This window comes from Acanthaster planci, linkage group LG14, assembly GCF_054643075.1.
Source record: "Acanthaster planci isolate LZ-2023a linkage group LG14, COTS_SCS, whole genome shotgun sequence".
Classification (NCBI taxonomy): Eukaryota; Metazoa; Echinodermata; class Asteroidea; order Valvatida; family Acanthasteridae; genus Acanthaster; species Acanthaster planci.
Window position 1 is genome coordinate 13,714,186 of NC_141790.1, and position 121,896 is coordinate 13,836,081.

Genomic DNA, 121,896 nt, shown 5'->3' on the forward strand with positions numbered 1-121,896 from the left:
CCCATGTATCATGCTTAATTCAAGTGACAGATCCACCATTTCATCGGGAAGATTAAATTGTTCAGACATGAGATCTCACCCTCTTGTTTTTTCAAACATTGACTTCACATTTAAATAAGCCGCATTCCTTGTAGCCTTCATCAACAAAACCTCAACAAAGATATTATCGATACTTTCTCGTTGAATAACAATGTGTTCAGAAAATTATGCGTTCAGTAACTGCTGCTGCCAATGGTTGTCAAAGACGTAAAACACTGGACCTAAGAATGATAGCAGTATTAATTAGGTTCTGGGTATGGATTCGTGGATAAACTGAAACTACTAAAGACCTTTTCAAATTAATTATGCATATGTTGACGTGTCATATTAACAAAAAAGTAACACTTATGTGCGGAAAATTCTGTGAAGAGGTTCGTATAAATTCTAAAGATCCAACGATAAAGTGATATCATGTGACCGTGTGTCGGCAACTTAGAGCCAGATTATAGTTCTTCTCCTCGAGAGCTTGCAAATCCGAGAGAAGACAGCAGTTTAGTTCCAAAAGAAGAAACAGACGGATCGTTCCTCTGAAAACATTTTTGAAAACAAACGGTACTTTCCTTTTCTGAGAACTTTTCGAGGTGCATAATCCTTGATTAATCCAGCGTGCGCTGTTCCACTCTTTTGCTGCCGGCGATCAATAATGGGTTCATATCGAGATCATACGGAAAATTGGATTATTTTTTTCTTAACTTGTCTGAAGTCACAAGACGAGACACGCCAGAGGCAAGAAAGCGAGGAAGAAGACTAGAAATGCATCACCCACTTTCTTTGAGTTTCGTAGAAGCAGAATTATATATTAGACAGCGCAGTGTGAATAAAGTGAAATCGACGAAATCTCGAACTTTTCTAGGGTCCACGAAAGATGATATCTAAGGTCTTTCCAAATACATATCTGCGTTTTACAGTTGCGGCATAAAATAGTAAAGATTGCATTATATCGATTATATTGATTTACAAAATAAAATGACATGATATTTACAATTTTGTTTTTCTCAGAAATATAATACAGAATGCTGCAGATATTGCTTATACTGACTATAATGACTATGCTGGGATAGGAATGAAACACAGTTATCGTAGAAATCGTTTCCAAAATAATAGCAAGAAATCCTTGTTCTTTCTATACCCGTTTCATACGATGTTATAACTTTAAAGGCCATGTTACATACGGTAATTTCAATATGCGGATTTTGGCAGGCTTTTACCCCAAATGGACGCAACTCCATTCCACTCACAAAGCGAACTGAATAGATGAAACTGCTGTGGTCATCGGTAGCAGCGAATACCCAATGACTACTCCAGACTTATTATTTAAATTGGAGCCCCAGTTTCGCGTTGCCAATCAGCGTAATGGCAGGTCGAGTTATGCAGTCCCAGGTTGGGTATCGACAAATGACTTGCCGGATCGTAAAGATACGGGCGATGCCTGGCAGACGCACCGACATTGATCACGGGTGTAGTCTTCCAATACACTCCCCAGATCTCAGTTGATACAAACTAGACGGCTGTTCCATTAACTTATTGAACCTCCAAGGTGCCCCCCAAGAAATTCACTAAACTCCCCTGAACGTAATGAAGTACAGCTTTCTTGCAGAGGGCCCTACGATACATGTTAGGAGGGGCATGACTTGGGTGGGCCGTGAGGAGAATCCAGTTATTCAAGTCTGTAATAGTTCTTTCGATTGCTATGGGAAGATGCTGGTTACTTTCAAGAAAATTGAGCGCAAATGGCAATATTTTCTGTAACTGAGTCCCGAAATTGTAAAAATTATTTTTGTGTGCATGGTATGTATTTACTCTTGTCGAAATGCTCAATTGCCTTCTATAAATTTGAACTCTTCCCTCGACAGAGAGATAAAAACATAACAATCGCATTCAAATCTGTTCATTAGTCAACAAGAAATCGCTGAATGACCTCGTCGAGTTCGGAATTTATTTCAGTTCAGTTTTTTTGGTCTAAACGGATCTGACTTTGCTCTTTATTCACTTAGCAATTATTCAAGAACAAAGAACTCACTGCGGAAGAATATCAGAGTTTCAACTCTATACTTGATTTTGTTTATAGTTTGCTTTAAGTTTGCTGAGGTTTTTCTGTATATTGTGGGCACCAAACAGCCGTTCACACAGGAAGTGTCTTATCCATAACGCGTAACTGTCGGCAATTCCGGCTGTATGATTAAATTATAAAAACAAAACGGTAAATTAAGGAATAGCGTGCATTGCCCAAATCAATAAGAGGATGCAGCGGCTGAGGATCGGATGTCCTGACAATTATCCAAGCAAACATCGGTTGGGATCGCTGTAGCCAGGCAGGAAAGTGAGTCCCAGGATCGTCGATAGACTTCGGAGTAAATGGCCAAAAAACAAATGTTTGAGTTTGACTATTTGACGATCTTCTAGTCTCCGCACACTGCACACACACACAATAGCACTGCTTGTCCTATCCTCATGCCGCTCGGCTGGCCTTTACAAGCTACCGTACAAAGCCTTTGAAATACATTCATACCACTTCTGTTTCCCAGTACAAATATGACAAACTGAAGAATAACCAGCTCTTTCACAACAAACAAAAGTGAAATTGATGTCTCACAATTTCAATCAACTATCTCGACGTTCCGAATTGCCGGTAGAGTTTATTTGGAGTGCTAAATCTGTACTCTCCCCAAACACCGCTGTGGGATCTTCCGGAACCTAATATCACTCTAACTTCGAGAAATGTTCCATTTTATACTTCTGGTGTTTATTTACATTGTTTGCCTCTCTCAATCTATTGCTTCAATAAGATCTGTGGCATTCATCCTATTACTTATCCCTTGGTGTGACTGTTTAAATGCCATTCCAAGATTCAATGAGTGGCCAAAGAGCGAACAAAGAGGAAGCAACTTTATTCCCAATCGTCTGAAGCTATTATTTGCCCTTCAAAAGGTATTTTTGCACTACCAAACTAAACTGATGTAATCTTTATTGCAGTAACTATGCATTCCGTCGTAAGGTTCGCAGAAGCAAAGAAAACTGTAGAGTATGGCACCCGAAAAGTCAACTCTTGCGTATTATAGGGGAGAATGAAATTTGAAAGGGATTCTTGCTTCTTTTATTTTCATTTTTTATTTATTCTTACATTAGTAATTTACTCCTGTGTAATTTCGGTAGTCAATCCCTTAATAAGTACTCAAAAATTTTTGTCTTCTTTAAAGACACCGAAGGAGATTGACGCCGCGGGAGTCTTGAGCTCACATACTGCATCACTTTTGCACAAAACACTCTTTGCGCGGCTGAATGTTAATTATTGGATATTACCTCCTATTAAGATGAGCTATAATAGACGCGCTCGTTCGCTGATAAAAGTCCATAATTAAATCATCTAATTATGGTATTGCTTAAAGGAAAACCTTAACGGGCATTCCAAAACTCACACTGAGGAAATTGGAGAAAAATTTCATGACAACTCAAAAAGATGCCACAAAAAAGTACTTTTTTTCTTTATTCGTTCTTTGGAGTCGAAGTCAGGGGGAATACATGACAGTTGTCAAAATAGAAGGACGCTTGCACAATTTCCTTGGTCTTACTGTAGGTTCAATATTGTTCCCTAACCGGTACTGTTTTATATTGAGCATCTATTGCCAATCACACCACTGTGAAGCCCTATGGCTTCGAGTGTCGACAGCTCCACTACAAACAAGAAAGAAAATTTATCATTTCATTTGCCCAACCTTGTCAGCTTTTATTGCCTTCTTCCAACGTTCAAGCTTGTCGATAAATTCCACGAGTTTAGGATGTTGACCGGGCAAATAGTCAGTTCAAGTTAATGTTTACATTCTGCAGCGGGTTGAAAATCCACCAACATCACGGCTGATTTCTATTCTGTACATTTGTGCATGTGATCTATTTGGAGTATGATTATTTTTTCACAGAAATACCGGAGGTATTGGCTGAAGCGCACACGCATGGCTATAATATTTCTCGTCTCCGTGGAATTAGATTAAAAGAGAGGAATCTTGTTAGCTTCTCTATCGTTCATACGCTCGACTGGTTTAATCACACTCCGGCTAGTGTTGCATGAGGTTGTTCTCACGAGCCACTAATTAAATTCAACCCGATCGGATCATAAATAAAATTCAGGCACCCGGGAGGATAGCCGAACATGTTTTTGAATGATGAGATTTTGAGAGGGGGTCGGGTGATTTTAAGCAACTGAGGTGCTCACCCCAGGGTCCTGGCTGATAATTCCCAAGCTTCGTATTTGATCGACGAAGAGCAGTATTTACAGGGCTTTCTAGGGAATTGTGCCGAAGAAAATTGTCTTCAATATGCTTTTTAAGTTTGTCTAATTTCGCATTTCAGAAATCCTGACGTCTACTCGAAAGGGAATCGAACCATGGTTTGTTAATGTACTGCATGGTTCCTCAAACTGTGCATTTTCAGAAAGCCCTCCGTTTTTATTATATTCACGCTGGTAGGACATTTTTGCCCTTTAAAGGAATGGGCAACCTTAACACGAAGTCTACATTGCACTTGTTTGTTATAAGCTCCTGATATAGATCAACCTATCTTGCTGACACCTTGGAAATTTGAGTGTAAAAACAAAGAGAACAATGGTGTAGGCGGGGTCTGAACCCAAGACATCCTTCCCGCCAGTACAATTATTGCCGATTAAGTTTTCAAAAGGGTTCACCTTGGCCTATTTCAAAACGGAGATAGGGAAACATTCAAGTTGATTAGGTAATGAGAGACCTTGTGCATGATGCCATCGACAGCTAGACCCGATAGCCTAAATTACAGCTGTTTTGAAGTCACTGACAGTAATTAATTACAAGGAGCAATCTACAGAGATAAGGCAGATACTGAAATGAAGAACTTAAAAAGGCGTTGCGATTGTTTTTATGTCGAAATCCTGTGTTCAAGTCACAGAATACAAATATTCTTAGTCCGCTTTGATTAGAGATACTTTGATAAAATCTTACCTGACTTACAAATGCGATTGGAAGGTGCCTGTCCAAACAGTCCAAGTCGTTAAAGTTGCAATCAGCTTGTGTGTCCGTCAGCGGCAATTACAGAGCTGCTTTCAACCACGAGATGCGTCTTTCATGTCCACTGGAAGTTTGTCCTGAGTTCTCTCTGACAGGATGTACCATTCACGAGGTGGAGATGTCACCCGAGTCTTTTAGCGAGATGCATGGGTATGCGCGCCCTCGACGCGATGTTTTCTCAGCAGTGCTGCTAAGAAGTATGACGAATTGACACTCGCATCAACGCCGCACTCAACCGATGGGCTGTTGCTAATGAATCCTCGTTCCTCTCTGCCTACTTCAAGACTGTCCGGGTGACGTGAATAATTCTCCACGTCGTGTAGAGTGAAGATGCACGTAAATGGAAGCTTCGTACACCCCGAGCGAAATCATAGGTGGAGATATGGGTGAAACACTTCTGGCCTACGATCACCGGAAGGGTAAAAATGCTCGCCAGCTCGTTGAGTCTGTGTGAAAGACGTGGGTACCTTTGTTTTCCTATGAGCAATGGTGATGAAGGGGATCGAGAAGGAACCAAGTTCAAGCCTCGTTTGCAATTATTGATTAGACAATGAAAGATGTGCCACTGTTTTCCAATATCTCTCGAAAAGTCATCAGACGGCTGTTGTGTGTCTTTATTTTTCATCAGTTTATCAGTTCATTTGTGTCCCGTTGGGCCTGACTGTTTTCCAGGTCAAAATTGGCACTCTTTTAAGTCTTTCTGACCAATTTCTGGTTCATTTTAAACCGGAAAGGGACATCTCTTCACCCGGAAACAGGTCAAGCTCCACGGGACGTCGATTGCTGGTCAGTCTGACCCGTTTACTATGCACAAATCACATGACAAGGTGGGCACACATGCCGATTGCAGATTAATTGTCTCGCCACAAGTGATTAACTTATTTGTTGCTTTCGGACGTGTCTTGAACAGCGTTTCGTCAAGGGGGGTTCAACTACTCAGAATCGCAAGCTCTCTTAGGATTACTCATTTTTTGCCAGAATTTGCGGTAAAAATTATTTCTGAATCGTGGCACGAGAGGGCGCAGTACCAAAACTTTAACGAGGGCGTTGTGGCGCAAATAAACTTCCTAAACAATGTTGGTGGACTTCGTCACGAAGTGGTACAAACACCTGCTAAAAATTGCCCCATTTATCTTGTTTTAGAGGTTTAAGGGTCAAAATTAGACCTGTAGATCTGCGTCATGTAAATTCAAGGGTAGTTTGATCAATCATCAGCACGTGCGGTAAGTGTGTAATTTTGAAATGTCGATTTCAGTGTTGGCACGTTGGTGAGTTTCCGACACTGCAACATTGAATCTACACGTATATCATCATACATCATTTACATGTACCGAAGACAGGCTTGCAATGTAGTTAATGTGATACGTCATGCTTAGTCGTACGGTTACAGTGACTAGTTCTCTTTCGTTAGTACCTGTTTAACTCTTGCAGAATTTGTTTTGTAATAAAATTATCATGAATTACAGCTTTTTTGTTCAAGAAAGGTTGTGGCTGACTGGAAATGGAATGACCTGATGACAGATTTTCATTTTATCCTCTCCCGGGAGAGGATAAAATGAAGGTTAGTGATTCCTGCTAGTATGCTCAGTATGTCAGTAAGTAACACTGACATGACTAACAGTATTTCAAGAATGACGTCATCAGTAAGCAGATGAGAACTGGTAATTAATTTATTGTTAAAATCTTATATTATTGCTTAGTGAATTGCACATTATTATTATTTATGTGATCTATTTGTTCCAAACTCTCTTTCAGATAAACAAACGGGTTACCGCCAAGTCTTCCATAGCAATCCACATTTTCCTGCAGTAGTACGACAGGAGAGTATTTTGGATTGAAGAGGTCCTGATTGAGGAGTGAGAGTATAATCAATCATGACAGGTGGCAAGAAACTATCTAAGACTCGTCGGATAAGTCGCAGTAGTATGTCTGCCTCCTTCTTGCTCAAGGAGCGCTGGAAGACATCATCAGAGCGAATGTTGGCAGCTGTTGAGATGGTTTCATCTTTCTTGAATGAGCAAGCCATCAAAGCTGCCACTTTCATTGGTTTGGGCAAGCTATTTGACAGCCCGTATACCGAGGAGATGGTTGTTCAGCAGACGCGGGTCCTGTGCCGCGATTACATCTTCACCAAGCTGCGTGAGAACTCCCTCCTCAAGCACGACATCTATCCGCCAGGCCTGGAGGTTGATGACGTTGTGCGCGCCTGTCAGCCGAAAGGGCATGACATGGCGTGCGGGGCGTGCGACGTCTCTCGCGAACTCGTGACCATCACGCAGGAGTTTGACCGAATGTACCCATATCTCTTCAAGGACGTCTGCACGTACCTTCATGTCAACTTTCAAACCGGGGCCCAGCTGCAGACAGTCTTTACGGCCGTGGCCGCCGAGCTCTTCCGACGCTCCATCACCTGGGCACGCGTGGTGGCGCTCTTTGCATTTACCGGCGCCTTAGTTGTGGAATGCGTGGAGCAGGGTCACGTGAACTATGCCAACATCGTTGTAGATTCTATGCAAAAGTTCACCAGGAGACGCTTGGCTGCTTGGGTTGTTAAACAAGGAGGCTGGGTAAGCTCACTATCTGGAACTCCTACAAGATTCAACTTTCCTGACTTATCTTTTATGTTCTTCTTGATTGGGGTGGGGAGAGTTTGTATCAAATGTCATTAGCATGTGTGTTACACTTAGGGCTTCATCTAGGATTAAAACAAAATAAGTGTCTGTCCATTTCCAGGCAATGTTAAACACTGTCCCATCCGCCATAAGCAAAATTTCTATAACTGATACACCTTGTTGCCATCTAAACCCATGTTACAGCCCGCCATGGTTCATCATGTCCAGAGCTACCGAGTCTCATCCTCTCGTCTTTGGTTCCTGTCTATCATCGGTGCAGCCGTTGGCATCACCCTCACGCTGGGCCTCCCCTAGCTCAACCAGTGGCTCTGCCCCCAACACAGCAAGCATCATAGTTACGCAACACTCCAAGCCTTATAAACTGTGACTTTCCACCGAAACCATACTTTGATAAAAATATTTGAGATTCTAGCAACATTTCCGAAGAACTTTCTGTCTGAATTGCATCGAGTATGCTACTTGTTATACTGTTGCCTAGACTAAACGGATTTTAAAACTAAATCTAGTTACAAGTTATGTTACAAAATATTAAATAATATTTATATCTTTCAGGTCTTTAAGTTTTCAGTTGATTATGATACATAATACATGAAGGGACAGTCACAGCAACTCCTTGGAACGCGAAGGTAATGCAGATGCAAGCATTGTAATAATCAACCTGGTACTAAAGCAGTACAGGTGTGTACTTCTAATTTTAAAGCATTTTGACAGAAACCCAAAAAAGCCTCAATTTTAAAATGTTGTTCTCAATAAGCCTCGCTGACAAACACTGACACACTCTTTATGGGACTCTTGAAACTTACATTAAGTGCTGTCCCTCAGGCAAGTGAAGAAAAAGAAACCTTTCAAAATGTGATTTGAGAGATTATAGTATCACCCCATAGGCCAGTCAACTTCATTTGGACTTGTGAACTTGCTTTTGGGCCGGTGACAAAAAAAGGGCCCGTTAGTAAGTATATTTTTGACTATGCTTATCAAAGTATTGACAAAGGAAATTGTGTGTGAACGATTTTAGTAATTCCCTGCCAGGATACAATAAATTCAACAACTTAGCTGAATTTAAGTTTCTAAACTTTCAAAACTATACATACATTAACTTTTAGGATATTACTCATGGGTTCTGCTAACACATCAATGTTAGGATTTTCAAATTTTAAAGAACTTTATTTCTTGCAGGGAGATTATATTTCTGCAAAATAAATATCCACTTTGCAGTCTGACAAATATTTACTCAAAGACTGGAACTGAGATACTGAATTCCAACACGTGGGAAGTGACGCCAAAGATAGTGTGATATCAGGTCAGTCAACAAGGCACTTGAACAAAACGTTTACCCAGTGACGTCAAGGTCTTGTGGCGCAATAGGTTAGCCACTCCTTCCACACTGTCCTTAGCTGATCAATGAAATTCATGGTGTCATTTTTAGTGACAATAACCGTGGCTATTTCTGAATGTACACGACCGCATCAACTTTCGATATTCAATCAGAAACAAAAAATTGAATCTTTTATCTACACAAGTACCCTCGCATAAGGTAGAGGAACTTTGTCCAAGTCACTTCAGTTCCCAAAAAATCCCTCAAAGCACTACGAGTTGCATGCCAAATGTAGAGCAATATTTGTGCCGAAGTATGGACCACAAGATTGCTTATGCACACACGTCACCTGATGGCTTTTGTACTCTGATGACGTGTATCCAATTTATTGGACTCAAGTCCACTGTGATCCAGTCGAACACCCAGTCACTCACTGATTGTGCAATTGGTTTGAGTGCTGCTTAGATTAAATGTAGGTCCTATAAATGGTTCTGAATTTCCTGTGATGGGGGATAGTACCCAACTGAGCCACAGCGAAGCGAGCCGTTCACCTGGATTCTACCGTCTTTGACCCAGATGTTGCCATTTATGCAGTTTTCCCCTTTTCTTTATTTGCCATGCATAATCAAGAGTAAAAATTGGACAGTCAAATTAATTTGACTTATGTTGGTCACACCAGGGGGACTTTCCCCCAGATGATAATCACGCTGGATTCCATAAGGTGATGAAAACAATTCCACAGGGATTAACATTGATATTCTCCAAGTATCTGATGAAAGCAGTCTCCCATATCATGTACACTGTATATAGTATATAGTATATTAAAATAAATCAATGTATGCAAAATATTTTTCTCAAACTACTCACAACTGTAATATTTAATGAAGTATTAACAGAGATGTACTAATTCTTGTACAGAAATTTTTTTAGTTTTTGAATAAAAGTTTTGGAGGAAATTTTGGATTTTTCCATGTTGTTTACTTTGGACATTTTTAGATAATGGAGTACAGTCAATGAAAAAGGGATTTTGTGCAACAAAAAGGTTGTTTGTTTAAAGTCTTCTTGTCATAGCAAAAGCCAAACCCAACATCCGATCACTTCCCCTCCCCTGCTTCCCGCCCCCTCCCAGAACTTCCTTGGCAGCATCACCCCAGGCCTAAGCCAGTGGTCATCTTTTCTTGATGTGAGTGACAATGTGTTCTTTCAGCTTGGGCATAGTCGCCAGCTCCTTCTTGCACACATGACACCTGAAAGCAGAAAAAGAAAGTAGAAGCAAAACTTGAATTGATTTTACATTTCCTACCTCAACCAAGTGTGAAATTCCTGTACAGATTAGAGACAGGGCTCTAAGGCAATAAATTCTTTTGTCATTCCATGATTCACACCACCAACACTGCTCACCTTCCACCCAAAGGTGGTACAGACAACATATCGTCCAAAATATCCCAGTCATGTGATACTCCACCAGTTCAGGCTGATGTATTTAACAGTGCACTGTCCACAGAACAGAAACCTGAGAGGTGTCCACAAAACTCCATACATGTACATTTGTCTGTGAATTTTTTTCAACACTGAGATCCAATTAACCAAGAATGCTACACTGTAGTGAGTCATCCTTAGTGATATCTGATGATACTCACCTGAGCGGCAGTTTGAGTAATGCCTCAGGATTCTTAGCCGAGGTGTCAACTTTGCCTTCTGTCTCCAACTGATCCATGACTTCTGCAAGTTAAGCGTGAGAGAAAAAGTGCGACGTATAACAAAGAGAGATCTGGGATGATGCCAATGCTGTGGTCAAGTACTTTTCAAAGTACCAAGTTCTCTACCAAAAATGTAACTATTCTCTCTGAGTGATCCCTGTTCACCACTTCCCAGGTTGTGTCGTGTAATTGGGGTGTAATCCCTGGCTACATGATGTTTCAGTTTTAATGGCTCCTAGCTAGGGCCTCCGAACAGAGATATTGACAAATGGGAAGAGCCACCAACATAGGGCTGGATAGCTCAGTTGGTAGAGCACCAGTACGGTATTCCAGAGGTCACAGGTTCAAATCTCGCTTCAGTCAATTTCTTTGTTCATCTTTACAATAAAAAATTTAACTAGTTAGGAGGGACCAAAGCTGAAGTACATGGGCATTTCACAAAGGTAAGATTACAAAGTAAACTGATGACTTCACACTATCACTGTTAAATAAAAATTAAGTTTTAGGACAAAAGTACTTGGCCAAGTACATTCTGAGTACTTTTCTCCTCAGAACTTAAATTTTACAAAACTGGAAGTGTCCAAAGTCTTAAATTTAGTTTGTAATCTTACGTTAGTGCAATTACGATCAAAAGCCTGTGTACTCAAGCTTCATTTCCTTTTACCTAGTCCAATATCTAGCAGAGAACCTAGGTACATGGAAAGAACTCAACTACAACATTGGATAATGCTCTGAACAGGACAGTGAATCCAAGACAGTTTACAAAGTGCCGCATGAAATGATCACATCACACCTCATACTAAGAGTAACACTGATTGAAGCGCTCTTCCTGAAACAATAAATAATTCCAACAAATACTCAAATTCCCATTTAGCTATATAGCTCACATGTAGCAATTCAAAGAAAGTTCCTTCAAAACAACTCGTCTCTTTAAGCCTTCACAAAGTAGTTCTTGCCAAGTTCCAAAGCCAGTGCGGCAGTTTGGGGTTTTGCCATGTATTTATACATTACCTTTGGAGTCAACAAAGTATGCTGACGTGAAGGAGTTCCAGTGTTTCTTTGTTTTTAGTGACGGAGAATCAAAATCCTGACTGATAGCATGAAGATGCAAATGGCTAAAATGAGAAAAGGGCACTTTATGAGACCACAACATTACTGTCATTTTTATGCAATATATATTTGACAGTTCAGATACAAGCAGATTTAAGAATGCCCATTGCTTTTTCCATATGACGTTCTTCCAAATTTAATAGCTCTCTTCATCTGTTTTCTTTCTCTCTTCACAAAATGTGCAAAGATTATTAACTTCAGTCATTAAGTCTGATCAAATTTTACCTCATGCTCGGTACAGCATGATAGCCAAGTCTGTAAGAGAGTCCTTCTTCCCCGATCGCCCTGAAGGGGAAAAGATGTAATTATCTCAACAGTTTGGAAGAGGAATTCATACTTTGGATGGAAATCAGCAACACAGATTTGTCTCAAATAAGGGTAATATTACATGCACACAACTGAATACTCTGCAGATGCTTTCAGTGGGGATTCGAACCTATAGCAATCCATTTACAAGTGCAGATATCTGAACAAGTTGATTACAGTGCCTTCAAGAGTTGGCAGGCTAATTTGAATTCAAACTTGTCAAGGGAATTAAAATTAACTAAAGCATGAATACTACCCCATAAGTGAGGTGTCAAAACACAATAATGCCATTTAAAAAAAAGTGAAAAACCTCACCCTTCGATAACTCTTTGCCCAACTTCATGCATGTGTTTCAGCAGGTCCAAATGGTCTGCTTTCAGGGCCTTCAATTTACTTATGTTCTCTTTGGGAAGCACCAAGAAGTGATATCTTGCCTCAAGGAAAAGTAATAACAAGAAAATTAGGGCTGAGTCAATTCAAATAATTCACTTTTCAAATATTCAACCTTCAATTCAACTGAATATCCAAACATTCAGTTGTACCAACAGACAGATTGTTGAACAAACCATATACAAAATCATTGGCAATAACACACACAATTGTACATTATAACCAATATAATAGCTTCCCACATCTACAAGTATCTCCAGCCATGATTTAGCAAGATTAACGAGATGAAGATTTCTATTCCTTTTAAATTAAATTTAAATTAAAGCGGTGCAAAGTTTAGTGGCTGTGACCATATCGAAACTGTACACTGAACATTACAGTGCTCAGGAAACAGTTGTCAGCGTGCAAGTGCCAACACAGCATACTTGAATGATCCGCTAGGCCGGCACACCGTGACATCATCAACAGGACATCAACATATAGTTCAAATCACTATTTGAGGAAAGATGGCGTCTTCGAGATCATTGACAAGAGTGTTTCTGATTTGATGGGGAAAGTTCTCTTTTCCCACTTATGAATAAACCATATTATTATTATTGGAATCTCCAAGTCTCACTTAATCCATAGATGGCATTAGACATTTCAAGGACAGTTTTAGAGGTGAATTTGGAGGATTTTGACTCGGGGTAAGAGTTTTTTCGAGTGAATTGAATTATATAGAAGCTAAAGCCTAGATGGAAGGTACTTGGACCCTACTATCGCCCGACCATGTCTGAATGTTAAAAAAGGTACTTTGTGGGGTCTAAGTTACTCAGACTAGTCTGAATCAACAGCAACCATCCAGCTAGCCTCATAATGCAGTTCATATTAATTATTGGACTTCCTCCAGCCAGGGGTTCCACCATTAAAAGGGGCTACCATCGGGCCTACCTTGGGATATTTATCTTTGATGACGACCACTTTGTCATCCTCCTGCACCTGCTTGCTGGGGTCGTTCATGGAATCTTTTAGCCCTAAACTCCAATGGCCTTTCTTCGCTGGAGGACCACCTCCAGACGGTTCCAGTAGGTGTTTTTTCCCAAGCTTTGCAGTCGCCATGGCGTCGCTATTTTAATGGAAGAGAAAAAAATCAAGCAGAGTTTTTCTTGAAATCAGTTATGAAGAAACTATATAAAATCATACAACTTTGTGGTTGACATTCATCTTATGTGGTTAAAAACAACATGCAAAGTGACACTGGCAGGGCTTAGTTAGAAACTTCAAAGTTTCAGTTTCAAAAACAACACGTCAATATTGCACAAATTATACCGATAATTCTGTTTAACATGTTTAAGCTGTCCAAATATTCCTAAATCTGTCATAGCAAAAGAAGTATTAAACCCTGTGCATTCTATCCGACAAATTAACTGCATTTTGGATGAGGAATATTATTATTTGTTTTCAATATGAAACCACGGATAGAAGCAAAAAAAAATTCACATCAGTGCTGTCAAGTGCATGCACGTTGTATTATTGAGTAAAAGACAGGTGGTCAAAGATAGGCTCTTGGCAAGTTTAAGAAACAGACTGGAAACCAGACTTTAGCTAGCTCCTAGACGAATTACTGTTATTGTACGCGCGCAATGAAGCCGAGCATCCGTCTAAAAACCAATCAGTTTTCCAATACTCGACTTCGGCTCCGTTAAGGCTTCAACTGGTTTTTACGACGTGACTTTGAAGTTGTAAGCGCATTAATAAGTTTAATAATGCCACCAAACATCAAGTGAGAGGAAAAATAGCAAAGCATTACAGTACTTTGATTTGATTTAAACGCCTTGGGGTCACAATCGGGGATTGGTTTCATAGACAAATCCTGACGGAGACGAATAGAGTATTGGAAAACGGCCTCAAACGTCCACTTTGTACTTGCAATGTACTGCGTACTGTAATTAGCGCCCTCTGCAAATTTTGCTTGCCCGGCATGAACAAGAAACGTCTTGTAGCTGTCCTTGGAGATGAACCATAAACATGAAACTAGCTGCATTTGTCGTAAATTCTCATCAGACACCATTCCCTGATTTTCAAAGGATATGCTAAGCGTGGAAGTGCAAAACTACAGAGCTGCTGAATTAAACCCAAACTGTTTTGGGGATTGTCGTTTACTGTTCATTTTGCATATCGCTGTACCGTTTCATAAATTTTGTGAAAGATATTGAACGAACAAAATCTGTCACAATCTTCCCGCAGTTTGAGTTTAGCGATTTCCCATCGCAGCCCCTGTTTCACCACGGCTCTGCTGTGTGACGGTAAAATTATTACACCCCTCCCCTTTGACGAGTATGGCGTATTCTGGGAATGCTCGGGGGCGCTCGTAGACAGGTGGTACGCACGCGTTACATGCCTCTTTGACCAATAAGGTGTCGTGTTTTGCCAAATGCACGCGCGCGTCAAGCTGAAGAATGTGCGTGTGACATGAGTGCGGTGCTGCCGCAGCTATGGCGTCTAATCTGGGATACACATTATTTTTTACAACACTCCTAATCTTTGAATGCAACGTTCTTTATTCGTGGATTATGTATTTATGCATTTACGCATGCACATCACGAAGTTCATAGAATTTGCCCTACAGCTCCTTTTGCTCATTACTTGTTTTAGAACAAACCCAATAGCTCCGCTACGTTCCATATTTGTAAGGGAGTCCGTCATATATGTACACTCGTCTAGTCTGAAGCAATCTTTCAAGACGTCTCGTGATGCACCCTCCACTCTCTTCTAAGAAATCTTCTCTCTTAATAGGCTCAGCTCCCTTCACTTCTCAGCGACGTCTTCAGCCACTGAACTCGCTTCATATTCCCCAGTTGTTGACGGAGTTTCATAAGCTGCCCCTTCGCTGCAAAATAAAGTATTTATGGACAGAATGCCGTTTGACAGCAAGCTGCAAGGGCTTCATTGATAGCTTTCGCTAAATTTTAAGCAGAAGGGGGGATTTACCTTTCGTTTTCTTTCCGGAGAGATGATTTGCAAAGCTGCAGGGAGATAATACAGTAAATCTTGAAAGCATTAAGCATTTTTTAATCAACATGCTTTTTGGTTTCATTTCAGAAGTTCCCCGGCCCTAAATAGCGCGTCGAAAGGAATGAAGGGCCAATTATTGTTATGTTGGTGTAAAGTAAGTGCACCCTGAAGCATGAATAATCTATGATGGCGGTAAAAGTTGCGATTGATAATTGTTATCAGACGTTTGAGGTTTATTTCGGATGTGGTAGCTTCATTGTATTCAATTTGAGAAAGAGTCTCTCCATGGGGTTCCATTGCAGCCCTTGGTCCAGATGTCGTTTTTGTTTTGTTATTGGTTTTAATGTAGTTACAAGCGGAATAGATCGAACGAAATAATATCATATGCACAAATATGAACATAAAAAAGCCCCAATTCGACCGTGGTGGACATACATGTAGGCCTATGTGTACTATTTTGGTGGTAACCCGACCTACTTTAATATCGTGACCCGTGAACCCCGTATACAACTTGCACGCATCGGGGCGTATGCCCTCCAGATAATGTACTACCGTCTGTGATAAAAACCAGTTCATTGATGCTTCTGTTGTCAATAGAAAATGTTCCCGTTACGGCTCGGCGACCCTTGGGAAATTACACGGGCGCCGTGCTCTGAGTGACAAGGCCAACTTAGAAAAACTAAATGGGTCTCGTTACTGTTTAAAGTTAGTAGCCTTACTAACCAGCTGTTTTTGTTGTTCAAACTTTTCGAGTTCACTGAGCAATCCGGTATGCATTGTAGCGACGGATCCAATTAGACGCCGTAACTGCCGCGGCAACTCACGTCACACGTACAGTGTACATTCTTCCCTTTTACGCGCACGTACATTTGGCATATCGGAGAGCCATGTAACGCGCGCGTACCACCTGCCCACAAGTACAAGTGTTTTGCCACTGCACTAATGGTTTTGACAAACACAGTGCAGGGCAACTGTATCGTTGGATATTGCTATCGACATTTTAAAAGTTAAAGGTAATTGATTGCTACTACCAGGCCATTAATTTCTTTTTAATAATGAGATATTGGTGACAGCAATGTCATTTGCCAAATTAAACAATGAGGGCTCTGAAATGTTTTCCGGAAACACCGTTCTCCCTTCCAATTTTCACTGTGACCTATCCACCCCACCCAACTTAACCCCTTCCAACCCCCCCCCCCGCCAAACCTCAGGCGGGCTGATTACAACAAATATCCCGGAGACGAAATATCATTTTCTTTTATCCTAGAAATTAATAATAACCTCTTTCAATATTGCCGTATTCCATACTGGTCCAAGCGCGAAACCGAAGAAAATGGAAATTTGAAATATTGGTGTTTTTGTTTTTATTACACGCGCAATGCGAAAAAATGGCCATCACTCGGTTATTGTAGCAAGGACCACGTGACGCGGTTTACTCGCTATGATTGGTTGCACAGGTACATGCTGAACATGTACAATATATTCAGCGTGGAACCCGAGTTGTGTTTTGATGCTCCATCCTGACCAAGTTGGGTGAAAACTTTGAGCTTTCCCAGAATTATTGTCAAGTTTTCCGCCATGACTGGGTTCTGTAGGAACTCATCTAGGGTCAGGACTTGGTGTGGTTGAATTTTACCCCGAGAAAAATGGCCTCGGAACAGACCGGAGCAACGCTACCGACTCTGACCCCAGCCAAGTCGGAGTTGGTCGGAGTTCGACAGGTATGGAAATTAACCTCCGAAAGTTTTGATAATTTTGCATTTTAATTTTAAACTTTTCACTTAACACTTTGCAATTCTGGTAATTTTGAAAAATTTATGTCTCCCCACAGCCGTCTTTTTGGATTTTTTGTCTCTGGAAGGGACCGGAAGGGGTGCAAAATAGAGCGCTTCTGATAAAGGGTAGGAACTCGAAAAATAGAAAAAAATAAATGGACCATCCACCCTGGCCCGCGGGTCATCCAAGCAAGACCCTGCGATTTTCCTAAAATATCGCAATAAAATTGACATAAATATTTCGACTGTAGACGATCAGTAAATTCACCCTAGTAACGTAGAGGAACATCAATTTATCGTGAATTGCAAAAATGCGGAAAGATGAGGGATAAAATCGTAGATTTAGGAGCAGAAATAAAAACGTAACTCATGCAGGCGTTCGATGTGTACAGTTGTATGGGTGGTCCTTCGCCCATACGTGTACAAATGCATGGAATACTACGGTTCAAAATGGCGGCCAATTATAATGGAAGAGAGCTGATGTTTTCTTTGTTCATGGTATCGAAAACGGTGCAAAAGTCCTCGCACTCCTCCGGAAATATATCAAATTTGGCGCATTTTATGTCGTTTAACTATTTTTTCACTGGAAAATTGTGCCTGTGAAGAAGAAAATTTGAGAGCACATCATACTGAACAAAAACCTTCAAGCCCTACATGATGTAGGTTGGATCACATGGAGTGAAGCCCTGCAGTGCTGAATGGCGGTTGATTGAGGGATCACTCTAAGCTCATGTCCTGGAAAAATTTATTTATCTGGATGTCTGAAGAAAAAAAAGACTCACGTAACCTCCCTTAACGTAAAATGTTTTCTGTTCACCTCACATTGAAATCTTAAATAGCACAGTTCATTGTAAAACAAAAGGTAGGGCCTAGTCTTAGCTGACATCTTGTATGTGTGAGGAATATCTATAGCAGGTTCAATCAGTGCAAGGATCTGTGCAGTTGTTCTACAGCATTGCACTGTTTGTCAATCCTGTACAAAATTTGTTAATGTCACCGTCATCAATGACCGTTTCTGTAAATCAAGGCTGTGGACAGTGGTTTTGAGGAGGGATGTAAAGTTACCAGGATGGACCGATAGTGCAGCGGTGTCACGGTGATGAGGTGATCAACCAATCACATCCAGCATGAGAAGTCGTGTGTTTTTTCTAGAATTTTCTGCTGTCAGATAAATTTTGAGCAAATCGGTTTCATACGGCATTATCCAGATCTTCAGAGTCTTCTTATTGTCTTCTAACACAAAAGTGGGAATTTTATTATTTGCGACGGTGGCATCTCGTATGCAACTGCAGAACATTTGTTAAACATGGCAGCTTAAAATTTTATCACACGGTGTATTGCCTCTCAACAGTCTTCATCGGTGTCAGTGTTGTTTAAAAAGCACAATTTTCAAGGGAAACAATGTTTTTCCTGAAACCAACTCCACAGAGAAACGTCTCCTGTTTGAGAGTTCTGTTCTTTGAAATAGTTTGATTCCATGCAGTAGTTATCGGTACTTGTGTACTTGACATACACGTAGTTGAGAGATGAAAAGGTAGCATTTTAAATCCATTGTATTCAAGAGTATTGTGACTTGAATGTACATATGAGAGTGCACAACTGCTAACTAAACCAGGAATGGGTTTCAATCAAGGCAAAATTTCAAACACGAGTGTACTTTTCCAGTCAGTACGTACTGTATCGACTACAAGGACAGTTATCCCTCAAGAGTTTCTGGGTTTTTACAAACATGAAAACGTCTTATTCTTGGGCTGGGCATTTTGTGCATTCTTTCCACAAAATGTCAAACTGCGCACTATCCAAAGTACGCCTTTAGCTTTCATATTTAAAGCAGCTCAAAGTTCATTGAAATTTCTAGGTTAGAGACTTTAAATTGCCACTCATATCAATAATTTGTGCAGCTATTTCCTTAAACGACTGCGCTAAGGACTGAGCAAAAGCAAACTAAATTGACGTCTTGAAACGAGCCTTGTTCTTGCATGCCATGGTCTCATGTTATAGCTTTGATGTGAGGATTATTTACTGCCCTCTGTTGTTGGTTTACTGAGGGGATAGAGTGGTAATGATCTGCTCTGAACACAAGAATGCAAGACTACTTGTAAATAAGTAGTCTGGCCTCTGGGTACCAGACATAATTGTATGGTATGAATGCTGAGGTCAAGGTCAAACATGCTATTACTGGTACCATACATAGAAGGTTTAAGTTTGGGAGCACCATCTCCTTTGCTGTTAATTACTTTGGTTTTCAGTTATAGTTCTTCCTTTGATGTAAAACTGTAAGATGAACAGCTGGAAAGCAGCTCTGAAATGTAACCCTTGCAACTCCCGCTCCACCCAAACTAAAATGAAACAATATGATTTTCTGGATGGTACAGCGTATATGTAGCCCACCTGTAGTTAACATTGTGCTTGACCTAACAACTGCGATGAAATGGTGAAAATGTTTGCCCTTGCTTCATTGCACAGTTTAGGCTTTGGGTGTGTCCAGGAAGCTTGCGTGTAAGGTGCGTTGGAATAGTTGTCCAACTTTATGGCATTTTTCATGTTTACTTTGCCATTTATAGGCTGGTAGATTGTCTTGTTTACTTTATGGGCTCTTCCAGTCACAAAGTTACATACTCCGACCCTCATTGTTACAGCATGCTGTACCTCATTGTCACCATTCCAACTGGTAACCAAGCTACTTTTATGGAATAGTACGTGTACCTTAACTCTGGGTACCCGACCCACAAATAAACAATGTAGTGTATTGGTCAGGAAGGGGCTGCTGTCCTTGTCTTCCACTACACTACCCCGGGTTCCAATCCAACCCAGGCAGACACATGGACTGAATAAGAACTCCCTTCCTAGTTAGTTTCCATGTCACCGTAGCTTAAGCGTCCAATAGAAGGTGGCCTTGATGTCTTGTGGACATTGGAACCTCTATTGAGGGAACAGCTCATCTCCAGTTTCAAAACTGTGGGTGGAGACCGAATGAGGTTACCCCTGTGAATTTTTCTCTTTCTTGACTTTTTATTACATCATTCAAAGTCCTTTGCGTGTATTTTCTTCTTCCAAGTACTGCAACAACCTCCACTACAGGATATTTCAAAGGGCCCATGAAATGTGTTTTTTGTTAATTTGAATTGAAGATAATATGTTTAAAAAACATTTCCTGTCACTAAAAAAATTGTAAAGAGGTTTTGTGAAACGGTCCTGCCCCAGGAGAAGCACCTTATTAGCATGGAAAATTTTGCATAATTGCGATGTACATTTGAAAATCTGCATCAGCCAGCTGCACCGGTGCTAGCACTGTGTGTACATGTATGTATACCAGTGCAGTTAGTGCGAAAACGTGATTTCGAGATCATCAAAAGTTTGAGAATAGTAGGCACATTTGTCGAGAATAGCCAACCAGGTGCGTTGCTGCAGGTTGTGGCAACACAAGTAAAGATGGCACAAGCATGCACAATTTTCTGAAAGACAGGAAATATTGGAAAATTTGGACGGCGAAAGTCAGGCTCACACGGGCAAAGTGGACAGGGCCATCACCGAGCTCCAAGCTATGCAGCAACCACTTCAAGCCTGAATGTTTCGAGCCAATTGCAACCCTGCAAGAATTGTTCTTCATTAAATTAACAAGATTACACAAACCAGATGCGGTGCAGACGATATTTCTCCATCGTGAGAAATCCAAGAAAACAACAGAGAAACGAGGAGCTGTAGAGAAACACAAACAGAAAAGGGTTTCGATTAATCATCTAGCCGTACACGTTGCAGCCAAGACGTGCATGCGTACCACATTGTAAGGTTACTGATTGCAGTGCATTTGGAGACCGTACACAGTACAGACAACAAGGCTGTACATGTACTATTTGTGGATTATAAAACCTGCGTCGCAAACCAGTGCTGCTAATTGTAGCGATTAAAACATTAATTTGAGGGGGGCAATTTGAAAAACAGCAATTAGCCGTAATTAAACGAACTTAATTCCATTTTTTCATCATTTGTAATGTGACTGACATAGTAAAGCGCAATTTAAAGCAGAAAACAGCAGTTAATCCAGTGAGGTTCGCATGGACCCTTAAAGTGTCAGGTGCATGGTGGCTAGTTGACCCTATTACATGTGATGGGTGCCTCTTACTAATGACAATATATCAATACTAGAAAGTTTTGACCTAAAGGTACCAATATTTGAAGCTTCCTTATTTCACCCAGCAAATGGTTCCATTCCACAAGGGTCCTGGGTATGAAGGAGAATTTGTAACAGTCTTTTTGTGCCGATTGATGGAAAGAGGAAACAGAAGGTGTTATCTGTTTTGCAATCCCCTCACTTTCGGATTTAACCCGATAAAATTTCATGGAATTTTCTACAGCAAACTTGGTGAGCACTCTAGTTGAATTGTCAACAAAAACATGCCAGTGCTACATGTAAAATGAATAGTTTCTTCATTTCTGATCTGTTGACAGTTTGTCACCTATGTTGAGCCATAGCGCAATTATCAATGACCTTCTCTTGACCCTTGTTGACCAATTTGTGGAGAGATATATTAGCAGTCATTGGTCAAACAGCTGGCCCTATTGGGCAGCTTATGCTGCCTACATATATTTTCTCCTGTCTGCCAAAGTATTCAGGATTAACCCTTATTGGGCTTATTTCAACGCTCAACAACTTGGCATCCAGAGCCGCATGTAACCCACTAAATTTGGCATTCTTGTTCAGAGTGGAATTGTTCTTGAATAAGCAACAAAAAAAAAAATAGATCTTTCCACGTGAGTGACATCGCAGTGATGACATCAACTGTTTCCCAACGGCTCATTACCGACCTCCAGTCCCGGACTCTGTTGATTCAACTGTAGATTTCCTCTCCCTTTTCCACGGAATATCAAAACATTCAAACCACAGTGGTTGGAATGTGCTGCTGTTACAAGTGCAATCCTCGACATGTATTGTGCACTTTCAAGAGTGTCTTATGCACAAGGTGACGGCCATCTTGGAAGTGGTCAGTATAGATGCAGAAAATCTTGGTACAGCCCACAAATCTGTTTACGTGTACAGTGTAACAGTTTTTTGTCTTGTAGTTTTGGAGAGAATACCCCCATAGGTGGAACAAATGCCGATCATCCAATTAGCCATGTACCTGCAGTTGTTCAAGAATCAAGTATGGCCCATTTTAACATGAACTTGTGCAATAATGTCACTTTTCTGGAAGGCCTTAAAGCCTTCTCAAAAGCTGTGCATGTAGGAATAACCATACATAAGCACATGCATACATGTACCTGTGCAAGTTTTACTTGTACATATACATGAAACAAAATCGCTGTATAGGCCTACTCCTTTTTAAAAAAGACAGAAGGAAAACAACACCAAAAGCCACAAGTCAGTTTTGAAGCATTTCCTGCAGTAAGTCTAGAATAGTCACCTTGAATAGACGGTACAGTTGATATACATGTACATGTACATGTATATCAGTGGATGTACATGTATATCAGTGGATGTACATGTATATCAGTGTATGTACATGTATATCAGTGGATGTACATGTATATCTGTGGATGTACATGTACATGTATATATCAGTGGATGTACATGTACTTGCACCGGGTACCTGTACATGTATTTTAAAGGTGTTACCGGTACATACCAGACATGTTAGGGCTAGATTTTGGTTTGGTTTCTCGTTTGTATTAAATGTGGACTTTTTATAAGTACAGTTGAACCTCATTAAGAAGAAGTCCTTCGGAGTTTGTAAATTACCTTGTTATAACAGGAACCTTATATTATCAGGAATTAAAACAATGAAAAACAAAGGATTGGGTCCTAACATTGTCCTTGTTATAAGCAGAATCTTGTATCAACAAGGTTTAACTGTACATGTACCGGTATGTAGATTGCATAGTGTAATGGTACACATTTACGTACTATTACTATTCCACATTACAGTTTTTAGTCCTTTGCAATGAGTAAAATGTAATGCTCTCCAGACGCATAATCACAGAAACTGACATAATCCAGCACTTTTGTCTTTGTCCCTCACCTTCCCGTCCCTCACCGTTATGAGTTGGTGGTGCCATTTCAATGCAGTACACATGCTCTGGCCTGCGGAATGATGCCTGTTTATGGGCGGAGTACACAGCGGGCTGAATACCTCTTAATGATGTTATCGTTGCCCCTGTCCTTGCCTCTGTTTTCTCTCAGCTGGTGAATGAGGGCTGCACTTGACAGATTTTTGCAAATGAAACTCAAGAGTTGTAGAGTTTTAATTTCACAGAGTTCTACAATTAAAAATTGTTTTGTACTGATCAATATAAACAAAGTTATTGTTGGCAGCGTCCAGTTTTATCTGTGTCAGTGTATTCAATAAGTCAATTGCTTGATTTGCCCTTAGCGTGGGTAGATCATAAATGTAACTGAATGATTTCTGTGTAACACTTGGGAAATCTGTCTTCCCATGTTTACCTTAATCCTCCCCCCCCCCCAAATAAAAGCAAGTGTAACATACCGGTCCATAACCCATTACCCAAAACAAAAACAACCACAGTTTTGTGTACTGAACATCTAAGTCTATACTTTTCCCCGTTTTTGTATTCAAAACCAAAACGCAGTTTCATTCATCAGGAGCTGCAGAATTTCTGTACAGAACTGTCATAAGCAAGCATATTAAAGTACACGTCACACATGTACAGCACAATTATTGCATAGTTAAGTAAAGTCAGGTACAAGCACAATTGTACATACATGTATGGCTGAAGTGTGGTCACTAAAACTCCTAAGGTTTTTTTGGGGGGGGGTTAGGGGAGGCAGTAAACAAGAATATTGCCTTGCACAAACAGTAGAGCATTTATATGTTAGACACGCAGATTGACCACGTCCAGTAATGGCATGGAAAAGTGATGGGAATCAAGATCGTCCAAGGTCTAGTTTTGATAGACCGTTTGTGCTGTGATAATGGAATAATGATAATGCAAGTTACATGTGTAGACCTCAGTTACAGAAACTAATTTGTCTATCTGCATATATCTATTTTCAGTTTTAATTAATTTTTTTTTATATACATTGTAAAAATCGTCGCCTTTGTATCGATGACCCAAGGCAAGATTTCCCTCCCAAGAGTGGTTCATAGCGTACATACAAGCCAGTCTACATGGCTAGCTGTACACACAAGTGCGTGGACATTGTACTAGTACCCAGAAACAACAGGAACCATGCCGTATGTTGTTTTTTTTTATGAGCTTAACATTCGAGTCATGATCATCTGTCCTGAATGTATTTCTTCGTTTTATTTAAAGTACTTTTTGGTGTGTCAGTTGAAATGCACAGCAACTTTGGGAACCAAGTGGTATGTTTGATATGCACAAATGTTTGGTACAGCAGCATTGTACGGAGCGTGCTATGAAAGAGATGGGATACTTGTCTACAGGGAGTAGTTTCCCATGTTCGGTGTTTTGTATGTACACGTACATGTATGAACATGAAAGTAGCATCCATGTGGGTCATACTTGTGAAAACTGACCCGTTTAGCAGTATGTCTCCTTTACCAATGAGGGCGCACTTCAACTCGGCGGATTAGCCCCTCTCATGTCGGTCCTGTTCTGGCGATCAGATGCTAATTATCACTGTTCCTTTTTATCCTCTTCCCATTTCAGAGAGTAAGTCAGTGTGAGGTACAAATCAAGAAACGAGGCAAGAACACTGACCCACAGACATTTTGCCGTCTAGGCCACCTGCAGCTGCTGCTTGGAGACTACAGCAAAGGTACTTGTGGAAAAAGATAGTCCTGACCTTTTGCCTTCATCCACGTGCAGAAGGTCTGGAAAAGATTGGTTTCCCACTGACTTTCAGGACATGTATGTCATTACTGCAATGAAACTGCCTTCATTTTATCAGTGGCTTGGAAATTGTTTTCTCATATACCAACCTGGGCACACACAAAGGATAAGCTCCCTAGTCAGTGTAGTTTCAGTCCTTCGTTTAAGAAAATCCAAGAGAGCTATAAATCGCTCTCCACAAATCTCTCAGGAGAACAAATCACTCTCCTTAAAGTAAAGCAATTAACAGAAGTGCAAAACAAAGTTAAACGATAGTTGGTACCCTGGAGCCTATTGTTTCCACTCTTTCCTATGGTTTATAATTTTCCTGGGGCAATTTTAAAATTAATTTAGTTTTAGTTCAGTTAGAAACATGAGTTTACGACACATTAATGATATCAGTGCTTGTTTCCTTTGATTTGAACCAGAATTTTTATACTTATGAATTAAAAATATACTATTTTACAAAGTTTCAACCTACAAATCAATACAATTGTACATGTCCTTTTAATTTGAATAAAAGTGGAACTGAACTTTTTTATCCTGATTTGAGTATTTCTTTCACTCAAAACACTAACAGTGACCATAATTTTGAAGAAAAACAAACCCTACAGGGGATTTCAAAGTTTAAACTACCGGTACACTTCAGCTTCGTTCAATTGATGCAGACTGTAACAAACACCCCTCAATCAAAATGGGAAAATGTCAAACCAACACACGTGCAAATGTGACATTGTTTACGATTGATTATGGTCTGACACGCTGAGGGGTTTCCTGCTTGAAGTCAAGGAGCGTAGGCACTGTTTGTACATGTATGCACGGAGTAACATTTTCACGACAACCAAGAAAGCTCATGGCACACTGCTTTTTGCTTATGCGCCCCGTAAAGAAGATCAATAGTGATTGGCTCTCTTGTCACTGAAAACTTTACCGATCAGTAAATACAAGAAACAGATTATATCATGTACAGCAAAACTGCGTGTGACATACATGCACATGTACAGGTGAGCATAAGGGTGTACAGTGTACATGCCATACATAAGTGCCGGGCCTGCTAGCCAGTCCAAAGCAGGTTGCACTCCCGATGATTGTATTTGTACAATAATTGTAGGCCTACTGTACGTAAGTCGCAGCGGGATAAATGTGAAAATGTAAGTTTTAAACGAATCACACTGTCCTTTTTTGGTTGTGTTACCCACTGTTTTTGTCACATCGGTCATTATTTGTAAAGTGCCCTTAGATTTTTTAAGGAGTGTGATTTTTTACACTCCTTCAGGACTGTCGAGGAGCACAGTAGGAGTGCCAGCATGATCGCGCTCCTTAAAAGTGATAGACTGCAGTTTTTTCTAGAAAATGCAGAAACAGAGAAGAACACACTTTTATACTTTAAGTCTTGATCTGTGTTGGGTTTATTACCAGGCCAGGCATGTGTCCATGGTCCGTACCTTTTCACGTACCACTTTCTTGGACCTGTCTGCACTTGACAATCCATCACCTGCAGCTGTTAGTCCCATTTCTTTTGCATTGTGTGGCCTGAAGCCATCCTTCAATTAGCCTAATACCACACAAAATATTCCACCCTCCTTTCGTTATTCGGCAATTTGCTGCTCCTTTAGCAGAGCTTAGAAGGGAGAAGCAGCCTGCATAGGGAGGTCTTCCTACTTGAGCAGCTCTCAAATCACCTGAGGAATACTCTTTCCTCCTCCTAGCGAATACAAGTAACATGCACGTTAAAAGAAGTCTCAAAATAATCGTCAAGATTTTCCAGAGATCACGAATTGTCAAAAATCCTGATCTTGGAAATTTGATCCTTACATTCTGAATCATTTGAATGGCAGTTTGAGCAACGATCTGTAGTTGCATGCAATAAAGTTTAAGGACCTTATTTTCCAAAATTACAAAAATAATCTGACACGTACATTACAAGCCAGTAAAACCTCCTGTGAGCTTTTGTATTTTTATCGGATGCACAGTAAGCTGGCAAAGTGGCTCATAAAGGAAAACATTTCAATATGTGGCTTCAACAGGCAAGCACAGAGCCTGCTTTCTGTAACAAAATTTAACAGCTTGGAAAAAATGGGATTTGGAAGTGTCTGTCACAGACTTAGGGATTTTAGTTTGAGAAGACCTTACTGCCCAACATAATACCTTTATTCATTTATCTTTCTATTTCCAGCTCTCTCAGCATATCAGAAGTTCTTCTCTCTTCAAGAGGACTATTGGAAGGTGGGTATTATCTCAATCTGGTTGGAGTTGGTCGTCAAGACAAACTCCCTTTCCAACACTCCCTTTGCACCCCCCTCCCAATTAAAGGCATAATTTTAATCAATGAGTCAGAAAGGGACATTTTTTCCTTAATTCCTCGATTATATCCTTTTGTCTGGTGTTGTATTGTCTTATCTGTAAACCAAATCCGTCATGAAGAAACCAATTTATGCTAGTTTCCTGAAGGAGTTTGCTATTATCCCTATAATCTTCCTTTCGTTTTTCCTTTTAGACACTGGAGAAAAACAGTTTTAGGTTATCCAACGATTATCTGTAGGCTTGAAAGGGAAAGCCAAATATTGAAATCTTTGTTGTTTTTTCCTCAATATGACAACAGGATGCAACATTTTTGTATGGTCTGGGTATGGTGTATTTCCACTTCGATGCTTATCAATGGTAAGTCTTCTTTCTCATTTTGGGCGATGAGAGATGTCTGTACATGACGCCGTTGATGAAAAACAGAAGAAAGCTGAGTTGATATACTCAAGTCTAAAGACAGAGTGACAGGAAAAGTGTAATTTGTGTGACTGTGCAGTACTGGTGGTGTCTTTCAAGTGCTGGTGTATGTGAACCAAAAAGTCAGCTTGAAATCTCTAGGCATCAACATTAATTTTGTGTAACTTTTTGTCCATCGGGCAAGTAGCACTGAGAATTTACTTGCCCGAGGTAGGATTTTACTTGCCCAAACCCTGATTTAGTTGCTCATTGCTGCATAGGGACAGTAAATTCCTTCTTTCAACCAATCACCACTGATGAAATTGCTATGCCACACTGCAACATAAATATTCGTCACCCCAATGTGGGCAGGACTCTGATGCATCATTCATACAAGTTTGGGCAATGGCTATTTCTTAACCACTCCACGATTTTGCCTGGTGTCATGCAATAAGTACACACACAAGTACCAGGTAAAATTCACTCATGTTGAAGTTACAGCCACATGTAAAACATTCTTCCAGCTTCCGGCCGTCAAAGCTCTGCTGTGCTGTGCATGCAATAACCTATGAGGTTTGGTACCCAGACGCAAGGGCACTTTACAGTTTGTGTATGCATTTCCCTTAATCTGGAAAGGTGCCCTGCTAAATGTATAGTGTGCTGAGATTTTACATACATGTACATGTATGTAACAATGCAAAAAAATCATTCTACACCACATAGCTGTTTACTTTTTACCAAAGCTTTTATGAAGAGGAAAACATCAATTAAAGTAAAATGTGACTGCTTTTCTTGGCCGCACAAAACAGACGCTTTTATTTCAAGAAAAAAGTACCTGTCAGTTGGACAAATTGTTGGTAATTTTTACTTGCCCAATAAAAGGAATTACTTGATCAGGGCAATCGGACAACAATTAATGTCGAGGCCTGAATCTCTTGATCATTCTGGGACTGGCAGTGTGAACGTTAGCCTTAAAGACGTCACTGACTTGTTCATTAAATCTTCAGCATTATTCATCTTGAGGGGGGAATTAGAAAATTGTGAGCAGTCAGAAGGTTCTAAGCCCCAAAACAAGGAAAGAAACGTCGAATTTGTTGACTGAAACTTTAATTTGCTGTTCAGTTGCTTGAGCTTCATTTAAATATGCACAAGAGCTGGAAGGATAGCTGGTTTGAAAACTAGACATGACTTGAGTACCAAGGTCAGCAGTTTCGCCTTGGACCATTTTTTTTGTAACGAATGTGTGGTGGGGAGAATGAGCGAAGGAATTATTTCAAGTGTGCCCTCATTGCCTTTAGAACAAAGGATGATTTAAAAAGAAGAGCCATGTTTTGTGTGTCGGCGTGGACATTTTGTGTGAAAGTCTGTCTTAGCATATTTTACAGTCACTTGTCAATGCCTGTGAAACATATCTTCATTTTGTCCTGCATTGATCACCACAGCAAGGCTACCCAAGAGAGAGAGAGAGAGAGAGATCCCCAAATTCCCAGATTACTACCAAACATTCCCTGTTCGTGAATCCCACTGAGGGAACAGAACAAAGGATTAGTCAGAATAGCTTATGTTATAAAGGACCAGGGGAAAACTCCCCCAAATTATTATTTTTTTCCCGCGGAATGGGAAACCAGTCATACTCAGTACTCACTTCGGAAATCGCTTGCACCTGCTTGCGTAGATGCCGTCTCTGGCTTCTGCAGTGGTGTGGTTATGCAAAGTCTGACTTCTTTATTTAGGGCAGGGCACCAGGGAGGCAGCAGTGGGTATTTGGTAAAACGTTAGGTTGTGTCCGTCTCCGATTGAGACATTTCCAGCTGGCAGACCCGTGTTTGGGGAATAATATAAGTGGAATTTGCCTACGATAACAGCTCAGCTTATGCAGGGGCTGTGTATCAAGATACGTAGGCCTCAGCAGCATGAATTTGAAACATGATTGTCTGAAAGACCTATCTATGGCTTACACAGATTCAAAAATATCACTCTGGTATGGTAGCTTGTGTAAACGGTCAATACCCTATGCCAGTTGCTATCAAACTCCTTGTCTTGGACATAACCAGTAGTGGACAGACTGAGAGTAGCCTGCATTGACATCTCAGCTGTCTCTGTTCACCAAGTCCTCACCTTTACTGGGATATATGAGATGTGAGTGCTGCCCACTTGCCTTCTGGGTTTGACTACTCATTGCTCTAGTTACTCATACATGTAGGGTTCCTTTGGATGGTTTGCACTCCAGCCGTATGGGTCGGGGCTTGGTTTAGAAGGTTTTCCTCGCTGTTGATTTAAAGATAGCTTCAGCTTGCACTCAAAGTCGATTGCTTGTGTGTGCGCGACACCCATTTAAAGACGTTGTAGCTGGACTGCATTCAAATATGTGCTCTACATCATACACTCAGTGTATGCCACCCACCAAGTGTACAGCGCATGCGATTTATTTGGCCCATGTGGCAGGTTTACGCAAAAGAGCTTGATGGAGTCAGTGGTTTATTATTTGGGAGGGGGGGCGTCAGAATAATGGAAGCACACTCTGCACAGGTCATTAATCAGCACCCATGACACAAGGAGTTAAAATAAAAGCGACAGTTGGAGTGGGAGACTTCAAAGACACCTGACAGAGGCAGACCTGCTACAGGCATGTAATTCTTCTGCGGATCCAAGGATTTCCCAGTTTTTAAAAAAATCGAACCACAAAAATGAAAAAAGAAAGACTTTTTTCATAAGCCAGTCAACAAGATTCTTGTGGATAACATGCCAAAGGCCAGAGGAAAATCAGTCAAGCATCTCACTGAACAAAAGGCTCTGCCAAGCATCCGCTTCAACATCCAAAACCCACAACTAAAAGATGAGCGCTAGAGGTTGCTGCCAAGGTCACCAAGAAAGCCGGACTAACTTATGTGGAGAAAATAAAATCAACAAGAAAAATCAATTAGAAAAATTTTAGATATCAAGATACGTATGTTGTATACTTCAAATGCTAAAGGAAAAACAAGAAATCTTGACAAGGGTGCATATTTTTGAAATAAAAAATGTTCATCTAAAATTCAATTCAAGTTGTCAGAACTACCCAGAATGCGCCAGAGAGCATCTAGAATTCAACATTTTTCCCACGCTGTGTTGGCTTGGCACTGCACACTCACAGTGTCGTACACGTAGGTTTTCCTCTCTTTTCTTGAAAACAAGAGTTGCATGCCTGCTAGTAATCCTTCTCTGTAATTCACTTGTTGTATGAGCTAATAATTATGTGCATATTCAGTGAAGGAGGACCACTCTTTTCACTGCTCTGAATGTCTCCGAAGTTTCCTTCCAGTGTACATGTAAGATCCTCAGTATCTTCAAGGCTGGCTATTCACATGGATAAAACAGTTGTAGTTTTTGACATTTCACATTGATTGCCCTGATTGCCCGTTAAATGTAATTACTAGGTAACTGTATAGTGATTGATGCTTGTAAGCCTTGTATCCGGGTGTCACTTTAATTGCAGGTTTTCTTGGAACTCTATTTTGATTGATCTGGGCAGCATCATTTTTTGCCAAATTTTATCAGAGGAAAGGTCGTAAAATATTCTCAGGTGCTTTTTAGATTCAAATCAATTTGATATTTTAGAAGGCTTGCAAACACTAATGTTCATCACTTGAATTGAAACGGAATGGACCCATTAAAGAATTTACACCTAGCCATTTCGAGACACTCTGTACGAATAGAAATTTGCCGGCTGTTGCTTGACAAATCATAATTTTTCATTGAAAACCAGACTTTTTTTTATAACTTTTAATACTTTTCCATTGTTACCTCCGATGAAACTGCATGTGTGTTAAAAAATGCTATCGCAGAATGTTTGCTGGACACTGGAGTCATGAAAATGATCTCTGAAATTTTTCAAAATCATCTTATCGTCCCTAATCGAAACACCTTGTCCGTCTTTGGTGTACCATCTGCATGTCCCTGATTTCTAAATATAGTTCTCATCGGATTACCAGTTAATCCAGCTTAATAGCCATTCAACCAGAGAAGGGCAAAATTTCTCTGAGTCATGTTAGTGCAATGCTGCCCTCTCTTGTCTAAATGGAGCTAGGCCATTAAACACAGCCCACATCTGATGGGTTAAATTTACATTTCACAGATGTTGGCTCTTTTTTTGTCTCGCCAGCTGCGGGCATTTGGTAACAGGAAATGAATTTACTCTTCCAAATATTAATCCCTCTTTCTACTAATGAGGAAATGACTCACCATTCAAGTTTAATTTTGGTCAGTGACAAAACAATTTTTGGTTTTTGAGTTTTCACTTTCCTCGTTGTTTATTTTGCTCTTAATTTTTTTGTCACGTGTTTTGGCTGTCTTGATTAGTTGACTGTACATGTACATTTTACCCCCTGAAATCATCTGTTTCAAATAGAGACCAAACACGACAAGTAACTTTTAGTGTGTATTTGCAGAGATGAATGCGAACGTGCCACATAAAAGGAATCATTTATACACAAAGCTGTTTGTTCTAGTTTATGGATTCTTCCCTTTCAGAATAATCAAGATGTCAAGTGATCTGTCAAGTGCCATTCTTTTCAGTTCACCTGTTTGTGCTGAAATTATAAATACCTCAAGTTCAAGCTTGAAAATGTAGGGTTGCCAAAATTTATGATACAACCTGTTCTCTTCATGGCTGTAGTTTTACTCCTTTTTTCACTTCACAAGTGTACAGTATATCATCCCTGGGCTGTACTCTCGTTGACAGCACAGATAAATGCAAAAGTACACTGACTTGTAACAATGCAGACTCCAATAGCTTTGCCTTGTTTGAGTGGATGATAAGTGGTCACTAAGTGTGACCTTGAATGCCCTCAGCATTGCAATGTGTTGTTACTAGTTTACACGTTATGTTGGATCATGGAGGTAAAAACATGAAAGGTGTGTACAAGTACATGGACCACTGAAATAATACACATCCATCATTTACATTGCACACATCATGAAGCTGAGGATGATGGAACATTAACATCGTAGGGTGAAACGTAACATGCATGTAATTCCAATCACAAGGACTTTTTGATAATGGCCACTCATGTCTACAAGTGTGAATTGACTTTTACCACTAGACTTGCTCCTTTGCAAGTGTTGCGTTGTGTAGTCACATGCTGCATATTCAGCATATGTACGATGCCAGTGTGCAGAGGACTTGCACTCGCCGATTTTTCAAGGCACTGAAGAACCCTTATGAATTTAAAGCAAAGCAGCTCAGACTGCCTGCATTAGTACTATATTCGCATCTCTGCTGAATGTGGAGGCCCTTTAGACAGTAAACATGCATATTTTCCTTCATGTTGCTCGGGGCTCCACACAAATGCAGAGGTTCATTCCTGATGCTGATATTCTCGTTTAATTGCCCCCTTTAATTCTGGCAGAAGGAAGCCTTTGTGCTCGCTAAGTCTTTCCATCGTTGTCTTAAAAACAGCTACAGTAACTCGTTAGTTAGGTCCGCGCATGCTTGTATTGCCCCTTTCAACCAACCATCAACAAAAGGAAACCCCATCAAGAGTCAGACATTTTATAAAGCATTCGCTCTGTGCAGTTACTCCATCAAGGACGCAGCAGACTAATGTTCATCATCAAAAACTGTTCATTTTTTTCCATGTCACATTTTCAATGGTTGGCTGAGCATTAAGCAGCAGACCCTCGGCACAAGTGCCACCGGTGGGCATCATCGCCGGTCCCCTAGCCCCAAGCAGATGGCTCCGCATATTTATAATCCCCGGTTGGTACCAAGGCACCTTAAGTTTATGCATATATTAATGGGCGGAGCCGTCAGTAAGCAGCATCTGTCCAGATGTAGATGTCATTGGGAAGTGGCATTCCACGGACATGATGTGCATATCTAAGTGATGAGCATCTTTGGGCATGGTGTTGGTGCAGGTCACTTATTTTCATCCCACAAACCCCGCCATTGCCTTCATTTGTATTGCTGCCTCCTTTTCCTTTGCACAAAAATTTCAATTATATACAATTGCAACCATGTACATGTATGTGCAGCTTACAAACCTTTGCCACTTGCAAAGTGTGTTGTAAACAAAGACAGAGGGATCCCAGTACGACGCTTTTAGCGTCAATCTGCACACTTCCGGGTTTGAAAACGAGGCTGTATGTGTCAGCTTCAATTCTTAATACGATCAGACAATGGAAAGTAAGGAGTTAAGACACAAAATACATAAAGGTATGTTAAATTCAGACTTTTCAGGCTGCCAATTTTTGTGGAAGAGTCTTTCAGGATGACTCGACATGTGAAATCAAAAGAAAATAACGGCAATTTACCGCCAACTAACGTACCTGCGATGGTCGTTTATCTTGTGCAGTGGTCGTGGTTTAAACTGAAGTGGCACCACACTTACGAACCGGATACTGCATGTACTGTGTCGACTCAGGGGGGGTGCACGACGAAGTTCAACACAGAGAGCCTCGGTTTCAATGCAGATATGCGCAGACGGCGCTAATGTGAAATCCATCTATTAACACAAGCTAAAAATTGACACTTTAAAAAAGTCAATTGTAAGATCTCGTCGTAGACATTAAGGCATACATGTACTGTACATGGACTAGTATTACTGGTAATAGGGAGTACCGGGGTATTTTGGTCAGTTTTGAATTTAATAGTCAGTTTTTATATTCCCTATTCGTACACATTACCATAAACGACAAGTGTTTTGCTCGAATCATAATCTGTAATTAAGTTTGCATTAGACTGCCCTCTGGAGTCCATCATCTTACAAATATTCTAATGACGTAATATGGTGAATGCAGCTTATGCAAGGTGCAATAGTTGAAGAGGCTGAGCGGCACAGTAATGCAGGCTTATCATGTACAGTACATGTAGAGACTTGCCCACACAGTGCCCCGCAGCTCCGATGAGCGATGACCAAACCAGCATAACAAGTCTACTACATGTATTCTGTTATCTGAAGAGTTCACCAATAGTTCACAAATGCACATTCTGAGGAGCAGTCAGTAAAAGTCAGAGTTGAGGGTTTGTTTTGGTGCAGATTTCTTGAAGTGCAGGACCTGCAGGACACTTAGGGCTATACACCAGTTTTTTTCATGGCCAAATTTTCCAATTCAAGGAGCAGTAACAGTTATTCGTACACGTATGCACATCACTGGTGTAGCCCAATTGTTGTAATTATGGCTCACTTGTTTGTGCTAGGTTTAATGTTCAGTGGGTATTTCTTTGTTATACCTGATGCCGGTTTTCTGGGAATTAATGAAATGTGGAAATGGGTCATGCTTGTCTGTCTCGTGTTCGGGCTCTTTGCCAAGCAACTTTACATAAGGAGATATCATAGTATACTGATTAATCTTGTTTTTAAACCTGGGCCCACTTGGTTTTTGTGAATGGAAAATAAGAGTAACAATTTACAATGCAATCAATTTAGTTGACACACCTGATCAGTGAAGCATGGATATTGTTCATTGTGGACAGAAAATTAAGGGAGATCGCAGCTAGTTAACACACAGTCCAAGACGGTGATAAAGGCAAAAGTAAGTTGTTGGATATGTACATGTATGCTGCTGTACAAGCTGTCCTGGTTTCCCTGTTTTGGCAGGTGATTTCTCACCATGCAGAAAGGAGCACCCATTTATTAGTTGCCAGACTCGCTGTGCGTTCTTGCCTCATGAGTATCTATTCACAAGACGATACCTCCAACCAGTGGAGGCAGTGTCTCTGCGTACACTGTGCTCGCCCCATGCCAGGTTTTTGAAATCTAAGGGGCATGCCATGTGCTATTTGTCTGTCTAAAATGTCTATGCACATGCTTGTTTGTGCTCAGGCCACATGTAACATAATGCACTCACAGCGTCGGTTTATCATAATTTTGTCAATGTGTTTATTTTGAAATGAAGGATTTTTATTTATGTCTTTTTCAGACAAAATTCTGAACAAACTCGACCCAGAAATTTGGTTGTCTGTTGGAAGAAGATACATTTAAATTTCATTCCAAAAATGCAAATTTATGTAACCCAGTAGGGATTTCCCATCAACTAAGTGAATTTTCAGGTTTAAGATTTAAGGAAGTGTTGTCAAAATGATCAGCAAAGATGTACACCTGTACATTGTAATTCCATTTTCCTTGGCATGTCACCATCAGTATGTGACTTGCTCCTGGTTTTGATGTGATGGGTCACCTATATGTCATTTTTGGACTTAGTGTAAATGCAGGCTGATTATTATGCATGCCCAAATTCACAGTGCTTTTCAAAAATATAAGGCCTAAATGCAAAATGTACATGTACATATACATACATGTTTTTTAAAAATCCATTACTTGCCCGAAAAACATCTTACCTTTGCAATGTTTCGTTGAACTTGTTTGCATGCTCATAGTCTATTTTGCGTTAACTTTGAATCTTTGAACCCAAGTTAATTTGGTAATGTTGGTGCACTAGCGCAGCCCCATCAAAACCCCCGTTTTTAGCTATCCTCATTGAAGGAAACATCCTGTGAAGTTTCCCTCCAGCATAGAACCCACCCACACCCCTGGACCCAAGGTCTTCCTCCCTGTCTCCCTGGGGACGCCCTACCTGTTTACTTGTGTCTGATAAGTTGTCCAGTTCCTGGAGCCAGACTAATTGTAGCTAATGTGTTGCATGCCGTATTTGAGTGTCCTCCAACTACTAGTATTTTTAAATGAAATAATTGGACAACAGGGGAAAGGGTCAAGTAAGGGTCAGTTCGTAGGACAGCATTGTTTTGTGTTGGAAATGAGAGAGAAAGTGTGGGTTTTAACCTTACAGGTAGGTGTCATTTAGTAGTGTCTTTTACATGCACTTTGCACTGGATTAAATCCTTCTAAATCCAACACTCTCTGTGCAATCCAGATTACTTGTTGATGTGATGGTCATTGTTGATGGACCCATGACACATGGCTTTCATGACCTCATCAGCACTATTGCCATGACAACATTCACTGAATGTCCTGGTAGCACTTCAGGCCTCCTGGATCAAGTCCATCAACATGTGGTCATCTCAGGCCTTCTGGACTGAGGCCATCAAAATCTACCTGAACAAGGAATGGATTTTGATGGATTTGGGATGTTTAAGGTTCAGCTCAACCTACCAATCACCCCCAGCTTACTCTTGCCTTTACCTCACCCAGCTCTGCCCAACCGTTAACCCACCTCTCTCTTCACCTCTATCTATACCCCACCTACACCCTTCATTAAACTCCCAGCCCTCCCCAGCTACCGGTAACCATTTTCTTTTCTCCAGTTCCTGCCCCTGGCCCCTGTCATATATGCAATGTATCATATGCAATTTATTGGGGAAAATAAATTTTCCCCTTTTGAAACTTTTCAAACATGAATCATGAATTTTAAAATTCAACCAGTGAACACCTAGTATACATGGTTACATAGATCTGTCAGCATCCACAGATCATAAACTCCAATTTCTTTTTTTTTTTTCTTGCTCAATATCTAAACATTGGTTTCTTTGTCTGGTTGTCCTTTCAATTCAGTGTAAATTTCAGCGTAAGATGCACTATTTCACGTTAATGATCGCATAGAGTTTGTTCCCTTTTGGTATGGAGGCCATGCGTCAGGTGTGCCATGCACAGTATAGTAAACCCACTCATGAAGGTTCAGAGAATTGGTTTGGTTGTACATTCACTGGTTGGGCCTACGCATAGTCATATTCTCAGAACGTGACACTTTAGACCCTCAGTGACTTGGCACAATCACATGCAGAATCAGTGAGACAAACAGTTCCAGCCAATGGAATTCATTAAACATGATGAATCGACACCTTCGTCTCGTGGCCCCCACAAGTGATATTTGAAAAAGACCAGGGCAGGTAGGGCCTCTGTAACATTGTCACGACAAGTCCAACAGCAAGACTGGCTGGACTGTTGGTGAAACAACACAGGGACGGGGGCTGATTCTGCATGCCCGTAAGACAGTGGCAGTCTGAAATGTCAAGAAATCACAACTTGAAAGCCCTTTGTCAGGCCTCAAAGGAATTGTACCAGGGAAATTATTTTCTACCCTCCTTCCAAAACTCTCATGCTGTGCACCGCACATGTGCACCCAGAGATCAAAGTCTCTTTGTTGTGCTGACATTTTAGATGAAGAGAAAAATACAGTGTTGTCGCCTTGTACCTTGCTGAAGATACATGTGCAGCGGCACAGCGCAATTGTTTCTTACCCTTTGTCAAAAAGTCGTGTAGACAAAGTGCACATCCGCCGGGAACCAACCACAAGAACATTGCTCACTGTATTTTTAACTGGTAACCAGTTGTTTTGCTGAGCAAACACTCTTGCACTTGTTGATCGCCTATTTTGTTTGTGTGTGTGAAAGTTTGTTCCTGTTCAAAGGGTACCAGAGCTCTTCTCATTGTCTTCACAGATGTTGTTGACTGGATACCTTCACTGAATTAGTTTCATTTTATTTATTTTTTTGAAAAACTGAGATATGTACAGATTCTGTTTGTGCAGTTACATGCAGTGAATTCTTTTCAAAATTCTAGGAACTTCAAACATTGCTGCGTGCTTTCCTCATGATATTCTCAAAACTAAAACGGAAGGTGTAAGTCCCGGTGAAGTTTCCAGAAACGATAAAAGTTCTGCTTCAGGAAGGACCCTTCGCTGCTCGTCAGTGTGATAACTTTCTTTCTGGGATGGATTCACAACTCAACTGTACTGCTTAGTCAATCTGGTTACAGAGAGAGTAATGCCATTATGCATGGCACTGTGTTTGGTTTTAAAAGATGCTGTTCTGCGAAGGAAAAGAAACACAAACCACATAATGTCCCCTACTCAGTATGCCCTGTGCATTATAGAAGCCTACATACATGCCACTCTTTTGTTTTAATGAGGCTTGTGACCTTAAGGTCAATGACCCCTTTATGCCATGGACAGGTGTTAAATGCATTGTGGAGACATGCCCCAGACTGTTGCCGAATGTGACTTGACCTTAGGTCGCATTGGGTAGATGATGATTGAGGTTTATGAGGCCCAAGTGCTGCACTTTTTAATGGCCTTTGTGATCTTTGTTGATTATTATTCAGAGAATCAAGCAACACTATACCAGAGCCTGTGGTATTTTGTAAAATAGAAAAAAAGGGAATATTTGTTCTTTTTTTCCATTCGACCAGCTTTTCATACATAGTTTATCCTGTTTTCTGAATATGCTAATTTTAGTGTCAAGTACATTATGTCCATCAAATTTCATGACCCCCTGCACATGCCAGTGCCACCACAGGTGACAGAGAGGGCACCGTAGCTTCGGATGACGCCACGTTTAAGGTTGCTATGGAAACGCGATGTGCAATCTCTTTAACGACCAGGTCGGAGTAGTGGCATAGATCGTAGTTACAGACAGTGTGTGTGCCTCGTCCGTGGCTTGAATGCGGACAGCAACGCTAGGCATCGCAGCATTCACGTGGTTGCTGATGATTGTTCACAGTCTGCCTGTGAGGAAGGCAATTATTCCCCAGGATTTGTGTGACAAGAGAAATTGAGTTAATTTGTGACAAAGCCTGTCTTGTGTAGCTGTGCCATCAACCCTTGTTTAAGGGAACCAAAATGACTTCAAATAGATACCAAAAAACCTGTATCTGCTGTTAACATGCATGCAAACTCCTGTGTACTTTGAAGTGATTATCGGGACTTAGCAGAATTTTTTATTCTGTTTGCACTATAACAACTGGAAATATTTTAGTGCATGTATATACAGATATAATTGTTCACATTTATGCATTCTATGCATATTATTTAGACATTCCATTTGATATGACATGTACTAAGCTTGTTTTGCTGAATATGTCTTACATGAGAGTAGACACAAATCTGAGATGAGCTTTTTTGAAGCGAATTCCCATGTCAAGTATCTCACACTCACTATTCTTGAAATTTGGTACTATGCCAATTCTTGCTAATGAGAGTCTGTATTTTTAGCCTACCCAGTAACCATTTTCTGGTGGTTCCCCTGTGATTAACCCGATGCATTTCTCACTCTCTAGTTTTATTTTCACGACAACATAACTACTACGTAGTGATTCTTCTTTTACCGATTCTCTGTCATATTTGTTTAACAAATATGGACGTTGATTTCCGTGAAATATTCCCCACTCGGTCCCATTGCTAGTCCATTTATGTGAATTTATTTCCTCTTAAAAGTGCTGCTCGCTAAAATTGGCCATACATGTATTCATTTCCTGAAAACAGATCCGGGTCTGCAAGCTTTCTGGACGCAATTGGAAACTTGACATTTTGGCAAAGCCCCAGTGAGCAGTCCCAAGTACCAGTGTCCCAGAAAGTCTGCTGGATTTTATAACACAAAGACACAAAGTAAATACATGTGAAGAGTTTAAAAGGGAAGGCATTTTCTAGAGAAAAGTATCAGTTGTTGATAATGACACCCACGGATGGAAATTGCCTGCAGATTTTGCCGCGGGATCCAGCAAATCAGTGGAAAAACTTTCTGATGTTCAAGAATCTTTCTGTGAAAACACCAATTGAGTTCTTGCCAAAAAGTTTCTACATCGTGTTTTGTGCTGTCACCTCATTGAGATTTTTAAAAACCCCTCATTACCACCATGACAAGTGTCATAATTCACCATCATCCACTCTCACCACAATCACCTCCCCCAACCCTCCCACCCTTCCCTCAGGGTGAGAGTACTCAGTTAGCACTGTCTACTTCTACAAACCCATTTTGAAAATACTTGAACTACATATCGGGATACTTTACCTACAATGTAAGGAGCCCTTTACCCTACAGCCGAGAGCCACCACAGAGTAGAGAAGTATTAACTAGTAGTGCGTTCTTTGTATTCCACAATTTGCACGTCAAGGTTCGCGTTAACTAGTCGTGAGTGTGCTCTACACACCCAATCAATCTTCAAAAAAAAAAAAAACTGCTGGGTTTGATGTTTTTGCAGTTCTAAGTTAGCATCAGAATCCCCTCCACAAATTTTGCAGCAATTATGTTCTGCTCTCCTGAATTGCAAGAATGCACTGCTGTGCAATCTTAAAGTTTCTCTCTTAGCAGAGAAGAGAAAGATTTGGGGTTAAAATGGAAAATGAAAGTGGGTGTTTGGGCTTGCTATTTTCGGCCTGGTGGTTAGGGATAGAGCCAGTAATACAAGCACAAGTTCTTGACATCACAACAGACCTTATTTAGTCAGAAGCCAGCATATCATCTGGTACAGTTGTTAATATTAAACCTGTCTTTGATTTGGATTTAGTATTTGCTGATATTTGTTTATGCATTCATAACAGTTTGGGATATTTTTTTTTATTGACTTTTTGGACACAGTGCCCCAAATTGATAAATGGACTGGATAAACAAGATAACGGTATCTGCTGCTCATTGTTCAGAATGTTGGGTTGAAGTTCCGTAATTATTGGTGCTTTTTGCTGGCAATTTCTGTTTCTTAAAGAACCCACTCCACTTTGTGCCCTGAAGAATTATTGGGAGCATTGTGTGATCATGAATTATTGGTTATTTTCTGAGTCCATTTTATGCCAGTTGTCAAACAAGGAGCAGAATGCTGTGATTTGGAGCTCCTGAATTATTTGTTCTACATGTACCTTCAACCTGGAACAAACGTTTCTCCCCACTTTGGTAGACAGTTATCAAAGGACCCTCCGGTAGTGTGATTGTCCAGTAAAGTGTCTCGTTCTACACAGGGTGCATCAGCAGACCTCCCCTTTCAAGAAAAAAGGAGTGGGAAAAAGGGGGTAACATGAGAAGCACTGCCCAGCATACGTAGCTTTTTTATGAAAATAAATCAAAATAAGGACACTCTTTATGAGTTTGAATGAATGTTGACTCTGCCATGCCTGATAGAAAAGGTGGAGAGGGGTGGACAGGGGAGAGCCTGACGAAAGGGGAGACAAGGGGGGGAGAACAACAGGCTGCAATTAGTGAGGGGAGCCACCGCATTGAACTCACTGTCTCTTGGGGAATGTGGGTACATTATGGCAGTGATTATTGGGGAGAGATCAGTTAAGAAGTGGGGAGTACATCCATTGTGAGCATCTTTTGTGACTCAGAAAAGAGGAGAGGGGGTGTGTGTGAATGTGTGTGGTATCCACGAGGCGTGAAACTCACCGCCGCTCCGTAATGGTGCACGCAGCCATGCACCGATTTTTCACTGGCAAATTTGAAGAGGCTGCGTGGCTGAATGGGGCCGGGCTTTGGGAGGAATTGCCGAGATGGAGTACTTTGTTGACTTGTGAATGTTCCTCAGAATGAGCCACTGAGTTCCATCCCCTCCTCCCGCTGCTTCCCTAATCATTCCCCATCACATGATCTAACAAAGTCCCGATTTACCATGAAGGACTCAGAGAAGTATTACAGTGAGCCACATCATCTTTTGTTCTCAAACCAATGAAATGAAAGGATTGTAACCAACAAAGCATCCTTAGTTAGCTCTCAAAAATGGATTTTCCCTTTGAATTACACATATGCTATACTTGGGACCTTCATTGTACACTTTGTGCCATGAGAAATTCACACAATTTTGCATGCGTCCGTCCAGGGTTTTTTCTCAGTGTTTATAATTTTTCAATATCCAGGTCTTATCCGTGCTTTACGGATGCTAACCTTCTCAATTTCTACAAAGTCTCATGTTCCACCCAAATCCACATCATCTTCCATTCTTCCACTCACGGCTTTGGTGCCTTTGATTCACCTGTCATTCAGCCTTGCCTCCTTCCCCCCTCTTCCAAATTGGCCATCTCAGGGCACATTGCCCCCCCCCCGCTACTTTTTGTTACACCAGTTTCAGTCAACACATGTAATTCAGGACTGGGTGCCCGTAAAAGACACCCAGCTTGCATTGCCTAGGATGAGAAGAGAAAGGGGTGAAATCCATGATAGGAGAGACGCTGTGCATGAAAGCCTGCTTCAGAAAGAAGATATGCATGAATTATTGTCCTCGGGACGGAAACTGATCACAATGAAACAGTCAGTCTCATTGCTGCTCGGTTAGCATTCCTGTGGGAAATATTTTATGGGAACATTTTCTTAATCTCAAATTTGTCCCCCATTGTCCTTTTTTATTGTTACTCAAGAATCAAAGAAATACTAGTGGTGAGCCCACTAAACAACTCTGCATGTTAAATATTGTGTTTGCAATTTCCATTAATTACATGTAAATGCTATCAAAAATTAATCCAAGAACAGATTTATAGCCTAGTCAGCACAGGGGAGAGCTTTATTGATAATTTGGGATCCTTTAACCTACTGCTTGGGTTTATTGTCTTGATTTTTCACAAGTCAAATATTAAATTCTCAACTGTAATCAGGATTAGAATATAAAAGCGGAATTGGTCATAGTCTTCGGAGTTTGGCAGCAGGCTATTTGGAATTGAGCCTCGTGGGTCTGATACCCAACCCCACCAGATAGCATTGACCTTATTCCTCAGCCCTGTGTGCTGACCATCAATGTTGCTATTGACCACATCAGACAGTTGGTAGCCTGCATTACATTGTACCTTAACCGGTGCTGTTGCAGTGACGTTGTTGCGACAGAAAGGACCCGAGTACAACCACAGACCCAAGGTCTTGGCATGGTCCTAGATTCTGATGGGTAAGGAAATTAAAATGAGGCAGCGTTGCGCTGGCTGTGTGTGTGTTCCCTTTGAGCAAATCCTGGAGGAGGGCAGTTCATGGCCAGCTTGTGGCAACACTCCATTTCTAATTAAGACTCCCTTGTAGCTGTAATGCTGCATGTACCACATTTCAATTGGCTGGGGGGTTATTATTGCAGAAGCTTGGGCTAAACATTTTTCCCTCTCTTTTTTGCACAATAAGAAATATTTTAGGCATGCACATACAGTTGGAGATGAGCATCAATTTTTTTTATGAATGATGAATTTGAATGAATATTATAATTTTCCGTCAGAATTTATTTTTAATTTTATGTGAATTGTATGGTGTTTTGCAAAACGTGCACCAACATTGTATGTGTTTGTCAGAAGATGAATGTATAAATTTACCTTCAGTCACTTTCATCTGTCAAAAATTCAAATTCAACATTTTACGAAAAATAGCTGTCATTGTAAATCTTTTGTGTGGATAAATTGTGGGTTGTATAATGGATTCAGGTGTTTTAAAAATGCCCTTAAAAGTGCAGGTTCTCAAAATAATCACTCTTAAAAAAGGTAACTGGCATCACCTTTGAAAGCATTTTTGTAGTTACTTTACTACTCGGCTGTTACTTTGTGGGATACCTTAACGAGGATTTTTGTTGTGCTCTCAGTTTGTGTTTAACGGTGTATGATAATGGAAGGGGCTTGGTGTGTGTTCAAGATAAGTGATGCGCATACTGTATGTGGATCCTTCATCCTTGCTTTTACGATGCAGCCTTGGTGCATGGGCAGAGTAAAGTACCCAGGAGTTCTTGGGAATTCAGGGCATCTCTGCTGGGCATGATCTGTCTTTGACCGAGGTATCGTAATTGAAATGTCTGCATCCTACTCTTTGCCCTCTCACCATTCTGTCTACCACCGCCCCCCCTTCCCTCACAACCGCCTGTCTTCTCCAGCGAGACATATGAGAAATCATAGTTTCAATCGGCTTCTTGTACATCATCACTTAGGTGGAGATATCACAGATGTGTGGAGCACAGGAGACTGCTGGGAGGGAGCCTCAAAACAGTGAATTTTTATCGTCCACAAAATAATAATCACAAGTTGAAGTAATCATTGACCGTGTTTCCTTGTCTTACCCCCTGCAAAATATGTAAACCTGGGAATGTACAAAAAATGAATTCGCTTTTAGTGATGCAGGCATGCGTGACTGTAGAATGTGGAATGTTAGAAATATGTAAAGCAGGTACTGGGTTATGCATGGATAAGTGGCCGTGTGGTGTACGACACCGAAACATTTCTACAAGGGGGGAGGGAATGACTACTTTGCACAAAAAAAGTGTCTCTGAATTATTACTCTTATGCCAATTTTAAAAAAGGAAGGAAAGATGTCTGTACCTTTTGTCCTCAGTGTGGACGTATTTCTTTTGCCAGCTTTGAATAATTCGTAAAATTAAGGCCATGAAATATAAGGTCAGTATGATGTCCACTGTATAACGAAGGTCCCTCAACACCTTGCACACTTAGAGAATTTAGATTATGCTAAGTCATACAGTTTCTATTAGACACCTCCCCCACCATGCAAATACACCATGGGTGCTTCCACCCCCATCTTTAATGATATATTTCTTTTGCCCGCTTTGAATAATTCGTAAAATTAAGGCCATGAAATATAAGGTCAGTATGATGTCCACTGTATAACGAAGGTCCCTCAACACCTTGCACACTTAGAGAATTTAGATTATGCTAAGTCATACAGTTTCTATTAGACACCTCCCCCACCATGCAAATACACCATGGGTGCTTCCACCCCCACCTTTAATGACTCTGTGTGCCTACACGTTCCTCTATGAACTCTTAATTCTTTAGGTAATTATGTTCTTCCCACGTGTACATTTGAATCACGATTACACAAATGGTATTTCTGAAAACAAAGACACAGAAAGTACCAGGACCTTTATTGACAACCTCATAGATCAATATACATGTACCACATCCCAAATAAAATCTATGTCGGGAAACAGTAGTAATTTATGTGACCTGACTTACAGCAAGGCACATACATGTACATAAGATGGAGGGGTCTTTGGTTAGGTATCTTCCATTTGAATTGTCGTTATTCTCTGCACTCCACTACGGTCAGGTCAAGACCTGCATGACCAATTAGGACAAAGTAGAGATCTATGGATTCAAATCACACGCCAGAATGCAAATTAAAGGAAATGCACCAGCCTGCTCTAAAGCCCAGTTGCCCGCGGTTGTAGGCGGGTTTGTCTGCGTAATTTGACACCCACCGTTGGGAGTCACCGAAAGTACAGCGCCAACAATAATTAGAGTACAGCTGTGCAGGCAGAATGAAGAACTCCGGATAAGCCCAGTGAGGAGTGGGTGACTAGCCCTGAGTTTATCTATTGGGTTCAACAGGATGGAGCCTAGTCTAGCGAGGTGTGGGTGTTTAGCCCAGCAATGTGGCACTTCTTCAGTTTCACTGGAGAATTCATACATCAAAGTTACCATCTTCAGATAGGAGAACTTGAAAGTGGGTGGTAAGACCGGAATGAAACCCAAAATTCAAATTCATGAGTGGGCGTTATACCCAGGAAGGAACCCAGTGTACCCAGTCGAGGAGTGGGTGTTGAATCCAGAAGAGCAAATGTTTTTCTGGGTTGTTGGCACGTCGGCTCAATGTTAAACAAGTAGCTGGCAATATCATATGAAATTCAGCAACCCATAAACAACAAATATTATTGTACGTATCCTTTTGAATTAGCCCAGTCGGTGGGTGTTTATCCAAGAAATTGGATACTTTTCTAGGCACAGGGGCTTAAAGCGTCGCATAGGGAACCCTATTCATGTTTTTATTGCGAATGCGCACTGAGTTCTGCGTAGCATAGTCAGCGAGCATACAAATGTGCTTTTCTACGTAAAGCATCTTCTGTTCAATTCAGGTGCTCGACGTAGCCACTGCCGAGTTACTGCAATCAGAAATTTGCCTATGAATGAAACATGACGTGTTGCTGTCTATCACTCGCTGTTTTGCATTATGTCACGGGGGGTTTCATATCAAAATCAAATTACAGTCACTTTTTTCTATCTTTTTTTCAGAGTCGCTCCTTTCTTTTTCACAGTCATTGATGTAACCATCTTCTCTGATTTGGGATGAGCCACTTTGCCATAGGGGAGATATGTTCAGCAACCTTTTTTTTGTAAAATGTGCAGGCTCGTTAGAACTCCATATTAAAGAAAAAAGGTGCTCATTTAGATCACAAACTGAAGTAGACGTCTCCAACGATGTGTGTAATGTACTTGTGCACTGTTGACAAATGGTGTATACTAACTTTAGGGCAAGAACCAGTGTGTATTCATCTCGAGTTCCTCATAGACCAGCATATTTTAATGAAAAAAAAATTGATTGTTCAAGATTTTCTTGTTTACAATTTGAATGGCTCACCTCACATCCCTTTGTTGCTCAACCATGCGTTTTATGCAGTGCCCTTGACCCCTTATCATCAGAGCCACTGTGACCAGCCTTCCCACCCTTTCCTTTTCTCATCCTGCGTTCATCCAGGCTTTGTTGATTCCCTGCTTACTGATTTGTCCCTGTCTACTTGTCAGTTTGTATTTGAGAAAGATTTGGGTAGGATTGAAACATCAGGCCCTCCTTATTTTGTGGCTTGTAGCATGTGTAAAAAAGTGCTTACAGAGACGTCTTATGAAAACTTTAAGTGAATGTAAGTTTTTTAGGACGGCAAATCAAGTCTCCAGGACTTCCATCATCAATCATCACGTTTATTATCTCTCTCTTCCATCACTATCATTTTAATCACGATTTCCTTTCCTTCATCAAATGCAACATTTTTAACATTCCTTCTAGCAATATCCCTCAACTGATCTGATAGTGTTACTTCAGTCTTTCCCCTGCACCCTCATCATTGTGACCCTTGCTCATCCTATAACCGGTCAAACATCGCTGCGCTCATGTCCATGCTTTGCTCCTCTGGACTGAACCCATCCCACACAGTCTCTTCACCAAGTTGCCTTCTCTTCAGCAGAACCAATCCCTGCATCCATAATGTCAGAGTATGTAACCATGCATGGATTGTACATGTACTGTAGATGGACGTCCTTTCAGAATCTGATCTGATAAACTGATCGCAACCGCTATCCCCACTCCATGCTCCACCCCACCTGTCACCCCTTGCACTGCCTGAGCTCTCAACCCTTTCAGAACCCATGTTTACAACTGATAGCACTAGTTAGCAGTATGTAGACACCTACTTGGCAGAACCATAATGAGGAATGCATGATACTGGACCCTGGTCTGTTCCATACGCTTGTACATGAAGGAGTGGGAACTGTATCCATGTGGAATATCGCTGTAGGGCAAGGGTATAACATTTGGTCAGTTGAAGGATGCTTTTTATGTAGTATCCTACAACCTACAGTACCACATGTCAAACTTATAAGTGCTTTTGATATTTGTGTCCATGAGTGCATTAGATGTTGAACATATCTAAACATGATTTGATTTTGATGATACTCCATTGCATCACATGTATACTCCATTGCATTACCTGCACCTGCAGTGTGGCTTGTTCAGTGCTACAAGATTGATATACATGTACAGGTGCATACAGCAAAATGATATTTATATATTGCCATCTGATGCTGCAGCCAAGATAAACATGATGTGCAGTGCATGTACAGTACATGTACATGTGCTGGAGGTTTATACGTGTCATACCATACTATTTCTGATCCCCTCCAAATCCTTGACCACCCCCCTCCATCCTAGTGGACCAGTCCACACCTTTGATGCCAACACAAAGAGCATTGGAAGGGCAGTATCATTATGCACACACACACACACACACACTGATCTCAAAATAGCCTCCATACACATGGAGAGGTCTAATGTATGCGATGACCGAGCTACAGAGAAGGGGGACATACACCCACTCACAATTATCAGCGTAATCCCCCCACCGGTGTCCCAAACTCCAGAACCAGATATAAGAATTAAAAATTGGGTACATTTGGTGGGCATTATTGAGACGGCTTGGATGCAGATCTGTAGGCTTTAACTGTCTGTCTAGTCAAATATTGGATCCAAACCATTGCGGGTTCCCCCTCTGATATTTACTGTCGTTGTGGTACAGAGAACCCCCCCACACACGCACACACATACGCATAACAACACACCGGGACTGTCTGATTGGCAGGGAATTCCTCGGTGGAACGGTGCCAAGACCGCAAGCTTTGCCCAGTCATTAGTGGATTGCCAGCTAGCGGAGGTCGCAGGGGGGAGACACAAACTGCTTGACCGTCCGTCCGCTGATCGGTTCATGCATAAATCTAACGTGGAAATCATTACCCACATTGCCGTGTGTGAGTTGTACCACTGGATTGACCAGCCAGCGTGTCCATGGACTATTGCACCCTGTCAACTGACCAACAGTTGTTGACCCTTAGGGATCTGGACAGTCCCTATTGATTTTCATTGTGTTACCCTGTGGGTCAGTCTTCTCAATCCAGCCAGACCGCCAGCGAGAGCCTTGTGTGTGTACTCAGAGGTGAGCACAGTACAACGTGTACATTGGCATGCCACTCATTGTTATTTCATACCCCATTCATTGACTGCAGTTGTTGGCAGTATGCACACCGTGTGCATAATGCCTTGACTACATGCCAAGAACAGCCGCACATGGCCATGTCTTTATTTTATTGTCATTTCGCCCTGCCGCCAGTTTAATGTTCTCCTCCTTTGTCTCGCTGTAAGAAAATTTTTTTTTAAAAATCCAATTTTCATGCTGTAGTCTGTGAAACTCTTTTAGTCAGAACCCAGCAGTAAAGACACCTGATGTTATGACTAGAAATCCATGTGGCTGGTGTCTGGCAATTGTTTACCCTCTGTAAGACTACCGGCATATGCAGCGCTTGTGATATTCATTTTGCCGATCATTTAGTATTCAAATTGGATTACCACTTACTCCGTGGCACTAGACTAGAGTTAATAGTTAACTCAACAGTCTGCATTCTGTCTAAACGGTAAGTAACCAGTATATTCCCCTTGAGCTTTTAATATTCTGTATGTCATATGTACATGTATGTCCGCCACTTTCTACACTGTGAAGGCAGAGAGGTCTTTTATTTTTATTTTTTTTTTTTTAACACAGCGACATTTGCCTGGTTTTCAATTGACTCTCAGAATTACATGTATCATGAATTATGCATTTCCTCTTGCAGGTGGCCATCCCGTGTTATAACATGGTTGCTGAATATATTTATGCGGTATAGCATATGAGAAGTGATTTTTTTTATTCCACTTTCTGATGGAGTCAACTGATCACATCTAGGGGGAGCTGTCATATTCTTGTTGGGATCATAATGTGAAGATTACAGGCTGTGGATTTAAGCAACACCTGGCTTGCAACTAATGTTGGAACAGTTACGAACGAGACAGATCATCCTTGAAACATCTGACTTGTCACTTAGGCCATTTTCCAATACTCAACTTTGTCTCCGTCTCAGGCTTTGTGTAGGAAACCAATCCTCGATTGTAGGCCTGAAGCGTTTAAATCAAACTGTATTACAGTAAGTTTTTGCTCTCTTGCATCTTATTTGATGTTTTGTGGCACTATTAGACTAATTAGTGCACTTACAGCTTCAAAGTCAGCTAGTTTTAAAAAACAGTTGAAGCCTGAGACTGAGCCGAAGCTGAGTATTGGAAAATGGCCTTACATGTACAAGTAGTTTGAAACAAATGCGTTTGTTTGTTTTTTCTCTACTCTTCAGCGAGTAGGGAAAACAGACGAGATCCTGAACAAGTTCAGCAAGATTGAAAGTGTAATGTTTGGCATGTGACGTAGGTTGCTCCTAATTTTAGAGCTCAAAAGTGAAACATCAAGTGACGCAAACGGTTCATAAGTTTCTCCTGCTAATTTTGCTGACACATTTCATTCTCCCTTTGATTTGATCTTTCCAGTTTTTAAAAGACTTGCACATATAATGTACCGGTATATGCATGCACCAAAGCCGTAGGATACCAGACATTGACCTCATATATGAGAATACCCACTGTACTCGCCAAAACAAACATGAGTTGAGTTCAATGGTCCTGTTACTATCATTCATTCTTGAGTCTCCTTTACTCAATTTCTGTATTCCCATGATTTATGGTAGCAGTGCAGTGCACTATAGTGAGTCTATTATAAAAAGTGTCATGCTTTCTATAAATAGCAGGCAGTACCAAAGTGACAGGCAGTTTCTGAGGCCAAGTTCTCCTTTAAAACTTTGAGGAACTTCATCCTCAGTATTCCCATCATTGGTGTGTGTCACTCGCGTTGGCGTGTTTTCTTTTGACTCAGAATATTCAAAACGGTACTGACGGTGTCTGACACACGTTCACAGATGGGACATAAGTTGAAAGTTGAACTTCTTTTTCTCTCGAAAAAGGAAGTGATGAATGGACGTATAGGAAAAGATCGTCAGACTTTGCAGGAAAGAATTCTTTCCGTTGACAAGATAAAATGCTTCCCAGATACTTTGATGAAATGCATACACTCTACATGTTTTATACACATTTTATACACGTTTTATACACAAGACCTGCTCAGAAAGATGCGTGAAAAATCAGCAATCAATTGCCAAGTAACGGCCAGTGATTATTATTAGTAAAAGAGCACGCTACCTGCCAGAGATTCCAAGTGTGAACTCTTACCCATCCTGTGTTGAGTCCACTCTGAGTGGAGAAGAGCCCGGAATTAATCAACAGTAACTTCTAAATGAACCAGGGAGGTTGAGAAAGTTGCTCTACTGGCCATCATGAGTTGGGTAGTAATGGCACCATTATGAGATCGTCGGTTGGATTCCCACCTGATGACACCTTTGATGGGTTTTGTTTTTGTTTATGTGCTTTCAGAAAGTTCCTGGTATATAACAATATTACCAAGGGCAAAACCTTACATTAAAATTTATTTCATCTCAGGTTATAAAAAAAATAGTGATAGTCGTGAAATGTCTTGAATTTTTGTCATTAGTTTAAATCTACATATATTCCTTGTCTTTACAGCCCAGTGTCGGCCTAAATGCCTATTGCTACTGTAGTATACATGTACACAGTACATGAACACACAGTAGCTTTCCTTCTCTGTGTTATAGTGTATTTATAGCCTTCATGCACAGATGTTGTGTTCATGTAATGCGTATGTAGGCACCGTATGGACCTACTTGAACATTGAGCTTTTAGTTCCATACAGGTCAGATATCATGAAAAGCTACCTGCCCTGCACCGCCGTCGTCGTCGGTGTAAACATTCTTCTTGGCATTTGTGTTGTAGATTTGACATTAGGTGGACCCAAAAGGGAATTTCCCAATTTATTTGAATACTTTGTTTTGGGGAGACGCAAACAAATACCATTACCAGGCCTTAACCTGTAGCTCTTTGTACATACAGTACATGTGTGATTAGTCTCAGCAAAGAACTATTGGTGTTATCTGGGTTTAAAGGGCAGTGATGAATCGTCAGAGAGACAGGCAGGAGACTACAAATAAACACGATCTTACAATGCCAGTTATTCCAGTTATTGATAATGTTACGCTCCAACTATAGCATAAGTCCCAAGTTGGGACAGTCCCAACTGTAGTGCTGCAGTTGGGCTGGCCCAGCTATTGTTGACCAATGTCTGTGGGGAATGTCTCAACATTATCCAAGTCAATGTGTCTCACACTTGACACAATTCATCTAAAATGTGGCACTTCATCTCTTCATCTAGCCCTATGACCGATGACATGACATTTGTAAACAATATGACTTTGGCACATGTTGGGCACATCATGCACACAGGACCTCTCTGCTGTAGTTGGGCCGGCCCAACTGTAGCACTCTAGTTGGGACGGGCCCAACTATAGTTGGGACTGATGCTATAGTTGGGGCGTAACACTAACAACATTCTTTCAGGATAGTACCTTTGAATTTGGCGTGCTGTCGGTACGGGTTAGTTTACATGGATTTTCAAACATCCTAATATGTTTAGTATCCGTTTAACTATGCACATTTGTGACCCACTCTGTGAAAATGAGTCAAGTCGCCAAAGTCACTTTGGAGTAAAAAGTCCTTTAGAATAATTTTGCACAGTGTAAATCGATAGGAACCCACAGCATTTTTCACCATGGAGTATCCACTTTCATCAGGATGCCAAACTGAGTGATACATCAAAACAAAAAACTCAGTTTGCTCTTTCAATACAAATGAAAACTCAAAAAGTGACTCATTTTTACAGAGTGGGTCACATTTGTGCCATTGATGGTTCGATAGACACATGTACGGTAGACTCATTTGGGGGTCAAATCGAGCACCAAATGGCACCCTCAATCCTTTGTACACAAGATGTATATAGGCGTTCTGAGAGCATGTACCTAAGGCCTATACCCTATGCATAATGTACATGTACATCACAGATATACACAGTGGCCACTGTTCCTGAATGTATTGATCTTGTTCTTTTGTTCCTCATGCCTCAACTGCCATTCAGTCTGCCCTCTGGTCCAACCTCAGCAACCCTGCTGGTCTGTTCAGACTGTTGTCCTGTGTTGGCCTTGGTCTGGCCCCCACTTGACGCAGGCATGGATAACTCCCATTAGTATGCCCAGGATAAAGACCGGATGGCTCCAATATTCTGCCCTTGATGTTAGCATGCCCCCAAATGGGGGCGGGGCTTCTGAAGGCACATCTGTTAGGGGTAACAACAAGGCCACAATAATGGGAACACTATCAAGCGATTGGATGTCTGTGATATGGGACTTGACCTTATCCTTCATGAATGAGACTAAAGTGACCCTAAGATCAAGGCATTTGGATTGACATTTGCCACTCCATTGCATTGATACACCAGCATGTTGACTTGATAAAGGGGAATAGATTGTTTCTGTTGGCCCTTCTCTGCTTCAGTGCTTGTCAAGTTACGTCTCCTGATTCAGTATTCCAGATTTAAATACCTCAGTGCCTGTGTATCAAGATTTCCCTTTGAGTGATTTATTCCCCATTTTTCTTGTCATACTGCAAAGACCATTGTCTGCTAACCGGTGCCCCATTCATGTGCACGCCCAGCCAACTTCTGACCTTTGACCCCCTAGGTTTGTGCACCTGCACCAGGGTGTTTTCAATGGAATCCTTTGTGGTTGGTATTCACACCTGTTGGCTCTCTTTGTGTCCACTGAAGGGCAGATGGTCCCATCCGCCCAATGCAGTGTGGGAATAGAAATGTGTGTACACAACAGTGCCACTGAAAAATACACTGCATGACTTTGCATGGCCAAGTAAAGCCAACCCTCCCCCCCCCAAAAAAAATAAATCAATTTGGAGGCATGACAGGGTGAGGACAAAACAAGTTGTTATGATATGCAGCATTTCCAGTCTCATGTTATTCTAAGTCTTTTAAATGTTGGAGAAACCTTACATTCCTACAACTGAGCAAACCAAACGTTGTCTTCTAAATAGTGTATGTGGTGACTTTACACTCACTTTTTTGTGCGATTAAACAAAGGAAAACCTGTTCTCCAGACCAATTGGAGATATTTTTTGCTGAGCTTCTGTCAGCAATGTTAAGCACTTAGACTGATAAATTGTTAGTAAAAAAGGTACAGTGTCCATGTACAGAATGTGATATACAGGTATGCTGGAGACATAACAAGGGCTGTCATACATGTATTGCATGTACCCTTTTGAAAAGAACTTGAACCAGAGACAGTTATGCAAACTGTCACTGTATGGTATTTTTCTTTGATTATGTAAATTATTGTTTTCGTGAAAAAAAGCAAATATTTATCTCTTGTTGAAAGAGCACATGCATTTTCTGTGGACAAGAAATGGTAAAAAGCCACTCTAAGCATTGGCAATCTTGATTGATAACGGAATAGGAAAGGATTGTTACCTTGGCAACTGGCCCGTGAGAATCTCCTGGGCTGATGCCACTTGCCAGTGTAAGGCTATGCGCTATCGCGTTCATGTTCATGTCCAGTCAATGGGCACTTTATTTATTACGTCACTAGGCTGTCAACCTCAGTCATGCAGATGGCACAGTGTTTCCATGCAAACCATCCTGATCCACATTCCCCTCACTGAACAATTACCTACATTATACATATAGTCCCTTCATCTTCTTGCCCTGCTCATGTAATTTGTCCGTAACACTTCGGATCTGATTTCCTGTGGGTGTTCTTACAGTTTACATTCATGCAATAAATAATTTAAAAACCTCATCAGCTGACATGAAGTCATAACGGCAGATACACGCAGGTACAGGTAATGTGTTGTATAGTTCATTATATGAGTGTTTATCCGTCGGTTTGTTTCTGGCCGTTTTGTTTTGTGTTTAGATTCTGTATTGTATGATGAAGCCCCCAAATCCTGCCCTCCCTCGGTTTCCCTCCCTCCCACCAGCTATATGACACATCCCGTCTGCTTTGCCTATACTTCTGGAAGTCCCTGATTAGTACTAAAAATAGATTCCGCGGCTAACCTTATCACACATTTACACCCACAGAATGGCCAAGACTTCCCCAGCAAGCTCATAAAACCTCAAACCAATTGAACTTTAAAGGGGCGTCACCACACATTTCATCAGTAAAATATTAGCTACATCTATTCCTTGAAACTGACCCATCTTCTATAGAGCCATGTTTTGGGATGTGTACAGTAACATACATGTACATAGATCTGTCAATGTAATAACTTACATGTAAATGTACTGTAACAGCAGTGAATTAGGGAGAGCCTGATGAAGTGTTCTGTTGCAAGCCTTCCTGTTATATGGAAGATTTTTCAAACCCATTGAATTTGGAAAGGTACATGTACTGTAGCTTACATTGTTTTTACATAATTCATTACTCAAAATTCAGGTTTTGTTTTTATGCATGCTGTTACACTCTCTCCATGCTCATGAATTTGTGGCTTTCAGTGCATGTATAATGTGGTCAGTATGTCGTCCATAAATTATGGTGTGGATATTGACATGCATGTGTACAATATTGCTCCCAGGGTTGTCCCAGAGAGGTATGATTTTACCAGTGCATGTACATGTACATACCACATTGGTAAATGTCATTGGATAGTCCTGTGTTCAAGCTCTGCGATACACCTGTGCCACACTCAGTTGCCCAGCTTCAATTTCTATGACCATACTGGGTGGGCTAGTGTATACACACAATGTGTACATTGCAAGGGTTTTTATCTGCCACAAAATGAAGTATGCAGCCCTCAGCATATCTGCAATTCCTGTGGTTTTCCTAGCCGTCCAGCGCTCACCCGTTCCACCAATGGTGCAGCTACCTTTGTGGAGAGTTTTGATCAGATGCTGGTAGCTACCATTGCAGTCAAAGGGTTGTTGTTCTGAAGTCAGGGGAAAAGTTGAAAAAGGCTTTAGAAAATCCTGAAATGAAAGTTAAGGTGTGGAAATGCCCATAATCCTCTGAGCAATGCCTTTCTTTGTGTGATTTCATGGAGGATATCTGAATAGAGGACATTTTTCACGTCTTTAGAATATTCCATTTCATTTGCACTTCTAGCCCCCAAAACAGCATTTCTAGAATAGAGGCGGTTTCACAGTCCACTTTCTAATTGCAACTGATTTATCCTTTTCTATCAATATGGAAAATGTTCTATTTCAAATGCTGCCAGACAGCAAACAGTAGATTGTACTTGTACAAGCAAATCACAAGACAGGACTATGTTTCTGGTTTTCGTTTGCTGGATATAACTTGTTTATATTCCAAATGTTTTGAAATGACAACTGTTGTCAAGTTATTTATATAAAGGTCAGCTGCCGGCAACCCTTTTTGTTATGATTACCAGTGGGCCATGTCACACTGGTACCCATGACCTGGAATTGACTGGTACTCATTGCAAGTGCAACAGTCATTACAAATCCTGCTCTACCCACCAAAGGGAATGGGTTAGCATAATGTACATGTACAAGTATGTGTACATTGTACATGTACATGTATATGCTGCACACTGTATTGCTTGAACCAAATGCAGGAAGTACATGTACTGATGTACTATTAAGAAAAGTATTAACAAACTAAACTAAACTATGTCAAAGTAAACGACATGTTTATAATTCTTCCTTGTCAGCAGAAGCATACATGTTCATGGCCTACTTAAATATGTGAAGTTGAAATGCACATACATGTGCATGCTCACCACGTGTACATTACACAGGTTTCAGTTGGGTATACAGAATACATAAATACTGGTATGCAAGCCGTTTCATTTTTACTCATATTCTAGAAACTGTGTTCAAAAAAAAGCTGTTGAAATAGATTGTTCAGTTTAGCAGGGAAATACATGTATGAAAGTGGGACAGCAGCAAGAGAGGCGGCCCTTCATATCTTGACCCTGGGCCCAGTGCCTTGCTAGGTTCTGTTGAAATAAGTACACCTGTGTCCTAGATGCAGGCTATCATGTAGGGCAACCCCTGTGAAAGATCTCTGTGGATTTTGCCCTTGGCTCCTGATAGGCAAAGGGGATTTTCACTGGAATTGATGACCCAAAAGACTGTCCACACCAACCTTGGATAGGGTATGTTGTGAGATCTGATCGCACCCTAACAAACTGTATGGTTTCTGTTTTTTGATCACTTATCTTACTGATACTTTTCCTTGCTTTCCAACTCTGTGACCACTGTGGAGGAAATTTAAAAGCTCGAGGCAGCAGTTTAGGAGACAAAAGCAGTGTTCATTTCTTCGAAGACATTGAGGAAAAGCCTGCGTGTGCTATCATAGTTGACTTACACACATGTGACTCTCTTGATAACAAATGTATTTTTTTATAGTCTGAATGAAAAGAGTTAACTATTAAAATCATTCCTGGAAGAAACCAACCCCCAAACTGTGAAAGCTCAACGTTGGTACCAAGTGCATTTAAAGATAAAACTTGTTAAGAAGTCTAATTGCTTTGGTGTTCTTTGCAGTCATGGTCAATAGGATATCCGGTCTCGTAAATGTATGTACATCAGTCATGCAGTCAAACTGTAAAAGCACATCCCTGCACTGTCAAGGTTTCATATCAGGCATGATGGGGGACATGTAGTTAACCCACTCAGGTGATTAATGACCAACCATTCCAAAACCACAAACCTAGATGTAAAACTGTGCATTCCGTCAACTGTGTGTTCATAAATAAAGAGGGAGGGCCATTCAGTTAGTGCTGTGTACACACAGCACTTGTTCATGGTAGTACAAAGGCCATTACAGACTGTGTTTTGATCACGTAGGCCAGGCCAGGCCAGGCTAGACCAGACCAGACGGGAATTGAGGTCATTGGATAGGGAGGAACAAAACGCCTGCGATCTGGCTGGGAGAGAGACTGGGCTGTTAGCTTGTGGGGTTGGTGTGCTGACAGGCCCTGCTGAGAAGAGGTCAAGAGGGCAACCCTCTCATAACCTGGCTACCTGCTGCTGCAAAAAAGGGCAGGATACCTGGGTTGTTTACAAACGACAAACTCTGTCACATGAGGTTTAAAGTAACAAGCTAAGAAAAAATGATAGACTCTTGAAATTGATTTAAGACTGATCTGTGTAGCAACCAGCCGCCATGGGAACAGAAAAACATTTCACTGTTAGTTACCAAAAAAAGAGAAAATTACAGCTCCGATCCACCTAACTGCTGCCGTCTGTGTACAAAGGAGGTTTCCCTTTGGAACTGAAGAACTGCCCTGCAAGATGGTTACCATGCAAAGCCTCTGTTCACTGGATCTGAAGTATATGCAAATTATCTTTAAAGTTGATGTCACAGACTTTCATTTTTCCAATTTCAGCATTTCTCAAGCACCTGTTGACAGTTGCTGTTGTTTTCAAATACATGTAGTTTCCTTCCATGGCTTACATGTCTGTTTGCATCTATTTTTACAGTTGTTAATTCTGAAGCATCCAGTGAAGCCTACACGATACATGTGCATATTAGGTGCTTCATCCTTACCTGTCAAAGTTGCCTTAAGTGCAACCCAAAGGACATGAAAACAGTAACACCCTCCTGGTCATGCATTGAGAAAATGCCCAAGTCTGTCCAAATCCCAAACCGCTGGGCCAATTTCACACAGCTAATTTGGTGCAAAGCACAGATAATATATGCTTAGCAAAACAAGTGCTTTCTGTGATCGGTTCTGTGCTGATATCTGTTTTGCACAAATATGCTAGACAATGTTTTCTGCACAGAAAACTGCAATTTTGGGCCTTGCAGTAACCACATCGTAACTTACGTTGCCTTAGGCTAATAAAGTCTTCGTTTCAGGAAACGGTCAGGAGATTCTGAAGGATTCAAGAAGTTTGGATTAATCCTAACCCATCCACATTCTTTGCAAGACTTATTTACTTACTTACTTTGCAAGATGCTCGATACCTCTTTGAAAATTAAAGTACAAGGACTCGTGGAGCTACCAAAAGGGATTCCTGCTATGAGAGATTTGAAAAGACCCAGGACGTATCGGGGGAGGGTAGGATTCAAGCAACTGATCATCGTTCTCCCGCCTGTGATGATAGAACTTTCCTTGTGATAATTTTAAAGACCAGTCTGTCACTTGGTGGATAGCCAACCACTTTGCCTTATATACGTGCATCCTAAACCATATTTGTATGTATTCTCCGGAAGTGGCCTAGTCTTGTGCATGTTGACGTCTATAACTCTTAGTCACAATGGCTGTGGGTCTGTTTGTCAACAAGCCTTGATAGTTGGAGTGGCAGGTGGATGTGGCTCTATGTTTCCACCCTGGGCTCCATGTGATCTTGACCTCTGTCTTGCAGCTGGGAGTCCCCCATCAATCAGGTCCTAGCCTCTGCCACTTGGAGCTCAACAACTCCTAAGCATACCAGCAGATGCTTGGACTTTGTTTTTATACAATGTATACAAATGTATACAGTGTATTTCTCTTTTCTGTTGTAGCACATTGTTGTAATACTGTTCTGTATTGTATTATCTGAATGCACATGCTTGTGTGTGTACATGTAAATTCTGTGTTCAGCAAAGAACAAGACCAGTTTTTATTTTTATTCCCCCTTTAAGTTTTCTCAACAAACATCTCACACCAAGTATTGGGAGTTGTAATCCAGACTGTCTCCTTCACAGGTCTTTCAGCAAAATTCCCCTGATAAGGCCCAAGAAACTTTTACTCTCCCGTGTTTCCTACTTCCGAGACAGCAATTCCAGTGAAAGCAAGAACCTAACATGGATTCTTCAGAATTGTAAAGAGCAGTGTGTCCTTAACGTCAAAGCCTCGAGGTATAAGAGACTTCCGTCCCTTTTTCTGCCATAAAAAAAGAAAAGCTTCTCAACTTCCTGTGTTCACGAGTCATGTTCGTGGTCGTCCTGCTACTACCGGTCAGTGTGGCTTTCAATCTGACATCAGGAATGACCCTCTGTAATACTCTGAGGATCTCCACAAGAAGCTTAAGGGCTGAAATCCCATCCAACTTTATCAACTGGAGATCCCCGTTTCCCGTGTCAGTCGAGAGTCCGCTGCGCGTGGGAGTTGGAAGAAAAAGAAGTAAAATATTTAGACAGTGGAATCTGCGCTGAGCAGTGATTAAAAGCATTTCCCGTGCATCCAGCCCGGGTCATTTCAGTCCATGAATGACTTCAGTGACTTTACAAAAGGGGGAAGTGACGTCCTGTGGCCGTGACGCAGCAGTGATGGCATGTACGTGGTCATGTTGTATACATGTGCAGTGATGGTAGTTTGGAAGGGATTTTCCTGTGGTGTATGTGTGAGTGTGAGGATGGCATTGTGTGGCTAGGTTTCCAAGCGCTAGTATAGAAGTGACACCGGCTGCGGTTGATTGGCTGATCACACTGGATGGTGTGAATGTAGTCATTTGTTATTCCTGTCATTACTGGCTGAATGTTCTTCACCTTCCTGATGGTTTTGAACAAAACAACACGTAATTGTATGTTCATCCAATTTACTATGTTCACCCAAGTGATTCACTAGAATAATATTTGCTGGCACACTTCATATCAAGTGACCTTCAATTATCATTGCCATTTTTAAATCCAGGACAAATAAAAGTACATGTGGTTGACACCAGAAGTGTGTTTCATTGATTCTGTCTCAGAAGTTTGTTGCCAGTAATATTTTGGCACGGTTCCCTTTATGTGTGACATTGGTGTTGTACACTTGAGACCTTTCAGTTTTTCCCCCTTTCTCGTTAATATAAATATTTATATTATTACTTCATAATAGTCTTGTTTTGCACCTTCCAGGGCCATCCGTGCATTTCAGCAGGTTCTCTACATCGACCCCGGCTTCCAGCGGGCCAATGAGGTTCATCTGCGACTGGGTCACATGTTCAAGGTGAACTCGGACTATGAATCTGGCCTGAAACATTACCAGCTCGCTCTCATCGATTCCTCTCTGTGCTCTCTCACCAAAGCTGAAAGTAAGTCCAGATACACTCGTGTTTTATGCATTAACCCACATCGGAACTATGCTAAAGACTTCACACAGTGGTCCAAATTCCGTGGTCTACAGCGATATTTTGAAAGCAGTAGGATACCATTTGACATGTGAAAGAAGTTTCAATGTGAATTAAAGGTTTCAAACGCCTCCAGGGATTACAACTTCACTCACCCCCACAAGTGAGAAGTGTAAGCATTTTCCAATGAAAAGCACTTATTTTTTAAAAAAAGTACTACGCTCTCAAACACCAGACGTAAAACTTATAATTTCTGTCTTTCCATTTGTTTTGCAGTCAAGTTCCACATTGCACATTTGCATGAAATACAGGTAAGGGGTCAGACCTAAAGTTAAAAGTTTTTTCTGTTTATTTTACAATACATTTAAAATACATCACGAAAGCTTTACATTATCGCCTGTGTCAGTTCGCTTATAAGAGCATTTAGCATTTTTGAATTTTTGGTCCCATAGTTTTATTACTGACTTGTGCGGATAGTCAACTGTACCAGTTATAGTTAAGGATCTATAGTGAATTCTTATGTGTACGAAATGTATAAATGTGAAAGTGTACTCACTATCTCATTGGGCTTGCCAAGTCACTGACAGTAGCTTATATAATGGTGTCACCGCTTAAATAGTGGATGATTTACAGTGCCCCCCCCCCGAATCCTACAGAGATTGTTTGGAAACCCCACAAATTACTAAAGCAGTTCAAGTTTTCATATTCAAGTGTGAAATTTTGCAGTTGAATTTATTGAAATATCTGGGATGGTTGTCTGCCTTCACAGGGCAAGTATCAAACGTCAGTTCAAGCGTACGAAGAACTGCTGTCCTTCATTCCTCTGCCGGATACCGTCAAAGCCAACTCTCTCAGACAACTGGGTAAGGACAATTGGCATCAGTCGTAGGCCGGATCAAAGTTGTATGGTTATATTTTGCCCATGATTGTGTCTCTCCTTGTTTTTGCTTTCTTACAAAACTTGTTTTTTGATAAGAAAATTTGCATGCTTAGCTGCTGTAAGATGTTCTGGGACAGCAGAGAATAAAGATGGTAGAGAAGGTGAACGACCCCTTACCACGGATTTCCCATAAGCCTTCAAAAAGCATCCTCATTGATCACATGCTCAGTGATATGTTATGAAACTACTATAGTCTGATGCAGCCAAACGTCTGGTGTCGTGACTGAGTTCAGAATGTAGTCTTTGTATTTTTAGACTGCATCCAAATCTGTTGTCTAGAGCTAGGTCTAGGTCTCCCCTCCATTGGAAATGTGCGGAGATGCGTTGACAATAGACCTAGCCATACCTCTGGAAGCCTGTTTCAGACACAGCCTTAAATTATCCATGTCTGCAGAGGGATAAGTTGCCTTGTACAGAACTCAGGCAGCAATTAAAATGGAATCTCCCAAATGGAGTTTCTTTTCCTGTGATGGAACCTTCCTTGAATCAGGACGTCACAGATTCATCGAAACCACGTACTTTTCAATTTCTTACTTTACACTTTGTCTGAACCAATTTCAGTTTCATCAGATGTAAGCACTTAACACATGTTGATAACGTCAAGGAAGACTTATTTTGGGGGGTATTTCCAGTTTCGTCTGGTACTACTTTCAGTGTCATCATTCAGGAAAACCAAATCTTGGTCAGTCTACCATCAACCACTCCGTGCTCACTGTGACCATCCATTAGTCAACAGTCCACTCATGTTCCATTGCTCTTCTACCTTTAAGTGAATTTACCCTTGCTCTACCTTATCCTGTGGTACTTTAGCTCATATTTGTAGGACTGTCCCGTAGTCGCAGTAACCACTGCAGACTAGTGGGTATTCACTGAAGTGCAACTATCCACTAGCGAATAGTCTACTTTCATTGCTGACTATCCTCTGGTTGATATTCACTATCCTCCAGTGGATAGTCTATTGTTCATCCGAGGATAATCAATAAGTGACTATCCTGTAGACTATAGCCCACTGATGACCCACTTCCTGTCATCCTCTAGGTTGGCTCCATCACAGCTGTGAGCAACTTGGCGACAGTGCCTCCCGGGAGACCAAAGCCATCCAGTTCCTCATCAAATCCCTGGAGGTGGATCCCAACAGCGGTCAGTCTTGGTACTTCCTGGGCCGCTGCTACTCCAGCAGTGGTAAGGTCCACGATGCCTTCACGTCTTACCGGCATTCCATCGACAAGTCGGAAGCCAATGCTGACACCTGGTGCTCAATAGGGTAGGTGAAGACCATGAACACTACTTGGGTCTTACTCTGAAAGTCTGTGGATACGTAACTTAAAGCCTATCAGTTATTTTGTCATCAATTGTTTTATAAATACTCACAACTGCTCCTGGTGAGCCCAACTTCTGCTTGTCATTGGATCTACAGGACAGCTTTGCAGATTGAGCATACCAATAAAACAATCAATCATAATGCACTTCCCTGGTATGAGGCTTCCCTATAGCTGTAAATGTTTACTCTCTCAGAGCAGTTAGAGCTTCCCTCTTCCATCTCTGGTTTGGAGATACCCTTCTGTCTTCCTTGGAGGTCAAGTTCTTGCTTCCATTTTTTCCCACCTATGACAGAGTGCTTTACCAGCAGCAGAACCAGCCCATGGATGCTCTCCAGGCCTACATCTGTGCTGTACAGCTGGATAAAACACACGTAGCAGCCTGGACCGACCTTGGCATACTCTACGAAGCTTGTAGTCAACCGAGGTGAGTCGGTACTTACACCCCTACAGGTCAAAGTCCTATTGCACTTTCATTGCTTTTCTTCCACAATACAAATGTAACTCCTCTGGTATTGCATCTTTCACAGGCTCAAATTTCAAAACTGTGTTTAAATTTCTTTACACAGGGATGCACTTACCTGCTACATGAATGCCTCAAAGTGTTCTAAGAACAGTGGGACGACGTCTCTCGGACCAAGGATCAAATTGTTACAAGCCCAGGTCAACGCACTGCCTCAGTTACATATGCAAACAAAGTAAGTTTCTCATTCTGGACACTAAAAAGGAGTTCCCCATTAGTCCGTTTAATGCCGTGTTTCTATCTTAGCTATTCCAGCTACTCTCCTGAAAAGAAAACATTGCATCTTGAATGAACCAGAGGGGAATTACCACAAGTTTTATGTTTACAGAACTTAAAGATAAATCAGAGCATACCGATTTCCAGAAAAAAGGTAATGTTGGTAACTAAGGTAACGTTGCCTCGACGTGCAGAGTTTTGCGCGACTTTATGTCCACTTTCAAGGCTCTAAATGGCAGTTGTTATACATGTGCATTAATGTAAATAGCATTTTTCACACAGCTGCTTGGCTCGTTATCTGCAGGCTTGTCAAATGGATGTTCCAATTCTGACTTCAGTGTCGGCAGCCACAGGATGGCACTGTCTTAACTCAGGGTAACACTTTGCATTTATCTCCACACAGAAGCAAAACACTGCCAAGTATTGAGGAGGCATGGAGTCTTCCTATTCCTGCTGAGCTGACATCCAGACAGAGCAACATGACCACAATCCAACAGGTGAAACCCGTTTACCAGAAAAGAGATTTTGCTAAGCCCCTAACAGCCAGGCTTCCAATCTCGACGCCGTGCACTGTCAGTAGCATTGGATTGGTTTCAACCACTTATTGCTGAGCAAAAAAGGTTGACAAGTAAAGGTTTTAATGGTTTAAAATGGTTTCTTAGCAATGCTAACTTGGTCAGAGCCAGTAATTTCAGAGTTTTATTTCAAGTCCAGTGTGGAAGCTTAAAGTGTTCAAATTTGGTCCAATTTTCTTCTGATTCTGTATTCATATCTTAGTCAGATTCTTCTTCAAATTTTTCCTTGGATGAATGAAGGTGTTATAAATGAATTTCTACCTCTTGGAGGGAAAGTATTCTAAGATTTCAACTAAATGACAATGTCTTATCTTTAGGGACATGTCAAATCTCTTTGTGAGTGAAGCCATGTTTAATACCAGAGCTAGTTGCATTTTGCATGTTTTCCTGTAATGTTCATCAGCCAACAAGTCTTGAAATAAAAAGCCCTCTTGTTTGTGTATTTGTGTCCATTTTTGCAGGCACGCATGATACCGCCCACGGTAGCTGTCACCAAAGCCATGCCTCCCCCACCATACCCCAACCAACTAACCAATCAACTCACCACCGTCCCCAATGCTGCACTCAACTGCCTGCCGACTCAGCCGCCGCCCGTCTCTGTGGGTGGGGCCCAGACCAACGCCTCCTCCAGCTCAACAACCACCCAACCCGGCAATGCACCCAAACGCCGAAAAAACTCGGCTGCGCAAAAGAAGAAGGTTAGTTGGACCATGAAGTGAATCACTGTAGATAGATAGAAAATGTAACATCCCCAGTTGTCTAAAGCAGATAGTTGCTTCCTAGATTAAACTAAACTTGATCTGCCCAAGTCTTTGCTAATATTACATCAAGATTGTTCCTTGCATGGTGTTCAACTTGAAAAACCACTGATCAACTTTATTTTTCTTTTCTAGTTAAAAAAACCATCTGTTTAGACACATACTTTGTCTTTTCTTCCTTGAAAGTGTTATTATAAAAATCAAGTAGGTAACAGTTTTGTGTTCTACAAAACAATTTATGGCAGACGTTTTAATTGTCATGAATTGTTTTCTAACCCAGTCTTCCACCTCAGTAGCTGAGCTTCTGAGTATACAGCAGCAGCAGCAACAACAGCAACTGCTGCAGCAACAGCAACAACAGCAGCAGGCCCTACAGCAGCAACAACAGCAGCAAGCTCCCAGCGTTACCCCTGGCCAGCCCAAGCAGCCGGTTCAGTCCCGCGAGCAACAGCAGCCACAGTCCCCCTCGCCGCCGTCCTTCTACCTGACGCCGCAGCAGGTGGCGCTGTTGCAGCAGCTGCAGCAGAACCAGGCCAACCTGAGCCCCGAGCAGACGGTAGTTATGCAGCACCTGCAGCATAATCTGTGGCTCATGCAGCAACATCATCAGCAGGTGAGCAGCCTGGCACCAAAACAATCCTATCTGAAAACCCTTCTAGAATATCTCTTTATATCGATCATGATTCTTTGGCATCTGCCAACCTTATTGCAGTCCTTTGAAGCTGTTTGTGCAGGTCAGATTTTGTCCTCTCTTTTATAGATGTTAAAGAAGCATCAGCAGATGCAGCAACAGCAGGAGCAGCAACAGCAGCAAGCAGCTGGTGGGCATCTGCAACTCCCAACCAGCAGTGCAAGCAGCAGCCAGCAACAGTCAGCCCTGCCAAACCTCGGTGGCCTTCGTAACACATCCCAACAGGGAGATTCAGGTTTGGGCAACACTCTGACATGGGCGGGCCAGGCCCAGCCCGTGGATGCCCTGCCCGCTTCGACCGGAACCACGAACTTAGACCTGCTGAGTCGGACATCCGGGAGGAATGCAGTGTCAGCAGTGGGATCGGGCGTAGTGGTGACTGCCAATGGAGGAGGTCAGGCAGTATGCACCGGAGGAGCCTTTGTTCCTGCAGGAAACACAGCCACTAGTGTCGGATTTGCAAATATTGGACTGGCCGTATCCAGCGCACAGACACCAGGGCTGAGTTTCCCAAGGCATCCTTCCCCAGCTGACGCACCAAAGACCCAGGAACTATTCAACAATCAGGCTGTCGCGGGCTCTCTGCAGAGCCGGTCAGGCACAGCCTCCCCATTGCATGGACCCAAGAGGATGGTCACACCCCCAGGGCCAGCCAGCAGTCCTGGACATGCCCAGACGCCCCTCCAGAAGTCCCTTGACTTCCCTGCGCCGAACGTGGTAGCTCCCCAAAATGTGGACATGAACCAGAAGCTCGCCGAGTTCAAATCTCGGACAGGGGGTGGGGCGGAACCCCAGAGCCTCATGTCCCCTCAGGAAATCGCAGACTCTATGCTGGCCCAGCTGTCCCACACAGACGGCGCCGCCTCGAGCAAAAGTAGCGCGAACTTCATGGGAGGTACCTCCCCTAGTGTCGCTGGTGAGAACCCCACAAGCGTTAGACACAGCAACGCGGGCAGTGCATTCTTCAGTACTATGCCATCGGGCATGGGGCCGGGAACATCACATGACTCAAATAACTCGAGACACGAGGGCGGAGTTTTCAAGACCCCACCCCCAGTCACGTCCAGCATCAACTCCTCGGAGAGCATCTACTCACAGGCATTCCATCCCGGTGTTGATTGCAAGCCGAAGATTCCGGAGCACCGAACAGCCGGGCTTGGCTCGCCCCTGCACCCAGCAAGCTCCAGTCATGGCGCTCACGCCATACCCATGGAGGGATTGAACAGTGTGACATCTGGGCTGAGTAATGCCATGACGAACTCTGCCTCTCCGGCCCAGTCAGTGGGAACTCCACCCAGTGTGTCCAGTCATTTATCACAGATAGACCATGGGTCAGGAGAGCATGGTATGAACACTGTGTCTGGTATGGGCTCTCCTATGGGGGGCTCTGTGGTACGTAAGGACAGCATTGCTGAAAGCTGTGTCCAGAACCATGTCAATGGTGTGGGAACAAGTCAATATGATCGGGTAGGCCTTCATATTTGAATAGCCCTCGTAATGTTAAGACACTTTTCCTGTATTTTTTTTCTTTCTTTAATATTGAAGTTTTCTCTAAACCTGTTTCTTTACCGAAGTGTTTCATTTTGTTCTAAGTGTTTCAGGTTTCTCAATTCTTTGTTTTCTCTTTTGTATCAGCTGTTGCCTTTTATCCAAGTTTTGAACTAAAACAGATTGTTTTTCACCTTTCTGTATATCACCTGTCATGTTTGTAACATTCTACTTCCCCTAATTCCCCTTCTCGTCAGACGTTATCCATCAATACCTCCATCTCGTTAGGCCGAGGTAGTCATGCCACCTCCCCCTGCCTGTCCCCCTCGGGTCTCTCCATATACTCTAGCTCGGCCAAGGTCCTGGAGGCCTGCCGCAAGCTGGGCAAGAACGGGCTACGGAACAATAACATCTTGCTGGAGAAGATGCCTCCACCAGCACCCCCACCGGCCCCCTATCCGCCCTTGCCCAAAGATCAACTCAATCCTCCAACGCCAAGCGTCTATGTGAGTAGTTGGACATAACTGGGAATGCTTTGAGTAGAGTTATTTTCAGGTCATTTGGGATAGTAGCAACAATCTTTTCAGAAGCAAAAAAAATTTTTATTGAAGGAAACACCACATTTGACCCTTAATCTAAGCACTACATAGGGAGTTCAGAATCCTCGGTTTTGCAAAGAGGATAGTGAAATGTTTATGAAAATATTAAAAGCTGTAGATTTTTAGATGTCTGATTTCTCCCAGATTCCATGTTGAATTATGGGTGTTGTTCTTAGAAGTGATGAATGGTTGATGAGAAGTGGTATTCTTGAGCTGGGATACTGAGTCTCTGCTCTGAAGTAACACTCACAAGTCACTCTCTACTTATCCAAGCAACTCACTGTGCTCAGCAAACAGATTTGCCTCCAACCAAACCAATGTACCTAGCTCAACCAATTAATTATCCACTTGCCGCTAACAGGTTGAAACCAAGATGGATGCCTACTCACCAGCCCTGGCTGAGTACTGCATGTCACCCACCCAGCCCATCACGGTCATCCGAGGTCTGGCTGCCGCACTCAAGCTGGACTTGGGACTATTCTCAACCAAAACGCTGGTGGAAACACACGGTGACCATCCAGTAGAAGTAAGAACACAGGTGAGCAATTTAGAAAGACATTTCATTTGCTTTTTTCTAAGTAAAATTTATGTTAGTGTATAGAGGTATAGAGCTATCTTTGCAGGGCAGTTATTTTGTTCCAAAGGGAAACCTCCTTTGTGCATACCCTGTGTAACAAAAGCGCTGGTCCGCAAGATGGCAGCCATGCAAACCCTCTTTTCTGTTGTTAAAATAAAATAAAACTTGTGTTGAATATGAATTACTGACTATTCCATGTCCAGAACATCTGGCAGATTCTAAATTTTGATATCAAAGATTTTTCCTTCCTTACCCAGAGGCAACAACCTCCTGATGAGAACTGGGACCAGGCTGGTCTGAAGAAGGTCTGGAAGTGTGAGAGCAGTCGTTCCTTCACCACCATCGCCAAGTATGCCCAGTACCAGGCCTCCTCATTCACAGAAAGCCTAAGGGTAAGTCCAGGCATGCCAGAAACATCGCTTGGTATTCGAGGTCTTAAAGAAGTCATGGCCAACTCTGTAAACCTCGATTGCATTCGTCAAACTCCTGAGGCATTTTGTTTGGGAGATTTCATACCCCATCAAGATCAACTACCCTGTAGGAACTCATTGGTTCATTCTCTGTACTTGAGTAAAAGTTAGATATAACAAGGTCTCTTCCAGAGTTATTCTAGCTGGCCGAATCACTCAAAACCAGGTTCATATCAACAAGCACAGCATACTGTTTGTCAAAGGTGGGATTCTACAGTTTTAAGCTCTTGAACAGTCATGATTTACCCGTAGTTCAAAACAAAATTCCGTAGTTGTCAATGTAGTTGATGATGCCATCTCTATTTCCGGATAATTGCACTTGATTTTTGTCCAGCAGGAAGAAAACGAGAAGAAATCAATGGCAGATGACCCCTTCTCAACCAAAAGGTAGGACCCTGATCGAGTTCAGTACAGTAACAGGTGTAAACAGCAATTGGAATAACGAGGTTGACAATAAGTCTTTTCAACCGGCATTCATTTAAATTTCATATTTTATTTGCTTTGTGTTAAGGTATCAAATCGTGTAGACTTATGGACCCAGAAATTCTACCAGTTGAAGTGAATGAGAGGAATCTTTTTTTTTATTTTTTTGGTTCTTTCTGTAGGAAAAAGAAGTCCAATGGAGGCGTGGCTCCAGCAGGGCGAGAGGGTGGACGGGAATTCAAGATGCTGAAGTTTGGAACAAACGTTGATCTCTCCGATGAGAAAAAGTAAGGAATTTTACACGAGGTCAATGTGTTCAGTGCAATCAGTTTTCACAACCTATTCATTTATTTCATAACTTATTCACTACCACTCTTCCTCAATTTATACCCATAGAATAAAAATTATAGTCAATTTGAGTGCCAACAAAATCTAATTGGTCAGTCATGGATGGCCTGGTTTGAATACAGTACTTGTGATTAATCCACAGGTGGAAGAAACAGTTACACGAGTTGAACAAGTTGCCAGCATTTACTCGCATCGTGTCACCAGGCAACATGCTGAGTCATGTCGGTCACTCCATCCTTGGTATGAATACTGTACAGCTGTACATGAAAGTACCAGGGAGCAGAACACCGGGTAAGTTATCAACCAATCAGGCTGGAGAGAATTTCGGTGCACAAACTACGCTAGGCAGAGTTCACAGTTTTTCTACCTTATAATAGATTCAAGTCTAACCGAGGTATAGATTTCATGAAAGCACTTAGGCATTATGTTCGTATTACCTATAGATAAATATAAAAGACGCAACATAGTTCATTTCAATTGCACATTGCAACTTCTGAGCACTGATCACTTTTGAAATCATTCGTTAATTTTTCTGGCTAATGATATCACATGACATGATTTGGTGCTCTGACTGTCCAGACTTGTGTCCTGAGAATCCCTGAAGGATGTTTTTGCTGGCTTTCAAGATTTGATGCCGACACTGTAATTTTACTTGTTGTTGAACCCTAAATGCCAGCGTATGTTAAAAATGGAAATTGGATTATTCAGAACTGTTGGGAAACAGATATTTCTGGAGTTTTCTGGAAGTGATGAATGGTTAATGAGTAGTGGTATTCTTGAGCTGAGACGCTGAGTCTCTAGCATGAAGCAACACTCACCGATCACCTACTACTGATCCAGATACTCAAATTGGGAACCCGGAGCCCGTAACATACAATTTTCTGTCATCGTTGAGTAGATTCCAACGACTTGTGAAAACTTCTTTGTCAATAGGTCACCAAGAGAATAACAACATGTGTTCCGTGAACGTCAACATTGGTCCAGGAGACTGTGAATGGTTTGCTGTATGTAACTCCTATTGGGGGACCATTATGAGTCTGACAGAGAGGTAGGTACAGAGGATGTGCGCAGCTGCCATCTTGCAGGCCAGTGCATTTGTTCCAAAGGGAATGCACAAAGGAGGCTTCCCTGCAGAATAAAAGACCTGCCCTGCAAGATGGCTACCGCGTAAAGCCTCTATTGCTCTGCATATCAGACCTCTGTTGATGGAAATAGGAAAAGTTCTGTTTCATGACTTTAACCCTTGTCTTTGCTGGGATATGTCTTTTGGAATATTTGTTACATCATGAATAACTCACGTATAGTCATGCATATTGATGACCTGTAACTCCTCCCCTTGTTTTTTCCACAGGTATAACATCAACTTCCTGAAGGGGTCGTGGTGGCCTGTGTTGGAAGATTTGTATGAGGAGAATGTTCCTGTGTACAGATTCATACAGCGACCAGGTGACTTGGTGTGGGTCAACGCAGGGGCTGTGCATTGGGTGCAGGCAGTGGTAAGTACATGGAGCAACTGTAGAGTCCAGCACTTACACATGAAACACTTGTAGAGTTTGGTTAATATTTAGACTAGCAGGCGTTGATCGATTGTGCTATTCAATATCATTTTTTTGGCGAAGTTTTTTGAAGAAATTGTAGTGTTTATCTTCACATGAGAGATGTCTGTTGCAATCTCTCAATAAATATCAAAATCCTGATTTTTTTTTTGGTGTTTAGTACCAGCCTATCTGTTGGGACCCATTGAAGACTATCATTATTTTAATTGTAGAAGGAAGATATCAAAAGTGATAATCCTACTTCAATGTGTTGATTCGATCTGGTTAATTGTACTCTTTCTGTCAGTGGGATGCAAGACCAAATGTGATTTGCTCATCCACTAACTTCCACTGATTTGTGTTGATTTTGTTTTGGTCAGGGTTGGTGCAATAACATAGCATGGAATGTGGGTCCACTGATCAGCAGCCAGTACAAGCTGTCAGTGGAACGCTACGAGTGGAATAAGCTGCAGGGCTACAAGTCCATCGTTCCCATGGTTCATCTCTCCTGGAATATGGCCAGGAACATCAAGATCACCGAGCCCAAACTCTTCGAGATGATGAAGTAAGGAATAAAGATGATGTGCTCAAAAAAAGAGCACTTGGAAAAGATTGGTGAAAATTTCCCTGGACGTTCTTAGGAATTTTGAGAAGAACTAAGGGAAGACTCTCAAATAGCACTGTCCGGTCTCTTGAGGCATGAATATTTAAGGACAAGAGATGAACCTTTCTCGGGAAATCGACAACACTTTTTCCCCCCACAGCTTATTTTGGAAAGTGAAATTCCCGACGTCATCGGCTTCTAAAAACAGGGTATTAAGTTTCTGAGAAAAACAAAATAGGAAAAGTGAAAGTGTGTCAGACTACAATTTTCATTTTCTGTATAACTTCAGTATAATTCTTTCTTTCTAAAAGTTCAGGAAAAGCACTGAATTTCCTTGGTGTGGATCAAAATGACTGAGTGTTTTCTAAATTGTGTATAGAGGTCCCTGTTAACAACATCGTGATGTCCCTCGTTCCAGGTACTGCTTACTGCGGACGCTCAAACAGACGCAGATGACGCTGGACCTCCTGAAGGAGATGGGGGTGGAGGTGCATTGGCATGGCCGAGCCAAGAATGAAACTGCACATTACTGCGTCAACTGTGAGGTAACCAGTGATCCCAGTCGCTGCAGGGCATCCTAATCACTACTTGAGCACACCTCTGACACACTCGCTGGTTTAAAATGGAAATGAGAAGCAGAAATGATTTCAGTTTTAGCCGTAAGGACAGAATCCAGGAAAACAGGAGTCCAAATATCACCAACGCAAATTCAGAATCAACTGAACACCCCAATGCCACTAACTTGTCAGGTTAGAATTCAAACGAGGGACACTGGACAAAGACAGGACCCCTGCGCCGACCTTGACCTCCTCATTTCTTCCTTGTTTCTCATACCAGGTGGAGGTGTTCAACATTCTCTTTACGACGGAGAAGGATCGAAAGTATGAGGTCCATTGTCAGGACTGTGCCCGCAAAGCCAGTCACAACTTGGAGGGCTTCGTGGTGCTGGAACAGTACAAACTGCAGGACCTAATGGATGCCTACGATGCCTTTGTCCTCCATGTACCCGAGGTAGGTAATGTAGTCTCTACCCTGGTCTGTAACCCAATCCCAACCCCCCCCAACAAAAAAGGGAGAAAAAAGAGAGCTTAATCTTAACCCTTCTAGATTCTTCAGGCTAGAGTAACAGGCAAAACTCCTGTGTTCTTCCTCACGAGCAAGCAAATTCTCACTTTACCCGATGACAATATTTTCAGAGACAGCATGTGGATCCTTATTTTATCAGTTATCCATTTTTCCCTGGATGAGAAAAAAAAATTGTTTCAGCGTGTCTTGCCAGAGGACATTGTCGCTGAATTCCCTTGGCTTGGTGCATAACACAGAACCACCGAGTTGAGGATGCTCACATTGGATCAGGATGTATGGAAGGCGACCATCAGAGGCATCCAAAAAGGCATCAGCAAAAGACCTCGCGCATTACTTTGTTGAAAGAAACACCAATCAATTTGGATTGCCCATTTTGCTGACTCCCTCTCCAAATATTTTATCTCCACAGAAGGATGAGAGTCGAGGCTCAACATGACGGAGGATCTGCAGCCATTTAGCTGCTGCAGAGTACCGGCTACAGTCCACATCCGAGTCACCTATCCGTTAATGACAGCGGTACAGCAGTGGGACCAAAGCGCCTCTCCCTAGAGTCAAACCAAACCATCAACCGGTTACAAACAAGAATCACATGGACAGTGTTAAATGGTGGAAAAGGACAAAAAAACAGGACGCATCAGTCAGATTTCTGTCAAAGCAAGAGTTTGAGTTGAATGCAGCCCAACATCTCGAGTGCTAGGAAGCAAACAGTAGCCCCTCACTCTCAGAGAGAATCACCTGCAATACAGCTGACTTGAGGCAATGTCGACCATCACACATTGTGGACTCAAGCCAGCAGTGCTGTGTAAGTGTTTCAATAAAGGAAATGGTGACAAGCCAGTCAACAGAATGACAGGTTGCAACATAGCAACTGCCATTCAAGCGCAACAAATTCAAAACCGATGAAACTCCCATTACAGTCGCTGAGTGTTTAGAAACGGAAAGTTCAGTTCAACCCAAGACATTTTTCAGCTGCATCTGTATCAAAAGGAACGACCTGCACCCCTGTAACTAGTGTTTGCTTATACACTGCTGAACACCAATGGATGTATTTAACGAGTACCAGTGAATGTTTGGAGAAGACAATGCATCTGTTGCATATAATTGATTAGCCTTATATGTTGTGGCATCTTAACACCACCTTGTTGACAGCTCACCCAAATAATTTGGCTTCACTCTGGTAAACAATAGTCGTGATGCCGGCACGATTGTAGGGAACTGTAGAGTACGGTGTTGTGATTAGACCGCACGAAGGCTAAAGAAGCTAAGGATATGCACTCGTAACAAAGGTATTGTAATCATCACAAAATAGAGATTGCTGTCGAAACTGAACAGAAAACTCGAAATTGGGGACCGACGTCAAGTTGACATCATGGGCCGGCCATTTTGCGCTTCTTCCCCCATCCCACTTTTGACAGACTTAACCACAACATGAAATGCTGCATGGATCATGTTGATAAGATGATGAGCCCAGGTTCAAGGGATAATGTTTAGAATTGGACTCTGTGAGAAGCTTCAATATCAGACGGTTTGTTGTAGCATCTGCTTGGAGGATTCACATGATTTGGGAGCATCTGTGAAGTTGGGTTCCTTTTGATTTGTAATGTCGATGCTAACATTGGCCAAGTGTAATGAACACAGAAAAAAAATTGCCCTTGTTGTTGGTTTTTTTTTTTTTTTTTTTTTTTATTTAATTTTATTTTCAGATTTTTATTACCTTTTTTAAGTAAAACTAACTGAGTCTTGGAGCACATGTTGAGTTTTCCCAAATCAGGAGAATCAAATTTGGTACATGAAAAATCACCAGAAAACAAGCACACACTGTGACACTAAACAAAAGTACACGCCCAGTAATCTCAACAACTAAATTTGGAAGCACCATCTTGGCTCCACACTCGAAACAGTTTAGAATGGAAAAATGCAAAGAGTTGGTTGTTTTCAATTTTCTGCAATGCATTTCTTCGTTGCTGATCAAACCAAGATGATTAGTGCCTAGGAAAACACACACTCCAAATGACAGCTGATGTGGGTTTCTTACTTTTGGTTTAATAGCAGAGGACGATGCTGAAGAAGGATCTTTGGTTAAGGAATTGCACACAATGAACGTTGAAAACTCAAAATTTTAAAAGAATGTCTTCTGGTTGAAAAAAAAGGGATGAATGACTTGGCTCTCAGTCCTGAGTGAATATCCAAACTATGCAAATTTTTATGTTGATTGTCCTTTTGCTGTGTAGGAGAATCTGTTGAATATTCATGTCAGTTAAAAAATCCCTGTAATGAGAGCCCTTTGTCTTTGTTTTGTTTGTTTTTTATCCTTTTTTTTTTATTTGGAAGGGGAGTCAAGATAACAATTTTGGCTAATTTAGTGACAAGATTTTAAGGGTTTCTTTAAATGATAACACATTGCTTGCCCATGGGAAAAAAAGGTGTTGTCAGAATAGCCAGTAGAAGGAATTCTTTGAAGGATTGGACCAATTATTTGTCGTAAAAGCAATAACCAGGCAGTTAATGAACTCTCTGAATCTTGGCCTTTTTAGTCCCATGATGCCTGCCTGGGTTAAGAAATCATACCAAAAAATTAATTGTTGTTGGGGGCAGCAGTGTTAAAAGGGTCAACTTTATTTTGTCAAGTGAAGAAAGGAAGAATAGCCTTCCAAAAATGAACCAGTTTCTTTAAAATATGCATTTTAAACAGGAAATTGTCATAGTACATGTAAGCAGTCAGACATATTTGATATTTAACTTTCACACATAAATGAGGTGAATGAATTTGCAATTAGCCAATCAGAATTAAGCAGTCACAAATACTTTCTCTACGTGGACCCTCGCTCAATTTATGTTATTGAATTGTTAATATGTAAATAATGGCTTTATTTGTAAACTGACTAGCGGCTCAGTTAATGCCAGTTTGAGAATCTGATTATCAAAGAGTTGTCTCTAGTCGCAAACAATAAATGCCGTGTTTGACAAAGTACATATCAAAATGTTAAGTTGCATAATCAATTAATATGAAATGGATGACTGGCATGAAATTCCAGTTATTTGTGAAATTGAAAATTGAGAGATTGGTATAAGATATTGAATTCTCAAATTTTGCAAAATTTCCAAGACATCTTTTCTTTGTTTTGTTTGAGCCTGAAGGGTGTGTAATTGATAAAGTAGTCTTTTAGGAAAATGGTGATTTTTCGTTTTTGTTTTACTTTTTTTGTTTTTGTTTTTTTACTTGTCAAGTTTAACACCACTCTCAGGGAATGCATTAATTTGTAATTTTACTTAAGCCCCAGTCTGTTGTGTTTGAGGCATGTCAAATGGCCTATTCTCGAAAGCTTAGTCGAGGAGTTGGATGTTTTTTGTTTTTGTTTTGAATTGGCAGATGCTAAAATGCAAACTTGAAACCATTGCCTTTGTTGCGTTCTATGCATAGTCAGTATCCTGAGATCTTCAATGCCAAACGTATTGTGCTCTACCATACTGTTCAACTACCTGGGTGGTCTGCTATTTCAAAGTTGTGGGGGGAAAAAAGGTTAAGAATGGAAAGGTAATTTGGTGTAACTTCTTGGATTTGCAGTTTTTATCATTTCCAGGTTTTTTTTTTTTTTGGTAGTCTGTGTAAATATTGGGCCTTGTTCTTCAAGCAGTTAAAGTGGACAAGATATTATTTTCTCCATACTATTAATGTATTTGCAGTCAGAACTTGAAAGAGGTTGTCTGTAGGGGAATTTTTAGATGCGCTGGCTTGAATTCTTAAGTGGTGGTATGCAAAATATTCCTGAAAGTATCAGCTTTTCGGTTAGTTTTATCCCTCTTTTTCCTGAACTGAGAAATATTCCTACAAAAGACACTGAATGACCATAACAAGCCTTGGGTCACTTGGGGAAATTGGCACAAGAATGCCCTTGGTGTGAAATGAAGTATTGTTGGCTTTGCGGATTTGTGTGGGTGTATATTTTCTTTTGTTTTGCCAAAGCAGCCATTTTGGCATGGTACTGCTCTATGGGTTTTTTATGTGTGACTCTCAGAAACAAGCGCTAGCGTCATCAACTCACAGCTATTTTACACACAAACAGGTTGAAGGGAATGTTGGGAATGCCTGACAATCTAACTTTGGCAGCTGGCCTCCTTCATTAGTTTTTTCAGGAGAGGTTAGGGAAGGAATTGAGCGGATGATGAAGAGTATGTCAAGGATTTTCTCCACCTTTTGCTCGAGTACTGTGTGTTTGTTCGATGTGATGTAGTCATAGATGGAAACTTTGATATCTGTTCTCACATCTAATCTTTCTTCACACAGTGCCTAATATTTGGACCTGTCATTTCATACCTGTGGTAGATGTGTTTTCCAATACCTCAAGGTCGTTACCAGTCAATTTTAGATTGTATAATTCAGTTGGTGAAATGTTATTAAAGTACGCATATTGGATGTAAAAAGGGCAGGCTGTAGCGCAGTATGGCTCACAGAGTGTACAAACTCGGGTAACACTTTGTTCTTACTGTTCAAAATTAAAGAGAACTCATTTTTTTCAAAAACAAGTTGGTTTTCTTTTTGGCAATGCGGTTTGATTAGTCCGAAACAGTTGCAGATTTCATTGTTTTTGAGTTATATCATTACGACCAATTGGTATAAAGATTGTCGCATTTTCACCATTTCAAGGAGGCTTATTAGATCTTGGAAGTCATTTTTTTCTGTAATTTTTTCTAACTCTAATTTTATATGAGTGGAAGCTACAACCTGAAATATGTAATTGTTTTAATGCTGCAAATCAGCAGTGAAGTTGGGTTTGCGAAGCTACTGCTTGAGGGGAAAGTTGCTTGGCAGATGTTCATTGTAAGCAGAAATCAGATATCGTTACATGTGTTTGTAACATTTTTGAAGAGCAGTATATAGGTTTCTCTCAAGTGACTTCACTTCCTACAGATTGCCATGTGCATTGACATTTCGGACTTCAAATTTTCATAACACGCATCGGCTGCACCGTATCTTGAAGATACTTTGATCAACACGTGAACAGTTGCACGCTGCGCACGCAGGCACCTGATGACGTTGAATGCGTAGTTGTGCTTTTCCTTTGAGGATGGCGTCCTTGAGAGAGATTTATCGTCTTGTCTGCAAGCAGATGCACTCAGCAACTTTGTTCCATCCTAGTGGCTGTCTTTGATTCTGTAGAGTTATCAAGTAGTTCATGAATTTCGTTTTTGTTTTTTGGGGTTTTTTCTGCAATAAATTGGCATATTTAGCGAAATTGGATACTACACATTGACAGCAAAATGTTACCATTGAAACTTCGGAGCAGGAATGTTTGAAGTTATCATCTTGTTTCTCACCTCCATTCAAAAACTACGTATTCGTACAGATATAGTTTTATTTGTGTTATTAATATTGATTTTTCATTTTAATTATAGTTCACATTTCAATAGAATATTAAATTCCATAGTGTATTATATAGGGCATTGGAATTTTTGCCAATTCTACAAGGAAAACAAGACTAATTTAACCTAAGTTTCACCCAGTTTCGAATTTACATATTTCAGGCTCGCAGATTCAGTTTTGTTAAGTTTTATAATTTGAACAGGGAATTTCCATTGTTTGAAACTCGATCAGCTGAAGAATACGCTGAATCATCTCATACCATCATGATAGATATTTCATTTATGCTTTCATCACGAACAGTCTATGGTGCTGTGCCGTTGTGCGTTCCCCTCCCTCTGTTTTGTTATTTAATAACGGTATACATGTACATGTACATTGTATAACGTTCTGCATACACTGTTCTCGTAGTGTGACACAAGTTTATAAATATGTTTATACAGTGTAAAATTCATTCACGACCAACATTAAAAAGAAAATTTCAAAGAAAAAAGAAATCTAAGCAAGACTGAATGATAGGAGTGTTTTGTACTCACAATGTGTATTGACTGGAATTAATTTTTATGGCCATTAACTTCGGAATGGGAACTGGCCGTGCAAGCAATTTGTATATTGTAAAAAGAATTCATTTTTCTGATGTTTAAGGTAAACATTAGAATGGTAGAAATAATGATGTGTATCTAAAGTCGGATATTGTATTAAAGTTGTAATATTTCGTTTCTCTCTATTCTGTGTCGGGCCACGGAGGTAGATGCAGAAACATTGGCAATTTTGATAATTAATTGAGATGTCATTTGAACGTTTTTGTGGATAGATTATATACATAAATTGCCTTTTTCGAGGGTTTGATGGTCTCGAGTCGATTTGATTGATCTGTGAATATGTGATGATTAAGAGAAAAGATGAGAATTTAACCATTCCACTGTGTGCTTAGTGTTTAGAAAATGAAGTCTGAACTTGGCTGATTAGCCATGAGAGGAAGTGTTAGTAGACCGACACCAGAATGAACCTTGTAGAGTTCGTATTTCCTTGTCTTTTGGATTTTTTAATCGTAGATTTTGATTGATTTATGACTAAGGTTTGCACATTTCATTCTCTGGATTGGATATTATGAAAGGTAGTTTTTCTTACTTTTGTTTCTCTCTCAATTGGTAAAAATGTACATTGTCACTTTATTTATGAAATACATATTTATTGCAAAAGCAAATACTTGAAAGAAAGGGTGTCTTTGTATGATGTGTCTGTTACTATCTGGTTCGTGACTGCGTGACAAAGGCGGATGCGCCACGATTTGCAGGCTCCCATTGGGCGATCGCTAAAGTTTCGCGTTAACTTCCGGTTCCGATGATGGTTCCACATTAACTGCGAATCAATGCATGTAACTCTGTGCAGTGCATGTGCAGTGGGCGTGGTTTAAACTGAAGTGACGTCACACTTCCGAAGCAGCTTGGTTTTTTTTCTCTCCTATTAACCCCTGATTGTGTGAAATCATATTGATAAAAATTAGAGGACTGGGGAATATTAGGTATGACGTTAACCTCGATTTAAAGATAAATGGGAAGGAATATTGATGTAGGGGCAGGGAGTACTACACAGCATCAACTAAAAATCACTTCATCAAACCCACTTTGTACTTTTGACCAAGCGCCGCGTCGGCGCTATACGATCTTTGCTTTTGACAGAGGGCGAATGTCGTCTAATTGTTTAGAACACATCGTGCACCAAAAAGTGGCCTAGATAGCAATGCCAGTCTCATTTGGAGATGTTTTCAGATTGAATTGAGATACATCTTGAACCTTTAATTCGTTCACTCGTTGAAGAAATTGCAGTTTCGCACGCACCGTATAAAAATTCGTGTCCTGCTGAGTTAAAGCGTAAGCATGTGCCCCTGACCCCGTAGTGCTGGCCTTGTTTACAAGACGCACTGCTCTTTCTCAATGCATAATACCATACTGCTTTGCTGCTGCTGGAGACAGTTACTGTTACGGTTATGTGGCTGAAAAAGAGGTTAATTTTCTTTGTCCAGAACGCCCCGTTAACAATAAAATGTTTCAATGACAGGATAAGGATTAGAGGCCGCGATTTGCCGTTACGCTTGAGTAGATAACAATGGGGAAAATTTCTGAGAAAATCTCAAAATACGGGGCGATGGAAGGGTTTTATCTCACACAAATATGCTTTTTGCAGAGGAAATTGCCGGCTGAACATGGCTATAGTCATAAAATCCCGAAAGTCTCAGTATTAAGAAAGTCGATCCGTAAAAACTGGCTGGTTTTACTCAAAAACTTTCCACTTTCAAACGTTGGTGGCGCTGTTTATGGAAAGTTGAAAAACCTGTATTAGACCACGGGCAGTCCAGCTTTAAGGGGCAAATTTAAATAGGATTTAAACTCAATTATTAAATTGTAAAGTAAATAAGAACTACAGAACATACATGATGTGGCCAAGTGAACTTTCAACATCCCTCTCTCCTAACGAATTAAGTTTATGTAGTGTTTTGTTTAGGTGTATTCAAAAGAAGGTTCTTCCATTTTTCGGATACAGAAAATGTTTTCTTTTTCTTGGGAGGAGTATTCTGTCTACAGTTCAACTCTCTAGCCGCAGTATTATCCATTGAAGGGCGCCCTCTAGGTTCAAATTTGGAAAACTGGGCCTCGCGAGCAAGACGAGACCCTGATGGGTTGCTCAGTCGCCTCCCTCAATATGAATATATTCAGGGTTTTGAAACTACAGCGATGTATATTAGACCTTACCAAGCACAAAAAGTATTTTTGTTAAGGTTTTGGAGCTCCATGCGGCCAGAAAGCAGAGATTTTGTGCGGACATTTTCGGATCTTTCCCTCGTCGAATCCACCCTTGCGTGAAAAAAAATCGAGACCACTAATCCTAATCCCGTCAATGAAACATTTTATTGTTAACGCCGGCTTTTGGACAAAAGAAATTAGGCTTTTTTGCAGCCGTTGCACCTTGCCTCATCAAAAATGCCGTGTTATTTAGCGACAATTAGCGTGGGTCAGAGATACAAACGTCCTGAACACAAGACTAAGAAGCAACGCAACAAGCACAATATCTTGCTCAACACAGACGCCAACTCATTCAACCAGCCTCGTTTTGATGCCTATTTTGCATAAAATGCCCCAGTTAATGGATATCCAATTCTTACACCTGAAGAAAACAGCCATGTCTCAAAGACTGTCCCGGTAGCCCAGTGGTTATAACTCTGAAGCCTCTATTCTAGTTACGGAACATGCGGTTCAAATCACGGTAGAATCTTTAACTTTTTGAAAACATTTCGATACGGTGATTTAGTTCAGGAATTTTAAAAAAGGTCCTTTTTCATTATTTTTCAAATTCAAAAAGAAGTGGCAATCGTACAAAAACTTTTCCTCTTAATATTTTATTGGACAGAAGGGTTTAACAAAGTAAGAAACCATAGTCAAAACCATAGCTAAATGGTCACAAGAAGTCATCTTTCTGTAATAATAAATCACAAAAACATTTTATTTCAGAAATTCCAAACAATATATCTGCACAACAATATAATGTGGACAACCCAAAGCACATTTTCTATACACCACTAAATCATGCAAGAAGTGATGACAGGTGGGATGAAGGACAAGCATTCCCTACAGAAAGGAAAGTCTTTACACTTCAAGTTGCCAAAATCACTTCTAAATTGTTTACACTCATGCGGAGTGCATTCATCACACACATCCCCTTTATTCATTTGCTCCACCCCTAAGTAGGCCGTATACAAGTGTAAAACAAGAAGGCACTATGTAGACGTAGTGCTGAGGAAGTTTGATCTCTACAGCAAAGCAGGACCAGCGCACACTGTAACCTACATTCCAACATAATCAGTAGAAAAAAACTGTGATGGCGCTCAGCAGACCTACATGAACACCTCAATGCCTGATATACAAATTATCTAAATACAATGTTCAAAACATTCAACAATACTGCAAATTTTCAAAACTGCAAAATTTAACTATTTTCTTTGGCTATAAAGTATTTACAATTGCAAGGGATAACTATGATATCGAACAGAATTCACCATGCTTGATAAGCGTTCACAAAATTGGTTTCATTTCACACATAAACTTGTTAAATTTGGATGGTTTCAGCTTTGAGCAGGGGTATGCATTGATTTGATGATGATAAAAATGTTTTTCGTCGAGAATACAGTCATTTTAAAAATCAATTTGAGGCAAAACAGATGTTAATAATCATGTTGTGCACACAGCTTAATTCATGCAGCATTAGAAGAGCCACATGAAGAATGAATGCAAACAGAAAAATAATAAAACAATTCTAAAAAAACCACACCCCAAAAACAAAATGTAACAAGAAATCACAGTAGCTAGGCATCCATACCTTAACTGCTGAGGTTTGTTACTTTTGACAGCTCTTTTAAGGGCCAATGTTTGCAAGAAATTGCCAGCCAGACTTTATAAATGTAGAGCAGCTGACGGGTTAGATGTGCAAATAACCCAATTAGTCTGTTTGAGATATGGCAGACACAATACGGAGGGCGCTATTTGAAGTTGGTAAATTTGTAAATACAAAACATTTTACCCAAACCAAATAGCGCCTTCCGATTGCGTCTGCCATATCTCAAACAGCTAATACAGATACTCAGGTTATAACTTACAGTGCATTTATGATGATCATAATCAATTATCAGGTGTACAGATATCTCCTTGTCTTTCATTCTCAGCTTTGCTGGCCTAGCAAGTGACTACTTTCCAACAAAGTATTTATACATTACATGTATAAAAAAAAATTAGGTGAACCATATCAAATGGCTGTTTTTAAGAGGCTTTAGTTGAGGAGATATGGGTACAACAGCATCACATTTGGAGATCTGACCAAATTTAAACACAGTTCTCAGGGGAACGTCCACTGAGTTTCTCTGAGAAAGTGAATTCACTCAGATAAAAATGGCTTGGCAATAAAGGAATTCAAACTATTCTGTGGTAAACCAATTATGGTCCTGATTAAAACAGAAAGCAAAAACAGCTAAAATCTACATGAAAATACAAAAACATATCTTGAACAAAGTTTGGCAAGCAGTTTATTCTCCACACCAATGCACTCAAAAGCTGACCCTAACGAAAGTAAAATGTTCCACAAAGTGTATGTTTGTTCAAAAAAACATCATAATTTTTGTTTCCATTTTTCTTATTGGTACTTTTCTCTGGAATACAACGAGCATAAAGCTTTGGTGAATGCAAGAACAAAATGGATCATCAGCAGTGAAATGATTCATACTTTCAGAACTGACCAAATGAAGCATACAAAAATACTGTGACCACCATCACCACTTAACGAGTTCAACAAAAATTCCTAAAATCTAGGAAATATGAGCTTCATTTACACACAGCAGAAAAAGATTAACTGTCAGAAGAATAGCAATATCGGTCATGACATTTTGAATAGAACTTCCAAGAGATTAAACACCATTTCCTCCCACTATTCCACATCTGCCCCGCCCACATGTAAATCCCTGATTATACCAATGGAATGGAATACCTTTGCCTCAATGTACAAATGGATGGAATCATAGATTGCGTAGGTTCACCATGGAGTTAAGAGTCCGTTAAGAATGTTGTCCCCCCGTCAGGTGAATCTCTTTTCTGCTGATGTCGTCTCAGCTTAACCTAAAAGGAAAAAAAAAAGAATTGAAAAACTTTAGGTTTCGGGTGACTGGATTCTGTTTCACACATAAGACAGAATTAATCCCACATTTGGTCAGATGAGACCGCATCCCATTTTGTTTGGGAATTGATTAGTATCACAGGTCATTTTGAAAAAAAAATGAGATGGACATGAGACTACTTTTCTAAGAGTACATGATCATCTAGGACACCCAAACCCCTTCGTTCCCTCAAACCAACCCCTCCAGCATCTAATAAAATAACAACATAGGTAACACACACTGCCAATATCCACAAACTTGAGCAGCATACTCAATACCCCATTCATCAAACATCCATGCTTGATTTGGTACCAGCAGCACTCTTAAAGTGGGCAAAGGTTGTTTCCAAGGCAACCGTATCCAACATCATAAACAACGCTGTGAGCAGACTGCTGTTAACCCTATGCTAGTGGCAATTTTCTTTGTTAACGCCTACCAAGGGGCTTCAATGACCCTTTTTTTGCTGACAGCCAGTTAAATTTTGACCTTACTTGCAGTTGGAGCTTGTTGGTGAAGAACATTCTCTTCCAGCCCATCTCATGAGCCAGGGATCGCATCTCGTCTGTCACCGTGTCACAGTGCGTCTCGTAGATCTGCTCCCACAAAGCTTCAGTATTACAAATCTGCGATGACAAAAGTTGCACCCAATTCAAAACTGAGTGCTTCTAATTTGGTTGTGATCTCCTCCCTTCACGACTTATTTCTCCTCTTTTCACCCTTAACATCGCCCTTACGTGTCTATTCTAAAACTCCAAGTTCCTTTCTAAACTAAGACAAACAAGTATGATTCCTTGACTTCTCCCAAAGCTTTAATATCAAGTTCATCTCATCAAAATAAACTACCTCTTCAGCTGTCCTTTCCCCTTCTCAGACTTTTTCCAGACTCAAAAAATCTTGACCCCTTTCTCTTTACCCTCGCCCATTTATCGCTCCTCCAAACCCCAAACTGTCCACGGACAACCCCTTCATCTATTCTTACATCATACATCAGCTTGCAAGTCTGTGAAAGTGCTGCGATGTCCTCTAACTCTAGGTAGGACACCATGTAAATGAGGAGGGGGCGGGGCATCCGTACCAAGAAGTCAATGTTTCCCTTACACACTTCCTTGGCATACTCAAGCGTTGCCTCACCAAATACCCTGCCGACATCAACTGCTTGAGGAGAGAGTAAGCGAATGACAAAATGTATAAGTGAGAGTTGAGTAGGTTAACAACTTTTGTAGAACCAGAAACTGAAATATTTTTTCATTTCTCTCTATGTTGGTAGTCTCTGATTGAAAGTAAACAACACAGTAAATACGACCGAACTGGCCTTTTTAAAAATACAAAGCCAAACTGACAGCCTTTGTGGGGAGGGACAGGCTTAATTAATTGTTTGGGGGTTCTAACTCCAAGACAAATGACAGATCTAGGTTCAACTTACACTGCATACGGTCATCATATGTAAAGTCTTCATGTGATTCTTTGATTTCTCCGGGAGCAAGTCGGCGGTAGTCATTACGAAGTGTAATCTTCCATGTCCTCCAAATTACCTACAGCGAATCCAGATAAGTATTAAGGCCTGGAAACTATTCTTTGTAAATTAGGCTTAAACACACTGAAGCAAACCAACATGGTGGGAAGCTCTAGCTGATGATGACTCCTATGCCCTACATTTCAATGAACAGTGAGTTGATCTAGGCTTAGTTCTGCACAACTGTCGTGACTGTAGCTCTGTAAACAGATAAAAGGCGCCTATAACTACATGTAACTGTTAACTACGTACACATTGGAGGAAGGAGCCTTCCTCCATGTGTACACTGACATGTATGCAAGCATGCACATACAGCCATGGACATCGGAGGAAGGAAAAGACAGCACACCAAATATTGAACCGTCATGACCGTGAAAATGAAACGCAAGTCGACAAGACATAGGCTTAGTCTTTAGGCCTCGCAAACGGCATTGGAAAATTTCACGATAAACCAGGGTCCCAGCTTGAAAAAAGTACATCTAGTAAAACACTGAAATACTATACCTCTGTAGTATTAATAATAAACTGATTGAAATCTTTTGACGGAGACGGGGCTTGGCCACTAACATCGAGCCAAACGCCATCTGCAGGTCGAAAGGACGCCATGATTGCCAAGCCAATGAATGACACGGGTCTGGTTCCCAGGCGACACAGGGAAAGTCTGAGCGTTCGATGATGTTTGGTTGCTCAATAAACATTTGTCCGGTGTCCAATCTATATGGAAGTGCTCTCACCTCGTCTAGGAAACTTTCGACGGGTAGGGGTGGGGTCACAGTGGTGATACTGATGGTGTTGACCATGATGACGGGTGTGATTCTGTGTGAAATACCGCAACACGTATCCTTGAATTACGTTGGCTCTGTGTGGCCTTCCTCAGAAAATTGAAACGATTCTCACGCACAGGAAGTTTTGATAAAATTATGGTTTACCAAAGTTTGGTTGAGAACGGGGGGGGGGGGATACTTAGTTGGGGAGGGTGGGATGCGTCTTACCGGGAAGCCAGTAGACCAGAGGCACACCATTCTCACTTATTACAAGGTCAAGCTTATCAAAACGAAAAGCATCGGGCAAACGTACCCCTTACTTCTTCCCCTTGAAAAAGGGGGAAGGGCAAATGAATCATTAATTCCAAGTAGTATTTCAGGAAATCTAACTGCTCGAATACAACCACATTCTGGCAAAAGAATTAATTTTCAGACAGGAAATAACAGGCATTCATTCAGGAGTAATTTATTCTGTAAGATTTTATTAGAAGTGCATATGAGAAAAAATACACAGGGGTCAAACACCCAAACTGGTTGTTTGATACTTATGACTGTATGCAATTTGTACTCCCAAATCAGGGTGAGTTTAATGAAAACCGAATACTTATTTCATGACCAGCATTGGACTTCCAAGATTAGTATCAGCTGGTTCATTCTACATTTAGCTTGACTTCATCCAATGTGTGTATATCATCAATACAAAATATACCATCTTCATTGTGTAGAAAAAGCAATGATTTCAAAGTAGGTTTCCATGATTACATTTTTATCATTGACAATGTACCTATTACAGCTCAATAAAGAGAGCGCGCTTGCCAACCTATCACATTTCGATTACAAATAAGAGATTAACCGAGTCAAATGGTCTTATAAGCTAACATTTGTTTCTATAACTTCATTTACTAACCAGGGTGCTTTACTCTTTTGTCTGTTTGTTTTAATTGGTCCCCTGAGTAGACAGGGTCGGATGGAGAGACGGCACCACATTCCGTGCGATGTCTACAGCGATATTAAACAAGTTATGACATTGTATTTAGATAGTAGCACCTGAGTGAAATTATTTTTTCACCTCCGTTTAATTAACTTGAAACCATAGTAACTGAAATTGGGGAAATATGACAAACTTCCAGAAATCCAATCCTAGTTATTTTAGCAACCCCGAAAAGGAGTTGCGGAGCCCTTGGGTTTTAATAGTAATGTTGCAGCATTTTGGAGTTAATCTAAAAAGAACACCTTTTTTAAACATTATCTATTACACAAACCTATAGCTAACATTTAAAACTGTTTCAATATGTAAAAACCCAAATGAGCACCAGATTTGTAATGAAAGGCATATACAAAAAAATCCAAACCAACTACAAAAACAATAAAAGCAACTTTACAAAGTTTATTATTTTCCTTTAAATACAACATAAAATAACTACAGATGTCCATTTATTCCACTCACCTACAAACAAAAATATCAATGGAGGTGAAAAATTGCTGTGAAGATTTTTCCTCGTTATTTATGCTATTGATTCATCTTTAAATAATTCTGTAAAAGGTATGCGGCAAGGATTTTAATCAAAAAAGCAATCCAGCTACTTTCTAAATAATGTTCATGCAATACCTTATATTAAAAATGTTTGGTTAAAAAAATCGCAACAGTTTGTTATGCAAATAGGCATTATGTACACTGTCTTTTTAAAATGTTGGCTGTATTTTAAGGGGTGAATCAATGGCCAAATACCAATTCTTATTTTTTAAAAAAGCTTCTGAAAAATATCACTATACCTATTTCTGTGTTTATGTGCAAAAATACTGTGTCTACAAATCTATTAAAAATAATTGTTTGCATATATGCATTTCTGAAAAATCCCACTTCTGTGAATGTTTTATGAAAGCTTTGTACTAATATTTGTTTTTCAATTAATTTAAATGTTGTTTAATAAACTTTTCCGAGTTGCCATCAATGAAAAAGTGCATTTGTTCAGGTCATCAGATACAAGTCACAAAATTCTGCAATTAAGACTAAATTATGAAGGGGCTTTTTAAAATAATCAGGCAGTTTATGCTGGTCGTAATAAGCATTGCTTCCTATTGGTATACAATTGACTTGTGTATTGAGTTGCTTATTGACTGGTACCCATTACCATTTATCTACTATCACGCATGCAGACCTGGCATCGACTGATGCGAGTGCGCAGGGAACCAGCTTTCAGCGTCTCAGAGGCTGGGGAGCTGAACTGCTCGTCAGAGTCCACTGTGGTCAGCCAGAAGCTGTAGGTAGTGGCATAGTAGTTGCAGCGGCCATCACCGTGGCATTCAATGAAGGGGGAGGAGCGGAAATCCTCCAGGCAGGAGCCAGGGGAGGACAGAGCCTGGCCTGAGCCTTCAGCACCGGCACCAGTGTGCTGTCAGAAAGAGAAAACAGACGGGTTCAGAGGTTGATAGCCAAAAGTCCAAATCTTCTGTTTAGAACTAGGACTTGGTCTTTTGTTGGTTGGAAATATGTAGATGCGTGCTAGCAAAAAAAAAGCCACAGCTCTGAAAACTCATTGTGAGCATAACCTTATTCTCTCAATGACTAAAGGAAGGATTGATTTCAAGGCTTGATTCTATCTTGCAGTCTCAGCTGATACATCACTTGCACTGAGATTGGACGGACTAGGTTCAAACCTCACTCTGGTCCATTCAGAAATTTACTCCGAAAACAAATAGGGGCCTTACTTACCATCATGAAACTGTATCCAATCCACATGCCGCGCCATCCCTGAGGGCAGACGGGGATGTCCAGCGACTGGCTGTGGACGGCGATGACGTGCGCCGGAGCCTCGCAGACGACGCAGCGACTGATGAAGGGTTCAAGGGTGTCACCGCTGAACGGTGCCATGTCCATGGGCATGGGCTCAGGGGTGGACAGCCAATAGGAGTAGTCATTGCGCGAGGCCACATGACAGATGTTGTTGATGTTACAGAACATAAAGGGCATGGTGGTGAAGCGACGCAGACAGCTGCCGGCGCTTCCTGAAAATTACAAGGGAAAAAATTGTGCAAAGTTAACTGGAGCAAAAACACATTAAATGATTTACAGAACCATAATTCTTAGCTATATAATGAGTGGATGAATCATCCTGTTTTAGTGGGCAAGAGAACGCTCAGTTGGATTTTTCTCTCAAAACACTACTCTTCAGCCAAGGGCAAAACTGTAACATCAAGAAAAGGAAACAGAGACTACGTTGTCTGTTTATTAAGCCATCCATCTCATACAGCTGAATTTCTGCTCTGAAGTCATTTCACTGTTCTGTTCCAAGGCAAGGAACGAGTCTGCTCAAAGCTCAAATCTATCAAAGAGGTTACCATACTTTCTAGGAACGCTCTGACAAATATTTCGTCCAGTCAGTCACTAACATGACAGGAAACAAGCAAGTCTCCAGGCCATACATCACTCTCATAGACATTTTGATTCTTCTGCGGTTTGTGTCTTACCCAGGTCCTGACCATGGGCCCTCTCGTTGCCTTGCACGTACAGCAAACTGTAGCCTTCCCACATGAGGTTGGTTCCAAACGGACAAGCAGGCACCTGTGAGGTTTGACTGTGCCTTGTGATGAAGTAACCAGTCAATACTGGGGGTCCTGGCAAACCATTCAGGCCGGGTTCACCTGGGAAGCCTCGTGGTCCAGCAGGGCCAGGGAAACCTGAATGGATCAACATGTCAGATGACGGTTAATGTGCATACATACAGCTGTTACGATAACCAGCTCAATGTGACAATAAATCATTCAGCTTTTCTGCGTAGAGCCCTAAATGCAAGTCAAAACCCAAGGCCATGAAAATCAAATCTAACTAGCCTGAAAGGATGGTATATTATCTCGTAGTTGGCAGAAATAACATCCCCTTATCTGTACAAAAACACATCTTAAGTCAACCATAGATAACCACTGATGAAGAATGATACAGGTGGTGTCTTGGCCCACATCTTTTTGGGTGACATGACTGCCTATAGAAGTCACTGGCTAGTGACATCAGCGGCCCTTTCCCACCGACAAGTGTGTTATGGCTAGCCATAGCCCTGGAGCTAAACCTACTTTTCAGGCTATGGCTTTGGTTCATTTGATACAATAAGCAGATTTAGTCACGGATGACAGTGCCTGATGGGGGTGAAATAAGCCTGATCTTCCTTGGCTCTCATAAAGGAGACGAGCAGTACCCTCTATCATCTCTACAAGGATTAGATACCTTTGTTTCCTTTATCTCCTTGGTCTCCGGGTCTGCCATTGAAGCCTGGGTTACCTCTGGGCCCTTCGTCACCCTTGTCGCCTTTGGGACCTCGAGGTCCGATGTTTCCTGGTTCCCCTTCCTGTCCAGGCACTCCATCGTTACCCCTGGGCCCTTGAGGTCCAATATCCCCCTTAGCGCCCTTCATCAGGGTTATGTCAATAGGCTCAGCTTTATCAAAACAAGAAAGGGATGAATGAAGGAATGACAAGAGGAATCATTTATTTGATAAAATGGATGAGATTGGCACCAAAAAACATGATTTCAAATCCCAGAGCCCTATGAAGTATTTTTACATGAAGTAGTCAGTTAAGCCACCTACCTTAAGTCTGTTTTGTATCAATTGTATATTTAGGTCAATGCGTAACAACACACCTGAATACAGAATGTACACAAACTCACAAAGACGGCCACAATGCCAACCTTACTACACAATGCGAGTCCAGACAATTTCAACGAGCACGGACAAACAAATCTCAACACCACAACACTCTACCATCTGAGACCCTTAAGAGGAATGTTACCGGGTTCTCCTTTGGGACCAGGCGATCCAACAGCACCCTTCTCTCCCTGAGCACCGTCCTCCCCATTGACTCCTGGCATGCCCCTCTGACCTGGCCGGCCAGGTAGACCTAGGGCACCCGTTGGGCCTGTGTCACCTTTTTCGCCTGGTACTCCAATGGCACCTGGCTCTCCCTAAAAACAGTAGCCAAAAATTCATACCTTTTGGGACCAAAGAACTATTCAAGTTCTTTCTCTGTATACAATCTAGTGGCAATAAAATTGAAATTTTGAAATTTGAAAACAGTTTGTACTGGCATGCAAAGTTAAAACAAATTTCAGAATTGAAGTCTAATTTCAACTCCAAGACCGAAGGAGCTTCAGCCTGTTTCTACAGTGTTCTATAAGCCATCCATTCACTCTGGTGTTAAAATCTGGCTTTTCAATTTCAGCAAACTCTTGAGACGCTTGTCACAGGTGACTTACTGGGGGACCTTGAGGTCCTGGTATCACTATTGGGGTAGGTCCTGGAGGGCCAACTATGCCTTGCTCTCCCTTCTGGCCTGGTGGTCCTTGGCTGCCGCTTTCTCCTGGAGGTCCGTCGTTGCCAGGGGGGCCTGAGAAATAGCAGTTTCAAGAGTTATCATGACACTTAGAGTGATGACACTTGTCCAAGAAAGAATCTCCTTAGAAATGAAAACCCTTTCAATGGGGTAACATCTCAAAATGTTGGAAAACTGTCATTCCCACTAAAATGCTCTTTTTGGGAACACCACAAGTAGCTACCACATAATTAACTTACAAATTTACAAGCAGTATCAGCCACAGAATAAACCCCCAGAAAGAAGAAATTGAACCCTGAAAGGAAGACTTCAGATGTCCTTCAACACTGACCTTGTCTGCCTATTGGGCCAGCTGGTCCTTGGTCACCCTTCGGTCCAGTAAGAGCCTCACCGGGTCGTCCTGGTGCACCCTTCTCCCCACGGATACCAGGGAAGCCGCGCTCACCTGGTTCCCCATTCACACCGGGGTTACCATTGGTCCCAGGCGGTCCCATGGGACCCAGGTCACCCTTGGCTCCTGGATAGTGTTCGAATGAAATGATTGAGTTAGACATTGAGTTAGACATTAGGTAATCAATGAAAAACTATGTCTTTGTTTCTTTCAAGATCTTACAACTGGAACTCTCGATTGACCAATGCTAAAAACAGCTGAAAACAGCCATAAGGAAGCTGAACTGTGAAGTTTCCTATACTTTTATACACAGCCAGAGAGGAAAAAAGCCAAAATCCAAAACAAAAAAGCTCAAATCAGCTAATAAGCTGAGAAATCTCACCCCCGCTTTCAGAGAGATTGTTGTCTTCAAGCATTAACATATGTGACTGAAGAAAAAACAACCTTAAACCACCAAAAACCTTCTCCTCAGAGAAACTGCACAGTCTTCTGGGCCAACAAAATGGCAACTGTGGTTAATAAACTTTATGTTTAGATTTTTGACTCCATTGAAATGAAGGATCTATCCCATGCATCACATAATAGGCAGAACAAACGTTCCGATTTTCTGATTCAAATCAAACATTTCCCTAACATTCAATTTCCTTTGTCTAAATTATTTCATGTGTTTCACAAACACCATAAACTTACCTAGATTTCCTGGTAAACCAATTATTCCGGGGGAACCGGGAGTGCCATCTCTTCCTGAAAAACAAAAATTTATAGAAGAGATATTAACAAGAATTCTGCCAACCCTGACATATTTCTATCCATCTATTCAGGATCTGGAAGCATGGTTTTTTTGCTCCTGTCAGTGATTTCTTAACTTATCTCAGTTTTACAGACTTGCTGTAAGCTCGTCCTCGTTGCCGTGTCTTCTAAATTTTATCAGGCCTTATTTACCCGTACCAAAGTCACTTTGAAACGTTTCTATCCTAACTCCGTGAGGTGAGACGTCAAACCATGGCCAACGACAGTGAGGACTTACCTTTGTCTCCTTTTGGTCCTGTGGGTCCCTGCGGTCCCGTTTCACCAGGCTGGCCGCGGTCTCCCTTAGGTCCCGTCTCCCCTTGTTCTCCGTTCTCCCCTGGTGGGCCAGGCGGTCCAGTGAAGCCCCTCAGACCCCGATCTCCCTTCAGTCCATTCAGGCCGTTGGGTCCAGGATCACCTTGTGACGAGACAGGAAGGGAGGAGGGGCGATTGGTGTTTGAAGACAGAGAAACTGGGTTGTTTGACATGAACACATGCAATCTTTTCTGTTTTTGAAAAGCCAGAAAACTCCCGAGTATTGAATATTTGTTTAGATGCACTTAAGAAACACTGCTTTAGCCTCATCAGGAATGATCTGTAATTTTCAAGAAGTTTCTCTCAGGTGCATCCCGAGTTTTTGATGATCTCTTAACCTCAGGTTGTCGGTATGGTTGCAAGTTCTATTCACAGATGCAGACGCTGAACCCAATGGACCGCAGCCCAGAATCACAACGTCGGCAGTGTGCAGTTTTTTCCACCACTTGAAGTGGCTGTGTCTCTTTTACAGAGACTTCAACCACAGAATCAAGAAACCAACAGGTTGCTCACTTCAGAGGGACGGCCTGCTCTAAGTCAGACGTCCTCCTTCCTCCGCAAGTAGCAGTCTTTCTACTAATCACTGGGCATGATCGTACGTCAAGACTCACTTGCTCTGAACCTACCTCTGTCTCCTTTTTCTCCCACAGGTCCTTGTGCTCCCTTCATTTCCAAGTTGCAAGGTACCGTCATCACGTGACCCTTCTCACCTTGGAATCCACGGGGGCCAGGGACACCTTTCACTCCCTGGGAATAAGAGGTACCGTGTACTACACATGTCACCCATCTATCCGGTTACTTGCTGGTGTTTAATGCAATTGATCACAGGACACACTACCGTCAACCATCCTAACATACAGCTAGTACTCCTGTCTCTACTAACCAAGTGATGCACTTCCCCGTCTGGCAATAGCCTCATGAGGCCTTCACTTGTCTTGTTGATTAAACTAGCTCAAACATCATCCTATGACATGCATTTGATGAAGTTGGGAACTTGAGCTAGGACTGCCTTTTCAAATCATGATCAGACTTGCACATCTCTTAACTTTTTTCCCCTTCAGCTGGGTACATGTATGTGGAATACATGATCAACCGTACGTTTCAGACTGTGTTGCATTTAAGGATTGAACCGTAAATACAAGAGTAAAACACTGAGGTTTTAGATGATAACATTCAGACTCGTGTTTAATACAGACACCAGAAAATGTCCGGGACTACATGCAGCGATAGTACCACAGTCTTATGCATATCTCACAAACCTTTAACCACTTAGTATGAAGGTGCCCAGAACTGGAAAAGTTGGCTTTATATGCAAAGGAGATAGGCCTTGTAACAAAAGACCGTACTCGGAACAAAAGACAGGGCTGCTGGGAATTGTCAACATTTTTTCAGTTGTCAAAAGCAGAGGAAATCCGTCATTGTTCTGCAGAAGAGCATGACATTGAATTCTATTCACTGGACCGATATCTTCGTAAAAGTCACGCTCGTGACCACCTTTCTGAATCCAGGCGTACCTTAGGTCCAGTTGGTCCTGCTCGCCCTTGCAAGCCAGGGGCACCATTCTCCCCTGGTATACCAGGGTCGCCATCAGGCCCGGGTGCACCTATCAGCCCCTCTCGGCCAATATCACCCTTCTCACCTCGCGAGCCTGGAGGTCAAATTAAAAAGTCAATACGATGCAATATAGGTAATTTGTCAGTTTTTATGCCAACAAATGTCAGCTCCCTTATGACAGCTTGATATTACACGATAGCTTGAGCTTGGAAAAGTTCATGAATTTGAAATTCAGAAACTCTCTGTTTGAAGGCAACTCATAATAGCTAACTGCAGCACTGAGGCATTAGGGAGCGTCCCAAAATTCGGAACAGTCGGAACATTCCCATTGGAACGCCATGTTCTCATTCCGGAACGGTCGGCCGTTTCATTGGGAACGTGACGTTCTACATGGAACGCTGGGTTCCCTTGTGAGAATTTTCCAACGGGAACACCCGTTCCCATTGGAATATCTCCATTTGGATGGCTTCATATCGCCCATGTACAAATCTTTACTTAGCCACTTTCCAAAAACGGAGCCTGCCATGACAAACAAGCGTAGGTAAACTACTTTGCTTTTATGATGGGCCTAATTTTGAATAAGACTTGGAAGTAAATTGAAGATGGAAATGTGATGTGGTAAAATTTGTTGATGCGATGATGGAAATTTTGGTTTTAACTGCAATACAAAAGTGAAAATCACTACGTGCTGACTTCATGCAAAGTACATATGTCAGAGTGTTTCACTGGGTTATAGGCTGCAATACCAACATCGAGCTTAATTGCCTTAGTCATGTCGTTCAACCATTTCCGTGATACTTGAAGACCTCACCCTGCACCCCTTAAATACAGAGTAGGTTTTTAAATTGTTTCTGATATGATAGAGCACTTATGAGTGGAAACATTGCGATGACAAATCCCTCTATCACGCAAACCTGACAATGAATAAAACACTCCTAAGTACAGACGTTAACATTAACACAATAAAATTAACAGTGTCTAGATATACTCTAAAGTCATTGCATGTTAAGCTGTGCCATGGTGAATAAGGAAAAGAAAAACAGGAGAAAAGTTAACCTTCATGAGGAGGAAATCACAAAATGCTACACTCCAGCTGCCATCCTTCAGACTCAGGGTCAAGGAAATAAATGCCAGAAATCTTTATTCCCTATTGTGAATGTAACTGCAGGACCGTTCCACTAGGAACACACGTTCCCAATGGAACCTTTGCCTGGAACGGTCTGGAACATGCCTGCGATGCGGGCATGTTCCGATGGAATGCCAACGTTCCAGTGGGAACAGTCCGACGGAATGGGAATGTTCCCAATTATTGAGACGCTCCCCTAACAACAAAAATGGTAGATCTTAATGTGGATCCAAAGCCCCTCCGCACACCAGGATCCTTAGCACAGAAACTGTTCCCAGGCCTCAAGTTATCTTACCTGGATCTCCCATATCACCCATCTGACCCTTCTCCCCTTTTCGTCCCTCTAACCCCGGCATCCCCGGAGGGCCTCGTTCTCCCGGCAGGCCAATATCTCCTCTCTGTCCATCGATGCCAGGCAGTCCCCTGTCACCCTTGGATCCATCGGCACCTGCTGGTCCATCCTCGCCAGGGGGTCCTGGCAAGCCCGGCTGGCCATTCTGACCTGGTAGACCATTCTGACCTGATGGTCCAGGGAAACCCTTGTCACCCTTCTGTCCTTCTGGTCCGTCTTCACCACGTGCACCCTTCTGTCCGGTGGGACCTCGGTTGCCAATTACACCGGGCAGTCCAATTGAGCCTTGATCACCTTCACACACACAAAAGCAGACGCTCACAAAATTATTTAACTGGATTTTTATCTCTGAATGATGCAAATAACAGCTTATAAAGTGATTTTTCCTGCAGATGTGCACCTGTTCCCCAAAGAGGGCCTGACTGGACTAGCATTAGTACTGAATGCCAACATACCTTTAGCTCCTGGTACCCCGTTCTCTCCTGGTTCCCCAGGTGGTCCTGGTTGACCTGATTGGCCTGGTGGGCCTCTATCTCCCTTCTCACCTGCATCAACACCAAAAAGGAAAAAAAAAAATCAGGAATTTGTCAATGTACACGTCATAAACTCCTGCAGCAAAAGTCCCTTTTCCAAGGCAGCGTCTCATTACAGGAGATCAAGGCCAACACTGAGTCCTCCCACTTACCCGGTCGGCCATCTTGGCCTGCCTGTCCATCTTCCCCTGTTTCTCCAGTCGGTCCTGGCAAGCCAAGGTCACCAGGGCGACCTGGGCGACCAGGCTCACCCTTCTGACCTTTGATGGCTGCGAATCCTGGTGGGCCTTGAGGTCCTTGAGGTCCTACTTCGCCAACTGGACCTACAATGTTTATCATAGCAATTGGAAAATTGCTGTAAGCGAGATGTTCAAACTGCATTTGAACCACTGGCCATGGGATTGCAATTCAAGTGTCCAACAGAATCATGCTGATTAATGTTAAAAATAAAACCATTCCAAGATGGGCAGGTTGTGCAGTTGGGACTAACCAGTTTCAGTTTGAAGGTTACACTTTAATATCAAGCTGCTTTTGCTTGCCCATCTTAGGGAAGGGCTGGACCTGAAGTTATGTCTAGAACGTATCAAGGTTCTAAGCAGAAAAAAAAACAAGATGATTTTACCCGGTTCTCCCGGCCGACCATCTTCCCCTGGTGGCCCATCAGTTCCTGGTATGGACACTCCGATATCTCCAGGCTCCCCGGGACGGCCGAGAGGGCCTCGGGGACCCACATCCCCTGTGTGGCGCAAGAGGTAACAAAAATGCATTTCAGTGGCAACGCTCACCGGGGCATTTGTTTTGGGTTAGCCAAAAAACAAAAAGTGAAATACTGTTCTCGCCAAGTACAAGTCTCGTTCCCTGATTCCATAAGACCTCCCCAAACTGAAACATGAAGGGCATGAACCCACAATAGCAGGTGCACAGCTATGGTCAACATGATCAGATATTGAAGATGAGGTTTCCTTTTGCTTACCCTTGTCTCCTTTAGGTCCTAGTGGTCCAGGTTCTCCATTTTCACCAGGAAGTCCTATTGCTCCACGAGCTCCAGGTGGACCTTGGGGGCCGATAGCACCCTTCAATCCACGCGGTCCTTGTACACCAGGTACACCAGGAGTACCTGTTTCACCCTACAAAATTAAATGAAATACTAACGACAAGTCTCCTTCTAATTTTTCTACAGACTGGCCAAATTATTAACCCCCCCTAATTTTTGAGGTTTAAACTAAGAACGATGTTTGGTTCAAGAAAAATGTCAACAATATGATTCAAGAAACGAAATATATGCCACTTTTCCTTTAAAACTGTTGTTGAAATTGTGCCTACAAAAGATGAAATGAGCAACAGACAAACGACGAGTCCATATGATATACTCGCAGGGACAGAGTTTCTACCAGAATGAGGAGACTGTCTACCTTGGCACCATTTGTTCCTTCTACACCGGGCAAACCATCAGGCCCTGGGGGACCTGATAGACCTTGCGGTCCACGATCGCCAGGAAGTCCACGGAATCCTTTCTCCCCGCTCTCCCCCGGCATGCCTATGCCTGGCGGGCCTTGTTCTCCCATCTCTCCCTTCTGACCGTCAAAACCACGATTCCCCTTGGTGCCTGTGGGGCCTGAGGGACCTGCATTCAGGGCCAACAAAAGTCAGCAGCAACTGTAAAGCAGAACTCTTGATATGGAGCTGCGGAACTGCATGATCAGCATTTTTGACTCATCTGTCCTTTTAAATACATCAAATATAAGCAAAAATAACAGTCAAAATCAAAAGCTAAGATTAGACAAATTTCTCACAGAAATCTGAAATCAAAGTCGGTGACTTTTCCAGGACTTTGCAGGACCCAAGTTAGACATTTTCCATGAGTTCCCATGACAAGAGAAAACTTGTTTTGTATCACAAATTTCCCATAACCACTGCTGTAAGACTGACAAGGAGAGCCTGTAAATTTGTCATTATTCCCTTATCACATCATAAGTGGTCCATCAATACTAACGATTGCTTGATCCTAAATATTTCAATGGCTTTTCCATGACTCTCTGACAACCGGCTTCCAGGACACTCTTTTTTCCCAATTTTCCATGACTTATCCGTGACTTTCCCAGACAAGTTTTTCCCAGGATCTTTCATGACCAGGGAACCTTGAGTGGAGTACTGCTGCGGAACAGGTAGGATCCATCAAAAAAATCCAGTCATTTGGCACATACTCATTGCTGGCCTTGCACAAAATTGGAAAAATAACTGAGACAATGATATCTTTAAAGTTCAATGTCATCCTATGAAATATCAGGATAGTCACACACCTGGAGGTCCACGTTCACCGAAATCACCAGGTGGCCCTGGAGGTCCCCGTGGGCCTTGAGGTCCAACTTGGCCTGGCTCCGATATGAAGATAGGTTCACCTTTCTCACCTAGCAAACGCAGGACAGAAACAAGAAGATGAAGAAATGAAAATGGACACCTTTAGAACTCATCTCAAAAAGGCATTTTGTCTCTCTCTTGGGTATATCATCAATGCTACTTCTTGCTTTAATCAACGTTTGAATTTCTTCTCGATGACATTACCAAATGTCTCACTGATACACTGAAACAAAAATCCTGTGGAACAACTGAAATGCGATCTGTGATTGAACATTTACGAATGAAAAAATAACCGTAGCTGAAGACTCACCCTTCATTCCAGGTGGGCCTCTAGGTCCAAAATCTCCGCGATCACCCTGAGGACCAGGTGGGCCTGGGTTCCCTAGCACAGAGGCACCTCTCTGGCCAGGTATTCCCTGTTTGCCTGGTAGCCCAGCAGCTCCTGGGTCACCCTGAAATCCTGGCTCACCCTTCTCACCCTACACATTGAAAGTTTGGGAAGGAAATTAACTCAAGACCGAAGTACAAGAAACACCAAGCTTGACTGGACTAGAGCAGCCTCTCAAAACAAAACAAAAAAATCTTGTTAACTTCCGAGTAGACAACTACCTTAACTGGCTGAAAACAAATTACGAAGAACAGTGAGCACAGAAATGTAACTAGCCAAATGAGGTTGTCAATACCAGGTTAAAATTGCTCTCCATCAGGGCCTCACAAAGCCTATATGCAGGAGCTGGTAGTGATTACCTTGAGCATTGACGAGATGTTGCTGGGTGCAGTGCAGCGTGGTCCCGGCAGGCCCTTAGCCCCCTTGGATCCATCGCTGCCTCGGAACCCCCGATCTCCCTTGTCACCTTTCTCTCCCCTCTGGCCTTGGATAATGGGTCCTGGCTCTCCGCGGTCACCCTTCTGTCCACGGGGTCCAGAAGGACCAATGGGTCCCTGAGGGAGGGGGTGGGGGAGGGAAGAACAATATTCAATATTTAATTCTTGATCCCAACACCACGGCAAACTATAAAGCGGTGTGCTGTTTGCCATTTATGTTTTGTCATTGAACAGAGGACGCTCTAACCGTAACCCAAGAATCAGCAGGAGAAGCTTACATTTATTCCTGGGTCTCCATCCACACCAGGATCTCCTCTCAGTCCTTGCTGTCCAGGAGATCCTTGAGGTCCATCAAAGCCTTGAGGTCCAGGTCGTCCTGGGGCACCCGCTGGTCCAGGATCTCCCTTCATACCTTGGGGGCCCGACGGACATGGCCCACAAGGCTCCCCAGTGTCACCTGTCAGTCATCAATTGAATAAACCAGTTACAACAAGCATGGAAACTGCATGGGGAATTTCCTTGTGTTGGAAGCAAGGTGCATCTGGTAATTTATAATCTCACAGTGGAAATCAAGATTGTCAACAAAACTCATCAAACGCACATTCATTTTTTGACAAATGGCTCCAAAGCTAATCTGCTGTGTAACTTTAGAAACACACAACAATCTTTGCCGGTTGTCCTCCCTAAGACGAGTCTAAAAAACAAAAAAAGCTGGAAGCATTACTGTTGCCTTCACTGTGTTAAAGTGTTGAAAGTTCCTACCACTTATACCAGCCTCTTATTTTGCACAAATTGGCAAAGAATACACTTGTCCAGAAATACTTGGTCAATTTTTAATGTTTGAAAAAGTGCGCCCGTCAGTTCACGTAAAAAAAGATGTCAAACAGTCTTCATACATGGAAGAAAAGCACAGAGATACACAAAAAGTGATTCTAAGAAAAATTAATTTCCTGGATCCTTTAAATTGGAACGATGTAGTGGAAATTGCTATGACTAGATACAGCAACCGATGACAGACGAGACTCATTTTCACCAGTGTAATTTCTAGCAAACATCATAACACCCACTCAGCCAAGTTTCCGGGCTACTCACCCATTCGTCCAGGGAAGCCCCTGGGTCCAGGGTTGCCAGTAGCCCCAGGTTCACCCTCTGGGCCTGGTGGTCCAGGGGAACCCTGTGGGCCGATGCTACCTTCAATATTGCCTGGAATGCCGGGGAAGCCTGCAGGAAGCACAAGAAAATGGGCAGAGAAAAAAAATTTAATGAGGACTGGCAGTAACATGAATGCATCAACTTGCATGCTGATGCTAGGACAATTCATCACATCTTGCGTTAAAGTCTTTCAAAAATACATTTCAATGTTGACAGACTGTTCCACACGGTCACTAAAACACTTTAAATGATTCAAACAAGTATTTCAAGAAAAAACAATTTCTTTTTTTCAGTTGAAAAAAATCAAGAAAGTGCTCCTCACATGGAAGTCAACGATATGTTCATATTAGAAATGGAAAACTAACAGTTCATGCAGTCTCTCATTACGTTGTGTACACAATCAATACAACACGACCACATGCAATCACTGTACGACAGCCCCCAATTACAGATTGATAAAGTAGGTAGCATGTACAGACCTTGGGGTCCTGTAGAACCAGGGGGTCCTGGGGGTCCAGGATTACCCAGTCGTCCTGGGATGCCATCCATGCCCGGAGGACCCTGCATAGACAAGCCTGTCATGCCTGGTTCTCCCTTGGGTCCTTCTCGTCCGGCTACACCCTGAGGTCCGAAAGGTCCAGCTGGACCTGGTACTCCTGTTGGGAAATAAAAACATTAACGATATTGTGTTTATAGAGAACGTTATATAGTGGGTACGGATTCTCAATGGGTTTTACTCTGCTCTGCTTACAGGGCCCAGAAACATTCCTATAAACCATGTCAACTCCCTGAGGGTTTTAAACCCATATAAGTGCAAAAAATCAGGTGCTGCCAGGTTGATCAACCATGATTATGTGTATCACGTCAAATGAAAAATTCTACTGTTTTATCCCCAAAACACCATCTGGTGGAGAAGGAACTGATAATAGTCAGAAAAATAAGAGAGGTTTTCATAAGATGCCATTTTGGAAGACCAGTCAGGAGAAATGGGTTCATTTGATGTCACTTCTCAAAGAGAAACTATGAGAAGGGCACGTTGATGGAGAAATTGCGAGGCATACCTGGAGGTCCTTGCTCGCCTTTTTCGCCGATTCCTGGAGGACCTTGCTGGCCAGGGGAACCTGGGGGCCCCGGATTACCAGGTCTGCCTTCGATGCCTTGTAAACCTGGTCAATGGAACGAAAAAATGAACTGTAAGAGCGGATGCCAGGTGATGATCAGACAGCGAGACATTCCTGGCACAGTTTACAACAGCTTCAAAACGTCACCACAGTGGGGGAAGGAGAGATGTTACAGGACAGAATCTTCTACCATCATTGAAAACATTTGCAAGACAACAATCTGACTGGATACTCAGCTATTTTCTGAAATACACTAACAACACTGTTTTGCATGGCAACTTTGTAGGCACAATAGTCAGCCCTGGACTCATGGAATTGAAACCCTACTTGTTCTTTGTGTTGAATCAGCCCAGTGGATGAAAGTGAGGGAGCACTTGCAGCCTCATACTGACATCCCAATTATGGTTGCTAGGTCAGGGTCATCAACGCAATCAGTACCAGTGGCCAAAGCTTGAAGCGTTGCATCTATCAACCCAAGCTTTCAAATGACGCCTACCTCGGGCTCCTTTTTCTCCTGGGGGTCCTGGAGGGCCTTGAGGTCCGTCTCGCCCCTGTGGGCCCCTCGGCCCTGGGTTTCCTATCCCTGGGGTGTCAACTGATTCTCCCTGAAGGAAAAAACATTAATTGTGGTTAGAAACCCATGCATCTTTTAATGGCAAAGTATAGAGCTACTGCGTAGATGTGAGCGCTATGCTTTGGGGAAGCTGAACTCATCCAAACGCCAAAATTATTGACTTCTTTTTAATGGATACGATGATCATTTACCGTGGGTTCCTTCAGTGTAAAGTTGACAGAAAGGCAATCCCCACTGTCTGCTCCCTCGAACACACAATGAAGACTTCAAATTTGGATCCATTCTCTTTGGTTAAATTTATAGATGTAACTTAAAACATATGAACCTATCTACAGTGTACACTCACCATTCATCTACCACAAAACAAATCGAGGGATTTTTTTTTTGGTGGGGGGGGGGTAGGAATCACTTACTGGTGGTCCTTGAAGTCCTGGACGTCCTCTTTCACCTTTATCGCCTTTAGGACCCTGGAGTAGGAATGAAAAGGAAGCTGCTGCTTTGTTTGGTTAAGAATGAAGCTCATGACAGCTCGGACTGCCACTTTCTGACTGCTGCCACCAGAGGGCACTTTCCACATGCACTGTATTTCAGGGTTCCCACAGAAATCTGGAAACCAACACTTTTCCAGACTTTTCCAAGGCTAAAATGACAATTTCCATGACATTTAATGCCATTTCACAGAGAAAGGCTGTTTGGTATTATGAAGATTGCCACAGCTACTAATATAGACCGACAAGGATATAGCCTGGAAATTTATCATTCTGTTATCCCATCAAGAAATAACCCTAGTATGATCTTTATTTCTTACAGTTTCCATGACGTATTTCTTCCAGTAGAATTCCAAGACATCCTGTTTTCCACCCATTTTCCATGTCTTCTGCATGACTTCCAATGACAACTTTGTTTGAAGGATTTTTGATTACCGCATGGCAAATCCTGTATTTGCCATGTAGGGAGATTACCTGTGGGCCATTGAAGCCGGCGGCACCAGGTACACCAGGGGGTCCTCTTTCACCTTCGTACCCCGGGGGGCCAGGGGGTCCATCTTTGCCCCGCTTGCCCTACAGAAGGGGAGTAAAATCAGTAACTGTCAAGTCTACTTTCAAGATAAATCCATGAAAAACTGCGAAATTAGTTCAAAGGTCACTTGAAATGCTCTCAGTTGTCTGGCAAATTCGTTTTTTGTGATTCATCTCTGTGTATCTGAGAAATGTTGGTCTAACGTGATGCATGCATCAAGCAAAAGACAATGAAAAGAGTTGAAGAGGGAGCGACTTACAATCCTTCCAGTGGGTCCTGGCTCTCCCTTGGGTCCCTTCATCCCATCGTCACCTCTCAGGCCCTACAAAGAAAAAATCAAGAGATCTAGGCAAAAATGCACAAAAAAGTGACAAAAAACCTCACTGAGTGTTCCAAAGGGGTTTCATTTGTGATTATCATAAGTTGGACAATCCAACAGCTTCTGTTGGTGGCTACGGTCCCCTTAGTAATTATTTGTGAAATCCTCCAAACATGACTACATCCCATTTGAGTTCAAGAACGTGATGGGGGAGGGGGTCAGTTATGAGGAGCTGTGGAAGAATAACTTCTCATGCTCAAAATCTCCTCATGCAAAAGCAAAAGAGAGAAACAAAATGTCTTGACACCACTTGCGACTGGTTTATAACCAATTTGGATCACTGTGCTGAAACTCAAGGTAACAGAACTGTGGGTCCTGTGCCAACAAATCCCCATTTACCTGAAATCCTGGGTAACCTTTCTCGCCTTTTTCTCCTCTTTCTCCACGGGGACCCTTGTAAAGAAAAGAAAGAAAGAATAATGTCATTGGGGATATCTAAAGACACCATGTCCACTGCAGTAGGTCTCCAAACATTCCGATCAAACAAGGGAACACTCTTTTCAAAATCCCTAAAAACATTCCTGATTCGCGTGCACAATTGGTCCATGACCGTGGACGGGTTGTGGAGATACGATTAAATGAGGCACTTTTTCACTGGAGTTTTCTCATGGGTACTGTTACTGTCTCATTTTGATCTCATCTGAGATGTGACAGATGGGCAAGATTGGCACAGCTATACGATTTGCTGCTGCTCAGTGTCAAGCTCATGTGGATCACAGGGACCGCAACCAGTCACGACCAATATGGGAAAGAAACTCACGGGGTTGCCTCGGTCACCCTTGTCTCCTGGTATGATCTCCGAGACGTTACTGCCTCCTACTGGGCGAGTGCCATTACCACAGGGTTCACCTGGAGGACCTGGAACACCTGGGTTTCCCTGAAAAGGTAAGAAGAAGGATCACCGACATCTGAAGATTTTGGCGTCGCAGTAATGTGAGCCTAACCATTTCTACCCTTCACCAAGATCCCTAGACATGAACATCAACAATTACGTTACCAATCTAAACTGAAATTTACACTAAAAAATGAACGGCTGTGAAGTTTTCAAAGTGTAATAATTTCTACCGACATATCTACATGTAATGTGAAGGAATCAAATCGAAGACCAAATTGAGCACCAAAGAAGATATATTCAGGATATTTGCCACTGACGGATCTTCGTATATGTACTTACAGGTTCTCCCTTCTGTCCATAGAAACCGACACCTGGTGGACCCTTTTCTCCTTTAGGTCCCAGGAGCCCTTGCTCCCCCTGAAACGAAACCAACATGGCAAGGATATAAACATCTAGCTATTTACGTCAATCATAGGATTGAGATTACAAGACTTATCTGATGAGACAAGAGTGTTTTAAACTACGGGTAATAAGATTTTAAGGTTTTGAAATAAAAAGTCAATACATGTACCACAATGTCAGCTTGTGACCTCATGAACAGACTCCAATTATCAGTTTGTCAAAAAACCAAACAGAGGAACTAACCTAAAAAGCATGACTGGAAGATATGGTGCAGTGTTCAAAAGGTCACAGGTTCCAATCCCATTCTAGTCAATTTCTTTGTTTTCTTTGTTCATCTTGACAATCAATTTGACTTGATCAGAGGGAGTCACTGTTTAACTTACACTCATTCCCTGGGGTCCGCGATCTCCTTTGGATCCATCACGGCCTGAAAGACCAGGGGGACCCTGTGAAGGGTAAGACAAATCACAAACTCGGGTAAAAAGTTGGTCATGTGTTGACACATTCCTCTCTTTGCTGAAAGTAAGATGGGTCCTCCCTCAATAGACCAATGTACTGATGATGTCACACTTTGTTTAGCATTATCAGTAATGAGGTCTATTAAAAACGAGAAAGCCTATTTCAGATAGTTTAGGCCTCCCACAAGAAATTAGGTTGAGTGAGAACATGACTGCACAATTTTTAAACCTCAAGCTGTCTCTCAAGTCACTGATTCAGATCTCCTTCAAGAGTGGTTACTTAGACTTTTCCAGTCAAGAAAACTATCTCTGCTAGCCGGAGCTTAACTATGTATGGTGTGAATGTTTCATTCCCAGGGGATGTATGCTCTCCTGGTGTCTCCCCCAAGGAGCAAGGGTTTGGAGGTCAGACATAATCTTGGGAAATGACAAAGGGTTATCCAACTCAGGCACAAGGCTGTGCTGCCTTAGATAAACCTTTAACTGATGTTTACATAAATCCTTTGCCCTTGCTCTGGGAAATTCACAGTCGAGCCTATCACGTGTCATTTCTGGGACACCATTACGTTGGAAACATGTTGTTGTGCACTGGGCCAGGTTATAGCACTAACAGTAGAACCAAGACATGTGGCATATGAAACATCAGTCATGTTTTATCAGCATCGTGTCTGTATTATTTTGATATATTCCAAGTAAACTGAGCCATTACAAACCTCTTCCTGAGCAAACAGATATATTTTCAAAGACTTATGGGCACATCCAATCAATACCTCCTCCAATCTCCTTGGTTGTTCCATAAATCATTGATGGTGTGAACTTGAGGTGTGGGCATATAATCACACTGGGCTTTTTTTCTCCCCTGTGACCCTCCCAAGGTGCCAACTTTATCCCTCCCAACAACCCTAAATGTCACAATGATTTATGATGTTTAACCATTCTAAGGACAAACAGAACCTTTGCTAAGGGTTGGTTTTATAACCAGCGAAACTAAACAGAGGGGCTAATGCCCTGATATTCCCAACAGGCCTAGGTCTTGTAGGCAGGGCAAAAGTTGACCTCAGATGACTTCTACTGCGAAAGGCACATGAAATCACTTCAAGAGCATCAAGTTAATAAGCAATGTTCCAATACCCCCTACCTCCCCCCTTCAGAACAGTAGAGTCTTACCCTTGTGCACCTGTTACAGGCATACAGTGTCATATGCAGCAAGGTATGAGACGGAGAGAACCCCCCTGCTTTGTGTTGGTCATTGTCTGGCAGGAATCTGGGGAATTCCTTTCAGACATCTTGGGGGGATGTGTTAAGTAACAATAGTCTGGAATGTGTATAGGGATTGGACATGTTGGGGGTACCCCTCGGTCTCATTTCTGGCTGGGTATATACAGTGTTTGCACTGATTATTCTTTAATAAATCCAAGATAATTGCAGAAATCAAAAGCAATTTGTCATTCTTGACATGTTAGGTCAGAAGGTGCAAAACATTTACAGGTGTGTGCCATATGTAAAATGTTAACACCACTGCCACTTCATTTCTCAATCTTTTGTTCAACTGTTCCAGCAGATTTTCAATGAATGAAACTGCTCAAACTGTCACCATTTTCACAAAGAGACACTTTGGCCAAAAATCTTTTTTTTTTTTCAAATTTCTGTTTTTTGGCAAAATCAAATCTAGTTCTGCAATTCTGCAATTACTTGCTGTAATCATTTTTTACCAAATCTACTGACATAAGCCAAATCACAAAGATCTGCCAAGGGCAAATTTCAACTACACCGCAGTTTGCGTTTTCACGAAGAGGCGAGTTTGTCTTCCATAGATAAAGCGTTGGCAATAAAGGGCAAATTCATGGGCAAACTCACTTCACCGTTTTCAGGAAGAGGCAAATTTGACGCCAGCAATGTACACCAATGTAACAATGTTGCACCTGGCACATGCTATAGCAAAATAGCATGTGTTTTCACAAACAGACAAAAGTTGCGTGAATTTTAGAGTTTTCATGTAGAGGCGAATTTGTTTCTTATTGAATTCTATAATTATTATTTGGCAGTTTTGTGTCATTTAAGATCCCTTCTTTCATCCAGTAGCATTGGTTAAGTCAAAGGTATGCTAAATACAGGGAAAATAAAGCGTTTGAAACCTAGGTTTCACTCTTCAGTGAAAAATTTGCCTCTTCGTGAAAATGGTGACAAAACATTAACTTCATGGTATTGCCTCACACACGAAATTAAGATTAGCAGAGTTTACTTAGCTTACTGACATCCAAGCGCTGTTTCGGAAACTGTTGCAGTGCTACATTAAGCCAATGGCCTACATTGTCTAACTCAAAAGTATAATGAACTCCCAACCCAGAACAGGGGTGACATCGGAAAAAAATTAATCACTTATGAAATTACCACGAGAAGTTTTGCGGGCCACACGGCAATGTAGGGTCTAGGCATCCCATAGAATACACATTTCTCGTGATCTACAGGTGTATCAACTTTTATAATATGTAAAATGACCTCGGTGGTTACTTGGAATATTTCAACTTCTGCAAACGGGTTGTTTGAAAAATGCTGAAATCAGGAAAGTCTTGATGAAAAAATCCTGAAAACAGAGAAAATCTAGACAAATCTCACTCTTCCCCAGAAGTAAGCCCTTAAGTGACACCATGTACCATCCATTCAGTAATTAATCATGTAGGCTCCACTGACTGACAAAAACTAGAGAATAACACAAGCAATTGTGACATTCCTACCAGCCTATGGCAAATATCATAAGTGAGCTGAAAAATATTTCTTTACTGACCTGTCGCCCTGGTTGTCCAGGGGATCCACGATCACCCTTGTTGCCGGGTAAATTTACAGCAGGTTCCCCTGGTTCACCCTTAAAAGGATAAAAAAGAAGGTAAATCAATATAATTTTAAAAATTAGTTCAGTCGAACAAATGAAACCCGAATTTGAAGGGAAAATAGATGGAATTCAACAAAGTGGAACAGGATAACTAGAAATCTCCATAGTGATTTAAATAACAGCTTTCAATTACCACTTTTGCATTGGTAAATGCAATTTTGGAGAATGTGTTTGATTTTTTTTTCTTTTTCTTTTTCAATGGGCTTACAAGTTGTCTCAACAGACAGAGAAAAAATACAAAGGTCAGTGCAGCACAATCCTTGACTTTTTAATGCAATGACTGCATAGATCTGTCCCAGTGATCCCCCAGTCACAGATATATGACTGGTAATATATGAAGGTCATATCATGGCAGGGTTGCTCAACAGGTGTCTCTAACGAGTCAGACCAGCTGCCTGAGATCAGGTCACATCATGCAGAGAAGGGAGGCTCACAGTGTGAGTGATTATTATTTTGTAAGAGACGACCCCGGATATGAAGTTGAAATGAGAATCTGGGAATGATTCGTAACGCCCAAATGGACAGGCTGGCAAAAAAATCCATATTTCTGAGAGAACAAAAACTGGGCCCTCTAGCAGAAACCCAGGTTTTTTCCTTCTTGTCGAGTCTTCTCAATCAAATGAACTATGAATGGTACAGTTGAAAAAACTTCTTTCAGTCAGGATCAATTTTTCATTAGCTTTCCAACACTACACATAAATTGTGTCAGACTACTCTCACTGCAGATAGATGCAGAAAGGCTCAATACTTTGACAACTCATGGAATAGATTGTTTTTGCTCCTGACAAGACATTTGTTGGACATCAGAAGAGTGAACAAAGTTCCAAGTGACATATCCAATTGCATGACACAACCTGAGCCCCCTAAACTGTCAACTCCTACTATTTATGTCTAGTCTGGATCCCTAGAGGGATCTAGGAACATGTGGGTGCCTCCTCCCCCCCCCCTTATATCCTGACACGACTCCCTGGTAGGGTTGTGCCAAATATCCAAATAATCAAATAGTCGATCAATTGTCGAATATTCAAAAATCATTTTTCAAATTTGAATATTTGAATGCAAAATTAATGAAAAGGGAAAATTTTCTTTTGTTTCAAATGAGAAAAATTACACTATGGAGGCTTGTTTCAAACAGATTCAAATGAAAAGTGACAGAAATCTTACGATTAAAAAAGTAAACTATTCAATAAACAAATAAAAAGGAATAGAAGTTTTCAACAGGGAAAGAAGTCTTGTTCATCTCTTAAATCTCGCTAAATCGTTGCTGGAGATACTCCTAGATACAGTTTGTTCATCAACAATCTCCCAGTCGGTTCGACTGAATATTCGACCAAATTGAAGATCGAATATTCAAATAGTGAATTATTTGAATTGCCTCAGCCCTACTCCCTTGGTCAGTCAGGGTCGGGGAGGCATTACTCACTTGGGGTCTAATCTCCCCAGGCAGGAAGCAGAGAATTTACAGCCAGTTACATCTGGAGGAAGTCGCACACTTGGCCCAGACATTCAGCACCACACGATGGGCTGGCATTGGGACCATTGCCAGAGTGGTAGACAAGCCCAGATAGGTCATGGGGTCGTGTCCATGATGTGTGCACTTTTTTGCAAGATTGACTACAATTGATCTTATCCTCTCCCTGATAATGGCTAATTTGATATGAAGGCTTGTCTTTCCCCATGTACATGTACACTCTTCTTGCTTCCTGACATTTCACGGCTTAAAAGACAAGGACAATGTTGAGAACTATTTCAATTCCTGTAGCTATGGTACATTAGACAACTGACCCCCTCATCATGAGTCAAAGAGGCCAGAAGAAGCCAGTTTGCCATTGCAAAATGAAAAAAAAGCCAGGACACACCAAAACTTTTCACAAGTTTTCTTTTTTCAGTCTATGAACCCCGACAAATTTTGCGAAACCACAAAAACTTCCATTTTAAAAGGTGAAGTCATATCTTAGTCCGTCATCAATCTCTCTTGTTGCCTTAGATAAGTCTGTGTCTGAGTTTGTATCCGTCCCAATCTATATGTAACTTGCTTCAACACCTTGTGAGATCCATTGATCAAGTCCAGTACACAGCTGCGCCTTCCACTTACATGTACTTTGCTCTCCACCTCAGTTAAAGCAACTTTTTACTGTGATGACTATATTTGGCATGTAATCTGGGCAACTGTAATTGCAACTAATCAGGGCAGGACAATTAAGGTCTACTTTTATACCAAGCTAATGACCAAGCAGAATTCATGATTATCGTTATTACAGGGGGATTACAGAAGTGTTCCTTCATTATTACTAGGTACCCTCCTGAATGCACAATTGGATTGCTTTGATTGGTCAACAATTTTGTGCAAATTCTGTTAAAAACTGGTTGTGCATACTGCCAACACACCTACATGTACACACGGCTTCCATTTTGACAAAAAATGGACCAATGCACAGACACACTGATCCCTTTATACTTGGCCTGCTACAGTTGTCTGCCAAATCAAAAAGGCCCTGCTTACCTTTGGTCCCATGAGACCTGATGGTCCCTGGGGTCCAGCAGGTCCGGTGCCTGGCTGACCTGGTCTTCCTGGATCTCCCTGAAGATTAACAGCAAAGACAACACTTTCAGGTTAGTTTGTAGTGAGGTGAACATCCAGAGGATGGGGGAATAAAATAGTAAGACCCTACAAAAACTTATTAAATTACAGCCATCGAGATCGTCAAATGCTTTAACATGCTTTAACCAAGATATGCAAGTGTAAATTAAATCAAAATATCCTAATAAGTCAAGGACAGTTTAACATTAGTTTCAGATTTTACTTTATTTCAAGAATCACATAGGAAGGTGATGAAAACTACAATAATTCTGGCATTTCTAAACCAATAATGTGAAACTGGATCTCTTTGTAACTTTCCCTTGTTTCCAATGCCACCAAACTTTCTGTTAACATACAAGCATAAATTATGTACAGTATGTTCAACACAAAGAAATTCCCTCCTCTCCCATTTGCTCACCCTAGTTAATCTTTTTAAAAAAGAACAAGTAACTCTTCAAAGATGACACGAAAGCAACCAAGTAAGCTATTCTTGGCAAAGCAAGCAGTAAAGTGATAGGTACTTATCATCCACTACATGAACAGTCCTCTACTTAATTTTCGAGTGGATATCCCCTCTGGCAGTGTAAGAGCCAATTTGGGTTCCAGTTTGCTCCAAGTGGCTAGTGAAAGTGCAAATACTTCAGTCTGGAGGGCCTGTGAACTGACCTTCATGGCTTCAAGGACCACCTGATTTCTGTAACAAGAGCCTGCTCTCTTCTGACCATTCACAAAACAAGAATTGCGCCCTCAATCTTGTAAACCAACATTCAGACTTTTTTTTTCTGGTATTTGTTGCACTTGCCAGCCGGCCTTGTTGGCTTGTTTACTTGTCAGTCAGTCTTTCATTTTGTTTCCACGGCTTTGCACATTTAACCTTGCAAGGTTGATTTTAATGTCACATGTAAAGGTGTCACGCAATTTGATCATTTGGTGGGGATGGTTCAAAACTTTCAAAACCTAACCAAAAAACCCATCTCCGTTTTCAAAAAACATCTTGTAGTTTGAAGTCACATCCTCCCAGTTCCTTCAGATGGCCTAAAGGTCTATTCCTGTATCTTACAGGACAGAATAATGACCAATTGGCACCCCTTGAGGTCTTACAGAAACTATTAGGGCAAAAAATATCTACACGATACTAAGGGATTCTTGTGGGGCATTTAAGGACCAACCTTTGTTCCGTTACATCCCGGCGTTCCAGGTTCTCCGATTGGTCCTTCCGGTCCCGGGAGTCCCGGAAGACCTGGGCTGCCAGGAAAACCAGGAACGCCCTGACTTCCCTGTGAGAGAATGTTGAAGGAGAATAACATTAGAACTTAACGCAGTGAGATGGTCCTCCACCCCAGAACTTCATTAAGCTACTACAATGTACAGACAACGGGGTAAACAACAAAGTTTTTCGAACGGACAGGAAAAGAAGCACTGCCACCAGCAAACATGGTTAAAGAGAAAACAGGAAGAATCATGTGCACAGGCAGAATGAGAACATTTTAATCTGAATTTCCTTAAAGAAAGTTCTTTCCTCGCGTTGCTTTCCACACATCGTCATTATTAAGCCTTGGCAGTAGAGTAGGGTATAGTCTAAGTCTGTTGCATGTGGCTTGTTACTGAAAGATACAACAGCAGTTGGGCACAAGCTTACTACTCTTTCCTGTGGTTTCTTTGCAAATTTAATGGTTTGAGGGTGCAAAGGACATCCAGGTAGGGATTTAAAACCATTTAGAACAATTTTTGTTTTCCAAAAAACAAAATTTACACCATTGCGACACAATTCTCCAAAATGGATATACCGACTGCCACAAAAAAAGACCACCTGACGCGCAAGGTTAAATAGAAAATGTGATGAGTGTGAGACCAACCTGTTACACTCAGAAGTGTGCCTTGCCATTAACTGTTACTCTATCTAGAAAAACTCAAGGATCACCTTGTTATCTTGAAAGATACTGTCAAATTATTCATGATTCAAGAATGAAAATTGTCAAAAAGTCAAAAAGTTTCGGAGTATTTGTATCCTGAATCAATACTTCAGGGGGGGGGGAACTTGCTAAACAGCTTTTCATTCTGCTTTTTGGGAGACTTTATGAATGAAGGCATTAATTATTGGTGTCACTTACTCTGTAGCCTTTGGGTCCAACAGCACCAGATGAGCCAGTGTCTCCCTGGGGGGGAAGAAGGGGGGGAAGAAGACAAAACACACCCATGAACCTTTCATCAAAGGTGTGGTACTGCAACTTTGTCATTCAAACAAGGATCTGTTTTGTGTTAGCTTGACCTCTTGCCCCCAACCCTTACTCCACTGCCGCTCCTGGGGTCAGGTCAACCCTCAGTGGCCCGGTAAATTGTTTCTGGGTGTTGTATTCCATGAGCTATAGCTATCCTGATTAGAAAGGCCCAGAAATAGACCGCTGGAGAATTTCTTGGGTGATTCAGTGTTTATTTTGCTGGTGGATCTGGGTTACAGTTAGGGCATGAACTTGATGGTCACTAGCTCTGAGCTTCTAGAGAAATTTAGTGCATTTTGGGAAGGAAACAGTGTTGTTTCGGCAGAGTACTTGTGATGCTTCATTTAACATGTCACCAGGACACAACTATTTGACTTATCATAGTTCAGCACTCAAGTAACTAGTAACTGGACCCTGTCCTCTCAGAAGAAAAATGAGTGGGCCATTTAAGCACGTACACATTCTTTCCAAAATTTATCTTTGACTACAATATACATGTAGGCCCCCTACCAGTTGTACCAAGTGCCACTGATTTATAAAGAACCCCCCCCCACTTTCTCAACTTCCTATCAAAAACGTGTCATGGTATCATGGCCTCCCCCCACCCCCCCCAAAAAAAAATCAACTTACTTTGCTTCCTTTGGGTCCAATAGGACCCTCAGGACCTGGGTATCCCGGCTGCCCCACATGCCCTGGAAGACCGATGTATCCTCTATCACCCTGGAAATAAGCAGGAAAAAAAATCAAACAGAATATACACTGAAAACACATATTTACTCAAAAAAACTGATGACCCCCAGGGTGCTGAAAACTTGTCCATAGCAATGAAGAGAAATAAAGGGCCAAATCATGTTCTTAGTGTCATTCTAACTGTGTGCTGAGTCCTTGAATAGCTGGTATATCTATCATATTTAGACCAAATTAATGACAATTAGGAGATTTTTGAAAGGTCACAAACTGAGAAACTCATGGATCGTCTTTAAATCATGCTATAAAGAGGTCTACCTTAAAATAACAAAATTGTTTGAAGCACCTGCAAAACAGTGCAAAGGGACCAACAGCAAGCTGTAGTGTAGACTCAACAAACATATCCCAACACTGCCAATAGGCTGCTGAAAGCCACAAACACCTGTTAATCTATTTCCTATCATTAATCATGGGTACATTTGTCCATCATCAGCTGAAGGGTCAGTCATCACTGATTACAGCAGCAAACTGCTACAGGTCCACAATGTCAAACTCTTTAAAATGGTCCAGTGGGACTCAAGTATAAACTAGGAGAATGTTTAGCATGTCTAAATGTTCATAATCCGATGTAGGCAGGAACAAAAGAGGCACAAATTTTTTTTAGTACTCACCGTGTTTATGCGTTTATAATGGGATCAATGGCACGTGATCCCACGTTTGACGCGGAGCAAGCTGAGTACGCATAACACATTTAGTCCTTAAAGTATGGTCTTTGCATACATGCAGAAGACGTGAAAGAACCCGCTTGAAAAGCTTACTACCATATATCTTTCTTTTGCCGTTTGGGGGCACACTTCAACTCGGGGCAGATACATATATGTCTCTTATTCATAGTGGCTGCACAATAAAAATAATCATGAGGGAATGTCTGCAGTAAACCTTCGTAAATGAATGGAATACTGATCCATGCTTCTTGAGCTTGTGAAATATTCCACTGTACATGTACATGTAGTTGTTTAGTGCAAGTTTTCCAGTATGTGGTAATGAGCACAAACAAACTGATCCAATTTTGTTGAATGGCCACCCCTGTGCTTGAAACAGTCCTTCTTAATCAAAATAAACTTTCAGTCCACTGGGTTAACACAGACGCTAGACTTGTTACACTGGGGATGTCTGGAAAGTCAGATGACTTGGAGCATGGAGGAATGCTCCAGATAGCCAGAATGCACCGTAGTCTAACCAAATGCTCTGGCCTTGAAAATCAATTTTGATTACTTGTCTGCAAATCATTTGCTATCCCTTTGGACCCTCCCGTACATATTGCTTCCTTGTGGTCCCAGTGGAGGCTCAACTATTATCAAGCCTATATGCAGTATGCACAGGTCTCCCCTAACTAGTCTGTACCCCCCCCCATGGTCCACCTGATATCTTGGATTAATGGTTGTTTGATGAGGGGGACCTTTGACCAACCAGGTATGTATCACCCAGAAATGAGCCAAGTCCGTAAACAACCAACTTTATTATGTTATTTACTCAATTTATATCAGAGGAACTGCAGCCATCCCGTTCCCTTAAAGCATTCCACTATCACCCCCTCCTAACTAAAAACTGGAGTGTATGACTTCTTTCCACACATGGTCTTTTAAATCAACAAAACTTTTCAATTTGTTGATTGACTCTACATTCTTATCTCTTCTGCCTGGAAAGGTGAGTGCTTAGCACAAAATGAGAAATGCACACATAACATTAACAAGCACCACTAACGAAAATGTACCTGCCCTTTACGACTCAATCAAAACCCTTTTCTCATGATGTATTCATTTCAGTCATGAACTTGTGATAAACATGGTAAGCCTCAACCACTTGAACTCAAGGATCAAGGCCAAAATGTCAAGCTGAGAGAAGCTTTCAAACCCAGAAGAACAAGTTTAGAATTTTAAGGAGTTGGGGTTTCCCTAATCATCAGCAAATGCTTGAAGCAATTTGAGTCATAAGCTGGAAAACTTAATAGTCCCACCTGTTTTTATTCCTACATTTTTGCTGATGGCAAGGGATTTATCCAACATCTGTACAACCACACATGATTCCTAAAAGTGCATTATAATGAAACTTCTGAAGGTCTCCTGAAAGGATTAAGTTACATTTGGCATCACCATTTGGCTGTTTTACATTTATTTCAAGGTTTATCTTATCATTTGGCCATTTAGCACCAAGTAAAGGTTGGCTACCTTTACACTTTCCAGTGATACTGGCATTGCACTGGACAGGAACAATTCCAGACGGTCTGATGTGCACATTTTTTTTTCCAACCAAAATGCACTGACCCGAACCAAGTGCAAGATAACTGCTTCCTAACTTTACTTCAGTCATGGAACCAGTGATCAACAGGTGCATCTCCGCTACTTGACTGATTCATTGGGTCTTTTCTGGCCAACCAAACAACTACTAATACTACAGTGTACCTCCAAATAAACAAATTCTTACAGTAAACAAGAGCATTTGTTATTGGGCAAAAAAAAAATTGACCTTGTGTCTTGTCGCTGGTTCCTGATGTCTGGGAATACAATTTTATTTACACACATCCCTATGTCCTATTTACCTCACACATACACAATAAACCCACTCCACCTAAACAAACCGGCTTTCACTTATCCAAACAAGGGCACAAACATTTAAAGAAATGGTTATTTTCCTTCATTTAACAACTTGTCAAAGCTGACACATTGAACAGTTGCACACCACAACACTGGACACAGTAACTTCCAGAAGAGTCTATGAGTATGACAATTGGTATATTATATCCACTTGCTCTTAGCCTTTTGGAGAGTTCCAATTTATCTTACTACAGGTATCAAGGTTGCATAACCAGGTAAGACAACATGGGACCTACAAGGCTACAGACATTACAATGGTCCACAGCAAATGAAGGCATGTTTGAACACAGATATGGGTTCATTATCAGTTTAATGGAAAGAAAAAACCAAACTGTTGGAACAGTGATACTATGATAGTCTCCATTTGGAGCTACATGTAATCCCTTTATTAAGCAAAGGACCATGGAGGTGTACATGTACATACTTTTCATCACTGGATGTTTCTGTACTGTGTCTTTTTTTGCACTTATGAAAATGGGACAAAAATGATGAAATCACAAACCTTCTCTCCTTTCGTTCCATTGCAAATACATTTGTCTTTCACACATCCTGTGCAAGCCTGTAGATAAGAAAACACAAAAAAGAAAATGCATATGTATTTTTCTATGTACTATGTATCTACGTTATTAAGCTTATAAATTATCCATGTCGTGACAGACAATCTTTCAAGTACCGAAACTTCTCTGTTTGTGCTCATCCATTCTTTGGGTGAACTGTGTCATTCTGTTTATGGCAGAGCCACATTAAGCAGTCCCATGTTTGCAGCTTTAAAGAACAGGAATTTCTTATGGATTACATGTGTCAAGGTGAAAATCAATGCCCCAGTGGCATAATCATTGAAACACCATGTGGGGGAGTAAATTTATCCACACAAGCACTCTCACACCTGGCGTAATCTACCTTCACAGATTTGGTTTTTAATCTCCAGACTGGGATAACACAGCTCAGTTCCCATCAGTAATCTTCTCACAGTCTACTTTATCACCCACAAATCTGTCTGTCAGTCTAGTATTATCCACACTAACCAATGAAAAACAACTTTTTGGAGGGTTAACCAGCAACCCTAATCCTATGCATCACCAGCATCTCTTGAAAATATTTCTCAATCTTGGGAAAATTTCCCCAACTACCAATTCAAGCACAATGATAAACTGCCTACTCAGTGTATTGTTTTAATTTCTGTGTGATCAATTCAAAGACATATTTACAACAAATAAATGAATTAGTAAAATCTGCATCACCAGTTGACATGTGGGTAATCTAACAGAATTCTGTGAGGGTTAAACTTGCACTGCTGGAAAAAGAATTATCAAAGTTTCTCTCGTCTCCAAACTTATAAGTAAAATGTTTACATAAATATAGGGAGAATGGTAGTCACAAAAACATTGCAGACAGTGAACAGACCAACATAGAATAACATATCTTTTCTAAAACACTGGAGGCGGTAAAGGGTGGGGAAAACCAGACATTAAAGCTGCAACTGAAACTTCTGTTATCACTGCACATTAGTTCCAGGAAATCTAGTCTGGTGACTCTGGACAAGTTTTTTTTTTCTTCTTTTGTCCCAGACGATTTCCAAACTATTTATGCGATATGAGCACGGGCCAGTGATAATACTGGTCCTGGTCTAGACGATCCTAGAAAAGACAGTGATATCCTGTATAGACAAGGTTGTCGTCTGAGTAAATTGTCCGTGGACCTGTAGTAGGACAAGACAATTCATGGACCTGTTCCTTTTGAAACAGACCCCCTCTTGAAAAATGCTCTAATATTATGACTCATTGGTGGCTTTAGAACTAACATTTGGGCAGGACTTAAAACTCAAATTCTTATTATTGGTTTCAAATTGTTTTCTTAAAAAAATTACCAGCAAAAAACTGACAAACTGGGATGTTTGCAGATGCAAATACATGTAAACTAGTGTACACAATATGTTGACATTTAGCATTCTGTTTTATCACAGTCACGATTGCCCTTCGCTTATTTTGACAATTAGTCATTCTTCACTTCTTCAGGATTAAGATTTTAATTTCAATTTCCTACTGAGTTGACCCGATCATGCATGGTACAGCATTTTTTATCAAAAGCCCACAAGCACAATATGATCACTATCAACAAAAAGCTTGAGTGTTATCCTTGAGATCTTTTCTGGGCCCCAGTTCCCTGCTGCGTACCTGCACGTCGGAATCCCCTGACACCATGACATCCTCAGACCCCAAAGGCTACCTTTTACAGTAACTGAGACCACTTTTTGGTAATTTCAGACCAAGCAGAAACCAGAACTGTGAGCTCTGTAATGCCATCGGAGGCCAGTGAGTCTGGCGAAGCAGCCGAAGTGTGAGAAAGTGCAAAGCAAGCCATTCATTCCTGTCCCACAAGTTGACTGTGCAGGTAAATTTCTTCAAGCATTTGATGTCTTTGCAGTCACTGGTGCTTTATCTTGCAGGGTGGCAAATTACAAAAAATCTTAAATGGGGACCAGTGACCACTAGCACTAAGCCTGGACTTCCGAACTTTTAGCTTTCAAATTTTGACTTTAAATTGAAATAAAAAGAAAAGACTTGAATTAACATATTTAGAATTTCCTTTCAGGACTCTGGATCTTGTGAACAAACAAAGTCATGGTCACTTGATTTCCCCATATGGTTTCATTTATTATTCTTGGGCCAGGGGGAAATGGGCCAGGATTTTTGGCAACCTCGGCTGGGTGCTGCTACTAGCAGTGGCACTGGTCCAATAATATAATCACCATCACTGACTGATGGACTAGGAACGTCATGGGTTTGGTATGGACTGAGCTTAACCTACCCACCGACCCCAACCCCTCACATTCCCACATGTCAACCAGATGACCCCATGTTCCCAAGGGGGTTGGTAACGGTTTTTTTTCTCTTCTTCCTGAGGGCAACTTTTTAAATTTAACTCCTTGGCCACTATAATAACTGTAAATATTAGTGTAAATATTTGTGGGTTAACATGGATGGAATGCAAGTACACGAGAATGAGGAAGGATGTAACATGAATATGCCTACTTCTTTATGGTGTGTTTCTCCCTTAATTAATTAACCAGAATTGCAATGAAAACGATAAAAATCTCTACAATTTCTTTCTAGTGTTTCAAGTAGAACAGTAAACAGTAAATTAAGTTACAAATTACATAGCCAGCCCTTAATCTTAGAACATCTATACATTTTTGTTTCAATCATTTTTAAAAACATCTCACAAGGTGTGCATAAATCATTCCAAATTACCTCTTCAGCCTGGGAAAGTATTCTTATTACACAAAACAAAGCAGTGAGTAATTCTGTGGATGATGTTACAAGAAAATGTTGAATTCTTACCGGGAACAGGGCCCTAAGATATGAAGAGGGCCCTAAACATAAAAGAAGGCCCTTCATGTATGTGCAGTTACTTGTTTTACAAAACAAATAATCATTTTACCCTTATTTAAAGTTATATTGAGCCAGAACATAAGCCTACATTTAATCAACGTTTACAGTTTCACCGTTTGAATTGTGACAGTGTTCTTTTCAGAACAAAATAAGGTGAAAGGGAAAAATTTCTGAAAGTTGGAGAACTTCTAAAATTTCACTTTAAAGGTTTATTTTCCTACCAGAAAAAAAGCCTGTCAGAGGCCCGCCATCAAAAAAACCAAGTGTGAAACAAAACGAGGCGGAAAATTAACTAACAAATTGATGTGTATTTTACCATTGTAAACCACTTAGCTCTTTTTATCAACTATCGCTTTGAAGTGCAGCGAACCAAAATACTGACTATTATCCTTGAACAAAGAGATTTATGTAGCCGAAAACAAGGACATCAATGGGCCAAGTTGACTCGAAGTTCACCTCAAGACAAGTCGTGCGTGCAGCACTCATGGGCGGCTAGAACGTGCGAGCCCTGTGATTCAGGGATCGTCGTCAAAGTTCCATATTCAGCCCACTTTCAACAACACAAAAAACTCACCACTGAAATGCTCACCCAACCATTTTGCTTCACTCTCAATCAATTTGGCAGAATATTACGTTGAAACTTAAACGTGAGGGTTTTAGGTTAGACATTCATAACTAGTACATTCCTGAAAATGATGTAAGTGCCAAATTTTGCAAAATGAGGAGAAAAGCATCCGTACTTACCGCTGCATTTGCCCATTCCGTCCAGACGAACAGAACCAGCAGGCAACACACGAGAACGTGTCGTTCGATAACTTCCCGATACTTCATTTTATTTTGTACAAATAAATTAATAAAACCAAAGTTCGTTCTCACGGACGCAGGAGTCTCCACCCTCTCCCGTCTTCAGAGGGCTCGTTGGGCCAACTCTCAGCTGCAGGAGGAGAGATTCGGCCAGATTTCGAGGGAGAAATCTCAGCTTGTACGAGCCATTCTGCCGAGGAAACGAACATGCAAACCTTCAGCCACAAACCTGAAGAATCGGCACTTGGGCCGAATCACAGTGAGCTCACCAATTCGCGTAGTTGGTGAGCTCACTGGAACTACTTTCTTTCACAAAAGTTTATGCAGTTGACAATTTTTTAACAGTATTTTGAAATGAAAGGCTGCAAATTTTTTTTTACGACTCGGATGAATGTAAACTGTTTCTAATTATTCTGCTGATTGCTTCCAGTTTTCCAAACATATATGCACTTAATCCTTTGAGCGGAGGAACTGAAAAAGGGGTGTTTGTGCTCAGGCAAAATTACCATATTCAATGATTCGAAAACGAAGCTATGCACGAAACTCCGTTAGACGATTTGATCAAAGTTTGTTGGGATACGGTTGGGAGAATTGTAACTCCGATCACAGCATCCAAAACGACCGGTAGTGACCTGTACATGCAGGTGATTATGCAGTGAGGTTAAAAATAGCGTTGTGATGCCCATACTTTACATGCTCATGTACAGTACCTCTCGAAAGTAAATGGCAGAATGTATTGAAAATAAGCAATAATTGCAAACATCTGCACCCTTCTAATGAACATCGAATTTGTTCATTCTTTTCGATGCTTCATTGCTTGGTTATGTTACACGACTGTGCACGAGGCTTGCAACCACTTTGC

At 41.5% G+C, this 121,896-nt stretch overlaps 7 protein-coding genes across 16 annotated transcripts in view; 3 read left to right on the plus strand and 4 right to left on the minus strand.

Moving 5' to 3' along the window:
- The window catches only part of LOC110981751 (cholinesterase-like), a 15,822-nt gene extending 10,037 nt beyond the window's left edge, over positions 1 to 5,785 (minus strand). Inside the window, exon 1 of one of the 2 annotated variants that reach the window (XM_022239586.2) lies at positions 5,013 to 5,785. The gene's annotated coding sequence lies outside the window, so the exon portion shown is untranslated. Of the gene's footprint in view, positions 1 to 5,003 lie in introns of both variants that reach the window. The other variant, XM_022239585.2, reaches the window with a different exon arrangement.
- Positions 5,786 to 6,104: 319 nt separating this feature from the next.
- LOC110981743 (bcl-2-related ovarian killer protein homolog B-like) lies at positions 6,105 to 9,973 on the plus strand. 2 transcript variants are annotated; one of them, XM_022239562.2, is made up of 3 exons: positions 6,105 to 6,292; positions 6,825 to 7,636; positions 7,886 to 9,973. In XM_022239562.2, the coding sequence occupies exons 2-3, from the start codon at positions 6,944 to 6,946 to the stop codon at positions 7,994 to 7,996; spliced, it is 804 nt and encodes a 267-aa protein (XP_022095254.2). In that variant the 5' UTR covers positions 6,105 to 6,292; positions 6,825 to 6,943; the 3' UTR covers positions 7,997 to 9,973. The 2 variants fall into 2 exon arrangements, with proteins under 2 accessions (XP_022095254.2, XP_087001863.1); XM_087145737.1 differs by lacking the exon at positions 6,105 to 6,292 and adding an exon at positions 6,452 to 6,630.
- aptx (aprataxin) lies at positions 9,864 to 14,413 on the minus strand. 4 transcript variants are annotated; one of them, XM_022239566.2, is made up of 7 exons: positions 14,318 to 14,413; positions 13,454 to 13,628; positions 12,449 to 12,567; positions 12,053 to 12,112; positions 11,729 to 11,832; positions 10,658 to 10,739; positions 9,864 to 10,264 (listed from the first exon to the last, which is right to left on the minus strand). In XM_022239566.2, the coding sequence occupies exons 2-7, from the start codon at positions 13,619 to 13,621 to the stop codon at positions 10,186 to 10,188; spliced, it is 612 nt and encodes a 203-aa protein (XP_022095258.2). In that variant the 5' UTR covers positions 13,622 to 13,628; positions 14,318 to 14,413; the 3' UTR covers positions 9,864 to 10,185. The 4 variants fall into 4 exon arrangements, with proteins under 4 accessions (XP_022095258.2, XP_087001864.1, XP_022095257.2 ...); XM_087145738.1 differs by lacking the exon at positions 14,318 to 14,413 and adding an exon at positions 14,128 to 14,282; XM_022239565.2 differs by lacking the exon at positions 14,318 to 14,413 and adding an exon at positions 14,003 to 14,100.
- Positions 14,414 to 16,985: 2,572 nt separating this feature from the next.
- On the plus strand, positions 16,986 to 27,745 carry LOC147796885 (histone demethylase UTY-like). The gene is made up of 5 exons (XM_087145597.1): positions 16,986 to 17,238; positions 17,349 to 17,418; positions 24,923 to 25,027; positions 27,257 to 27,306; positions 27,683 to 27,745. Exons 1-5 carry the CDS (start codon positions 17,164 to 17,166, stop codon positions 27,743 to 27,745), a joined length of 363 nt encoding a protein of 120 aa, XP_087001723.1. The 5' UTR covers positions 16,986 to 17,163.
- Positions 27,746 to 48,243: 20,498 nt separating this feature from the next.
- LOC110981656 (lysine-specific demethylase 6A-like) lies at positions 48,244 to 79,533 on the plus strand. Of its 5 annotated transcripts, none has more exons than XM_022239398.2 (23): positions 48,244 to 48,923; positions 60,604 to 60,779; positions 61,092 to 61,126; positions 61,585 to 61,678; positions 62,794 to 63,019; positions 63,370 to 63,501; positions 63,644 to 63,772; positions 64,217 to 64,310; positions 64,850 to 65,086; positions 65,427 to 65,759; positions 65,907 to 67,304; positions 67,583 to 67,831; positions 68,286 to 68,462; positions 68,759 to 68,893; positions 69,306 to 69,358; positions 69,577 to 69,681; positions 69,885 to 70,033; positions 70,676 to 70,790; positions 71,094 to 71,238; positions 71,658 to 71,842; positions 72,300 to 72,426; positions 72,719 to 72,892; positions 73,377 to 79,533. In XM_022239398.2, the coding sequence occupies exons 2-23, from the start codon at positions 60,686 to 60,688 to the stop codon at positions 73,401 to 73,403; spliced, it is 4,413 nt and encodes a 1,470-aa protein (XP_022095090.1). In that variant the 5' UTR covers positions 48,244 to 48,923; positions 60,604 to 60,685; the 3' UTR covers positions 73,404 to 79,533. The 5 variants fall into 5 exon arrangements, with proteins under 5 accessions (XP_022095090.1, XP_022095089.1, XP_022095087.1 ...); XM_022239397.2 differs by lacking the exon at positions 48,244 to 48,923 and adding an exon at positions 48,996 to 49,398; XM_022239395.2 differs by lacking the exon at positions 48,244 to 48,923 and adding an exon at positions 59,295 to 60,040.
- A 2,259-nt stretch (positions 79,534 to 81,792) lies between these two features.
- Positions 81,793 to 86,193, minus strand: fbxo36 (F-box protein 36). Its single transcript, XM_022239399.2, has 5 exons — positions 86,042 to 86,193; positions 85,448 to 85,556; positions 85,004 to 85,176; positions 84,516 to 84,647; positions 81,793 to 83,986 (listed from the first exon to the last, which is right to left on the minus strand). The coding sequence occupies exons 1-5, from the start codon at positions 86,141 to 86,143 to the stop codon at positions 83,915 to 83,917; spliced, it is 588 nt and encodes a 195-aa protein (XP_022095091.1). The 5' UTR covers positions 86,144 to 86,193; the 3' UTR covers positions 81,793 to 83,914.
- Positions 86,194 to 86,763: 570 nt separating this feature from the next.
- LOC110981655 (uncharacterized) lies at positions 86,764 to 121,280 on the minus strand. The gene is made up of 39 exons (XM_022239392.2): positions 120,975 to 121,280; positions 117,341 to 117,397; positions 114,128 to 114,217; positions 113,390 to 113,434; positions 112,448 to 112,555; positions 111,201 to 111,278; positions 108,593 to 108,670; positions 105,733 to 105,795; positions 105,287 to 105,364; positions 104,873 to 104,989; positions 104,452 to 104,505; positions 103,993 to 104,055; positions 103,676 to 103,774; positions 103,127 to 103,180; positions 102,636 to 102,744; positions 102,080 to 102,184; positions 101,498 to 101,674; positions 100,959 to 101,087; positions 100,145 to 100,323; positions 99,789 to 99,983; positions 99,352 to 99,520; positions 98,984 to 99,091; positions 98,096 to 98,307; positions 97,657 to 97,810; positions 97,306 to 97,419; positions 96,836 to 97,006; positions 96,606 to 96,695; positions 96,094 to 96,444; positions 94,633 to 94,766; positions 93,745 to 93,865; positions 93,042 to 93,221; positions 92,705 to 92,758; positions 91,955 to 92,140; positions 91,547 to 91,677; positions 91,084 to 91,255; positions 90,521 to 90,730; positions 89,770 to 89,979; positions 89,015 to 89,307; positions 86,764 to 88,694 (listed from the first exon to the last, which is right to left on the minus strand). Exons 1-39 carry the CDS (start codon positions 121,059 to 121,061, stop codon positions 88,437 to 88,439), a joined length of 5,283 nt encoding a protein of 1,760 aa, XP_022095084.2. The 5' UTR covers positions 121,062 to 121,280; the 3' UTR covers positions 86,764 to 88,436.
- Positions 121,281 to 121,896: the final 616 nt, after the last annotated feature.

Coding starts and splice junctions, on each gene's coding strand:
- aptx (XM_022239564.2), bottom strand. CDS start 13,935: ATGCAGTTAATTTGTCGGATAGAATGCACAGGGTTTAATACTTCTTTT. Junction 11,833..12,052: donor CATGCTGTACCGAGCATGAG/GTAAAATTTGAT, acceptor TTCTCATTTTAG/CCATTTGCATCTTCATGCTA. Junction 10,740..11,728: donor ATACTTTGTTGACTCCAAAG/GTAATGTATAAA, acceptor CTTAACTTGCAG/AAGTCATGGATCAGTTGGAG.
- LOC147796885 (XM_087145597.1), top strand. CDS start 17,164: ATGGCCTCGGAACAGACCGGAGCAACGCTACCGACTCTGACCCCAGCC. Junction 17,419..24,922: donor TAGAGCGCTTCTGATAAAGG/GTAGGAACTCGA, acceptor CATTTCAGAGAG/TAAGTCAGTGTGAGGTACAA. Junction 25,028..27,256: donor GCTTGGAGACTACAGCAAAG/GTACTTGTGGAA, acceptor TTCTATTTCCAG/CTCTCTCAGCATATCAGAAG.
- fbxo36 (XM_022239399.2), bottom strand. CDS start 86,143: ATGGCGTCCTTTCGACCTGCAGATGGCGTTTGGCTCGATGTTAGTGGC. Junction 85,177..85,447: donor ATATGATGACCGTATGCAGT/GTAAGTTGAACC, acceptor CTCCTCAAGCAG/TTGATGTCGGCAGGGTATTT. Junction 83,987..84,515: donor CCAACAAGCTCCAACTGCAA/GTAAGGTCAAAA, acceptor TTTTCCTTTTAG/GTTAAGCTGAGACGACATCA.
- LOC110981743 (XM_022239562.2), top strand. CDS start 6,944: ATGACAGGTGGCAAGAAACTATCTAAGACTCGTCGGATAAGTCGCAGT. Junction 7,637..7,885: donor TTGTTAAACAAGGAGGCTGG/GTAAGCTCACTA, acceptor CCCATGTTACAG/CCCGCCATGGTTCATCATGT.
- LOC110981655 (XM_022239392.2), bottom strand. CDS start 121,061: ATGAAGTATCGGGAAGTTATCGAACGACACGTTCTCGTGTGTTGCCTG. Junction 114,218..117,340: donor ATGGAACGAAAGGAGAGAAG/GTTTGTGATTTC, acceptor GCTTATTTCCAG/GGTGATAGAGGATACATCGG. Junction 102,185..102,635: donor AGGAGAAAAAGGAGCCCGAG/GTAGGCGTCATT, acceptor TCCATTGACCAG/GTTTACAAGGCATCGAAGGC.
- LOC110981656 (XM_022239395.2), top strand. Junction 61,127..61,584: donor CACATTTGCATGAAATACAG/GTAAGGGGTCAG, acceptor CTGCCTTCACAG/GGCAAGTATCAAACGTCAGT. Junction 61,679..62,793: donor CAACTCTCTCAGACAACTGG/GTAAGGACAATT, acceptor GTCATCCTCTAG/GTTGGCTCCATCACAGCTGT.